General features: G+C 38.6%; 1 protein-coding gene across 3 annotated transcripts; it reads right to left on the bottom strand.

Annotated features, from left to right (window-relative positions):
• Positions 1–23,138: 23,138 nt before the first annotated feature.
• ZNRF2 (zinc and ring finger 2) lies at positions 23,139–123,242 on the bottom strand. Of its 3 annotated transcripts, none has more exons than XM_047694481.1 (5): positions 121,854–123,222; positions 67,648–67,743; positions 38,134–38,239; positions 28,829–28,908; positions 23,139–25,799 (listed from the first exon to the last, which is right to left on the bottom strand). In XM_047694481.1, the coding sequence occupies exons 1-4, from the start codon at positions 122,314–122,316 to the stop codon at positions 28,851–28,853; spliced, it is 723 nt and encodes a 240-aa protein (XP_047550437.1). In that variant the 5' UTR covers positions 122,317–123,222; the 3' UTR covers positions 23,139–25,799; positions 28,829–28,850. The 3 variants fall into 3 exon arrangements, 2 of the variants coding, with proteins under 2 accessions (XP_047550437.1, XP_047550438.1); XR_007121417.1 differs by lacking the exon at positions 23,139–25,799 and adding an exon at positions 44,087–44,163 and having other exon boundaries at positions 121,854–123,240; XM_047694482.1 differs by lacking the exons at positions 23,139–25,799; positions 28,829–28,908; positions 38,134–38,239 and adding exons at positions 42,982–43,014; positions 44,087–44,163 and having other exon boundaries at positions 121,854–123,242.
• Between the last annotated feature and the right edge of the window lie 14,987 nt (positions 123,243–138,229).

The raw sequence follows: 138,229 nt of genomic DNA, 5'->3' as shown, positions 1-138,229 counted from the left end.
AATGGCCAACAGAAATATGGAAAAAATGCTCCACATCACTTGCCATCAGGGCAGTACAAATCAAAACCATAATGAGATACCACCTTATACCAGTTAGAATGGCTAAAATTAACAAGACAGGAAACTTCAGTCTAAATCTAATAAAATATGTACAGGATCTATATGGAGAAAGCTGCAAAACTCTGATAAAAACATTTGTAGAAGACCTTAATAGAGAAACTTACTGTGTCTAAGTTTTGAAATTCAACAAACTAAAGTCACCAACTATCCCCAAACTAAATTATAGGCTTACTGCAACTTTATGAAATCTCAGGGTTTTTGTTTTTGTTTTTGGTAGTTCTTTTTTTTTTTTTTTTTAAAGATTTTATTTATTTATTTGACAGATAGAGATCACAGGTAGGCAGAGAGGCAGGCAGAGAGAGAGAGGAGGAAGCAGGCTCCCCGCCGAGCAAAGAGCCCGATGCGGGGCTCGATCCCGGGACCCCGAGATCATGACCTGAGCTGAAGGCAGAGGCTTTAACCCACTGAGCCACCCAGGCGCCCCTGTTTTTGGTAGTTCTATAGAAACTGTTTCTCAATACAAAAACAGAAAATAAAAAAAGGAAGGAAAGAAAAAGTTGGTAGAGTCACACTACCCAATTTTCGAACAGTTACTATATAGCTACAATAATCAAGGCAGTGTGCTCCTGTGGATTACACAGATCAATAGAAAAAAGTGCCATAAATAACCTACCCAATATAGACAACTGATGTGGACAAAAAGGCAAAGGCAGGTCAAAGAAGAAAGGATGCTTTTTTCCTAACAAATGCTGTTAACTGTACATTCCTAGATATAAATAGGAAACCTGACTTAGACCAACACCTGATACAAAACTTAATCCCAAATGGATCATAAGCCTACATGTAAAAGTGAAACCATGAATCTTTTAGAAAACAACATAGAATGCTCTATAAAAGTTAGTCTGTGAGGCTGGGAGGGGTCGCCTCTTTGTTGGTGGAGCATAGGACTCTTGATGTCAGGGTCCTAAGTCTGAGCTCCGTGTTGGGTATAGAAATTACTTAAAAATAAAAATCTTGAAAAAAATCTATGATAAAATTTCATAAAACTACAAAAATTCACTGTGAAATCTCTATACTTGTGGATACTTATAAATTATTTTAACACAAAGTTTCTTTTTTTCCCCTAAAGATTTTATTTGCTTGAGAGTGAGACAGCACACAAGCAGGAGTAGGGGGCAGAGGGAGAGGGAGCAGCAGACTGCCTGCTGAGCAGGGAGTCCCACGCAGGGCTTGATCCCAGAACCCTGAGATCATGACCTGAACCAAAAGCTGTCAAAGTTTCTTACTTTTGAAAAAAAAAAAAAAAAAGAAATTTCTTATAATCATCATTATTTATTGCTGCTGCTTTTTACATTTTCAACTTGTGAAAATGTCCTGCATTTAAACTGGTGAAGCCACTCTGGCAAACAGTCTGGAGGTTCCTCAAAAAGTTAAAAATAAGGGCCACTGGGTGGCTCAGTTGGATGAGTGTCTGTTTCTTGGTTTCAGCTCAGGTCATGGTCTTGGGGTCCCAAGAGTGAGCCCTATATTGGGCTCTGCACTCAGCAGGGGATCTGCTTGAGATTTTCTTTCCCTCTGCCTCTTTCCCAACTTACTCTTTCTCCCTCCAATAAATCGTAAAAAAAAAAAAAAAAAAAAAAAAAAAAAAGTTACAAATAGAACTACCCTATAATCCAGCAATTGCACTACTAGGTATTTACACAAGGGATTAGAAAAAAAAAAATACAGGGGCACCTGGGTGGCTCAGTGGGTTAGGTGTCTGCCTTGGGCTCAAGTCACAATCTCAGGGTCCTGGGATGGCGGCCCTGTGTCAGGCTTTCTGCTTGGCGGGGAGCCTGCTTTCCCCCTCTCTCTGCGTGCCCCTCTGCCTACTTGTGATCTCTGTCAAATAAACAAGTAAAATCTTAAAAAAAAAAAAAAAAAGATTCAAAGGGGTACCTGCACCCTCATGTTTACAGCAGCATTATCTGCAACAGTCACACTATGAAAATAGCCCAACTGTCCCTCACCTGATGTTAGTAAATTAGATGTGGTATATATATGTGGAGTACTGCCATTTGCAATGATGTGCATAGAACTAGAGTATTATGCTAAGTGAAATGTCAGAGAATGACAAATACTAGTGATTTATTTGTGGAATTTAAGAAACAAAACAGAAGAACACAGGTGGCAGTGGGGAGACAAACCAAGAAATAAGACTCTTCATTGCAGAAACAAACTGATGGCTGCCAGATGGGTGGGGGGTGGGGGATGGGCAAGATGGGGGACAGGCAGAAAACAGGGCACTTATTGTGTTGAGCATTGGGTGTTGAATGTAAGTGATGAATCGCTAAATTCTACACCTGAAACCAGTATTTACACTGTATGTTAGCTAGCGGGAATTTATTTTTTTAGAGATTTATTTTAGAGAGATTGCGTGTGTAAGGTGAGCGAGGTGAGCACACTACCAGTGTGCCTTTTAGAACTACATGTCCTGGGGCACCAGCGTGGCTCAGTCACTTGAGCAACCAATTCTTGACTTTGGCTTAGGTCATGATCTCGGGGTCCTGGGATCAAGCCCCACACATTGGGCTCTACACTCTGCACGGTGTCTGCTTGTCTTTCTTCCTCTGTTCCTCCGCTACCTCTCTAAAATAAATAAATGAAATCCTCTTAAAAAAATAAATAAATGTCCTTTGGATATCCTGGAACTGCTGCAAGGTAACCTGTAATTTGCTTATCTTAAAGAAGGATTGAGAATAGAATGAACTGAATTATTTAGTACTTCAAATTTTAATTCACTTAAAACTATCTCAAGAGTTCCTTTTAGTTTTCTAAATACTGGCTAAAAGAACAAAACCTGAAAAATCCTAATAGAAATTTTACATAATGATGTAACAGCGCCTGGGTGGCTCAGTTGGTCAGGTGTCTTCAGCTCAGGTCGTGATCCCAGGGTCCTGAGATGCAGCCCAGTTTGGGCTCCCTGCTCAGTGGGGAGCCTGCTTCTCCCGCTCTCTCTGCCTACTGCTCCCCCTGCTCATGCTCCCTCAAATAAATAAAATCTTCAAAAAAAAAAAAAAGTGTTGGGGCGCCTGGGTGGCTCAGTGGGTTAAAGCCTCTGCCTTCAGCTCAGGTCATGATCTCAGGGTCCTGGGATCGAGTCCCGCGTCGGGCTCTCTGCTCAGCAGGGAGCCTGCTTCCTCCTCTCTCTGCCTGCCTTTCTGCCTACTTGTGATCTCTGTCAAATAAATGAATAAAATCTTAAAAGAAAAAGTGATATATTATCAGAAAAGAAAAAGTGATATATTAACCTTTGAATCCTGATGAAATAGGTCTTTCCAAGAGATCTTGAGCTCTTGAATCTCAAAAATCCTCAAGAAGCAGATAATCTTCAGATGAACTCTGCTAACTTAAGACCCTCAGACCCAAGCAATGAGGACACAAAGCAGACAACTTCCACCCAGCATGGCTGAACAAGATGAATCTTCTGGTATCTCAGTTTTTTGTTTGTTTTTTTTTTTTTGGCTTTACTGCAAATCATACTTACTATTGTACTTTGGTGCCCTCTAGCAATCACCTAATGGTTTCGCAGAATGCTCTTATATATTCTGTTCGGGTACTCTCCGTATCCCATCTTCCTTGTGACGTAAGAAATGGCAAAATTCATGTTTTTCTCTGCCCATAGCTACTGCTCTAAATCTAATGGACAGCCAGATTATTTTCATTCCCCAACCTGAACCCACTGATGAAAAAATGAAGTTGTTACTTTTTATAAACCTCAGGTCCCTTCTGGTATTTTAATTTTTCTCATGTTAACCCCAATCTCCAGTCTTTTAAAAACAGGAACCTTGGAGTGCCTGGGTGGCTGAGTGCCAACTGGGTGGCTGAGTGCCAACTGGGTGGCTCAGTAATTCAGTCTGCCTTCAGCTCTAGTCATGATCCCAGGGTCCTGGGATCAAGCCCTCCATCGGGCTCCCTGCTCAGCAGGGAGCCTGCAAATACAAAAACTAAAAAATACATACATACAGGAACCTAATCTCAAGTCAATAAAATGCTTCTGCTGTAATTACTATAGTACAGACATTATAGGTTCATTAGAAGTGGGAACAAATCCTGACACTGTCTTTGTGGCAACAGTCAGTGTGTTCTCCCCAGACTTTCCAGCTTGATTTGGAAAAACTATTTTCACCCAGGGAATCTGCCTGCCTTGGACAAGCAGTTGTCCCTAATGTGATAAATTTATCTAACTTAATAAATTTTATTTATACTCCCAACTACGATATACCCTCAATTCAATTTTAAGCCAATTTTGTTTTCACCATTCTTTTCAACCAACATATCACAAGTTGTTGGCTACAGCTAAAGCAGGGCATAGAGGACAATTTATAGCCTTTTATACAGTCTTTCAGGAAATAAAAGAGGAAGGACCACTTCCCAGCTCTTTTTTTAAAAAAGATTTTATTTATTTGACAGATAGAGATCACAAGTAGGCAGAGAGGCAGGCAGAGAGGAGAGAGAGAGAGAGAGAGGAGGAAGCAGGCTCCCTGCCGAGCAGAGAGCCCAATGTAAGGCTCAATCCCAGGATCCTGGGATCATGGCCTGAGCTGAAGGCAGAGGCTTTAACCCACTGAGCCACCCAGGCACCCCCCACTTCCCAACTCTTAATGAGCCCTCCACTACCGGAAACCAAAACCAAAAGATACTGCAAGAAAACTACAGACCAATATCCTTCATGAATTTGGATGTAAACAAATCCTTACTTAAACACTAGTGAATCAAATCCAGAAATATATAAAAAGTGTGGTTTTAACACTCAAAAATCAATGAAATTCATTACATAAATAGATTTAAAAAAGAAAACCCATACGATCATTTCAATAGATAAAAAGCATTTGACAAAATTCAATATACATTCATGATAAATCCTCTTGGGAAACTGAAACAGAAGGCAACTTCTCCATTATCATAAAGGGTATCTATAAAAACCCTACAGCAAACATAAACTTAATAGTGAAAGGCTGAATACTTTTCCTTTAAAATCAAGAACAAGCAAGGTTCTCAGCTTTTAGGGCTTCCATTCAAATAATACTGGAGATCCTGGCCAAAGTAATACTAGAAAAGCAAAGAAGGGAGGAGGAAGGGAGAGAAGAGCAAACAATAAAAAATCAGGAAGACACACAGGTTAGAAAGGAAGAAATAAATATTTTCTATTTTTGGATAGTATGTGTATACAGAAAATGACAAAGAATATACAAAAAAGCTAGTAGAGTTTAAGATCACAAGATACAGAGTCAATGTACAAAAATTGTTTTTACATAACAGCAGTAAACAACTGGAAATTAAACTTTAAGAGAGTGTCATTTTTGATAACATTAAAAAACATGAAATACTTAGGTATAAATCTTTCAAAATATATGCAAGATCTATATGCTGAAAACTATAAATTACTGAAGACATCTTAAACTGAACTAAGATACTGTGTTTAGTTGCTAGAAAAGTCAATACTATTAAAGATGTTAACAAATGATGTACAGATTCAATGCAATCTCAATGAAAACAGCAGGAAGACTTTTTGTGTAACTGACAGGATGATTCTAAAATTTGTATGAAATAGCAAAGGAACTAGAAAAACTAAAATGGGGGGGCACACGGAGTTGGGAGGCCTTGCACTACTCAACCTCAGGACTTACTACAAAGCAGTAACCAGCACGTAGTGTTAGAGAAGAGCAGAAACAGAGAGAATAGACAATCCAGAAATAAACCTACCCATGTAGGGATAATGGATTTTGACAAAGTATAAAGATAATTAGAGTAAGAATAGTCTTTGTAACTGAGCAGAGCTAGAATAATTGGACATACACAGGCAAAAAAAGGGGAAAAAAAGGACCTCAACCCATACTTGGCACATTAAAAATTGGAGATGGATTAGACTAAATAACATCTGAATCTTCTAGAACACTGGTCAGCAAACTAAGGTTCATGGGCCAGATCTGACCTGTTATCTGTTGCTGTAAGTCAAGTTTTACTGCATCACCCATTTATGCACGCATTGTTCACGGCTGCTTTCATGCTACAACACAGACTCCATGGCCTCCAAAGCCTAAAATAATTACTATCTAGCTCTTTATGGAAAAAGTTTGCTCACATCTGTTCTAGAAGAGACAGAAGAAAATCTTTGTTACTGAGTTAGCTAAGATTTCTTAGATTCACCAAAACCATGATCTGTAAAAGAAAAAAAACCCCAAAACTGGACTGCTATCAAAATATAAAATGTCTACTCTTTGAAAGATATTTAAAAATAAAAAGACAAGCCATCAACTGGAAGAAAATATCTGCAAGTCAAATTTTTGATAAATGATTTGTGTTTAGAATATAAAAAGAATTCTCAAGACTCAGTAACTAAAAAAACAAAACCAGTTTTTAAAAAAATGTATGAGTTTAACACTTCCCTTTTAAAGATAGACAAGAATGTGAAAAAACCACCCATTATCATCTGTTATTAGGGAAATAGAAATAAAAAACAATGAGATAAACCATACACCCAGTGTAACAAAAATAAAAAGAGCACAGCAAAACTGTCATCATCACCTCCACCTCCCCTCCCCCATCAATATTGAGAGTTCCAGTAAGGCTGTGAATCCCCTCTGGAATTTCCATACATTATGGTGGGAATGCAAAATGGTACTGCTGCTTCAAAAACCAGCAGTTTCCTATAGACATGGAATCATAAGCCCCAGCAATCCCACTCCTAGAAAGGCACCCAAGAGAAATGAAATCTGTTCACACACAAAAACCCATAGGTGAATGTTAACAGCAGCTTTATTTGTCATCAGTAGAAATTGCAAACAACCCAAATCTCCTTCAACTAGTAAATGGACGAACAGAACATGGTACATTGACAATGGATTACTGCTCAGCAATTAAAAGCAGTGAAATACTGATACATACAACAGGGATGAAATCTCAAGTGATTCAGCTGAAAGAAGTGGGCTCAGTATCTACTACACACCGTGTGTGATTTCATGTATAGGCCATTGTTTAAAACACAAAACTATAGGAAGAAAATAGACTAGTAGTTGCCAGAGGCTTGAGCTGGGGGAGGAAGGGGAGCACAGGGCACTTTCTGGGTGGTAATGAACTGATTTCCATTTTGTGTTGATGGGTATGTGAACACACACATTTACCAAAATTCATACAATGGCACACTAAAAAGTGTGTTTTACTTTACATAAATTACATCTCAATAAACTTTTAAAAATGACAATTATAGTAACCAGTCTATGTAATCTCTAATTTCTATGGATTCTCATTCACATTCAGGTTGTTTGCGTAACTCGCAAAGGATCTCTATTGCTTGCTGCTTATTAACCTTGAAACACCATTAAAGGCTTGAGATGAGCCTTTGTCCAGACTGCTGTGCTTCTGTCAAATTCAGACTCTGTGAATCTTGGCCCATCCAACCATGCGTACTCCAGAAACTAATCTTCAGGAAAGCAAATCTGCACCAAACTCCCAGGAAAATTGCCTTTTCTATTTTTTTTTTCCCTCAGATGCTCCAAGAGCACCAACGCAGCCCTCTTTTCCAGGTCACAACTCTTGTAGCTTTGTAGTTCCAGTGTTCCATTTCCCTCCTTGGTTATAGACTTGCATCTGAAAACTGACCTGGGAGTTTCCATTTTTTCATTTCTTTGGCTTTTTTTTAATCAACGTTTTATTATTTTTAGTAGTCAGCCATTACCAGAAATTGGAAGTCCAAAAATGCTTTTATTACTTAAAATGATGTAGTATATGATAAAAATTCAAATCTTAGAGGAGTCAAGAAAAAGGAAGCCCTTCGACGCCCCATCCACCCAACTCCAGTCCCACCCAAACCTACTCCTTATAAGTCCAAACACTCAGCAAACCATCATATTTGAGTTTTTCTAACAGTCCTACCCTCCATCCCTCCCGTCAATATCCTTCGATCTCTGCGTGTTTCATAAACTCCAATGTAAAAAGGTAATATTCCTTACACTAGATTTGCCTTCTTGTCACACTCCAAGTATGTTAGTTTTATTACTTAGCTTACTGAGAGCCAACTATATGCCAGGTACGGACCAATCTGACATTGCAGCATTTACATTCTGGAAGGAGAAAGAGGGACAATAACAATTTGTCAGATACTTGTTCTAGGAAAAAAAATAAAGCAGGGTAAGGAAAATAGGGAACGTGGGGATGAGGGCAAATCAGTGAGCTTTTGCCTTTATAAACTGCTGGTATACTTAAGGAATTTCTGAAGCCAGGAATCCTATACTCGGATTTGTAATTTCAAGTTCAGTTGTCTACCACGGGTTTGTTGGCAGTCGGGGGGGGGGGGGGTGTTTGTGTGTGCAAATCATTTAGCCTCAAGTTTTCTCATCTGTGAAGATGAGGATGCAAATCCCTTTCTGATAGGGTTGTTATGAGGATTAAATGCGAGAGTTGTGCTGAGTACAATGGCTGGTGCTCAAAGAACGCTCTAAATATAAGGGATCTCTTTTATTAGCATAGTATTGTAACACAAAACCTTGAACAAGATCAAAAGGCTGATGTGACTAGCTTAACTAAAATAGATTTATACATCCCAACAGAAGTTAACACATCAAAAAATTACAATGATACACTTTAAAATAGTCACTGACTTAAAAATATTGAGTGGCTATTATGCACCAGAATCAGTTCTAGGTTCTGGGGATATAGCAATGAACAAAACAGAAAAGATCCCTGTTTTCATGGAATCCACATTCCAGTGGGAGAAATAATAACCAAATATGATGAGGTCAGATAGTGCTAAGTGCTATGAAGAAAATTAAACAGGGACGAGGATACAGAACAGTGAGTGTGGTCTTCGTTAGAGTAATCAGAGTACTCTATAAAAAAAGGGTAGTCAGAGACAGCCTATCTGAGTAAGTGACATTTATGCAGAGTCAGGATATTAAGAGCATAAATATTATATATAAATACCGGATCTCACCATTCATTCTTATTCCAGCACCGGCATAATGGGACTTTAAAAGCTCAAGTAGGTGACCTTCCAAAAATAAAGCAAAATCTACCTACTAAGACATATACTCAAATATATTGTGCCAAAGAAAAAGTTCTGTAATTTTTAAAAGTAGTAATAGATGGATTATATATTTAAATGTACCAAAAATAAATTTTATATAGAAATACCAGGAGAAGAATGCCCAGGGGGCTCAGTTAGCTGAGCATCATGATCCCTAGGTCCTGGGATCGAGTCCCACACTGGGCTCCTTGCTCAGTGGGGAGCCTGCTTCTCCCTCTGCCTGTAGCTCCCTCTGCTTATGTGCACTGTCCTTCTGTCAAACAAATAAAATCTTAAAAAAAAAAAAAAAAGTACCAGGAGAAAATACAAGCAAGTATCTATGTAAACTTAAGATGGGTAAAATCCTTTTAAGTATGGTCACGAAAGAGAAAAACAAAGGTAAAAATTGATAAATGTGATTATTTTTATAAAAAGGTAAACATGTTGAAAAAAGCAAAACAAAAAAAAATAGGAAAAGAACACTATCATAAATAAGACTCAAAGTGAAATGACATACTGAAAAACACATTTGAAATGTGTATTAAAAATATCTTAAACCATTAAGGGAAAAAACCAAATAGGCAATGGCCATAAATGAGTAAGTTGCAAGGAAATACAAATGGCCAGGACACTAGTGAAAAGATGTTCAACTATAGTCAAATTAAAGAAATGTAACAAAAACTGGTTTTATACTTATCAGAATAGCAAAGATGGAAAAAGTGAGAAAATTCAGTTTTGTCCAGAGAAACTTGAAATCCTATGTCAAGAGTGTAACACACAGGGGTGCCTGGGTGGCTCAGTGGGTTAAAGCCTCTGCCTTCGGCTCAGGCCATGATCCCAGGGTCCTGGGATCGAGCCCCACATCGGGCTCTCTGCTCAGCAGGAGCCTGCTTCCTCCTCTCTCTCTCTGCCTGTCTCGCTGCCTACCTGTGATCTCTGTCAAATAAATAAATAAAAATCTTAAAAAAAAAAGTGTAACACACAAACAGCTTAAAATTTCAACAATAGCACTGTAAATGAAATCATAAATATTTCAGTAGTTATCAGCAAATATGTAAGATTTATATTTAATGACAAAAACATTTATGATATACTGTTGAATGCAGAGGCTGAAAGACCGTATTTGGTGTGACACCATGCATGTAAAACTATGTTTACACAGATTGATCAGCAAAAGTATAGTTACCAGATACTAAGGGTGATTATCTATCTACAATGGGATTTGAGGTAATACTACCTTTCCTTTGACTGTGTGAGTACTTACATACTTACTTTCAGAACCGTCCCAAAGAAGGATTTCTGGAAAGCTATATACTAAGTTGACAGTTGGCTAACAATTCAAATACTTAACAGAAACCATCAACATGGTTTGAGTTTTCACCCCACTACACAAGGGAAAGGGCTAAGTAGGGTATTTGTAAAGCTATTGTAAAGCCAAGATTATGGTCAATTCAAATAAGGGAAAAAAGCCCAGTCAAGAACTTTCCCATCATTCGTATGACACCATCATTTACTTTATGCAAAAATGTAAAACTACCCTAATATTTTACAAACTGGCATCCCCCCCCTTTTTTTTTTTACTTCAAGTGACATGAAAAATTTCCATTTCTAAGCCGTTCTACAACATATTACAAATGTAGAGTTATCAAGATTATAGTTTGGTACTGGCATAAGGATAGACATGGATCAATGAAAGAAAACCAAGAGTTGTGAAATAAATCCATACATTTATAGTCAATTAATTTTCAACAACGGAGCAAGATACATCAATGGGGGAAAGAACAGTCTTTTCAACAAATGGTGCTGGAACAACTAGAACATGTAAAGGAATGAAGTCGGACCCCTACACCTCGTATTTTACACAAAAATTAATTCCAAATGGATCAAAGACCTAATGCAAGGGCTAACATTGTAAAACTCTCAGAAGAAAACACAGGTGTAAATCTTCATGACTTTGGATAATGAGGCGATGGTTTCTTAGATGACACCTGAAGCACAAGCAGTTAAAGAAAAAAATTTGGATAAACTGAACTTCAATGAAAACCTTCTGTGTTGCAAAGGTCCCTATCAAAAACAGTGAAAAGACAATGCGTAGCATGGGAGAAAATATCTGCAAATGATATTATGACAAAAGTCTAGAGTCCAGAACATATTAAAAGAATTCTTAAGGAGCGTCTGGATGGCTCAGCAGGTTGAGCATCTGACTCTTAGCTTCCGCTCAGGTCATGATCTTCAGGGTCAGGAGATCAGGCCTCAAGGTCAGGCTCTGTGCTTAGCGGGGATTCTGCTTCTCTCTCCCTCCCTCCCTTTCCCTCTGCCCCTTCCCCTCCCTGCTCCCATGCACACGTGCGTAAGCGCACTCTCTCTCTGGAATAAATTGTTTAAAACAATTCTTAAAACTCTGTCATAAAATAATCTAGGGGCGCCTGAGTGGCTCAGTGGGTTAAAGCCTCTGCCTTCAGCTCAGGTCATGATCCCAGATTCCTGGGAGCCTGCTTCCCTTCCTCTCTCTGCCTGCCTCTCTGCCTACTTGTGGTCTCTGTCAAATAAATAAACAAAACATTAAAAAAAAAATAAAGTGGGGAAAGAATCTGAACCAACATTTCTTCAAAGATAGACAAATGGCCAACACGCACATGAAAAGATGACGGAAATGCAAATCAAAGCCACGATGAAATATCACTTCATAGCCACTAGGATGGCTATGTTAAAAAAGACAATACCAAATGTCAGGTGAGGATGTGGGGAAATTAAAACCTTTACACACTGGCGGTACAAGTGTAAAATGGTGCAGCCACTTTGGAAAAAGTTTGTCAGTTTCTATGATGTTAAACACCAAGTTGCCATACATATGACCCAGCAATTCTAATACTAGGTATGTGCCCAAGGTAACTGAAGTATGTTCAAAGAAAGACTTGTGCACAAATACGCACAGTAGCATTATTCAAGATAGCCAAAAGTGTTAACAACCCAAATGTCCATCAACAAAATGAGATGTATCCATAGAATGGGATAGTGTTCGGCCATTGAAAAAAATGAAGTACCAATACTAGGTACAGCATGAATGAACCTTGAGAATATTACACTAAGTGAAAGAAACCGACACAAAAGGACACATATTGTATGATTCCTTTTAATGACATGTCCAGAATGGGCAGATCCAAAGAGAGACAAAGTAGATTAGTTATTACCAAGAGCAAGGGAGATGGGGAGAACGGTGCATGACTACTGATGGGTACAGGGTTTCTTTATGGAGTGATGTAAATGTTCTAAAATTAGACAGTGATGACTGCACAGCCTTGTAAACATTCTAGAAACAATGAATTGTACACTTCAAAAAGATTTTATGGCATGTGAATTAAAATTTTTTTTGAAAAGTATGATGGCAAACTTCTTGCCTGACAGTATGTAAGACAGAAGACAATGGGGCATATCTTTAAAGTATTTAAAGAAAATAAAACAAAAACAAACAAACAAAAGGACTATCGAGAAAATTTAGGCCCAGAAAAATTTCTTTCAAAACTGAAAGAATTTCAAAACTTACCCCAAATCTGCAGTAATCAAGACAGCGTCATATCGGCATCATTACAGACATATAGGTCAATGAAACAAAAATGAGCCCAGAAACAAACCTACACATATAAAGCTATTTGATTTTCAACAAAGACACCAAATTAATTCCGTAGGGAAAAGACTGTCATTTCCACAAATGATCTGGGACAAGGAGAGTCATATGGATAAACATAAACCCCAATACTTACCTTCACGTAATATACAAAAACTCGGCTCGTGTTGTATCACAGATGTAATGTAAATGAGTGATAGAGAAAATCTTTTTGACTTTGTATCTGGCAAGACTTTCTTAGATAGGAGTAAAAGCATGAACAGGAAAAGAAAAAAAAAACTAATAAACCAGATTTCATCAAAATTGAAAAACTTCTGTTCCTTCAAAGACACTGTTAAGAAAATGAAAAGGCAAGCCATAGACTGCAAGTATTTTGCACATCATTTATCTGACAAAGTATTTGTATGGAGAACATATAAACAGCTTCTACAACTCAGTAATAGGATTATTCACAACAATTTAAAAATGAGGAGCCTGGGCACCTGGATGGCTCAGTTGGTTAAGCGACTGCAGCTCGGGTCATGATCCTGGAGTTCCGGGATCGAGTCCCATATGGGTCTCCATGCCCAGTGGGGAGTTTGCTTCTCCCCCTAGCGCTCCCCCCTCTCATGCTTTCCCATTCTCTCTCTCAAATAAATAAAATCTTTGAAAAAAAAATGAGGAGCCCCACTAGACTTTGGGAATAACTGGGTAAGGGGTATGGCATATTTTCTCCCCCAAAACTTAATAGAACTGTTCAAACAATCACTTTAGAACTCTGGAAAATGACCAAAGGCATGTAGAAAAATGAGAAACTCAAGAAAACCTACTGAACCTCCAAGTAAAAACTGTGGGAATCTGGCATTTTAGCCCAGAGCAGTTTCCCTATCCTTCCACGCCACACATAACCGCCCACAACCTCCTAAGTTCTGTGGCACTGTAGTTCTACCGGAGTGGGGCAGGCTGTTGAGATCTGCAGCCTCCTTGCTGGAAGGGGCTAAACTGATTGAGAGCAAAAGGTGGGAAAAACTCAGGTTCAGGGATATTGCTGGAAACATCAAATCTTGGTGGCGGCCAGGGAAGGCCAACACTGCAGCTGGCCTGAGGTTGATCTGAGATACTGGTTACAGTAAGCAACAGACCATCATCTCAACAGTGGAAACGGAACACACTGATCTGGCGAGGAGGAAACAGTGAGCGAGCCTCTGACGCTTCTTGGGGTGGGACAGCACATACAGATACATGCATATAACCTGGCAATTCTACTTGCAGGTACTTACCAAGACAAATGAAAAAAACCAATGTTCACTCAAGAGTTGAAAGTGAACGCTCACAGCAGCATTATTTGTAATAGCCAAAGAAGTGGGAACAATCCAAATTTTCCATCAACTGGTGAAGAACAAATGTGGTATATCCATATAATAGAAAACTATTCAGCAAAAATAATTATGAACGCATGTTTAACACAGGCGAACTCAAAACACTTTAAATGACTGGATTTTATGGTGTGTCAATTACACCTCCACAAAACTGTTAAACGTAATGGGATAAAGATGTCTTCTACCAAAAGACAAACAGGAATGACACAGGATATTATTAATGGTTAGGTAAATTCAAACTAAATCATGAAATACCACTACGGACCTACCAGAATTAGGCCAAGGTTCAAAACACTGATGACAGCAAATATTGGCAATAATGTGAGAAAACACAATACTGGGGGGAATGGAAAATGGTATAGCCACTTTGGAAAACAGTTTGGCAATATTTTAGAGTAAAACAAATATTTACCATAGGACTCAATTATTCCACTCCTCAATATTTATTCAAGAGAACTGAAATCACGTGTTCACATAAATATTTATTTATCAACGTTCACAGCCACTTTGTTCGTAACAGCCCAAACCAGAAAGAGCCCAAGTGTCCACCAACAGGGGAGTGGCTAACAGACCGCAGTGTATTTGTACAATGGAATACTACTCAGCAATAAAAAAGAACTGATTCAAGCAGTAACACTGATGCCTCTCACAGACAGGCTGAGCCAACAAGTCTTCCACAAATACAGGACAAGCTGAACGCAGCTCAGCTACAGTGACACAAGCAGATCAATGGCTGCCTGGGGTGGAGGGTGGATGGGTGGGAACTGGGTGTACAGGTGGATGGGTGGGAACTGGGTACTTTTTGAGGGATGATGGAAATGTTCCCTATCTCAGTTGTGGTGTTGATAGTTGCACAGGTGTACGTATGTACCCAAACTCATCAGACTGTACACTTAGGATGAATGTTGTTGTATATAAATTATAACTGACTGGAGTTGCTTTTAAAAAGCTGTGAAGAAAAAAAATCTGATTAGAACTAACTGTATCACCATTCTTACTGAGGAAACAGGCCTCTGAAATATGGAAATGAGCTAACAAGTCTGCCTCGCTGTTTCTCCTGCAATCCTAGTGTTTGTAGAGCTCTCAGCTGTTTTCACCTGTTTAGCGGCACTGACACAAACCAGGGTCTGGCGCCAGCAGGAAACTGTTAACAGAGGCACAGTCACAGAAAGTAGTTTCCAATGACTTTAATAATCTTACGCCTTGAAAGATCTGACACAAATGCTTATTCAAGAACTAGGTTTCACACACCATGTTATTTATATATTTGCTACACCATGCCTCATCACCAGCTTTTGCTAAAATATGGAACCGTAAGCTCTGTAAGGGCAGAAACTCTTTTCCGCATCAGTGTACAGGCAGTGTCTCTTACACAGTACCTTACTTCTATCCAACATTCAATAAATACATGCTAAATGTATGAACCCACACTTTAGTTCACCCTGCATTCCAGTTCAAGTAACTCCCACACAGTCTACGAGCTAAGAAGACTTCAAGATGACCAAGATTAACTGGAAATCAAAGGAAATGGGATGAAAATCACACAACTACTCCCGTACAGTGGCTTTCTAGTGATTGTTTTGAGTGTAACAATGCTATTTCTGAATTTTTTAAAAAGATTTTATTTATTTATTTGACAGATAGCGATCATAAGTAGGTAGAGAGACAGGCAGAGAGGAGGAAGCAGGCTCCCTGCTGAGCAGAGAGCCGGATGTGGGGCTCAATCCCAGGACCCTGGGATCATGACCTGAGCCAAAGGCAGAGGCTTTAACCCACTGAGCCACCCAGGCGCCCCTATTTCTGAATTATTAACTGCTGCATTTTTCATGCCTTTCGTTCCTGGTTGCTTGTGGCAACTGACTCAGTGACTCACTGAAGCTGCTGCTTCAGCAGGGAGACACAAGAAGCAAAACCAAGACACCATTGCTCAACTTTGATGTCAAAGGTTTTTTTTTTTTTTTTTTTGGTTTTTGTTTGTTTGTTTTAAATAAAGCCAAAGGAAGCAACATGACCCTGAAAGCTAAAAAGCTTTTGATTTGTTGGAGCTGAGTTCTGGAAAGGACTTTTAGCAATTTGCAAACTTTGGTGAGCAAAGTGGAAAAAACCAACCAACCAACCAACCAACCGACCAAGGATCTCAGCTTGGCTGGAACAGGCAGTTTATTCTATGAACCACAGAGTTGGGAAGAATGGGTAATTACAGAACAGTTTGCTCGTTCAAAAAGAGCTGTAAATTTAAGGAAAGAGAACTGAAGGGCATGTAGTTAGACTTTAGTTGTAAAGCTCTAGGACATGCTTGGCACTCTCCTCCTCAATCAAGGGCCGGCGCCCCATCTGGGGTGTGTGTGAGAAAACACCAGATCAAGTTGTAGACTGGCAGTGCAACAGGACCACACCGCAACAATGAACTCAGACTCTCTGGTGCAGGGTCAAGGCCTTATTATCTTTTAAAAAATTGTCTTCCCTTCCTGCCTCCCAAGCAGATCTTATCTTCAGCCAAGTTTTAGGGATTACTGACTTGCAGGGATCCCGAAGCTGAAGAGTGCACTATACCTGTCTTCCCCCGGTGTAGCATCCTTGTGACCAAACTCCCTGGCAATTCCACTGCTGACTCCCTTCAACAGTGCCCTTGAACACAGAACCCCCACACAAAGCAGGGAGCAGCTTACTGAAGACAGCTCAGACTTCACCACTGGTGGCTCTCAAAGCTGGATTTGGAAGTCTCAGTTTTGTGCATGAGGGTCTGGTGGACAAGCTAGCAGTTTAAGCATGGATGCGGTAGAAAGTTAACTCCTGCTGGAAGGCCTGAAACTCCAGCAACTGTCCTCACAGGGCTCTACGCAGGGGACACCTTGGACTAGAGCTATTCATCAGCACTGCTCACAATTCCTGTTGGTCGCCACAAACACACCAACTCCTATCTCGAACACTGACTCAGTCATTCAGAGCTTGTGCATCTTTACCAAAACACTGTAGTCATAATAAAAGCCAGTGGCATCTGTGAAAGCAAATAAAGAGGATTCCTTGAATAATCCACCTTTTCAAGGTACTTCCAATCCCATGGAAAAAATGAAGAAACTCTGACTCAGTTTAGTAACAAAAGAGGACCAGCTCTGCTTATGTATAAACCTAATTAACTTTCAGAGACCAAAGTCTTTAACAAGTTGGAATTACAAGACCTTCAAAAATATTTAGGACGATAGATTAAGTGGAAAACCAACCTCCCAGACTCATCTAGACCTATCAGCCGCTGGTCACATATGGCTCTTGAATACTTAAAACGTGTCTATTTCCAAATACAGATGTGCTGTAATATACATCAGACTTCAAAAAATGAAGAAAGATATAAAAACATCTGATGATTTTTATACCAATTACCTGCTAAAATGACAATAGTCTGGATATTTAAATACCCCACGAAGGCCTGGCCTTTGCAATGTCTGAACTCCAAACAACAGATGAACTGTATGCTGATTCCCTTGTTGGAGATCCTCTTAAAAGGGTAATGAATATCCTTAACATTTACAGATTTAGTAACACTTTCATTTATAAATGAGCTACTTTAAAAGGTTCATGACATACAGTTATCTGATATTTTTCTGAAATATAAATATGCATTGCTAACAGTATATAGGTTTGCTTTCAGTCGCCCAGTTACTAAATTATCAAGCCAATCAGAAAGAATTTAAGTCTTTAACTGACTTTGTTAGGAAGTTATTTTTTTGGTCAGGTACTTTTTAACTCTCATAAAATAATAAACACTGAATTCTTAAGTTCATGGAGAAGAACCAGAGGAATAAGGCACTATATGGCAGAATTTAACAATGGTCTCATAATTACAGCATCATTAAGGTACTGCAGAAAAAGGATTTTCACTTTATGTGAGAAGTCAAATCTTAAGTCATGCAATTATATTTTTGAATATAAGGGTTGTTTTGTTTTTCCATTTCAGGACAATTCCCTCTAAGGTATTAAGTTTCTATTATTCTAACAGGCCTTGCTTTGTAGGAATTTCTCGTCTAGGAAAGTTCCAAGTTATCTACTGGTCTATCTTTGAACCAATTCCGAGAAACCTGTGAAAGTCTGGCGTCCTCACAGATATGCTGTATTAGATTAGGGAATCTGTGAGAGAAACAGACTCCTTGACCTAATATAATAATACAAGGACATCCCAGGGTTTCTGCTACTTCTCCAGGAACTCAATATAAGCTTATCAGTCCTCTTTTTCTGTCCTTCACTAAACAAAGATAATCATGAAGCACCCACTGGCAACCACAGCCTTCCAGAAACTAATAAACCTCTCTGGTCTTCCTCTAGCTTAACCTAACCCACCTACTGCAAAGTAGCACCCATCTTTCCTGTATACCAACTTCTACAAATACTCTTCCGATATAGCTTCCTTCTGAGTGGCTGAGAAGACTGGCATAATGGAAAGGGTCTAGGACAAAAGGACCAGAAAGAAAAATCTCAGGAATACTTCTGAATGCATCTCAGCATTTCACCACACAAACCTGGGAAAACATGGCCCTATTCCAAATGGCATCTGAAGTCAAGGGGGAATGTGAAGGTGGTTTTGGGAGAGGTCCAATTCAACCAACCTGGATGTCATTATACTGGCCCAGGGTACCCTACTAACCATGCACTTACTGACTCTTCTGACCGTGTTGGCAACATTTGTGTCTAGACAACTCCTGAACCCAAACGGCCACCACACCCACACACACACATATATTCTTTTGCCTTATCATAACTTGAGAACTATTCCTTTCTGGCCTCTCTCTCAAGGCTCTGCCTCCCATTTCAGATCCAATTCCTCCATATTAGAGTTGGTGTTCTTTATCTCTGGTTTTCCAGGAATACTTCTGACATAATCAGCTTTCCTCAAGCAGAAATAATCGGTCTTAAAACTCAATCTTTCATAACATGGAGAAAGTACAGATGGAGTTGTCCTGGTCTGGTCTTTCATTCCCCATGTGCAAATGATTGCCAAGCTGAGTTCCTTTCCCTCTCTAAATTTTTAAGTTCTTCATCTTTCCTTCCCCTATTGTCATTCCTTTAGTTTTGCCTCTCCAAATCTTGCCTGAACTGCTACATTATCTAACAAAGTCTCTCTGCCTCTAGTTTCATTCCTCTCTAATCTGATGAGTAAATCTGACTGTCTTTTTTCCCGCCTCAGATCCTCCAATCGTACTTTGCCACCTGCTTACCTCTCTGGGCAGGGCAACTCTCCAAGAATGTCCTGCTTGTATGTACTATGCTACTCTGCCTTAGGAATACCCTTCCCAAACTTTCCACTGCACGTGTCCTTTTATCCATATTCCCTGGTGTTATGTGTGATCTATTTGTTCTTAAAGACTTTGTTTTATCATTCCCTTGCCTAATTCAGTGACCTTCCTCACTACCCCCACTGTCCCTTGTGTACATGTCTGTAACAGCAATTATTACTCTTAATTACATGCTTGCTTACTTATTTGCTTCCCACACTGAAGATTAAGGTCTTAGAGGTTAGCTATCTTAGATTGCCAGATTCTTGGTCCCTAACAGTCCATAGAACCAAGTATGCTTAATACATAAGCTGGGACAGTAAATCTCTAGATCTGAGAAAGAAGGAAGAACAGAAGCCACAATGTCTTCTATTATATACGTAGGTTTCTTAAACGCATCAGCTAAAGTCCAAGATATTACTCTTCTACCTCATGACTGCGGAGAATAACAAAAATTATTTATTCATGGATGACCACAAACACTTTTATTGTCTCTAATAACCCCTAACATTATTGTTTACTGTGTGTCTGGTGCATACATGTACTTTCCCCATTAAGTCTCACAATAATCTTGAGGTAGGCAGTAGTTTCACCTCATTTTATAGGCAAAGGCAAGAAGGCACAGAGAAGTTAAGCATCTCGCCCAAGTGAAAGAGATAGCAATCCAGGCAGTCTGGCTCCAGAACCCACGTTCCTAACCGCTCTGCTACGAAACTCAGTACCTCCTGCATCATGGAAACTGTGCTTCAAAAGATTAAGTACTCCTCTTTTTAAAACATAATATTACCAAATACAATCTAAAGTTTAAAAGTTATGATTACACATTAACAGATCATCCCTTCCCAAAACTTAATAGCTCTACTACAACCATATTTCAATTAAAAAATTTACAAGTAGGTTTCACATTAGAAATTCCAAAGTACATTTTTACTTATGGTTATGGTAATAAAGAACTCTTCGTTCACTACCACCGTGTCATTTCTCAAGCTATTTTAGACTTTTAACTTAATGGGTATACAAAAATAAAGAAACTGTGACATCAGTTAATTCATGGTAACCATTCAGCAATCAGGTAATCCTCAATCTTACTGTAACATGCTCTCAACTTCTAGATATTACAGTGGGTAGGATGTATTTCCCTGAAAACATTCTCTTAATTTCTATTTCTAAATAAGAGGATAATTTGGCAACATCATTTGGAAATTTTATTTATTAAAATGTCAGTGATGAATTGTTCCATCTTAGTTTAGAAGTTACTAATACAAGTTATTCCTGGTACACTTTCTAAATTTCTTGTGATGGATGCTTTTGATATCCTATTTAACAGGAAAGTACTTTCTAATAGAGAAAATAAGAGGTATTACAGAAGAGTCACTGTTGAAACCATGAACAAAGCAATGAAGTAAATAACTATTATTACTGTGATTTTCTAAAAAACTGATACTCAAGTCATTGCAAAGAAGTAAAGTATAATGGACTTCTATAATAAAGATTAATACCATCATCAAATTGCAAAATTTCTTTTTACCTCCCTAGAGGGTCTATCAACTGTATCATACGCACACAAGTGTCCACAATGCTACTGACTAAAATGTAACCTTTACAAAATGCTAGTGCCAGGTTCACTGGTAAGAGAGAACAAAGCAGAACTAGTTTATAAACATAAACCATTGGTAGCTATCAATCTTGGCACATCAAATAAAAAAGGCAGGCATGAAAATTTTTAATAGGAGAAATCAGTCACTTATTCTAAGACTTGGGGTCCTGATAGGTGGCTCAGTCCAGGGTAGAGCTAATGTCAATGTTGGTTGACAGATATTATAATAATTTTTCCTTTATTTGGGGGATGTGGGTTTAATGCATATTGCTCTTTGCTTCTCTACGAACAAGAAACCAGCAATTTATCTTATTATTAGACACTGGTCTAAAATTAATGATGGCTTAAATATCTGAAAATACACCAACTCCCCTAAGTATAGCAATGTTTCAGTTAAAACTTAGTGTTTCAGCTAAAACTTAATATTAACATTTTCTGGTTTTCTTCAATGCTTTTAGTTCTAGGTATTTCCCACTCAATTCAGGAATTCTGTAATTTAAAAAGAACATTCAGGTTCCTAGCTTACACACAGCATTCATAGAATATGGCACTCAAAGCACTGCCTGGGTTAGTCATTACCAAAAGTTTCACCCATTCAGCTGTTCCCCAATAAGAATCACCACTAGGAGTATACCAAGTAGCAACTTCCTCTAAAGAAGACAAAGGAGTAATTTTGTTTCAGAATGAAAAGATATAGAGAAGAAAAATAGACAATAAAACAGATAATTTAACTATTGTTATTCACAATATAGCCAAGAAAAAAACCAAAGTTACACACTTCAAAAAAAGGGGTATGGGGATAGGCCAAAGACAAAATACTGGCATGCTGGAATTTTTTTTTTTTTAAATATCTGTACAAGAACAAGGGACACTTCACATTTAATACATTGTCCGTATGTATTTAGTTCACCTCAGGATAGATCCAACTGCAAGAAAATGGCCCCAATGAACTAGAAGATTTCCTGCAACTAACAAATTGTACTCACAATAAGCAACATTTATCGCTATGCAGTTTTACAAAGTTCCCAATAATCTGATGTATATGGAAACTTCCTCTATGAAAAAAATAAGATGGGTTGGATACTACTATTGATGCATAATATAGATATCAACTAGATAGGAAATTCAATTATTCTTGAATATTTAGAAAGAGTCTCATGCTTTGTTCCAACGTAGTAGCTTATTGTTAAGAAATTTCCCTTCCTCAACTCTCCAAGTTAGTAAATAAAATTAGGTAATATTTACATTTAATTTACTGTCTTTTTCATTTAAAGAAGTCTTGCTATATAGTTAAGTTCATTTAAACGACTGCTCTTAAACTTTACTATACTCAAAATAGAAATTAAAATGAGCTTTGAAAAGGAATCTACCGGGGTGCCTGGGTGGCTCAGTGGGTTAAGCCGCTGCCTTTGGCTCAGGTCATGATCTCAGGGTCCTGGGATGGAGTCCCACATCGGGCTCTCTGCTCAGCAGGGAGCCTGCTTCCCTCTCTCTCTCTGCCTGCCTCTCTGTCTACTTGTGATCTCTCTCTGTCAAATAAATAAATAAAATCTTAAAAAAAAAAAAAAAAGAAAAGGAATCTACCATTTTTCACAAATACATTTTTAACCTGAAATCTTTTCAAAATACATATTGCAAATATGCTGACGGTGCCACACCCTCAGGCATTTTGAGCTACATTCTAATACAGTGTTTAGTGGGTGAGAACTGAAGTTAACAGTGAAACATTTAAAATAAATATAAGACTTGCACTGAGAAACCAGAACCCATATAGCATGCGACAGTTAACAACATGGCCTTTTAAATGTTCAGCTATCACCGCCCCCCGAAAAGTACTTCTAGAAACCATTATTTCAATCACAAACACTGCTCTTAAAATACAATCTATATCGGATTTATAACCAGATCTGAAAAACACAGATTAAGATGCAGCTTAGTCTAATTTCTCTGGCAAAGAGTCAAAAGTAAGATAGGATAATGATAATCTTACTATTTCTTATACATTCTGGCAAAAACAACAAAACCCAAAAAGCCAGAACAAATAAAATGAGTCGAAATTGGGAATAAACCCATTATGAAGAGTGGCACTAAAGTGAAATTTCTGAACATACTGCTTTCTAAATATGTAAGTGCAATCTTACTGGAAAACACATATTTACAAAGATTCTAGAAAGCTACCACCAACTTGATGTCTAGGTTTTCTATCTTTATTTTGTCTCCATAATATTCAGTTGTCAGTAGTTTCAAGCTACATATGTAAATATATCTGGCGTGATTTTTATATCCTTACACTATTCAGTGTCCACATACAGATTTACAAATGTCATAAGAGACATTATGTAGAATACTGTAATATTTTCCAGAGTAGCAACTTTGACTTTGAATAAATACCAGAGTATCTGGGCTGTTAAAAACATTTTCTTTTCAATTTCTAAATTCTTCTTTTTGAGACCAAACTTAAAAATGCCAAGCTTTGTCATTTTTAACAAAAAAGGGATTGCTATAAACAAACCTTAAGTAAAAACTGCCCTAGACAAATATTAATAATCAAGTAGCACTCAACACAAATAAACACTTAACTTTCTTCTACAACACAGGAGCCTGCCCTGTAGCAGCCGCGGCACACAATCCGGTGACAGTCCGAGGCTGAGCAAGAGACCGAGGGTGCAGGACAGGATGAAGAAGGAAAAGGACGTAAATTTAAAACTTACAAAATTAAAAAGGCAATGAGTAAACTGTATCAGAAAATCAAATTCCAAAAGAATATTAATAGGTAATTACCACAGCCAGAGTTAATCTCTGCCTTCAAGAATGGAAGACAACGAAACAATTCTTACCATCATACAATATACCAGTAGTAGAAAAAATGAATTATTCACAGGATATTCTAAGAGGCTTTTCCTGGGGTGAGTGGGTATGTGTGTATGTGTGAAAGCTTACAAAATTAAAAATGTGAAACAACATGGATTCGTATTAAGATTTCATGATAATAGGAAAAAATTTAAGGAAAGAATATTTTCCTTGAGGGAAGAGTATTTCCCATAACTGGTTTAAAAAGCACCTATGAAACCATGCTGTCCACTGTCACAACCAAGGTTTTGGATGCTTCTGTCAACTGCAGCATAACAAAAGGCATTTCACAGCATAACTTTAGGGAAAATGTTATCTGGTCTAGAATCACACAGAAAGCAAAGAAAAACTCTTTTAATTGCTTCTAAAACACCAATTTTTCTGGGTAGCAGCAATTTGCTCCTGTACGTGCCCTTTCAAAAAAAAAAACAGAACCAGAAATAGGGAAAAAATTTGAGAATAAGAACAGCAGCATTAAATAGGAAAGCAAATACTTGAAGTTTAAAAAAAGGAAACAGTACTGTGCAACTTTCAATTGCACCAAGTAAAGTGCACTGCTTAAATGTTCACTGATAACATTTTCCCTATATGTTGAAAATATGAAATCTACTTATTGGTATCTTTTTATATTTAAAAAAAAAAAAAAAAAAAAAAAAAAAAAAAAAAAAAGGACATTCAGTATTGTAGCCCTGATAGCTCTCTTCCAGTATTTTTTAACCATTCAGATGTATTTTATGGGAATATTTATTCACATAATTTTGCTTAATACATTTCTTTCTACACAAGACTGAATTTAAAAGTCTCTATAACATTTTCAATTACAGTAATAACACATTAATAAATTATAAATTAACAAAATCTTCATGTTTGCTTTAAAAAATCATTTATCAAACACTAACCTCCAGATTATCTGGAAAATTAAAGATGCAAATTGCTATAAATCTGGCATCCCGATTAAATTCTGATTTTTAAAAGTATATAAAATGTCCCTCAAATTATTCCAAGTTCCACTCAAGAAAATTTTATTTTACCCTTTTCATAAGTTACGAAGTTTACAACCTGCTAAACATTCTATCCAAATGTGGGAAAACTGTCTGGAGATGCAAAGCACAATAAAATAATTACATGAAGAGAACAAATAAAAATACCCGTTAAAACAAAGTTATTATAGCTGGCAGCACTTAAAATTGGTAATTTGTATTTTTTTAAAAAGTTGCATAGCTGCAAGATGATTCATTACTGATTAACTATTGAGCAGTTTTACTTACGAGGAAATAATACATTTAATAAATTGCAATTCAATCGACAATCTTAGATTTAGTTCATTAAAATATAACTATGTAACCTGATTTACTCTTTGGACTGCATTCTGGTACTGTTACACCTTTAATTTCAAATATTAACATATTTTAGCTCTCCTATGCAGAAGTCTATTTTCCACTCTTGGGGGAAAAAAAATAGAAGAACTTGAGATCATGGTCTACATTCAGACAATGTTTTACTGCTTGATTACATTTCTTGTTTTCACATTTAAGACTTTAATTTATAAGAAGTACATTATGTGGTCTTCAGTTTAAGAATAGATGAATGCAGAAACATCATGTTGGGGAAAATAAAGTGACCCCCAACTAAAAACCAAGTCAAAACACAACTAGTTGCGCAGCTCTACAGAACTTAATAAAAATCAACTTCTAAATCAGTTAACTTTGGCGTCTGAATACAAAATGTTTATCAGTGTTACCTATGTAGATGACTATTAAGGGATGTGCAGCATTTTCAAAATCCCTGTGTGTCCTTTATATGCATGTTTGGTACACTGAGTTCTGTGGCAACTGTCCTCTCTTCAGCAGGGTTATCCCCCTGTATGATTGTCCATCTCTGCATTACCAAGTCTCACAGAACTCAAGATTTCTGGCTGAGTATGCCTGCAGTTTTTTCTTTTTCCAGAGACAGGTCCTCATATCCTCTCAGTTTTTCAAGCATCTTGGAAAGACAAGAAAACCTGTGTGGAAGCAGATGCATTAGGTTTAAGCAGTGGTTCACAGTACTAATACTAATCAAAATACAACACCCATTTCCCCAGGAACACTGCTTCGGTTGCTATCCATTTTCATACACTTACTATTCTTAAAAACTCCTAAAATTAGTGTTCTGCAGAAGAAAGGACAGAAGGACCAATTCAAGCTTCAAACAGTTACAAGAAATAGCCACCACATAACAGGTTTTCTCCCTCCACAACAGAGACCACACCAGAGTACAGAAAACAGACAACACATAACACCTACACACCTATTAATCTTTCTCCAACTAACAACTTCCAATAAAAATAGTGAACAATTTCCTAACTAATCAAAACCTTAGATTGTTATATATATCTATTTTGGGCTGTCCATTAAATTCTTATGCTGAAGAACATCAGAAATGCTGTATGTGCTGCTGCTATATGTCATGTTTTTTTTTGTTTTTTTTAATGTTTTAACAACAGAGATGCCTGGGTGGCTCAGTGGGTTAAGTGTCTGCCTCCAGCCAAGGTCAAGATCCCCAGGTCCTGGCTTCATTGGGGTGGGGGTGTGGGGGGGGTCCTTGCTCAGTAGGGAGCCTGCTTCTCCCTCTGCCTGCCACTCCACTTGCTTGTGCATTCTCCCTGGCAAAAAAGTACTATCTTTGGGAAAAAAACAAAACAAAATATGTTTTAGCAACAATAAATCCTCTTCAAACCCACAGGTTTAATCTGAGACAGCAAAAGGGATGGAAGGAATTTCTCATCTGACAAGTAAGAGCAGTCAGAACTGAAGCAAACACTTGAGTGAAGATATTCCACATCTGTACATTTGTAAAAATGACTTCAAGACGCAGAGAGATTCCACTGACTTGTAGATTTGTAAAGGCCGCTGCCACCAAACTAAGGTTTATATATATATATATATATATATTTATATTTATATATAAAAATCAATAAAAAGATAACACTGATGCATAAGGTAAGGAAACCGAAATGCTGTTTAAAACCAACATGCACAGACTATGAGATGAGACTCATGTCCCTTATGCCCCATAAGCTCATTTTAACACTAAAGGAAATTTAGCTGACTGGATGAAATAAAAACATTTTTATAACCATAAAATCCCACCTCACATAAAAAAGCTTACTGCTTCTAAAAGACACATTTTACCTATAGGTGGAAAACTTTAGACATATTACCTTGGTATGTAAAATATTAAGATAAAAATTTCATGTTATTAGCATGGGTTTTTAGTCCTTCTCTTTAAATGCTTCTACAATTTTAGCCATACTCTTAGTTTATTGGCCCAGACATAAGGTTACCCTGAAGATACTCCAAGCATCCTCCTCTTCAAAAAACCTGTTCACAGTAAAATAAAAACACACCTGCTCATATACTCAAAATATCACTCCATGGCCACTCTTCTTTTACACAGAAATCTTAACCCAATTCACACTTCTAGCGTGTCAAGGTCTGATCTGAATCACCTCATGGTAAAAGGTTCAAAGCCTACAGTCTTCTCGTACCCTCCAGCTTCTCCAGGAGTTCCCACTTCCCATGCAGAACCCTACCGTAGTGGTGACAGAGGTCTCCCTTGCTGCAGTTCTTACTTCAGTCGCTGTAAGGGCTATTAGGTGGCCTCAAATCGCCTCTGTCAATAATCTGCTGCTACTGAATTATCCTCATTAAGGACAATGATCTGTTCCAGTTTCCTGTCTTTAGTCTTAGCCATTCAGAAAAGACTGTTGGCAGTTACTGTCTTAGGTCTCTGAACACAAAGGCTCCAACTCCTGAAACAATTTCAGGATTGGCTAAAATGTTCTGCCTGTATGTAAAAACCCAATACTTTATGTCATTTCTGGAAGTCTTCTCATAAGAAGCTTTTCATATATACAAAGATATCAATTAACTATTTTTTTTTCACAAAGCTAAATGATGTCATTTCACTCACTCCATGGAATATGGAAAAGAGCAATTGTCAAGTGAGTATCATTCAATTCACTGGACATTTTCAGATAATGCAGGATAATGAGTAAGCTACATCAGCAGAGCAAAACAAGTTCTGTACTTGGTTTAAAATTCTTTTTTTTTCTTTTTTCCTCCTACTGTATAAACAGGCACTATGTAACATGCTGAGGATATTAAGGTACAAAATTAAACTGAATGAATGAGAACATGATGCAACTTCTCCAAGAAAAAGCCCCTACCTAATTATAGCAAAATAGCTAAGAATACAATCTTTGCAGCCAATATGCCTGAGTTCGAATCCCAATTCTACGAAGGAACTAGCTTGACAAGTCAAGTTTTGTAACCTCTAACTCTGTAACCTCAATCTGTATAATGGGAAAAGGGATAGCAAGAGTCCTGAGCTCAAAAGTTTGCTACAACAATTAGATGAGTTATTAATAGATGTAAAATGCTTATTAGAACAATGCCTGGTACATAATAATACAACATGAATGTTAACTAATTATTATGATTAGAATTATAATATTATATTGCATTACCTAAGAACATACCTGTCAAGTTTGGAATAAGAACATAGAATTTAATTCTGTTTCCTAAATGCATGCCCGGGACTACTGTGCATACTGCTTCTTAAAGTCATGAAATTAACTACTTTGGCCCTCAGATTTCTTAGTGGAAAAATGGGATAATATGTACTAATATGTACATATGTGTAATACATATATGAAGTTTATACCAACCATATGTTTCATGGATTTAAGCATTAAACTAAAATTAAAAGTGTTCTGAAGTACCAAGAATGGAGAAGTTAGTCAATATGTGACTTTCTTCAGGAATCAAAAAGTTGCATCTATGTATCTTTTCATGTGAGTTTTTTACATGGTTACCTAACAGTGTCTGGGATGGACACTCACACACATGCGCGTGCGCGCGCGCACACACACACACACACACACACACACACAGGCATGCTTCAATAAATGAATGACTAAAAATGGTGGCTGAGAATGTAGAACTTAGGTAACAAGTTAAAAAGCAATTAAAAAAAAGGGAAAATTACCTATAAAACAGGAAGCTGATGCTTAATCTGAAGGGTGCTCAGGGCAAGATCTATTTACTTCAAACCATTCATCTATGCAGCTAGAAAAAAACAAAACCAGAAAAATTGAAACACTTATTAATTATTGATGTAACAGCCATAAAAAAAAACCTCTTTCTTGACCTTAATATATATTTACAGGAAAAAAAATTCAGTATTTTAAACGAGCATATTTGGCATATGTAAGTAAAAGATAAGGATCTGTTTATTACATTTTGATCTTTTTTTTGGTACTCTCTATACCCAACTTGGGGCTTAAACTCATGACCCTAAGATCGAGTGGCATCCTCTTCGGATTGAGCCAGCCAGGCATCCCACATTGTCATTATTCAGAGCAGTTAAGGAAATAATCTTTGTAAAATTAAAGTACTTAAAGTTTAAATAGAACCATTACCAAAAGAAAATCTAAAGAACTACCACTTTACCAGTATTCAAAACTAAGTGACAAATCTGTACATTTTTCTCTTCAAAATATTCATTCATGTAAATATCAGTCTGTTCATGTACCTATCAATGTAATCAAAAACAGCTTTTAAATTCTAATTCTTGGGGCGCCTGGGTGGCTCAGTGGGTTAAAGCCTCTGCTTTTGGCTTGGGTCATGATCCCAGCTCTCTGCTCAGCGGGGAGCCCGCTTCCTCCTCTCTCTGCCTGCCTCTCTGCCTACTTGTGATCTCTGTCTGTCAAATAAAATCTTCAATAAATAAATAAATAAATAAATAAATAAATAAATAAATTCATTCTAATTCTTCACAGTACTGCATCTTTTAAGAGACTGTACTTTAATACTCACATGTAACTATAGCCCTTTATTTAATTCTATCCCATTCTACAATACATACACATATAAATACACAATCATCCAATTTATAAAGTATTTCATGACCTTATTAGAAGTTATATATTAGGGTGCATATAATTATCCTCACTGTAGATCTGCACTGTTCAATGCAGTAGCCACAAGCCACATGTGGCAATTTAAATTATGATTAGATAAAAGAAAAATGCAGTTCCTCAGTCACACTACCACATTTCAAGTGCTCAAGAGCCACACGCATAGCTATTGGCTAGTCTACGAGACAGCACAGATACAAAACATTTTCATCGCTGCAGAAAAGTTCCAGTTCACTGTGATAAATGGTAAGGCCTTGATAAGGTTAAGTAACTTGTCCAACAACTAGGTAGTTACCCAAGCAGAATGCAAACTGCTCAACATTCTCATAGTTGACACATGTCAAATTTACAAATGCCACAAACCTTGAAGGCTTGGCCAATATGCTTACAGGCAAAATTATTATGTATCATTCTCATACTGATAGGATAGTTTGGTGGGTAAAAATAATGGATGAAATTAAAAGGAAAACGGGTAAAGTATCTCATTCACACAATATTCTTTCAAATATCTAAAATAATTTGTTGCCACTTAGACTTTTGTTGTCTAAATAATCATGCCTACATTGGCTTTTTAGCCTGCATTCTATCCTACTTACTTGGCTCTAGTGGTCCCCTGGTCTACCGAAACATCCCTTAAATGGGGCGCTTGGGTGGCTCAGTTGGTTGAGCGTCCAACTCTTGATTTCAGCTCAGGTCATGATCTCAGGGTCGTGAGATCGAGCCCCATGTCCATCTCTGCACTAGGCCTGGAGTCTGCTTGGGATTCTTTCTTTCCCCCCTCCCTCTACCCCTGCCGCCCAACTCAAAAAAGGAGTACTGAACAAAATACTCCAGATATATTAACAACTCACTGTACTTATGTGATTAAAATGTGTAGTTATTTTACAAGCCATGTTAATTCTGACTCACACTGAGAAATTATCATTGTAATCTTCCATAAATACAAGCGTATTGCAATTTATGTGTCCATTCCTGACACTTTCAATGATGCTTGAACATTCTTATACAGGTCTCTTAGAGCTGGGCTACTCAAAGAGTGGCCCACAAACACAGTGCTAATCCATGAGCTGTTTATTTCACACTGGACCTGCACATCTAGTAGCAGCACTATTGTAGAGCCTAAGATCAAGAATTCCCCCAGGGCTTACACTTGGGAGTGCAATGACTGAGTGTAGAATATATACAGTGCACAACTGTGACAGAGTTATTCACCAAGTATACCAACTTACATCTGTGTGTTTACTGGCCATGTGGGTTCTTTTTTTTCCTGAATTGACTCTTAAAAACTTTTGACAAATTTTCTGTTTTGTCTTTTTCTTCTACGTTTATAGGAAGTTATTATCCAAATACTTCAGCTATAATGTAGTATACACATTTCTGATGAGCATTGCTTTCTATAAAATCATACACTAAAACTAACAGGGCTTATGGGAAAAACCATGTTAAAGAGAGACCACTCAAACAATACAACCTTGTAACCGGAACAAAGCTGTGTTTGTTCCAGATAAATAAAATACCACTGTAAATATAGGATTTTTTAAAAACAAGGGTGAAGTCAGCTTGACATAAAAAGGACTAAGGAAGGGGGTGCCTGGTTGGCTCAGTCAGTGGAGCAGGGGACTATGGATCTCAGAGTTGTGAGTTCAAGCCCCACCCTGGGTGTAGAGAGTACTTAAAAATAAAAAAGAGGACTGAGGAAGGATTAGTATTAATATGGGGACAAAAGCCCAATGCACAATTTGAGAACTAAGAATGAAGTAAGCAAGCACTTCCAAAGTGAAGCCCGTAGTCTAACTGAACTGGGTGTAAGAATGTTTGGGGGACGGATACTCTTATAGTATTAGGTACACCTCATATCCTGGGGCTGGGTTCCAGAACACTGCAATAAAGTAAGTATCACAATAAAAGGAGTCAAATCATTTTTTTTGTTTTCCAGTGCATATACGTATTGTGTGTGTGTGTGTGTGTGTGTAAAATTAAATGTAAGAGACAAGATAGCGGACCACTGGGGAAGGGAGAGAAAACTGAAAGGAAAGTCATCAGAGAGGGAGACAAACCATGAGAGACTCTTTCAACTCTAGGAAACAAACTGAGGGTTGCTGGAAGGGAGAGGGATGGGGTAACTGGGTGATGGGCATTAAGGAAGGCATGGGATGTGATGAGCACTGGGTGTTATACGCAACTGATGAATTACTGAACTCTGCATCTGAAACTAATGATATACTATTATACTGGCTAACTGAATTTAAATTAAAAGAAAATATACATAATTAATCTATATTTATAATAAACTTATTTTATTAATCTAATTAGAAATACTTTATTGCTAAAATAGGCTAACTACCATCTGAGCTTTTCATGAGTCATGATCACTGATCACTGTAACAAATAACGAACGAGAAAGTTTGAAATATCATTGGGAATTACCAAAATGTGACACAAAGACAGAAAGTATGCAAATGCTGTTGGGTAAATATTGTCAACAGACTTGCTCAAGGCAGGGTTGTGAGAAACCTTAAAATTTGTTTAAAAAAAGAAAAAAAAAAAAGCTCTGTATCTGTGAAACACAATAAAATGAAGTGCAATGCAACAGGGCATACCAAGTCTCCCACGGCCTGCTTCCATATGGACCTTCACCTGGTTTTATTTGACGGAGCAAACACTAATGCGCTGAGAAGTATTCTTTAAGAACCAGTATGAAGATCGTATCATGACACCGTCACTGTCCTCCCCCTTACCAACCGCAGCGCGCTAACTGCATTACGGAAGGCTGCCGGAGGAGAAACTTGTTTGACACCGTACCAGCAAAGTGTCGTTGTACGTACTGGAAAAAAACTCAATCTGAGGTCTAGTTTACTTTTACTTTTTTCTAGTATCACAATGCAAAAAAGTTTTAAATTTTAATACAAATTTATCAACTTTTCTTTCAAGCTTTTATTGGGGGGGTATCTTAGTCCTAAAAATATTTCTCACCAAGAGATCTACATTTCTCTACATTCTAACACCTTGATTTTTATTTCCATAGGCATGTTTAGTCAGTTGGGAACGGATTCTTATTTCAACTATAAAATAAGGATTGACTGTTTCTCTACATCAGTAACCAACTGATCTCAGGACCATTCACTGAATTCATTCTTTCTCTTGCTATTAATACCACCTCTGCCAAATCAATTTTTTATTCATTTACTTACCAAATATTTACATAGTATCTATTATGTGTAAGCACTTTCTAAAATTTAACTCATTTGAAACCTCCTAACAACCTGATGAAGTTGGTACTACCACCTCATTTTATAGACTGGGGGAGAGAAAAACTAAGTACAAGTTGACCAAGATCACACAATGAATTAGTGGAGGGGCTGGGATCTGAATGAGGAAGGCTTAACTCCCAAGAATCCATGCTTTAATTAAACAACCCTATGCTATGGTGACTCTCATATACACACAAATGTTTATGGACTCTATTCCTATGCACTTTCCATACTTGTCTTAACTAACAGTCTTAAAATGTGTCTGTACAGGGCAAGTCCCCCCCAGCACTTTCTTCTTCGTGACTATGACCGTTCTTCCCATATGGACTCTTTGGTTCATGTGTATTTTGGAATCCACTCATCAAATTACATGAAAAAGCTAGCTGAGATTTGAGTGAAATAATATTAACTACACAATTTGGGGTTAAGTGACATCTTTATGACATGGAGTCTTCCTATCCCCAAGATGGTATACCTCGAATTTTAAATCTTGTGTATCTTTCGGTAAAATTTTAAAATCTTGAGTATCTTTTGTAGGATGTATTCTCAACACAGCTTACAGCTGTTGTAGGCTTTGTGGCTGTTAATGTCATTATTCTATTAAAAGAAAGGTTTTAGGGGCGCCTGGGTGGCTCAGTGGGTTAAGCCGCTGCCTTCGGCTCAGGTCATGATCCCAGGTCCTGGGTTCGAGCCCCACATCGGGCTTTCTGCTCAGCAGGGAGCCTGCTTCCTCCTCTCTCTCTGCCTGCCTCTCTGCTTACTTGTGATTTCTCTCTGTCAAATAAATAAATAAAATCTTTAAAAAAAAAAAAAAAGAAAGGTTTTATTTTCTTTTTTCTTACTGGGATATAAATGCAACCAATTTTCATGTTGAGCTCCTATCTAGCAACCCTGCTAAATTCTTAATCCCCCCCCCTTTTTTAAGATTTTATTTATTCATTTGACAGACAGAGATCACAAGTAGGCAGAGAGGCAGGCAGAAAGAGAGGGAGAAGCAGGCTCCCCGCTGAGCAGAGAGCCCGATGCGGGACTTGATCCCAGGACCTTGAGATCATGACCTAAGCTGAAGGCAGTGGCTTAACCCACTGAGCCACCCAGGCGCCCCTCCCCCCCCCTTTTTTAAAGAAAGAGAGCAAAAGAGAGAGCACACACATATGTGTACAGAAGGTGAGGGACAGAAAGAGAGAATCTTAAGCAGGCTCCATCTCAGGGAGGCCAGATTTGATGACCCTGAGATCATGACCTGAGCCGCAATTGAGAGCTGGATGCTTGACTGACTGAGCCACCCAGGCGCCTCAGTGTTCATTAATTTTTTTCTAAAGATCTTATTTATTTGAGACAGAAACAGGGAGCAAGCGAGTGAACGGGAGTCAGGGGAGAAGCAGAGGGAGAGCCCTCTGAGCAGGGAGCCCAACACTGGGCCCTATGATCATGACCTAGCTGAAGTCAGACACTTAACCAACTGAGCCACCCAGGCACCCCTCTTATTCATTTTAATAATTTATCTAACATTTATTCTTTAATTTTAATAATTTATCTAACATCTATTCTTTGCTTTTGTTTTGAAATCATTAATTCCTAAGTATAGAGTTTTACTGAATGTTTTCTCACATTTGTTGAGAAAATATGGTCTTTCTCCTTTGTTAATGTGGTATACTATATATATAAATTTTCTCATCTTTTTAAAAAAGATTTAATTTATTTGTCAAAGAGAGAGTGAGCGAGAGAGATAGAGCACACAAGCAGGCAGAGTGGAAGGCAGAGGCAGAGAGAGAAGCAGGCTCCCTGCTGAGCAGGGAGCCCAATGCAGGACTCCATCCCAGGACCCCAGGATCATGACCTGAGCTGAAGGCAGCGGCTTAACTGAATGAGCCACCCAGGCGCCCCTAGATTTTCTAATCTTACAGTGTCTTTACATTCCTAGCATAAATCTAACTTAGTCATGAGGCATTACTTCAGATATATATTGATGAATTTGGTTTGCTAATATGTTTTTGGATTTTTTCCATTTATGTTCCTAAATAAGAGTGCCTTCTAATTTACTTTCCTATACTTGTCTGATTTTACTTATTTTTTAAAGATTTATTTGTCATGGGGCGCCTGGGTGGCTCAGTGGATTGGAGCCTCTACTCTCGCTCGGGTCATGATCTCAGGGTCCTGGGATCGAGCCCCGCATCTGGCTCTCTACTCAGTGCGGAGCCTGCTTCCCCTTCTCTCTCTGCCTCTCTGCCTACTTGTATTCTATCAAATAAATAAATAAAATCTGGAAAAAAAAAAAAAAAGAAGATTCTCTTTTAAAAAAAGAAAAAAAAGACTTCTTTGTCAGAAAGAGAGAGCACAAGCAAGAGGAGTGGCAGGCAGGAGGAGAAACAGACTCGCTGCTGAGCAAGGAGCCTGATGCAGTACTAGATCATGACCTGCGCCAAAGGCAGAGGCTTAACCGACTGAGCCACCCAGGCGTCCCACCTTATCTGATTTTTAGTATCAAGTTTATACTATTTTCATAAAATAAGTGGGAGAACCTACAATCTTTTCCTACTATTTGAGGTGCTTACAATCGTTAACATGGTATTCTTTGGATGTCTGGTAGAACCTGCTGTCAAACCATCTTCAGTAGGCCTGTTTTTAGGTCTTGTCTTAATTTTTAATATTTGTTGTTTTTCAAGGTCTTTTTTTTAATTTTTATTTATTTATTTATTTTACAAAGAGAGACACAGGGAGAGAGGAACACAAGCAAGGGGAGTAGGAGAGGGAGAAGCAAGCTTCCTGCTGAGCAGGGATCCTGATGCAGGGCTCGATGCCAGGACCTGGGGATCATGACCTGAGCTGAAGGCAGATACTTAACAACTGAGCCACACAGGCACCTCTCAAGGTTTGTCTTAATAACTACTTGTAATAGTTATTAGTCAACTCAGATTTTCTATTTCTCTTTGAATCATTTTGGTAATTACTATATATCATAACATTTAATTAATAATATATAATATATATTATATAAAATATAATATATAATGAATTGGAAATATAGTAATATTCTTAAGGAAATGACCTGTTCTGTTCATATTTTTAAATCAAAGACTGTAAAATTTTTCACAAAATTTTCCAATTATTTTTCAATTCTACCGTTTCTCAGTTATCTGTCATTCCTATACTGTTCACTTTCTCCTTCTAGCTACAAACCTTCCAGAGGCATATCTATTCTATTCATCTTTAAAGAACCAACTTTTGGGGCGCCTGGGTGGCTCAGCGGGTTAAAGCCTCTGCCTTCGGCTCAGGTCATGATCCCAGGGTCCTGGGATCAAGCCCCACATCGGGCTCTCTGCTCAGCAGGGAGCCTGCTTCCTCTCTCTCTCTCTCTCTCTCTCTGCCTGCCTCTCTGCCTACTTGTAATCTCTGTCAAATAAATAAATAAATAAAATCTTTAAAAAAATAAAGAACCAACTTTTGGCTTTGGTGGTCTCTACTCTAGTGTGTAATTTTTTATTTCATTATTTTCTTCTCTCACCTTTATTATTTTGCTCTATTTTGTGTTTATTCATTTTTCTAATTTCTTAAGGAAGAACTTGTTTAATGATTTTGTCTTTCTTCCTACTCTAACACAAGCCTTCCAAGGATCACCCTAGAAAATGTCAAAAGGGTTTTTCATTATTATTCAGTTTTGAGTATTTTTAAGCTCCATTATTTCTTTTCTTTTTGGGGGGTGGGTGGGAATGGGGAGAGAATCCTAAAGAGAGCTCCACTCCCAGTGCGAGGCCCAACAGAGGGCTTGATCTCAGCACCCTGAGATCGTGACCTGAGCTGAAATCATGAGTCAGACACTTAGCCAACTGAGTCACCCAGGCGCCCCCTCCATTGTATTTCTTCTTTAATCTACAAATTAATTAATATTATGTGTGAAGATTATTCATCTTTTATTACCAATATATAACTGGCCAGAGAACAGCTAGCTTTCTGTATGGCACCAATTTTTTATAGTTTGCTAAAACTTATGGCCCAGTACACCATTAATTTCTGTATATTTCACATGTGCTTTTCTTGAAAAGAAAATGTACTAATTGCTAGGTGCAGATACACATACATCCATTAGACAAACCTGTTAACTGTACTGTTTGATTTTTCTAGGTCCTGACTCGTTTTGTGTTTACCTGCTTGAGTCAATGAGAACTGTGCTGAAATTTCCCATTATCATGACATTTTTGTCCACTTTTTCTGACAGTTCTATAAATATTTATCTTGAGACTATGTTCTTAGGTTCATGCAAAACTGAGCTTTAAATACCTTTATGATAGATACCATACTAGTAATATTTTTGTTAAATTTATTTTGTCTGATATTAATTTAGCTTTGTCAGTTTGCTTGTAGTCCATATTCACCCAGACATAATTTTCTATTTCTTCCTTCACTTTCACATTTTTCTATATGCTTATGTTTACATGTGTTGCTCAGCAATGGCATATCCCAATCTTTCAGTCTGCTTTCAACTGATGAGTTTTATTTAGATTAAAATTACTGATAATTGATTTATTTTTGCCTCATTTTGTATTATTTATTGTGTTCTCTATGCTTTTCCCCAATCACACCTTTAAATAAAATTCTACCTCATTATTTTTATTGGTTTGAAATGTTATGGTTTTCTGTTTTTTTCTGTTTACCTTAAAAGATTTTTTTTTTTTTAAATCTAAAAATCTTCCTATGTTGCTCTAAAACCAAGAATACTTTATGAGACTCTAGATGGATGTTGGAGCCAAACAGAGGTGGCTAAAATCTCACCGCTTCCACTTACTAGCCATGTGACCTTGATAGATTTTCTGTGGTTCCTCGGCTTATTCCCTCGATCATAAAATGGGATTGTTACAAGGTTTACAGGAGATTACCTCGCTAGATTGTTATGGACAATACCTGGGTAACAGCAGATATTTAACAAATGGTAGATTTCTGGATACAAACCAGATCTGGGCTTAAATCTTAGTTCTAGCAGGTAAAAAGGGCTGTTGTTTTTTAAGAAACAGGGGGAGGGTGTTTCAATTAAGAAGAGAACTTTTCAGCCCTAAGGACAATGTCTGAAATTTTGAGAAGCATCTCTTACTCTACTATCAACTTGGTAAACATAAAAAGAAACTTACCCTTTATGATATATGCATAGACAAGGCAGTCGTGCTATAGTATCTCCCTGCTGCAATTCTTCAAGGCATATTGCACATTCCCCAGCATCTTTACTCAGTACATCCTCTGAGGAAAGAGAAAGTGAATTCAGGACAATAAAACTGAAAGATGAATTATGGGAACACCACTTAGTAAAGAGTGGTGACTCTTTACATTTTGTCATATTTGGCATATTTTGTCAGAAATACATAAAACACGTATTTGAAATACTATTGAGTCAGTGAATAATACTTACCTTTACTTATAGACAGAATCTTATTTCCATTTCCATTTCACTGAAGCATTACAGTAAGCAAGAACAGTGCAGAATCCTCCAACTTTTAAAGGACTTTGCCATAAAACTTCATCAGCAAGTCAGTTATTTGCAATTTGGAATTCATTTTCCTTCTCTTACTAATCAATATTAATTTGATGCCCAAGATAGCTAAAAAAAACAAACTTAAGAGTATAATGTGGCTGAAAAGATATAAAAATACTATTATAATTTTTAAAATTCTAAAGTAACAAAATTGGTAAGCTAAAGAAATCACCCTGAGTATGGACTTCTTAAAAAGGTCTGCTTAACTCAAGAAAATCAAAAAAAGGTAAAGTTTTGTGTAGACTCTGAAAGGGACTTTTGGAAACTTGAGGATTTCAGATATGCAACAATTCTTCTTACTCCTTTTCTAGAACACTGCCTGGCCACACCAGGCAGCAATTAGACTGGCTTTCAGAGGGCCCTGCAGAGTGTTTAAAATAGTGCTACAGTAAAACCCTTTACAAAGTGAAAACTCCTTTGGGGGGGGTGGATTTCCTTCAATTGATGTTTTATACTAAAAATTTAAATTTTTTTAAATGTTGAAGCTTAATTTTTTAAAGGATCTTGCCAAAAACAAGAGTATGTTAGCCAGACAAAATGATGAAGAACTAAAACATGCCACTGCTAGAGTATGGAAAAACTGCCAAATATATGAGAATGTATACTCGTAAGTGTAGAGAAGGGAAAACTAAAGCAGGAAAACAATATGAATTTATACCACAAGTAATTAAATTACTGCCTGTAGAAATAAAAATCAAATAGGCTAGAGAAAAGACTTAGACCAACCTCTATCTAAATGCTGAAAGTGCAAGGTTCTTTTAAAAGTTCCTAAAATTATCTGGCTGGTTCTCCCACACCTCCTATAAAAACCAACAAACTTAATTGTGCATATACCTGTAACTGTTCCCTGTAGAAAGTGCATTCTCTAAGAGGTAGTTCGCCCTTCAGTTATTCATTTTGAGAGCACAGTAAGAGGAAACACAGACTCTATTTCTACTGGGTCTACACCAGCAGACAGATCATTTACCTGTAAGGCTGGAGGGGGTAATAGGGCAACCTCTGCAGAAAAAGGCCTTGGCAAGAAAAATTTTTGTATTCAGAATCTAGGGAATATGGATGGGATGATTTTAGCCAACTACTGGGTAGTTCACAAGCCTATGTATGACAATCAGAAACTTGACCAGGATAAGTAAAGCTGGATAAATGGAAAATGATCTCATTAACACCCCCCTCTAGTATCTTATCACCATTTTTCTCTTCTTCACTGTGGAGGTCCCACCCTCTACCTCTACTCCACCCAACCAAACCCTGACCCCAAGTCTCTCCTTCCTTCTCTTGATCTCCATTTTTCTCTTATTGTTCTGGATCGCTTTCCACAGATTAATGTTTATGTAAAAAGTTTAATGTAAAAAAACAAAAAAACCTAATTAGTGGCTATTAATTGGTATACTGGAACCCACAAAAGGAGGCCACTCCACTGGCTCCACCCATGTCACAAATCTAAACCTAAATCTTTCTGCCTTTATGGAAAACACCTCACTATCAAGGCAACTTAACACCAGTCACAATCCTCCAACTTGGCTTTAGCTAGCTGAAGTTACCCTAGAAAACAGGGCCTTCCAGGCATTCCACCCCCTTTCCGGCTGCCTCTTCTAACATATAAAAGCCACTCTTGAGAGAATACCTTCAAAAGTAGTGGAGAAGCATTGTACTCCCTCAATCTATGGATTATTTTCCCTTGAATAACGTACATCAAACTCATTACTTAATTGTTTCAGTTTTGCCATATGACACTAAGGATGACAGCAGTGAGAGGATGTGAAGGAGACACTGAAGATCTTACTAAAGGCCTGTAACTCCAAATAATATAGCATATTCTCACAGCATCAATTTCTTTCACCGCAAAGATATACCATGATATACCACATCATTAACAATGAATGTGAGTTATACAATAAACTTAAAAAAAAAGACACTTTTTACCAAGCCTTAAAAAAAAAAAAACCCATTAAAATGACCAAAAAAAAAAAAAAAATCAACTTTAAGATGCATCTCATTTTCCAGAGTTATTAAAGTATGAAAAGGAAGAATGTCTCAGAATTGGTGAAATATGATATCACATTTTCTATCTTTTGGAATATATTACTATTGGATCTAGATTTAAATCAAAATGAACCATATAATCTCTATATTATCTTATTTAAGAAAATGAAACAGACCAGCTTTTAAAAAATAAAAAGCACTATCATATTTCTGCCACATGCTACTATGTAACAGATTGTCAGCACTAAATGAAAAGAACTGAAAATCATTAAGTATAAGCTCCTGAATGCACTGTTCACAGAAAAGTGTCTTAACAATACTTTTATGGTGACCTATGACCAAGTCTCAATTCTTTATTAGAATAGGTCTTTAAAAATCTTTGAGTTGGGAAAATTTTAGTATCTTGAAGGTCTTGGTTTTATCCTGTTTTTAAGTAAAACTATTTATGGTACAACAAAGACAAATATAATCTGCATATAATTAACAATAATGATATTTATTTTAAGAATATACTGCTATGCTTTGCAGGTACTAAGTTAAAAATAATCATTTTAGTTTAATCTAAAATGCCGTATTAAAGTCAGCCATTTAATCGTAAGCTCCCTAAGCCCTAGTAATGAAAAATAATCAAAACTACATATTCTATGTTAAGAAAGGTACACCTATATACAAGAATATCCCAAGCAAATTTCAATACAGAAGCCACCTATATTCACTGTAAATAGCTTCAAGTGAAATGATCTCTGCTTAGAAAATTAAAAGGTGGGGCGCCTGGGTGGCTCACTGGGTTAAAGCCTCTGCCTTCGGCTCAGGTCATGATCCCAGGGTCCTGGGATTGAGCCCCGCATCGGGCTCTCTGCTCAGTGGGGAGCCTGCTTCCTTCTCTCTCTCTCTCTGCCTGCCTCTCTGCTTACTTGTAATCTCTGTCTGTCAAATAAATAAATAAAATCTTTAAAAAAAAAAAAAAAGAAAATTAAAAGGTAGCCTGACCATATTACAGCCAGTAATCAAACTGTATTTTGATAGGCAACTCTGAGTCAAAAGACAGTTCATTCACTGCAAAACCTGGGTTGCTGTCTCAAATAGCAAATGAGTAACTTTCAGATTTAAAATTCACTATGCAACACGGTTCATTTTTACCTACATGGGGGTTTGCTAGGATAGTCCCCTCTCCCATCCCATTATGACAGTGTCCTTCCATTCAAAGGAAAGTTTTGAGCTGGGTAATGGAAAACATTCAGAGTTAAATATGGTTGGGAAAAACTACTAAATCCAGGACACTGAAGCATCTTCAAGACAGCTGGGGGAAAAATGTTAAAAATCTTTAGCTAGTCAATGTCAATTGAAAACATTCACAAAGGTACTACTATAAGCAATATGAAGTCAACATTTCAGGACTGCAATACATCGAAGGCAGACTATTAATAGTCAAAATTGTTTATTAGAGAAGTAGAGAAAGGAACACTAAGAGACTTAACTTCCCTAGTTAGCTAGTCTGACTGGATTCCAGCTCTCCACAAGCACTTATAAACCAGAGGGACTAAAGATAGTTAATAGGAAACTACACTTTTACTGCTTTTTCAAATGCTGCTGTTGTCCTACCTAAACATTTGGAACACTAAAAAGTTAAATCACTGTACTGTTTACTAGTCTCTCTTTTTTGTCTTATTCATATGGTGTGGGCATTAATTTAGATATACTGATACGGGAAAAGAAGAATTAAACCAGGAAGAGAGCAATGTTTTCTAACTAGAGGTGGGCACCAGAATCACTTGGGTAGGCATTCTATCTCAATACAGAAGAAAGTAAATTACACATACATGGGCCCCATCCCTAGAGATTCTGTAATCTACACCTGTCCCAGAAACACAACTGCTATCAATTGTACAGTATGGTAAAGTAGAAAGAACATAAGATTTAAAGTTGAAAATAGGAATTTCTATCCTCCCAGTTACCTATGTAACCTCCAAAATGTTGCTCAACTTTGAGTTTTCTTTTAGTCTTCTTTAATATCGGTATAAAAAAGGCACTCAAAATATTATAGAGAGGATATTTTAAAGAATTATGTAAAAGGGGAGTCTGGGTGGCTCAGTGGGTTAAAGCCTCTGCCTTCAGCTCAGGTCATGGTTCCGGGGTCCTGGGATTGAGCTTCGCATCAGGCGCTCTGCTCAGCAGGGAGCCTGCTCCCCCCCCACCTGCCTCTCTGCCTACTTGTGATCTCTGTCAAATAAATAAATAAAATCTTTTCAAAAATAAATAAAGAATGAATTATGTGAAAAACTTTTTAAATTATCGAAACATTATACAAAATATTCATTGTTATTACCCTTCTTTTCAGAAAGTACTTTTCAGACTTCCCCCAAAACAAAGCTGGTCATTTTTTATCTTTTTCTCCTCATTCTGGTATTGTAGTTGTTTGAACTTCACATGATGTCATTAATAATTCCATGGCCACCAGAAACTTCTACAGGATAATGTTGACCTAACCATTTCTAGAGACCTATTGTAGTTCCAAGGGTGGGAAAAAGTCCATGCAAAAAACACTGCCCGATTTTTCAATGTTCTGGCTTCATTCTATATTTAAAAGTACTATAAATGTCCCCTCTGTTACGTATCTTTACATATAGTTAATGTACTCTATTTATTAATCCTATGACGTAACTAATGTTACCTCTATTTTACAGATAAGGAAACTGAGGCTCGAAGAAGTTAAGTAACTTAGCAGAAATTACTAACCTAAGTTCTGGGGTTAGGATTCAATTTTAGGCTAAGTCATTTACTACATGAATTTTGCTACAAGAAACAATTTCACTTTAAAATAGCATAAATAGTGAAGCAAATGACCTGTTTCAGGCTACCTTAAGTATGAAATACTCAAGACAGAGAAGGCTACGTATTTAGAGGAAGTATATTCACGACTGGTCATATGCTTTATCTTCTGGAGTAATTGAGCTGTCAAAACTGGTATCAGAAATGAGCTTACACTTTACTGCTTACTTCCTTGTATGAACTTTTCTATGGTGACAGAAACAGCCTTTTTATCTGTGCTGCCTAACTGAAAGCTACTAGCCACATATGGCCTGAAAACAGCACTTGAAATGTGGTCAGCATAACTGAAAAACTGAATTTTAAACTTTCTTTCATTTTAGTAAAATACAAAACCTGAAAATAATGTGATAGATAAGCAACATACATTTATAAACTAATTAAAAACTTCTGTAGATTGCTATTTCACTTATAGCCTCAAGCTCTTACTTTGCATTGCCCAAAAAATTACTTAAAATTCAAGCAGCCAAATAAGCAAAATTAAAATATTTAGCAAGTACAAGCACATATCCATATAGTTATTGCAGATCAAGACATGAAAAAAAGCAGACAGCCCCCCCCCCAAAAAAAATCCTTTTGAAAAGAAAGAGAACAAATAAGACCAAATTTGTTAGAGGCAGCCAAGAAAACTCCATGCGAAAATTTCATAATCATCACAACTTTATTTTCAGATCAAGCATCCAAACAGATATATGATCTTTTCAGCAAAATACAATGCCAAGCACTACTATGATCAGGCATGTTACCTGAAGACTTATTTTTTGTTCTTGAACCCTCAATGATAGCAGTAGAAAACAAAAGCAGCTGAAATGTGAAATAATCCCTAGAAAAATCAAGAATTAAAAAAATTCGTAACATTAGTAAGAAGCAATTACTCAAAGAATGAAAAATAGGGGCTCACAGGGCTTATTAATAAATACTTTCAGAAATAAATTTATCTCCAGTGGACTTAAAAGACAAAGTTAACATTAGATCATAGATCCGTGAGCTGCTACTGTACTTAAATATCGTTAAGGGGAACTAGAAATGATACTTAACAGAGGCAAACTGCCATTTTCACTATAAGACAAATACATCAATAAAAACATGGGAATGACCTTTATTAAAATGCCTAAAACTCAAAGTTCATGGTCAACATCTGCTTTTATCCTTTTTAGACACTCTGGTTCAACTAGGAATTGTTGGCTTCCTCTGCCTTGACGCCACTGATGATTACTACATCAAGGTTTTCTTTAAATATAACTGAGAACTGACTGAACACATAGCTACTTTTCATCTATATTGTTAGAAACAATTTAATATTAAGACTATTTCTTTAAAAGTGGATAGAACTTCTGACCTTTCTGATGACTCTTAAGGAAAAATGTGTATTCCTGGAAATATTTTTGGAAATGCAGACATTTGGCACCTTCTCCAAGAAAATAAAAATGTAAGTGGAATAAAATGGAACCTAAACTAAAGACTTTAATAGGTAAAATATACAAAAGGAACACAGACTCAATAAATAGATTTAGCTTTCTTGGGCCTTTTGTTCTTAACTTACTTTAAAAGGCTAGCTAGGGTTGAGTATTATATAAAATTGGGTATGTAACAAACTGCCAGAAGTCATACAAGTCACCCAAGAAATTATTAGATTACCAAATAATTCCCTAATCTTCAAATCAAGAGAACTTTCTTATGCCCCCTCCCTGTCACAAATGAACAATAAACCAAAATTCACAACCAAACACTAACTTGTAAATTCTAAACCAGTTATTTTCTCAGACAAGGTATCCACATTAAAAAGTAAAGGAATATTCTGCAACTGCTGAACACACAAAAATAGAAAATATAGACTTTGAACTAAACTTAAATTTGGTCCACCTTTGTTTTGAATCACTGCAGAGAGAAAAACACCGGTCCTAAAAATACAAAAAAAGCTGATTTTCAAGCTTCATTTCTTATTGTGTACGTTTAAAATTAGGTTAATGTATTAAATTATAACGTAGGCTACTAATAGCAATACAGAGAGAGTTAAGCAACCTGGGTAATAGGATGTAACAACAACAACAAACTGTTATTTATACACAGTTCTAGGTTCAAATTCCAACTCTTCGACTTACTTAGCAATATAATGAGAATAACAATACCTATGTCATAGGGGAGTGGTAAGAATTAAGTAAGACCTGTGAAATGTCTAGCACTGTAGCTGGCAAGCACCAGGCAAGTTCTGAAGATTAGCTATGTCACCACCAGCAAGAGAAGGACTCTTCCTCTGAGTTTGTTTTCTCCAATCTAAAGAAATGATGGAACCCGCTCCACCTGTCTCTTAAGATTGTTGTGAAGATCTAATGAGACAGTACAAATGGAAGAAGACAGTCTCATAGAAAAAAGAACAGGCTTGGACTTCAGACAAAGTGCAAACCTCTTTAAGCCTCATTTTTCTTCAACTAAACTGCAGGTCATAATACCTTTATCTCATATGGTCTTTAATACTGACGATTAAAAACAAAAGAGCTAATAAATGTGAAAACAAAAATGTTCAAACACTTAAAAGGTTTGAGCTATTAACTGAATATAAGTAAAATTTTACTACAGCATTCTTGAAGTAAACTGAAAAATGTCAACTCAAATGGTATTATAGCATGGAAAAATACATATTATGTCAGAATTATCAGATTTATGTAACTAGGGCTCCATCGTCTTGTTAGAATGAATTTGAGAAGGAGTATCACAATGTGTGTGTGTCTACCGCTCATGTTGACTAAAGCTGAAGCACGTCTGTCCTGCCGGTTCTCCTGAGGCTGTAATAGTAATTAGTAGGCTAATAAGTACCATACAAAGGTCACAAACTCAAATGCCTAAAGGGAGAATAGCCAGAAAACGTTCAAAGAGCAACTCAAGTTTTTCATCTTTGTGTAAGAAAAAAGAAGAGCACAGTTGTGACGATGAATGCCAACTGAATCTGGTCTCAGTTTTAAGGGTGAAGAAGTAATTGCAACAAACTGATGCACAAGGTCCCATCCAAAGGCAGGGCGGGGGGCGGGGGCACTTGCTACTCCAGCCAAATGCTGTATTAAGAATAAGGGTCATGATCCTGGTGTCCTGGGATGGAGCCCCGCATCGGGCTCTCTGCTCTGCAGGGAGCCTGCTTCCACCTCTCTCTCTATCTGTCTCTCTGCCTACTTGTGATCTCTGTCTGTCAAATAAATAAATTTTAAAAAAAATCTTTAAAAAAGAATAAGGGCCCCAGTATGGCCAGATGTTATGTATTTAAAGCAGCTGCAAATTGAGGTTTTTAAGTGAAATGTCTCATTCTGCAAAATAGTGACTGATAAAAACCCATGTTGATACTGTGTAAGCCAATTAAGAGAATGTGGTCAGATGCAGTGGATACTTTGCAGCCTCTAATGAAGACGGTAAATCCAGGAGGGCAGGGAACCCTGTGCGTTCTGCTTCCTCTAGCACGTAGCATACTGTTTTACACACAGTAAGTACTTGATAGGTACTTTTTGAACAACCGATAAAGCAACAGATCTCAGCAGATCAGAGAAAGCACCAAGTGACAAAGAAACAGCCAACGAACAAAGAAAACGTCCCAAACCTGGGGGTGGTTGTTTCAGTGACCTGGGCACTTTGCAGACTGATGACTACTCAGATAAGCTTAGACCTGTTTTCTGTTACGCGTACTGATTCCTTTACCGACAAGGTTATCAGGCAATCAACCAGAAAGCACTGGACATATACTGAGTTTGCCAACAAATACTTATAGGTTGATTACTATGTACAGGTAAAGTATTGAAAGCTATGTATGCACAGGAAAGCTATTGAAAATGTCCAGTCTAGGAGCTCTGACAGTAATAGCTAGGAAACGATGGCAACAGAGACTTTTTTCTTGATCCCCTTTCATCTGACTACTAAATTACTAGAATAATGGTGGCTAATTGCTGGAACCTGGACAATCTAAATCTAGATTCATCTGAACCTCATGTAATGAAAGCAAGAAAAAGCAAATATGAAAAGGCTTAACAAATCTTCCAAGGACAGGGAAAATACACTCATTTGTAAGGTTTATTTCTTTTCAATAGGCCTGCTCAAAGTCTACCAATCCTTAAGGTGTTCAGGCAATCAATCAGGAGTACCTGAATGACTCTCATGGGGACTAGAGAACCAGGCTGCTTTGACACTGAGAAACCAAAAAAAGCCACCAAACTGGGCTGAAGACAGAACTTGCCCTGCACCCAAGAGGAAAGGAAGAAGAAGAGGGAAGAAGAGGGAAACTTCTTTCCTAACACCTTCAAACAAACAGGGTTTCCTGTGTGCCAAATTAATGATCACTAGTCTCTTCTCTCTATCAGAGAAAGAAGTAACACTATCATCTACATGTGTGGCAACAAGTTCTACAACTGCTGACATTATGTAAGAGAGAAAGGTCATGAGCTATTTAAGTATACACAGCAGTGTGAATGAAGGTAAACCAAGCTGAAGAAACGAAACAGGTGAGTACAGCAGTGTCAGAAAGAATGAAGGGAAGGAAGCCAACAAGGCATGGAGGGACAAGAAGACAACTTTATAAAGCAGAAGTTCCAAGAACCAAAACCCGAAATTTTTTAATTTAGTATTTCAGAGAAAGGGAAGAAGAAAGGTCACTGCAGAAAACTAAATTAGTAATCTAGAATAAATGTCATATAAGTAACTTAAAAAAAAACCAAAAAACAACCCTCCAAAAATTCATGAATGAAACCGTAAGACACAGAGGACAAATCCAGCTCTAATACTGAAATTATAGAAATTAAAGAGAAAAAGAAACACAGAAAGAAGTATTAATCAAAGAAATACTAGAAGAAATAATCCTTGAGCTGACTGAAGACTCAAGTTTTAAACTGAAAGGACTCAGGAAGCTTTAAGCAGGATTAATCAGAGATAGGAGTAGGGTGGAAAAACACTAAAACAGACACATCCTGTAAAAAATAGAATTCCAACCTTCAAAACATAAAATCGACCTGTATGCTTCTAAAATGTAAAGAACAAGCAACTTAAAATGAAAAATATTGAGACCTAGCCAGATTTCTCATGTATAATACTAATAGTTGGATAACAATTTTATAGACTTTAAAAAAAAACCCAAAACCTGAAGTAACAGTATCCTGTATTCTATATGAAGGCAAGCCAAAAACATCTAGACATGCAACAGCTCATTAAGTATATAATACATGAAAGGCTGTCTAAGGAAATTATTCATGGAAATGCTTCTAACAAAAGAAAATGAGAAGAACAAAAATCTCAATAAACAGAAAAATGAAGAGTATAAAAAATCACAGTGAGCAACTAAACATGTGTAAGTGAAATGTGAATAGGTAATACTTTGACTAAAATTGTTACCATAACCACGGGTTTTTTATTTTGTTTTTGTTTTTTTAAAGAGTTTATTCGTTTGTTTGACAGAGAGAGATCACAAGTAGGCAGAGAGAGAGAGAAAGAGAGAGAGAGAGAAGCAGGATCCCCGCTGTGCAGAGAGCCTGATGACGGGCTTGATCCCAGGACCCTGGGACCATGACCTAAGCCAAAGGCAGAGGCTTTAACCCACTAAGCCACCAAAGCGCCCCCCACCCTTTTTTAAAGAGTTTATTTACTTGACAGAGATCACAAATAAGCAAAACCATAGGCTTTTTAAATGAAAACGGTATTTCACCAATGCAAACTTAATGATGTAGAATATAAACTGTTTCGTAACATCCCAGAGTTACAGATAGTAAGGGAAGGAGGTGAGGGACAGAACACAAAGAAAACCCTTAATTTTGATGGAATATGACAGAAAAATATGTTTAAAAGATACACACTGAAGTAAGGAAATCGACACAGGAATAACAAGATGCATAGTAAAAGTTGTGGTTTAGTTCAGAGGGAAGGGAAAGCAACTTGATCAATCCAGAGAAGCTGGAAAAGAACAAAGTAAAATAAAAACTACAAAATAAGTGACAGAAGAACACGAAATTTGTCAGCTGTAATATAAAATATGGGTATTGAACAGTGTAACAGAACATCATATATCTACTACTCAGTCTCAGCAAATCAACTTATTTGCCATGAATTTAAATAAACAAACAAACAAACAACTTAGGAAAACCCCGGGAAGCAACTATCCTAGAGCGCACACAAACATATAACAGCTCAGGAGTGAAGATGAAAAAGAGAAGGAAAAAACAACTTACAAAATGAAGGTGAATCTAGAAGCTTAAGGAAGAGCACACATTCCTGGAATCACAGGGGTAAAAAGAAGTCAGAAACAAGAAAAATAAATTGGAAAGGAAGAAAGTGTTAAAAACAAAGAAAAAAAAAATGGTATCTACTGAAAACAAAAGAGATCCAACTGCATATATACAGCCAAAGATAAAATTAAAGGGGCACCTGGGTGGCTCACTGGGGTTAAGCCTCTGCCTTCAGCTCAGGTCATAATCCCACGGTCCTGGGATCAAGCCCCACATCAAGCTCTCTGCTCGGTGGGGAGCCTGCTTCCTCCTCCCTCCCCCCCCCTTTCTCTCTCTTTGCCTGCCTCTCTGCCTACTTGTGATCTCTGTCAAATAAATAAATAAAATCTTAAAAAAAAAAAAAAGGAAAGGAAAGGAAAGGAAAGAAAGAAAGAAAATGGAACTGGAGCTGCAAATTTGAGAAGCAGATAATGAGTCCCAGAAGAAAAACTGGCCATGAAAACCCAAATCTATTTTAAAAATATCCTACTGGTCTCAGACTTCTTCATAGTAGCCTTTTAACACTACGGGACTGGAAGAATGTTTATAATACCCTCCAGGAAAGAAAATGCAACCCAAAGATTTCACGCCTAAACAAGAAGTCTAGAAAACTTATCTCCCATGAGCCCTTCTTAAAGGAGTTACATGAGAATGAACTTCAGCTCATCAAGAGATGCCAAGGCAAAAGGACCGTAGTGAGAACTGAATCCACTTCACTGTGCAATCAAAATAAAAGTGAGAATTACAATTAGATGATGTATAAATTGAATACCTAAATAAAGGCAAAAGAGCTAATTATTATCTTTAATAACTGGGTGTCAAAAAGTATCATTTAAAGCTGACAAAGCAAGTAACAGAAGTATAAATACATTTAATATTACTAAAACTAAACAGATAATGTAATAACCAAAATCAGGATATAGAAGAAGGTAAGAAACTGGGGTGCCTGGGTGGCTCAGTTGTTTAAGTGTCTGACTCTGACTCAGGTCATGATTTCAGGGTCCTGGGATCCAGCCTGACATGGGGCTCCCCACTCAGTGAAAAGTCTGTTTCTCCCTCTCCCTATGCCCCCTCCCCCTGCTCATTCTCTCAAAATCTTAAAAAGGGGAGGATTTTATCATTTCATTCATCATTTCATATTTCATCATTGCTCAAAGAAATTAATAGTGTATAAAAATATGAGTATCAATGTTATCCTATAGTTATAGTTACACTTATGAAATTAATCTCTAAAAAAAGAAATACAGTTCTTCCTAACTAAAGCAGAAATATGGAGCAAAGAAAAACTGGCTACTCAGTCAAGGTTTTTAAAAAGCTGTAAAAACAGGAAGCACAATACAAAACGCCAGAATTAAAACCAGCTTCATTACTAAATGTAAATGGACTAATCCAACACAGTTTAAAAATAAAAAAAGGGGAGGGGGGGAGCAGATTGGATCCCAAATAAAATTAACCTTGTATTGTACACAAGAACCATTATCTGAAACAAAAAGATGAAAGATGAAAATAAAAGGAAAACACCAATCAGGCAAATACAAACAAAAAAAAAAGAATTATACTCTTAATATCATACAAGGTCATAGTGCAAAAAGCATTAAAGGAGACACAGGAGACACAGGACCCTTTAAACATTAAAAGATGCAATTTGCACCTGCGTTATAATAATTATGTAATAACAAAATCATAGCAACATTCTATAAAGTAAAGAAGTACAGGCAATACAAATAAAAACAAACATCAGCAGTAAACTTAAATTCACCTCAGTCCATGACAAATCAAGTGACAAGATGGATATGGAAGACCTTAAACTGAACATGAATATGGAATGTCTGCCAAAAATGACCACATATTAAACCACAAAGAAAAACTTAGTAAATTAAAATACAAAAATAGTACAGAGAGCATCCTCTGATCATAATATATAGTAAAACTAGAAAACAGAGAAACTGGAAGAAAAAGGCACCTAATGCCTGGGAATTTAAAGACTCTCACTTCTGAGTTAAAGAAGAGATCCCCAAGATATACAATATCTATTCAACAAGAAGAAAGTAACAGTGATAAAAACAATATATATCAGAATCTATACGAGAAAAACTCACAGCCTTGCATATTTATGATGAAAAAGGAAGGAAGAGGGCGCCTGGGTGGCTCAGTGGGTTAAGCCTCTGCCTTCGACTCGGGTCATGATCTCAGGGTCCTGGGATGGAGTCCCACATCGGGCTCTCTGCTTGGCAGGGAGCCTGCTTCCTCCTCTCTGCCTACTTGTGATCTCCCTGTCAAATAAATAAATAAAATCTTAAAAAAAAAAAAAAAAAAAGAAAGAAAGAAAAGGAAAGAAAAAGGAAGGAAGGAAAGGAAAAAAGAAGAACGAAAGAAAACTAATACCTCCCAGTAGACAAGGAAAAGCACATCTAAGGAATCAGAAAAAATAATTATTTTTAAAAGCCTGAGAAATGAATTTTAAAACAGGAAAAAATGGTAGACCCAAAGGTATCTAAGACCAATAATAAAAAGGGTGAAATACAGCAAACACTGATACATTAAGTTAAGAAAAAATTGGGAAAATATCACATTTTGGCAGAAAATAAATCCTTAAGATACTAATTTGCTAACAATATGCAGCAATGAAATATATAATTTTCTCCTTTAAAGAAGCAAAACAGACTGAAGGCAGAAATCCAAACAGATCAATTTCTATAGAAATCAGAGACAGCTGTCCTAGAGCGATCCTCAAAAAGCATGAGGCCCAGACACTTCCACAGGGAGTTATACCAAACCTTTGAAGTTCAGATGATTTGAATGCTATTTATACAGCTGCAAAGTATAGAAAAAGGAAATCTAAATGATTTCTTTTGAAGCAAGCATAACATTGATTCTAAGACTCAAAAAAGATTACCCCCACACCAGTCCAATCTCAGTCTTACAAAAATCCTAACTGAGATACTAGCAAATACACTCCAGCACTACATTGAAGGTAAAACTCCCAAGTATTATCAGAAATAACAAATTCACATACATCATGGACCAAGAAAGGCTTCCAGGACTGTATCCCATAGACCTACTCATACACATAAAAAATACCAGGAACAATTTAACATCCATCAATAAGGGACTGGTTCATCAGCTGTGGCTCGCCCACCTATAAAATATAAGGTGATTGTAAAGAACCATTAAATTCATTTGGAATAATTTCCAGGACATATTATGAATAAAAAACTTGAAGTTCAGAACCATCTAAAGCATGGTATCACCATATAAAAAGTGTGGGGGCAGATTATGTGTATATATTTACATAAGCATTAAGTATTTCTGGAAGGGTCACAAGAACGGTAGGACTGGCTGCCCCTGGAAAGGCTGATGAGGGACTGAGGAGAGAGGGAGCCTTCACTCGATAGTCTTTGTGCCTCTTTGCTTTGGGACCACAGCAAACATGTTATTCAAACACAAAATTAAAAACAGTAACACGAAAAAGGTGAGCTAAAAGCCAGCAGGTGAATGCAAACAAAAAGAAATTGTTTGCAGACAGTTCTCCATGGGTCTCTCATGTTTCAGCATGTCTCAGGCTCTCTTTTCAATGATTTTTGTAGAGCAAACAGCCTCGGAAGATGGAGACAGTGTCCTCTGGAGCCAAGGGCAGACGGCTTACTTCCCAGGATGAAAGATTCAGGTTCCCTACCTAAGCTCAGGTCTCCTCTTCTGCAGTGCAACTTACTGAGTGTGCAGATACCACCCGGTCCTTCTCACAACACCCTGTGGAGGTGATGTAGGAAGGAGCACAAGAAAATGCTGATTATTCTGGCTATTGCTATGAGTAGTAACATTAGAAGTCCTTTGTTTGATGCTGGTTTCTGCCAGAATCCATCAAACTGTGGCAGGCTAACTTGTCAGCTTTCAGGAAGGCTAAAACCTCAGGCCCTTCACAATTTTTAATAAGCATTAGTCAAAATAATATTAGATAAAACAGACTATTACTAAGTAAAGCAAAAGAGAGAAGCATATAATATAAAAACATTCATACAAAAGAAAAATCATAAATATCTGTGTAAATAACATAGCTATGAAATACATAAAGCCAGGGAAAAATGTGCTACAAGGCAAGTATCACCAAAAGAAATTTAAGAGACTTTAAAAAGAAAAAATTGATAAAATTACAGCCATAGAAGGGATACCGTAAAAAACTCCTTCCTAAATCTGTCAGACTATGTAGACCAGACATAAGCAAGGATACAGACTATTTCAATAATGTAATCAGACTCAATTTATTAGAGAGATATATACACACATATGTATTTTAAAAATAAATAAATCTAGTATCGCCATCAGAAGTGACTTTTCATTACATATCTGTCCCCCCAAAAATGTATCTTTGAAATGCAGAAGCTTTTTTTCTAGCTAACCCCTGAATCACGCAGATTAAAAACTGAAAAGTTATCTAGTAAATAACAAGACCGTTTTATATTAAAATCCCAGATAGAGTAACTAAAGCTCTTACAAGAAAAGTACTTCTATTTCTAAAACAGTTTTACTATTAAAATGGGAAGACTGAAAAAGGGGCACCTAGATGGCTCAGTTAAGTGTCTGCCTTCAGTTCAGATTATGATCTCAGGGTCCTGGTGGGATCAAGCCCTCCATCTCTGCGCTCTCACTCTCTCAAATAAATAAAAATAAATCTTAAAAAAAAAAAAAAAATCCTGAAAAAAGGAGCTTTAAAATGTATTTAGTAATAATAAGTTAGTAGCTTTATTTACAACTCTGAAACAGCTTCTTTGAAAATATCAATGAAATATATTCCCCTTTTAGCTAGCTAGTGTAAGGCACAATAAGTACAAAACAAAAAGGTGTAACATTTGAACGAAACATTTGAATGAAAAAGGCAATATAGCCAGACATTAAAAGATTAAAACAACTGTAAGAAAATGTTATATGCAATGCTATGACAATTAATTACGAAATCTAGAGGATAAGGTTTATTTTCTAGCAGAACGCAAATTCTCAAAACCAACTCAGGAGTAGGAAAATCTGAACACACTAATGATCATAAAAGTCAGAAAGACTGCCATAGATCTACCTTTAAAAGGTAGATGGTTTTATAGGTGAACTCTTATCTGATCTGAGAAGAACAGTACTTTCTAGGTTAAATTATCCCAGAGCAAAGACGGAGAGGAGCGTTCCCATTCATTTTTGCCAGCATTATTTTTGTCTAACGTAAGTTTGGTGTCAATGTTTTAATAGAGCGGTAACACATGGTCAAACAGAGTTCAATCCAGTCACATTAGAAATCAAGAAAACTCGACTAAGATGTTACAAAATCAACATAATTTATCAACAAATAAAAAAGGGAATAAAGTTGGGACTCCTGGGTGGCTCAGTTGGTTAAGCAACTGCCTTCAGCTCAGGTCATGATCCTGGAGTGCCAGGATCAAGTCCCAGGTCGGCTCGCTGCTCAACAGGGAGTCTGTTCTCCCTCTGACCCTACCCCCTCTCATTCTCTCTCAAATACATACATAAAATCTTTAAAAAGGGGGGAGCATTTAATAAAATTAAGCTATTTTTTGCCTAAAGCAAAAGAAAAATGACATGTATTCAATGAATATAATTTACCATAACTCAAAGCAAGCATCCATTAAGCAGTGAAACACTAAAGACAATGAACAAGACAGGCATGCCCACTGCGCCATTATTATCTACATCATTTTTAAGCTTCAAACTACTGCAGTAAGACAAAAACAAAACATGTGGGGCGCCTGGGTGGCTCAGTGGGTTAAGCCTCTGCCTTCAGCTCAGGTCATGATCTCGGGGTCCTGGGATTGAGTCCCGCATTGGGCTCTGCTCAGCAGGGAGCCTACTTCCTCCTCTCTCTCTGCCTGCCTGTCTGCCTACTTGTGATCTCTGTCTGTCAAATAAATACATAAAATCTTTGAAAAACAAAACAAAAAAACAGAACAAAACAAAAAACAAAACAAAACATGTATATAAAACTTGTAAACACCTTCATTCGCAGATGAGAGTTACAGGTCTAGAAAATCCAAGGACTCACCTATAACCAATAGCTTCTCTTTGTATCAGCAAAACCAGTGTGAAATTCAAATGGTAAAAACAAATGCTATTCGTAACAGTAACAAAACTATAAAATACTAGATATAAACTTAAGTTTAACAGTAAATATATAGGTTCTCAATGAATCAAAACAAATGTAGAGACAAACCATGTTTCCTTGACAGGTAAACACTGAAAACTTAGAACAGCACTGAGCAAGGACAGTGTGTACACCTGAAACTTATGATATAATGTTATATACCAAGTTTACCTCAATTTGAAAAAAGACAGCATACATCTTTCTTACCAATTTAATAAAGGGTAACACACATAGTCCAGTTGAGTCTTTTGTTAATGAGTAAACTGTATGTTCAACTTTTCTGTACTCTGTATATAATAACCATAAAATGTTTAAGTTAGAAAATAAGACTTCATGATAGAAGCCCTCCTGTGAGAATTCCACAATATAAAACCCAAAATAATACAAAGATTAACTCACATCTTCCCTCTAAAAATGATAAAGTCTTGTGTTGCTGGGCTTACAATAATAGCACTCATTCCTCTAAATCCTTCTCATGCACATTACGATGTTTATAATAAACTAAGATCTAAAAAAAAAAAAAGTAAGATCATGTACTTCAAACTACGGATATGTGCCACATACAGTATGTTCAGGTGTATTCTGGGAGTACTTATAATCAGAGAGCATATATGGCACGTAAGATTTTGGAAGAAAATTCTTTTATATCACCACATTTGTGAATGTGGAAATTTAATTTTTTTTTTAAACTAAAGAAATGTATGGTTTGCATTTTAGGATTAAGTCTCCAGGTTAAACTTCTCCTATTCTGTATTCATTTACTGACTGACTGATGGACTCAGATATATTTAACTTAAACTTTTGGTTTTAACTCAGTATTATTCTATACCAATTTTGTTGCTCAAATTGTTTATTGGGAGCTCTCTGAGACTGGTTCCTGTGTCCCTCTGACACCACCTTACTTTTTTGAATTTCGAACACTTCCTAGCTTTCAGACAACACAAAATCTCCAGGTTCCGCTTTATTTTCTCTGCTCCAGCCCTAGAATCAGCTGCTTTGCCAATGGAGTCTGGTTCTTTTCACTGGAGATTTTTAAAGATTTAGAAATCAAGATCTAGGTATTGATTAAAGATTTTTTAGTTATAAAAAGGTTGCTTGTGGGGTGCCTGGGTGGCTCAGTGGGTTAAGCCTCTGCCTTAGGCTCAGGTCATGATCACAGGGTCCTGGGATGGAGCCCTGCATGGGGCCTCTGCTCAGCAGGGAGCCTGCTTTTCCCCCTCTCCCTCTGCCTGCCTCTCTGCCTACTTGTGCTCTCTGCCTGTCAAAGAAATAAATAAAATCTTTAAAAAAAAAAAAAAAGGGTTACAAGGCACCAAAAAGCATTATAAGGAAAGGCCTAAGACTGAGGTAAACACCAAGGAGTAGAGTTTAAAGAGATTAAGGTAAAAGAACACCCAAATAACAGTAATCTAGGAGGTGCTGAAAGGTCAAGAAGCCTGGAGACCCCAAATCAGTCTAGCAGAAAATGGGAAAAAACAAGCAAATCATAAATCTTATGATTATTTGGATGGCAAAGGAGGGCCATCTAGAATATATTCTTTACAGCTTTTACTGTTATATTACCTTACTTCACTTAAAATATTAAGAGTTAATTACAATTCCCCCCAAATACAGCGCCACTGTGCTAATACTGCCTTCCCTGAAACCAAACCACTCAGTGGCTGGGGAGATACTATTCAAGGCCATCTCTGAGGCAAATCCAGGGCAGTATTTTGAATTATCAGGGCTACTGTGACTTAAACAGGGGGAGAAAAAGCATTATATATATATATATATATAATTTAAGTAATAAATGGTTGGTTATGGGGCTCAGTTGTTAAGGGTCTGCCTTCGGCTCAGGTCATGATCCGACTATCCTGGGATGGAGCCCCACATCGGGCTCCCTGCTGGGCAGAAAGCCTGCTTCTCCTTCTCCCATTCCCCTTGCTTGTGTTCCTGCTCTCACAGTCTGTGTCAAGTAAATAAATAAGATCTTTAAAAAAAAAAAGTAATTAATGGTCACTGAGAAAATATTTACAAGCATTTCTTTAATAGTCCCCCCCCCCAATCTTTCTTGAACTCAACAAAATATCCAGTGACTGCAAAAATCCTTACTCCTTCCTTGTGCAGGAGCAGTGGGTGGGGGGTGGGGGGGACTGGGGGGAGCAGATCACATTTTGTAATTTTCACAGCCTACAAAGATTCAACATCCCTGGCTTCTTGTTTATAAGATACAGGTACTCCCAACTATCTCTTGACCCCAAACTGAGTCACTCTACTACTAACCCTCACACCTGAGAGGCCTTGTTGGAGAAGCTTACAGTAACTGCAAGTTGTCTCACTAGCTAGACCCAGGCAATCTGGAGGCTCCTCATCCCCTCCCTCTGTCCTTAAAATGTACATTCCGCTTCCCTTCCCCACTCCCAGAAACTGCCTCCAGGATACAGCCTTGAGATAGTTATGTGGTATTGAGAGTGTATGGACAATATATGCGACTAAACCTAGTTAGGGCCTCTCTAAGATTTGGCAGGCAGAGATCCACTCGCATTGCTGCTGCCCAAGACAAACCCCCTGCTTACTAAAACTGTCCCCTACTGGGGTGCCTGGCTGGCTCAATCAGAGGCATGTGCTACTCTTAATTTTGGGGTTGTGAGTTCAAACCCCATTTTGGTGGAGATTACTTAAATATTTTTAAAAAACAAAAAACTGTCATCTACCAATTTGGACTCGTCTCTTTCTTTGGTCTCTGGCCTCTGCCTGGTCTCTTCCTGCCCTCTGCATAGCAGAGCAGTTTCCTATCACAGCTGGGAAACTCTGGGGAGCTCTGGAGCCAACATTGCTCCCTCCCCTTTCTAGCACTCACTAAGCCCAACTCCTCCTCTCTCTGTAGGATCTCTGACATGGCATGGCTCTCTTTCTCCTCCCTGTGCTCCATCTAACACTTCCACAGCCAAGTGCCACACCATTCTCTAAATGGTCTTCAGAGAAATTATTTTCTTTGTAAACATTTCTGCATATGAAAGATCCAAGTTCAAAATAATTTATTTTAAAAACTTCCTTATACACAGCCCTAATCTATCTTTCCACCATCCATTCTTTTATTTTTCAAGTTGCCCAAATTATACCTACCTGTTATTTCTCAACACGCCGTCCCTTTCTCTCTAAACCTTATTAATCCTTTGAAGGCCTAGATTAAGTATCTAAATAGATCATCTTTTACTATGCACTTTTCTATACAGAGAAAGTATTTTGTGAAAGGGCGTAACTGTTGACAGACATGAGCTGAGCCCTAGCTTTGATTTTATAGAGGGAAAACATAAAAAAATAAGAACTTTGGAAATGCACTTTATTCATATTCGTATTGGAATTCCTTGAAAATAAGACTGTCAATACCACACATCTTAACCAAAACAAGAACAGCAACCAGTACAAAACCTCTCTCTCTTTGAGAACAAGTATAGTTGGTTCATTTGGTCTTCTCAGGATCTCTGATGTGTTTCTTCGGATTTCTTAAAATCAGCAAAGCTCAATTTGAATGTTAGAATAATTTTTTTTTATCAACATTATGAAAGTGAAGCAACCATAAGGAGAACACAAAAGAGGTAGAACTGACAAATGATATGAAAGATCTACAAAATGAGACAAATCCAGAACTGGTAAATTAAAAAATGTCCTCATCCTAAAATTTTTTGATGAAATCAGAAATGGAATCTAAAATCATGCATTAGAAATCTACCGGAACTTCCTTCTCACTAAACTGTGTATTTTAGTTCAATTTCTATTCTATGTATCTCATTTGAAAAGGATGCTCTAAGGAATATATCTCCAGTGAAACAGTTATCCACATGTAGTCACTGTACTTTCTACAGTACTTCAATTTCTATAGGGAGATAAAAGGATCTAGGCTTGGGGTGCCTGGGTGACTCTGTGAGTTAAGCCTCTGCCTTCAGCTCAGGTCATGATCTCAGGGTCCTGGGACCCAGCCCTGCATTGGGCTCTCTGCTCAGCAGGGAACCTGCTTCCTTGCCTCTCTGCCTGCTGCTCTGCCTACTTGTGATTTCTCCCTGTCAAATAAATAAATAAAATCTTAAAAAAAAGGATCTAGGCTTCCACAGGATTAAGCAATCTTCCTGTCAAATTCAGACTTCAGATTTTAGATGTGTAGGCCACCAAGGTGCCCATAAAAAGCAAGAATTTTTTTTTCCCCATCAAACTGCAGCTTTAAATTGAGAGCAGAGTCAGATTACCCTCCTACTGCCCCCCCCCACCGCTTTTCCATATCTTATACAATTCTGCTATTTAAGACATCTAATTTGGAATTAAGTAACTATGGGCTTTTAAAATAAAATATCAAAGGAACTGCAGATTTGTTAGCATGTTAAAAATATGGCACCTACTATAGGTTTACCTCTTCAAGTCAAAGGTAGTATCTCTTAGGAAGAACAGGTCTTGTTTACTTAGTACTCGCCACCTACAAAGAACTATGCATGATTTCTCACTTGATTCTTATAATCTATTAGAGGCACTCCTTCTAGTCCTAAGTTTCTGGGAGAAAAAACCAAGACAAAGATGACACAGCTATTAAGTGGTAAAATAAGGATTTGAACTTAGCAAGCTGAATTCAAAGTTAGTACTTTGTTCAAGTCAGTTAGTACTTTGCAGTTCTTTAACAATGTTTTTAATGCAAATTGGTGCTGCTTTTGAGCATCTATGTATTAAAAATAGGGCAGTAAAACTGAATTTGATATCTTATAGGCATAAAACTTCTTAATGGCAAACAATGGATAAGACTATAACAATGTTTAAGTTTCTCACAGGACCATGCCCGATCCACTGCCTTTTTATAAACACACACTAAATTTTAAATTACTACACACATCAAAAAACATTTTAGAAATGTTAACACAAGTGAAATAAGGTAGTATTTTTCAGGTTACTTTAACATTTTTCTCTTTTTATTAGCTACTTGGTTTATGGTGTCTCTAGGTATGATTTTATTTTTATTTATACTGCTCGGCATCATAATGCTCCTGTAAAATCGGAGAACTCTTGTCTTTCAGCAATTCTAGAAGATTCTCTGCCATTTCCTTTCAAACATTGTCTCTTGCCAATTCCATCTCCCATCATACATATGTTGTACCTTTTGTCCCACAGTCTTTTAGGGAGCCTATCTGGACTGTAAACTTCATAAATATTTCTCAGGGTTTTTTTCTCCCTCACTAGGTGGAACGAGATGGGTAGAGTGGGCTGGAGTTGAGTTTTTCCCTTCTCTCAGGTCAGTCAGGTTCTGGTTAACTAGTTTCTCTGAGGCAGGCCCTGTTAAGAAGAGTCCTCTGGTGTATTTCAAAATGGTCCCCTTCTCCTTCCTCTTACCATAGAACATAGAATGGATTCTCCCCCCATATTTACAATGGGAACCTGGTCAAGCTCCTGGAGGACAATCTTACAAAACTGTTGGCGCCCCACCGTGACTAGGTCTCCCTGGAGTTTAAAATCCTCGGACTTGTCTGCACTGAGCCCCCAGCAATTCATCAGTTACAGTTCAGGTTTACCTACCCTAGCACTGGTGTCCCGCAGTGGTTCCCATTCCTGAGCGTCTGCTAAACCTGAGACTTGTTTCTGCAATCACTGAGGGAGGCTGGCAGTTTTCCTGTGTCCTCCCATTTCCTCTTATGAATTCAAGAAAAGTTACTGATTTTTCAGTCTGAACCAGCTTTTTACTTAGTTTTTAGGACAGAGGGCTACTTCCAAATTTCTTACGTGTAGAGCTAGAAATCAGAAGTCAATCCCATCTCTTTTTCTGAGATTTTACATATGGTAGATGCTCTCATCCCAGGCTCCTCTCTCCACCGCTGTTATACTCTGCTTAATTTTCTCAGACCCATCTTATACCTCACTAATTCTCCTCAGAGCTCTATCTAATTGGCTGTTCAATCTATTTGTTGCAATTTAATTTTCAATGACTTAAGTCTAAAGGGTTTAATTTCACTATGTGTCTTTTTTTTTTTAAACTTATTCCCTATTCATTCTTTTATCACTACAATGATTTGAAAACAAATCTAAAGTTCTTAGGGGTAGTAATTATAATCACACCTGCTCTCACTCCTGGTCTATTTTTAATTTTTCATACAGGTTCACCTTTAATAGACAGTGACTGCATTTTTCTAAAGGAATCCCATGTGGGTTTTAGAACGGTTGTGCGTTTTGTCAACCTCTTCTAGGATGTCAACTATTCTAAAATTTGTACGATCCAGTGTGAGGGGTCTGACACTTTCTACTGCCTTCAGTTTCACTGTATTGCATGACAATTTATGGGACAAAAAAATTAACTTTACTTCAATGCTGTCCCATAATATTATGATCTTTACAAAGTCATTTAAAGCTATTAGGAATCCACATTTAAGTTAAAACTCAACCCCTATAACTATCAATGCAAAATATGAAGAGATGTCAAATCACATCGCATATAATCAAAACTCCACAAAAGCCAAAGTTTATACAAACTCAGACAATGATAACTACCCCCTTACTTAAAACCCTGCTTTATGGCTGACAAATTTTTTTTTAACTGCAAATGTAACAGGTATGTCATTTTCAGAAATACCCTGAATTCAGGAAGATTAAACACGCAGAGGGGGTCTTAAAACCAAGAAAATGCAGTATGTAAGGCAGAGAGCAAGTTTACAACTTATAATGCCACTGGAAGGCTACTGATCCACACTGGAATCCAGGTCTGTATGCCTGGTGCATAAGGATCTTCAACACTTGAGTGAGTCTGTGCTTCACATTCTCTGGAGGACTGCACAGAAGGCGGGAACCTTCTTCCTTACTTTCATTACAAAAAGAGTTCCCTTCCAAGGGACTCAATCTTTCTTCAAATTTGTTTACGGTAATAGTCACATCTTACCCTGTCGGCAGTCAGGTTTATTCCTGATGATTGTGAAAAGCTCTGCTTTGATTCACTGATAAGTTTGTAATGAACTCTCAAGAAAAGCCAGCCTTCAGTTGCATGTCCTGCAGGTACACATGCACACGCATGAGTACCAATTTCCACTAAAGCAAAGATTTCTTAAATATGAACCTTACTACCTTCATTTACACTCCTGTAAACTAAAATAAAACTGAACTTTATAGGACACAAAACATGCTATGATCTAATGAACTTTAAAGACCAATAAAATCAAGACTAAGAACTTGCTAACAGTATTTCATCTTTTGGTTTTGGTTCTGAAACACTTCAGAAAATGAGGAACAAAGAAATGCCCATAAAATTTATATTAAGTTCACAGACTACCCAGTGATTTATTAGGTCCATAAACTAAACAATCAAGCACACAGAAAAGGGGGAAAGTATATGAAATAGTCAGTGATGACTGACAGAAGGACAAAAATGTTCACCTTTAGCCCAGAAGGCGGATCTATAGTAGTTCCGATAAGGATCAAATACGGACTGGTTGCTACATACTTACAGGGTCTCATGACTGCCTGTATGTCACCCATAGTTAATATCAAGCTGAATGATAAGCACCAGAGAAATCTTGTGAAAGTAGTTTTACGAATAGAAATTCGAAGAAAACATTTATGATCTAATATTCCCTTCATGTCCCCTCCACCTTGAACACTAAGCATATACCCACCGGCTTCATGCAGAAAAGTGTAGCTCTTCCTGCCTACAATAAACTTACCAAGTTGCATTGTAAAAGGTCTCACTAGTTCTTTCTTAACTGCCAGAGCATACTCAGTGACCGTGCAACAGGCAGTCCCTGACTTAAGGGCAGTCGATACAGATGAACACTCACTGTGGCACTCTGAATTTTTTCCATCCTGCCAAAAACACTACCTGCAGTAGGTAAGCACTCACATCACTCTGAATCATTCCCTGTCAGATTGCCTTGGGCCTCCTACCTGAACCTCTGTCGAACCAGCTGCCTTAACCCTGAGAGCTTCTACCTAGCCAATTTTCTTCTTCAGTTACCAAGACTTGAGTATTTGCATATATTATTACAGGTTAAAGGAAACAAACAAAAAAACAAAATCACTGTGAGCTAGTCTGGAAACCAAACACTTAGAGTAATGTCTCTGAGTATAAATCTGGAACTCTTGAATCACCAGTTTATGTTTAAATTTCTGAAATTCATGCTATTGTAGAGTTTGACTATAAATATATTCAGCCTGAAAAACAAGCTCAACTAATCAATCGTCTTGCTCTGAATATTTATAGTTAAATTGTATACATTTAACAAATACTTTTCAAAATTTCAGTTCTAGCTAGTTTAGGAAAGGTTGTAAAAGGTAGAATAAACACCATGCTAAAAAAAATTCTCATTTGAGTATCAACACAATTTACACACCCTACCTCTCTGATGCACATCTTTCTTTAGAATCAATTTTTAGGAATTCAAACTGGAAGTGAGAAAACCATGCGACTGACACGAGATTTTTCTCAACTTGCTCTAAACTTTGTAGTGATCCTAGAGGACTACCTTACCGTTCAAGAGCCCAATTTTATCACCTGTGATAGATGAGATTTGGGAGACTGAAAGGTAACAGAATCTGCCATCTCAAAATAAGCCTCTTTGGTATAGGATTATTTCCAGGAGATTGAAAAACAGACACAGAAGCTCCGAAAAAAGAGTAAACATTATCCTTTTGTAAGGGAAATTTGCATTTATAAAGGAAATCTCCATTTGTAAAACTGTCAGAGTAAGAGACTATTAGAAGAGAATCTATCTTATCAGTGGAGAAGACAACCACAGGGCTTAAATATGCATAACAAACGCCTTGTTTACCTTGATTTTCCCTGTAAGTCCCATAGCTAGAGAGGCTCCCAACCCCACCCTCACCTTCTTTGTTTTTAGCTGAAGACAGCATTAAACCCACATTCTAAATCATCTCAGAGATTTACTCCCTTCTCCCAGGGTATCTCCCATGTATATAAGTCAAGCATTGCTAAACTTTTGTTTTTCTCTTATTAATCTGTCTTTTATCAGAGGTCTCTGCTAAGAACACAGAAGGGTAGACCGGATCATTTTTTTTTCCTTCCCTACAGGGTTCTGCCCTCAAAACAGCCTGGTGTAAGAACCCTGCAGACCGTAATGGGAAGGCATACTGCCCACCAGCCACCACTCTCTAACCTCAAACAGCCAATCCAAACAACTTTTTCTTTTACCACTGCTGGCCACTGTCCCATTTTTATGAAGAAACTGTTTTGGGCTGCTTTTTTCAAATGTTTATAGACAGTTAATATGTATTTAACAAATTAAAAAGTTTCAGATATACCTACCATAAAGTAGGTAGCCATTCTTAAAAATATCTGCACCTTTATTTGCTTTTCCCATTAAGTTTACTAATGTCTGAATTTGAAGACTATTCAGTATTTAAAACCTAAATTCTTGGTTTACAGTTTTCAGTAACAAAAATTCAACTGAGTAAATTTTGAAGATCTAACTGGCTTTATTAATCAATTCATGAATTAGGCAGCATTCTATCTAGCACGTAGAGGGGAGATCGAAAGGGCTACAAGAAAGGAAAGGTTTTTAAAGGTGGAGAGGAGGTGGAAAAAAGAAAATTATTTGCAAAGTATCCATTGTTTTAGTCAAGGTCACCCTTCTCAGGTGAACTGGAGGCATCTGATCACATTTCTTAGTGCTGACCAGGAAATTCTCATGTTGACTAGTTAAAGGCTACAACGGGGGCGAGTGGGGGAGCGGTGGTGAAATTGCAGTTAGGTTAGGTATTGAGTCTTGGTTTACCGACTTGGTGCCTTGACCTAAGTGACACCATTTTGGGCCTGTGGGTTCCTTTCCAACAACACTATACCCAAGCAGAAGGTTACATATTGATTCTTGAAGGTATCTTCAAGATACCAAATACATGAGCTAGTAAAAAACTCCTGACTTGAGGGGCCTGGGTGGCCTGGTGGGTGGCCTGCCTTTGGCTCAGGTCATGATCTCAGGGTCCTGGGATAGAGCCCTGCATACATACGGCTCTCTGCTCTGCAGGGAGCCTGCTTCTCCCTCTCTCTCTGCCTACTTGTGACCTCTGTCAAATAAATAAGTAAAATCTTAAAAAACAAACAAACAAAAAACTCTTGGCTTGAGCCCAGTTAAGGAAATTAAAAACTGCCAAATTATCAACATTCACAAAGATTATAGCATATACGTATATGTAGCATATATATATGATTTATATATATGTATGTACGTATGTATCTCTCTCACAATAAGGAAATGTACAGAATACTAAGGTTATGTGCAAACACTGTTCAAGGAATTAATATTTGTGCTTTCAAAATTCACAGCTAGACTCTTAACATTTAAGGATTTTTATTTTTAAAACGCTTGCAATAATCATAATTATGGAGGGTAGGGCGCCTGGGTGGCTCAGTGGGTTAAGCCGCTGCCTTCGGCTCAGGTCATGATCTCAGGGTCCTGGGATGGAGTCCCACATCGGGCTCTCTGCTCAGCAGGGAGCCTGCTTCCCTCTCTCTCTCTGCCTGCCTCTCTGTCTACCTGTGATCTCTGTCAAATAAATAAATAAAATCTTTAAAAAAAAAAAAAATTATGGAGGGTAATGATAAGACAATGGAGTACAAATGAGAAACAAGCCCCATCACTTTTATCTCAAATTTTGAACCTGACTGAGAATGTTTATTTTTTAAGTAACTGAATTTCAATTATATTATGCAAAGTAACCAATTCAATTTGACAATGCAAGAAGGTTTGGATATAATCAACAGGTGCATTTACTATTCAAAGGAACTGCTATAATCTTCTTTTACTTATTCACTGGAAAATAAAGGGTGAAGGGAAAGGGTTCTATTGTCAATACTGTAATGGTGTGGCTGAAGCACTGCTCTATTAGAAAGAGATTCCTAAATCAGTTTGCAAAAGAGCTAGACAGGGTAACATGTTTATGTCAATATTAAAGTCTACCTCCCACCCCAACATTTTTGTAATCTGGGGAGAAATCTCAAATTCTTTTTTTTTTTTTTTTTTTTAAATCTCAAATTCTTAAGTGGGCTAAACTGGTTAACTTCTGGCTGATGCTCAGCTGTAGAATCCATCTGTTTTATTCACTGCTGTATCCCAACCTCCTAACACCACACCTCGTACTCCCCAGGTTCTCATAAGACATCTACTGAAGGGTGCCTGGGTGGCTCAGCGGTTTAAGTGACCACTCTTGATTTTGCTGGGGTCATGATCTCCTGGTATGGGACCTTGCGCTCAGCAGTCTGTCTGCCTGTCTCTCTCCAGGGCCTCTACCCCTCCCCCAAATCATACACTCTCAAATAAATAAACAAATAAAATCTTTAAAGAAAAAAAGACATTTGTTGAATGAAGTCAACCTTTCAATTGGGTTCACTGTTTACTGGTGCTCTTCCTACTCATTCTATTCCAAATCAAATACTACATTTGAGGGGCACCTGGGTGGCTCAGTGGGTTAAGCCTCTGCCTTCGGCTCAGGTCGTGATCCTGGGGTCCTGGGATCGAGCCCCGCATTGGGCTCTCTGCTCAGCAGGGAGCCTGCTTCCCTTCCTCTCTCTCTGCCTGCCTCTCTGCCTGCTTGTGATCTCTGTCAAATAAATAAATAAAAATCTTTAAAAATAAAAAATAAATAAAAAATAAAAAATACTACATTTGAAAAATCCATGAAATTTTCTTGTAGGCTCTTGAAATTTGTCTATTTAAGAATTTTTGAAAAAAGCCAGGAATGAACTGTGTGATTTTTTTTTTTTTTAAGTCTATTTCAAAATGTACCAAGGCTACACTGAGAAATCTTGCCTAGGATTTTAAATGTCTGGAGATGGTGGTCAGGAAAGAATGGTAAAGCCAAAGCATCAGACCTAACTAAAAAACCAGTTAGCTCCAGGGTTCCTTGCCTTTTAAATTTTACCTGAAACATAAAATTCATAAAATCTAAGGTAATTCTAATTTAAAATAGCATTTTAAAGCACCAGACTTACCATTATAGGTTATTCTTGGCTTTGTTAAACACATCACAAGATGCAAATCCATTTCATCTGAAGGTACAAATTTTGAGCATACGGGGCACTTAAATCCTAAAAAGTAAAAGAAACGCGTTTCACTCAATTATTCCAAATATCCAATTCCTATTTCTTAAAAAAGCATCAAAGACAAAAAGCATTTCAAATTTCAATATTACACATACAGTAATACACTACTTGATTTCAAGTTAGGTTGGGAAGTTTTTAACTATACTGACTTCAATCTATTTACAAAGACCATCCCATTTCAAATGAAGCAAGTACAGATGAGAAGAATCAGGCTCACTACAAAACTCCCATATCTATTCCTAACATATGGGTCCAATCATTCTATTCTTGTTCCTAATTTTTTACATTAACCTGAACTTTTAATTTTGTGAAAATTACCTTTCCCAGCTTAGTAGGACACAATCTGAGTCACAACGTTTTTACAGCTACATAGTACCTTAAAACTATTCTACTCCATTGACCTTTTAAAAATTATTCTGATGAAGAAAGTCAATATTGGCAAAAACCAGGTCTAGAATCCAAGACTTCTGTCTTCTAGTACAGTGATCTTTCTCACACTATGCTACTACATTCACAGTGCAAACCGAAAATAGGATCAAATAGGAAAGATGTCCCAGTCAACTCTGACACCTAAGTATCAGTTTCCTACAACATTCATTCCGCACTAAGTATTTGCCTGAGGTAGTCTATTAAAAATAAACTGGATACTGAAGGAGAGAATACCCTATGTATTCAGGTCTATCCTACTCCCTCACCTACCAGGGTAACCGCCCCATTTCTGGTTCCTTACCACGGCTCTGCTGCCCTACTACTCCCTCTCTGACATCTGGAAGCAGATGAACAACGCTGGACCCCTGATTCAAGATTGCCAATTTATAGTTTGGCTAGAACAACAAACCGCAAGTGGAACACAAAAAGATGGTCTGGGCCAATCTGTTTTTCTGGGAAATATGACAAGCAACAGCAAGAGTACACTTGTCAGCTGTAAAGAGCTGAGGCAGAAAGGGCACATGTAGGTTTGAGAGAGACCAGCGGCTCATGGAAGCTTAACTTACAAGAGAACTGAAACTACTGGCTTGCATGGAGACCTTGAAGCAGATGTGCAGACAGGAGCAGAAGTACCTTGAGAGACAAGAGCTAGTAAGAAGGGTAGTGAAAGAAACCTGCCGCTGCCGCAGACTCTGACAGCTCTATACTTCTAGCACTTGTGTGTTCTCGGAGGCGCTCTCCTCTGTTCACCGTGACTTGAAACTGACTGTGACCAAATGTGCCAGACTAGAATCATACACTTCATGCAGAACTTTTTATACAAATCAGGAAAAGTTCCTGTTATGGGTACTTAATCCAGGTATTCAAAGTCCTAAATGAAATATATGATTTGAACGTTGCTTTTGACATTGTAGTAAATGCATTTTAAAATAAAGAATAAAGGTATGGTTACTTCCCCTTCTTAAAAACCACCAAAATAAAAAGAAGAAAGAGGAAAGGAAATTCATTTAAAATGAAACTACAAAATAGCTATAATCCCCAAACTATACCAATATAAGGAAATTTAAGTCAATTAAGTCAACAGAAGTCGAATTTAAGTCAAATGACTCTCTTAAGTACCATTCATATTTCAAAGACCAACCAACAATCTTTTGCTTGCAATTGAAAGAAAAAAAAAAAACAAACAACCTTCCATTTAAGTTAAAAAGGACATCAAAGAGGGAAAAAGGAAACCAATTTTCTAACTATTGATCAGAATCATCTGAGTATAGGCATATAAGCTCTTAAGTTATAAAAGCACAATATGTGAAGTACTGAGAGGATCCAACTGCTCAGGAAGTAGAGCCAAAGGAGAGAGAACTCTATGGGTAAACAACCACCTGGATTTTTAGTTAAGTACAATAAATTAGTATGTTTCTTTCTTCTCCCATCTAAAATCCACTGAAATGAGAATAAAAGAAATTAAGATAAAGAACCTGAGACCACAGATGAGAAAAGAGAAACTACCAGGACTGAGAAAACAGACATCCCAAGTGCCCGTGGAAGTCAGTCAAGTCTCACTACCTAATTCTCAAAGGATTCAAAATTCTACACCTCTGGGGCGCCTGGGTTGGCTCAGTGGGTTAAAGCCTCTGCCTTTGGCTCAGGTCATGATCCCAGGGTCCTAGGATTGAGCCCCGCATAGGGCTCTCTGCTCAGCAGGGCGCCTGCTTCCTCCTCTCTCTGCCTGCTTCTCTGCCTACTTGTGATCTCTGCCTGTCAAATGAATAAATAAAATCTTAAAAAAAAAAAAACAAAAAAACTACACCTCTGAATGACTTCCCAAGACAATGGTGAGGCAGGAGGTTAACATCTAGACTCATTCCAAGACTGGGGGGGGGGGGGGGAATCCCTGGATTCTCAATACATGACACATAGCAACTACAAGAAACTACAGTTCCCCAACTACAGCAGGAGAATGAAAGCTAACTATAGAATACAAGACCCAAAATAGAGATTTGAGGACCCCAGGCACAGCAATGGGAAGGAAGAGAAGAAAACACAGGGATAAAAGATCCATGTACAGAAAAGGGCCCATCTGCCAACTTTCTTTAGCAAGAAATTGGTAGACTCTTTTAAATCAAAATGACTCACAGAATAGATCATCAAGAACTTTGTCTATGGATAAGCCCCAGCCTTAAACATAAAGCATCCCATCAGCTTTTCAGCGCCTCGCTCATAAACATAATGCAACAGAAGAAAAAAATTTGCATGGTTAAAACAGAACACACCAGAAACAAATTAAAAAAAAAAAAAAAGAAAGAAAGAAAATATTTACAACATCCCAGAAGGACAATATCCTTGATACACAAAGAATTCTTAAAAACTGTGAACTGTGAAAAATCAAACACCAGTTAGAAAAACGGGCAAAAGTTCTAAACCAGTATTTTACCAAAAGGATATTCAACTGAACTTTAAACAAACAAAACACTGCACATTATCAGAATAGAAGCAGCACCTTCCTCTTAAGTTCTTTTTTTTTTTTTTTTAAAGATTTTATTTATTTGACAGAGAGAGAGAGAGAGATCACAAGCAGGCAGAGAGACAGGAGGGGAAGCAGGCTCCCCACTGAGCAGAGCCGAGGCAAGGCTCGATCCCAGGACCCTGAGATCATAACCTGAGCTGAAGGCAGAGGCTTAACCCACTGAGCCACCCAGGCGCCCCAAGTTCTTTTTCTTTATTTCCATTTTAGTGGGTCTTAGGAGGGAAGAGAAACACGTGTTTAATTCACATTTTTTAACTAGAAATCCAGGTTAATTCTTTGTACTACTGCTTTCTCTCCTTAGGCTTTACTTTTATCTCTACATTAAGAAATCACTACTTACCCCAGATTGGCAAAAACTCAAAACCTTGACAACGTACTGTTGGTGAAGCTGTGAGGAAACAAGTACTTTCATACACTGCTAGTAGGAACGCAAAATTTTACAAGCTCTAAGGAGGGCAATCTGGCAATATCTAACTCGATTACATATGTATTTATCTTCTGATCTAGCAATCCCATTTCTAGCTTCTCACCCTGAAGGTATATCCCTAAAACACACGCACAGACAGAAGATTCTGAGGAGACAGCAGAGCAGGAAGCACTGGCAAAACTGGCCTCCCCACCTAAATAATTGCTGGTGGAGTCTGTCTCAGGGAACTGTTCTGGAACTCTGGAGTTTACTGAAGGCTTGCAACTTCCAAGACAAAGACCAGGACAGTACAACTGTGGTTAATTTCAGCTCTGAGCAAAGCGAACAGTCACCTTTCCTACCACACCCCACCCCCGGTCACATGGCAAGGCACTTGTTCTTGGAGCAGCTTACACAGAGCTTGCAGGAACCAGGGTGGCCATACATGACTGTCCTCTGAATACTGGGACCTTGCACTCTGATCGCTGCTTCCCATCCAAGAGGTACAGACACAGAGAAGGGTAGTCATTGCTGTCAGACCTTCCCCATGATAAGCCCTTCCTCCACTCAAGCTGAAGAAATTTCAAGGGGCTTTAAAGGACCTATGCCCTTTCCCCTCCCTTTATTTCTCACTCTTCCTCCCTATGGGAGCCCAACATTAAAGACTAGGAGATTAAAGAACAACTATACATACAGGGGAAATCAGAAAGACCGTGTATGCCCAGGGCAAGTCTTGAAGAAGACCTTAAATTTTTACCTCAGGCTGATGATCCTTGTCAGAGAGCCTACAATACCTCCCAAAAAAACAATAATAAAAAGCAGCAAGACACTGGGAAGGGGAAAATCTGATTTCCAGAATTAACATATTAGATTAGAATAACCAGTTTTCAGCAAAGAACAAAACAAAACAAAAACCTTAACCGTACAAAAAACCTGTAAAGTACGGCCTTTTTTTTTTTTTTTTTTTTTAAAGATTTTATTTATTTGACAGAGAGAGACACAGCAACAGAGGAACACAAGCAGGGGGAATGGAAGGGGGAGAAACAGGCTTCCCGCTGAGCAGGGAGCCCTAAGCGGGGCTTCAACCCAGGACCCTGGGATCATGACCTGAGCCAAAGATAGATGCTTAATGACTGAGCCACCCAGGTGCCCCAAAAGTATGTCCTTTAAAGGAAAAAAAGAAAGAAAAGAAACTGTCCGTAAAAAAGCTCTGATGGCAGATACACTAGCCAAAGATTTTTAAATGTCTAGCTTAAAGATGCTCAAAAAACAAAGGAAGATGTAGAGAAGGTCAAGAAAATATGATTGAAATATGAATAAAATGGGAATATCAATAAATAGAAAACCTAAATAGAAACCATGAAGAAATTCTGGACCTGAAAAGTGTAGTAACTGAAATGAAAAACTCACTAGAGCAATTCAAAGACTCATTTGAGCAGGAAAAATAATCCATGAACTTTAAGATAGGGCAATGGAAATTATCTTGTCTGAGGAACAGAGAGAAAAAAGATGGAAGAAAAGTGACCAGAGCCTAAGGGACCCATGGGACACCAACAAGTAGAGCAAGATATGCATTGTGGGAGTCCCAGTAAGAGAGACAAAGGCCGAGAGAATATATGAAGAAATAATGGCTGAAAACTTGCCAAATTTGATTAAAGACATGAATATAATAAACATCTATAAAGCTCAACAACCTCGACGTAATGAACTCAACGGCACCCATGCCAGGATACCTTATATTCAAACTTCCAAAAGACAAAGAGGGAATTTTGAAAACAGCAAAACAAAGGTGATTATCACATTAAGGGATCCTAACATTTTGAGCAGATTTCTCATGAGAAACTTTGGAGTCTAGAAGGCAGTGAGCTGAGATGATGTATTTAAAGGGCTCAAAGAAAAACAACAACAGCCCTGTCAATTAAGAATCCTATATCCAGCAAAACTCCTTCAAAGGTAAGGGAGAAATCGTAAAATTCCCAGATAAACAAAGGCTGAGAAGTTCATCACTAGAGCCATCCTAGAGGAAATGGAGAGGGAACAACAACAAAAAACACAAAACACTAGACAGTAACTCAAAACCATAATGAGAAATAAAGATCTCAATAAAGATCTTCAGATGGAGGGCAACTGTTTTCAGGGAACTGTACTAAAGGAACTGCACCCAGGAATCTTTATCTATTCCTATCTGGACCTGACTCCAGGAACAAGATTCTGGAGTCAAACTGATGCCACACTGGGATGAGACTGTGTGAGTGCCGGAAAGAAGTGCATATATCTCACATATGGAAGGGATGTGAACTGTGATTGCTAGAAGGCAGACTACGTATACAATCTCCAAATACAGTTGCTTTCAATTTCATGCACCCTGTTTCTCACATTAAGACGAATTCTTCTCTCCTTATATCTGGGCCAGCATAAATGCTCTGGTTGATCAAGAGTGCAGAAGTAGAAGTGATGTTCTAGGATTTCTGAGATAAATCTTAAAAGCTTTGCAGCTCCCACTTGACCTTTTGGAATGCTCACTTTTGGGATACTCCCTTTCAGAACCCCACTGCCATGTTCTAGGAAGTTCCTGCCAAAAATAGGTCACAAATAGGCATTTCAGCTGGAATGTCAGCTAGAGCCTGAGGTGAGCCCTGAGCTGACAACCAGAGTCAGTTGCCAGGTATAATGTGTGAGCTACCTTGGATGTTGCGTTACTTTCAACTTCCAAATGACTCTAGCCCCAACTTCCATCTGCAACTGCTTGAGAGACTCGCCAAGGGAGAGCTCCAACAACTAATTCAATTCTACTCATAGAACCTCAAGAAATAATAAATTTATGTTTTAATTAAAACACACACAAACACAGTAAGTTATGATGGCACTCTTTGGAATCGCACAATCCTGTAAACATAGTGAAGACGCACAATGCAGAAACCATTAGGCATCTACACAACGGAACACTCTGCAGTTATAAAAAGGAAATGAGGAAGGTCTCTATGAACTGATGGAGAGATATTAAGGCTATCTTAAGTGAAAAAAGCAATGTGGGAAAAAAACTCAATGTTAGGCAAACTACTGTGCAACAAAGAAGAGTAACTAATACATGTACATGTATGTATCTGCAAATAGAAAAAAAAACAAGAAAGGATAAACTTCAAATTAAGGTTTATATACATGTTGCTTGTAGGTAGTTAAAATGTGGTTAAAAAAAGGAAAAAGGTATTCGAATGTACCTTTTAATATAGTTTTTGACTTTTGCACAATGTTACTGAATACATATCCAAAAATAAAACAAGAATTAGGGGGAAATCCCTACTAAAATTAAATATAAATGGACACAAATGAATGTAACTATATACCAGATACAAATACACACATGCCTATGCATGTGTAGGTACACACATGCATACATATATATGTATGCACACACACAGGGACCCAGAAGCAATGATACCTCCATAGCAAAAAGCAGACTCAACCCCCAGATTTTGGGTTTTTTACTATCATTCCTCCATGAAGAGAAAAAAGAGCTCCTTGGAGAAAAATCTGAGTTCTAGGTCTGGGACAGGGAAAGTACAAGGTGAACCTAGAATATCTTGTCATGCCAGACTAAGGAAGTGGTCAAAAACTGATATGAACACATAAAAAGGCAAAGAAGCCAGCTTGAAAGGGCTTCTCCTGGTCAGATTTGGATCTGAGAATCAAAATGGATAATGACCAGATCACAGATCACAGTATCTTACATCTAAAAAGGATGCCAAAGTATATATAAATAATTACATTCTGAAAATATCAACCCAAGATCACTTAATTAACACAGATAAAAAGGTACTCTTAAAATGGAGAAACTATCTGACCTCACCTTTGATGTTCAAACTTAGTATCACCGACAAAAGGACAAGCAGAAGTCTGTGCTTCCTGATGTGCTTCACCGAGTACACAATACTTACATGTATTTCCACCAAATATAACTAGAACCTCATTATGAGGAAATTTAGAAAAAGCCAACATATAAGACGTACACCAAAACATTCATAGAAAAGAGTAAATATGATAAAACTACCAACACAGGAAACCAAAAAAAACCTTAGCACTGCTGAACCCCAAAAATCTAAAATTTCAATTTATTTTTGTTTCTGTGTATTTGACTTGATGTGTTTTATCAGGTATTTAGTTTTGGGGTCCATTTTGTATCTTGGAGGTTTTTCCCAAATTTCCTCTTCTGTCCCATTAAGATGATAACTGCACCCACAAAACAAGAGACTGTAAGAACAGAGCAGCAAACAAGAGCTCCTCAAACTTTTAATGAAATTAAGAATTCTTTAAAATTCTTAACTAACAATTCAAATAGACAGCTGGATTATTAACTTGAGGTACTAATGATGCCAAATGATAATAACAATGAACATTTACTATCTACCAGGAAATTTTCTAAGCACTTTGGGTGAATGAACTCGTTTATTCCCACATCCTTGAGTGAGGTACTAATACAAACCCAATTTACACATGAAAAACAGAAAGAGTATTAAGTAACTTCACACAGCTAGAAAATGGCAAAGCCAGAAATCAAACTGGGCTTCAGGCTTCAGAGCCTAAGTCTCCAACCATCACTCTGCACATCTTTTTTTAACCTCTCAAAAAGTAGAATTAAAAATCAAACAGAATAATAAAGTCAGAAGATCGATCCAGGTGGTCTAACATCCAACCAACTAGAAACAGACTTGAAAAAAAAAGGGAGAAACTCCCAAACACATAATTTCCCAAACTGAAATTTATGACTATGCGAACTGAAAGAATGTACCCATACAACAAAGGAAAAGAAATAGCCATACCAAGGTATGGTACTGTGACATAACAGAGCATTAGGGGTAAGAATAAAGTCTAAAAACTTTCAGAAAGAAAAAAGATGAAAAGTACCTAGAATAGTTTCCCGGACTTTTAAATTTTTTTGCCTTTCATGATACTAATATTTTTGCAGAGTCTAGTTAACTGCTTTCCAGAATCAGAATGGCATTAGTCTTCTCAATAGCAACACCTGAAAGGAGACAAATGAAGCAGTAACTTTAAGATTCTGAAAATTATTTCACTCAGACTATATACCCAAACTATTACATAGTCACACACATTTTATCGAAGTATAGGCAAAGTATCAAAAACTTTCCTTCCTCTGCACCCTCTAGAAGGAACACAAGGTCCACTGAAACAAAGGAGCAAACAGAAAAGAAGAAAAAAACAAAAAAAAAGACACCAAGATAAAGGAAATAAGCTCTCTCATAGGAGAGAAGTGGAGAAAAATCCTTGGATAATGTGTAACAGGTCTAGAAGATATTTGGCACAGACTGGAAGAGGGGAGTAGAGGAAGCAAGGAGAAGAGGAAGAGGGTGGGAAATGGTAGGGAGTAAACAGATAAGGTTTCTTGATGTGTTGTATCAGGTGGAAAACAGTGTTGTGTTCAGACAGTTTTATAATTCTTTTTCAAGTTTGGGAAGAACTGACAGGAACTTAGAAAATCAAATAAGCGAATAGATGGAGGCAATTTTTAACTACAAGACAAATACACAACAGAAAATGTAATCCACAGTCATAAACAATGAGTATCAAGATCATCATTTTAAAAAGACATTCAAAAAGTATAAGGATAAAAATGAAGACAGGTGATATATATAAAACCTCATCTTTCATAATAAACAGTTAATAGTTAACATTTTAAAAAATTTAAAAGAATATAAGCATATTACTTATAAATATGGAAGGAAATGTAATAACCAACAGCTACGAGTGTTGAAAAACAGTTATCTCAAGAAAATAAAAACTAGGAGTTGGGGAGAGTTGAGACAAGAGAATAATGATATTTATTATAAAACTCTAAGTACTGGGGCGCCTGGGTGGCTCAGTGGGTTAAAGCCTCTGCCTTCGACTCAGATCATAATCCAGGGTCCTGGGATCGAGCCCCGCACTGGGCTCTCTGCTCAGCAGGGAGCCTGCTTCCCCTCCGCCTACTTGTGATCTCTGTCTGTCAAATAAAAAAAAAAACCACTGGAAGTACTTTTTTCAAAATATATACATATTATTACTTTAATTTATTTAAATTTTACTTAAAATTTTTTTTGAAGATTTTATTTATTTATTTGACAGAGAGATCACAAGTAGGCAGAGAGGCAGGCAGAGGGAGAGGCGGAAGCAGGCTCCCTGCTGAGCAGAGAGCCTGCAGCTCAGATCCCAGGACCCTGAGATCATGACCTGAGCTTAAGGCAGAGGCTTTAACCCACTGAGCCACCCAGGCGCCCCAAAATTTTACTTAAATTTTAATTAAAATTAAAGTTTTTAATTTTAATTAAACTATTTTAAAGGAAGAAATGTCTTCAGAGCACAGGACACATCAGCCTAGTGAAAAAGTATTCTGTGAGAACATATCCCGACTGAAGTTGCTGCCTCCCTTAGATGACTTTCTCTGCTATTTCCCCACACTGTTCCTCCCTCGACAACAGTTTCAACTAGAAGTCACTCCATTCTTTGATGAATAATAATAAAAAAGATTTCAGTATAGGACCTATGCACTGTATGAATCCACCATATAGACAAAACACTAAAAAGGCAGATGACTGAGACAAATCAGAGAACTCCGGGAACAGCTTAATAGTTCAGCAAATAAATATGACAATAAACTATAAAAGAAATAAAAACTGGGACACCTGGGTGGATCAGTTGGTTAAGCGGCTGCCTTTGGCTCAGGTCATGATCCCAGCGTCCTGGGATCGAGTCCCACATCGGGCTCCTTGCTCAGCAGGAAGCCTGCTTCTCCCTCTGCCTGCCACTCTGTCTGCCTGTGCTCACGCTCTCTGACCAAAAAATAAATAAATAAAAATAAAAAAAATAAAAATAAAAACCACAGAAGACCTGGAGAGAAATAGAAATAGCTAGTAACAACATCACTGACATAGAAAGCAGAGAGTTATGGAAAACAAAACAAAAATGGCAGCAATCAGAAAAAAAGATAAATTACGGAAAACAAAGGCTAATTGCTTTTCCCAAACAAGAGAACAGAATCGAAACAACAAATCAAAATTATCAAAGATAGTAAAAGAAAAAAAAAAAGTGGGGACAAGGGTGGCAGAAATCTTACTGGTCTCAGAATTATCCACAGAATACACAGGTATTACTTTGGACACATCTCTGTGCATGCTGGGGGGGTGGGGCGGGGATGGTAAGGTGTCTTCAGAACACTTAGAAGGGAAAAAGACTGGGACTCAAATGTATATCCTCAAATATTCAGACTCAAGACCCAACCAAGAGATTAATAAAAAATTCAGGAATGGACAAGCTGTGGTGTTTTATGCTTATACACACACACACACACACACACACACACACACACACACACACACGTAGTATATACACTACACAATATTTCATTTAATTGAAGAAAAACTGTAGGAATTATTGCTATGGTATGGTATATAATTAATAGAAATGTCAGCAATGTGAAAATGATATAACCACCCACCATCTGGGATGAGAATGTCATGATCACGTTTCTATATAAAAAGAACAAGGGAGGGGCACCTGGGTGGCTCAGCTGGTCAAGCACCTGCCTTTGACTCGGATCATGATCCCAGGGTCATGTTCACATGTGTGTGTGCTCTAATAAATAAAATCTTAAAAAAAAAAAAAAAAAGGACAAGGGAGACTGATGAAGAGAATAGACAGTAGAAATAAGCCAGATAACCCTGGTCTTTTAAAGCAAAGTACAGAGGTACTGAAACATGAATGTTATTATTCCCTTTTGCCCTACACAGCTCCTAGATTGCTATCGAAGCCCTGTTCAGGTATCATCCTTCTCCAGGAATCTCTCAATGCTCCATCTCGAAGCTGATTTAATCATTCCCTCCCTCTGTATTTCTTCTATGCTTTGATGATACTTCTAATACCACAATGTAGTACATGGCACTACAATTACTTATTTGTGTCTATCTTCCTAATTAGCTTGAATAGTCTAGTGAAAATACAGACTTTGAAGTCCAAAAGACCTGGGTGCAAACCCAGTTCTACCACATAAAAACTATGTGACCCCCGGGGATGGCACTTAAAGCCCTCCCCCAGATGCTATCAACCTGCTATCATCCCCAATGATTACCAATGTTCTCAACTCAAAGCTGGTACTCTAAGGTTTTCCAAAATTAAAACTATTCCTCTACACTTTCCCTTAAACAAAGCTCTATTCCTTCTGATCTCAATTAGATAATTTAATTGACTAATACAATTTTAGAAGGAAATGACCAAGAACCTTAAAACTTCGGTACATGTGCTGAATAGGACAATGGAACGAAACAGTAACAGAGGAATGTGTTTACGAAATATTTACAGCAGGTAACCTCCATCAGCTACACCAAACTCCCCAGGTAATACGAACCAGTGGCTGCCACTTCTTATCTTCAATAATGGAATTAAAGAATATTAAAGCAAAAGGAATCCACAGACTCTCTTGGTTGAAACTGCTCACATTAACAGCAACCTAAGTGCAAAAAAATCAAAAGCAACGGACTTGGCTCTTCCAATTCCTAACCTATCAAAGTTTTTACTGTGGTAAAAGAGACACCTATATCATCTTTTGCATTACATTCTTACATGTTACATTACATTACAACCTTTTACATTACTGAAGAGTCTATCATCTTTTACATTACTGGGCACCGGGCACACAGTTTTCTCCCACACTGGCCTTTTCACATAATTGCTATTACCCTAATACAAATTTGGCGTCATCAATGTAATCTTTCATCCAACAGAACATACCCACCCACACCTCTATGCCCTTGCTTTTAAGCCAGTATGCCTTGCTTTTCTCTTACTTTATTAACAACCTGCTCCTGTTTAAGCCCAGATCAAGTCTCACCATTTCAATGAAACCTTTTAAGAGAACTCAAAACCATAACATCCTTCTATGTTCTACTACATTCTGTTAACTGCTAACAGTCATTTGATATATATCATCTACAACAACTCTTCAATGTAGATTTAATCTCCCCAACTGGATTAACATCTGTGGGGTAGAAACTGTATATTCTTCTAAGTATTCTACTCAACCACCCTACCTGAGCATCCAGCTAGACCTACAGCTGACTCAATCAATACCTAAATGCATATGCATGAATGAACTGTGTATTTGGTCTCGGTTCTACAGAGGAAGAGTTGCGCGATTAAAAGCAGATTAGGAAACGCTAACTGCAACTAAGAGAGTCCTAACCATCGCTTGCAGGAAATGAACAGCATTTTTTTTTAAAAATTCAGTTTAAAGGTAAAATTATTCTCAACACGCCAATAAAAACAGGTATGCCAATAAAAAGAAAGTTAAATCAACTTCCATAAGTTTTATAGTATATATAATATATGGCATACAACAAAAGGTCTGGAGTATAAACTGAGGAGAAAGATATTCCATTTGCCAGCAGGACCTGCTCAGAGTTTGGCAAATATAGGATCATCGTTAGGAAAAATGTCCTCAGAAAAGGTAAGCCAAGTAACTTAAATAACCACCAGCAAGATGAGCTGCAGGCTGCCTATTTTCTAACCATCATGTCTTTCTAATAAGTAAAATTTCTGCTACATGAAAAAAGGTGCTCAAGAAGCCAAAAGGAAACACTTAAATTAAGCCTGCATTGTTCAATAATCACAGCTACTTAAAAAGGACAAAAACATCTCTAACAAAATAAAAAGAGCGGGATAGGAAATGTTCCCACAACACATACAGAGTAAATTTTAACCTTGCTCAACTAGCGTATTTACCAGATTAAATTATTGAAATACTGAATTCTTTTTTTTTTTTTAATTTTTTTATTTTGAAATACTGAATTCTATAAATCATCAGAAACAATCCTTGATGAACCTACAAAATGAACATCAGTATACATCAATTTGCGGAATAAACATTCCTGAAAAGCTCAGTTTATATCAAGATCATACTTTATATTAGGGAAAGTCATTATTTTCTACTATCACCTATTTGTGGCAATTCTTATCACTTCATTCTTTTTTCCATATACTTTTTTTTTTTTTTTTAAAGATTTTATTTAATTGAGAGGGAGAGGGAAAAGCAGACTCCTCACTGAACAGGCAGCCAGGCACAGGGCTTGATCCCAGGCCCCGGGGAATTAAGAACTGAGAGGAAGGCAGACCATTAACCCACTAAGCCACCCAGGTGCCCCAGAAGTGTAACTCTTTTCTTTAAGATTTTATTTATTTATTTGACAGAGAGATAAAGATCACAAGTAGGCAGAGAGGCAGGCAGAGAGAGATGGGGTGGGGGGAGCAGGCTCCCCGCTGAGCAGGGAGCCCAATGTGGGGCTCCATTCCAGGACCCTGGGATCATGACCTGAGCTGAAGGCAGAAGCTTAGCCCACTGAGCCACCCAGGCATCCCCAGAAGTGTTAATTTTTTATGTTAAACATCAGCACACTGAAATGATTCATAAAATGTACTACAAGAGTTTTTAAAATATTGCCCTAAAGGTCTCTTTGTGGTTTAAAACGGGAGAGGAGGGTGTAACTTGTTTTCCCTCTTTTGATAATATACTTACGGAATCAGACATTTTTCTATGCTTTACGGTAAGTGCACCGAATAGCACCCTCAGCGTTATTTAAAAAGAGCTACCTCTCTATGTTCACTGGAGTTATTGGCACACCATCTAGGACCCTAAGGGAACAAACATCTACTCTCATCTTTTACAGATAAGGAAACCCAGTGAAGTGAAATTGTTTGCCAAACGCCATAAAACAAAGCAACAGTACAGCCAGAACTAGGTCTCTTTTCATTACACTCTACAGGCCACTCATCTACCAGACCTCTCTCATAAGCTAACCGATTAAACCAACAATTTACAATCCCTTATACGTAAAAATGTTATAACCACAAAACCATTACAGGGGATCTATTTTTGACCTTGCTTGTTTTCAAAGAGCAGTGATATTCCTTGTGAACAGTGGCAAAATTCTATAAAACAAATGCCTAGGGTTAAGAATATACACTAGGAATCACAAGCAAATCAAAATCCATACTGGGACCAATCCTGGATATCTTAACAAATGAATGTACTTCACATATTTGGGAAACTATTCAGAAACTGTGAGAGAGAAAGTATTGGAGATGCAGTAACTTTCCTCCACCCAAGTGGAAAAATTTTTGCAGCCACTTAAAATACAAGCACATCATACATAAATATTCATGTCTTTGACATATTCATAATCTTAAAAAAAAAAAAACACTGCAAAGATGCCCACTTTTTGGCTTTTGTTTCCTACTTATTATTTTACCCTTTCCCATTATTTTATTATTCTTTTTTATTATTTTATAGAGCCTATCAACCAGCTTTCCATCAACTTTTTTGTCTCCCCAACTCCACTCCCAAAAATACCCCATTAGCTTTATTTCTCGTTCTATATTTTTGGCTTTTTTATTGTTAAGATTATTTTAAACACATACATTCCTCATAGCTGATCAATTAACTATGAAAGCTCTTAATGGTGCGCCACAACTGACAGAGAACACTTCTCCGTCACTATAATTTGTGTAAACCCTGTATTATATACAGAAAATAATTCTGATACAGTAATTCACAGCTTTATGAGAAAATAAAGATGTTCAGCAACACGGGTATATCCCTGTGAAAACAAATACTTTGTTTCAATCTGTTTCAATTAATTAAGAAGTTAACTCATCTTACAGAAGAATGCTGAACAGGACATAATGTGATTGCTCAAACTCAACAGCTAGGAAAGGGGAACAGAATGGTGGCCAAGTAAACTCCCAACTATGGTCATATACGGCAGGTCAGCTCCCAAGGAAAACTAAATAAATCCCATGTGGTGATATAAACGGGGTATCTTTGTAATTTATAGTATGAGAGAGTATGCCAATAATAATGTAAGGACCTAGAGGTCAGTGATTTAACTAGTACAAATGAGTCTTATAAAATTAAACATACTGAGTATCTCCTGTCATCAATGAATCTCAAATGGCAAAACATCCTCACAGGGTTGGAAGGTAGTGAAGCAGAGTACAAAATGACCAAAACACAGACCAAGGGAGGTAAGCAGTTTTCATCACTATCAGGTAAGGGGGAGAAGGCCTCAGCGCCAAGGGTAATTCAATCACTACATTCTTGGGGGCAATTTTAGAGACTTGTTTCCATGTGTGTCTCAGTCAGTTTTATGACCAAATAAATACCAGAGGCTAGGTAGCTTATAAACGAGAAAAATCCATTTCTGACAGTTCTGGAGATGAGGGCCACAACCATTGGGTGAGGTCCTCCTCGTCACAGAATTCTCACTGTGAGCTTACAGGGCGAAAAGGCTGGGGAGCTCTGCAGAGCCTCTTGTGTAAGGGCACCAGTCCCATCCCTCAGGGTCCTCCCCTCATGACCTGCCTCCCAAAGGGCCCATCTTCTGGACATCAGGTTTTCAAAAGAGGAATTTGGAAGGAACACAGTCAGACCACAGCAGTATGTAAAGCACTTCTGGAACAGAGCCTGCACTTCAACAGTAGTCAGTCTATTTGTTTACTTTTATATAGGACAATAGCCTCTGCTCTGGAATTTTCTCTGTCGGAGGGGGGAATGTGAGGCAGAGGATGGAGTAATGGTATCCACTCTAGGAATCCACACACTAGATGGAGAAATGTACCTGAGCCACAGTTGTTTTTTTTTTTTGTTTTGTTTTTAAATTAAGATTTATTTATTCGACAGACGAGATCACATGTAGCCAGAGAGGCAGACGGGGGGGGGGGGGGGGGTAGGCTCCCTACTGAGCAGAGAGCTGGATGTGGGGCTCAATCACAGGACCCTGGGATCATGACCTGAGCTGAAGGCAGAGGCTTTAACCCACTGAGCCACCCAGGCGCCCCTAAGCCACAGCTTTTTATCCAAGACAAGTTCAGCTGTATAATGCCCACATGTAACATAGAACTATATACGTTTTGCAATGGCCCTAGATAAACATGTAAGTCAAATGAAGAGAAAAAAACATAGTAAACTCAGATTTCAGAATAAGTATTACAATGAACTCTAACCACTACAGTTAGTAACTATTCACACTTGCTGGCTTAGAGCAAAATATTATGATAAATCTACATATGCCACAGCTAAAATTCTCAGTAACCTTAATGTCCTAAAATAGGTGACTTCTCAATATACATGTTTCCAAGTCCCCTGACTTGCAGAACATGACCAAAGTTGGATAATGAGCTCTAGAAAGTGTCAATGTGGGTACAGCCCACATGGCTTATACCTGTTATCATCAGCTTCCTTTCAGGTTCTGTAAGAGCTACATATTGTTCCTATCACATTTATTCTTGTTGTCATCATGTTTTAGCTATTCCAGAAACTATTTATCGAAGGTTCAGCTGAATTTTACTGAAGTTCTTAAGTCGCTTTAAAATGTAAATGAGAACAAAAGTATTGCTCTTAAGGTGCAGTAACCAGACTTCATTAGGCTTAAAATGTGTTCAAGAACTAGAGACTAGTCTTAATGAAACCAATGTCATATGACTTTACAACTTTCAAATAAAAGTATGAAATATTAAAAATACTGCATTAAACTTAAAAACCTAGGGAATGATTTTAAATAGATCTTTAAAAAAATTAAACGTATCTTTATGTTTCACATCAAGATACCCATTTACTTCACAGCACCATGCGAAAGTAGAGCACATACTTGATACTGACTGAATGAATAACTATATTCTCCTTCTAATATACCCTTCCACTTGCCCAAATTTGGGGATAACATGTAGATTTTTTTCTCTTTCTACAATTCTCTTACTGCTCAAACTAACAATGGCAGCTCTGAACAGGTAGCTAATGGTATTTCTGAAGTAAGGCTCACTAGGTTTCTTCTCCTCTCCGACCCCCCCCAATACTACCTGTAACTCAGGCATGTGCACACGCACATACACACCCACCCACCCACCCACCCCACCCCCAGGCTTAAGCTGTTCAGCTATCAGAATTAAACTTAAAGACAACGAAATATATAAAATTTAATTCTCTAAAAAGTAGAAAATGGGGTGGGGATCACAAAATTGAGAAAACAAATTCCAAGATTTGTTATTTTTTAAAGATTTATTTATTTTTAGAGAGTGAGTGAGCGGCAGAGCAGGAGGGCAGGGCAGAAGGTAAGAGAATCCCAAGCCCACTCTCCACTGAGCACAGAGCAGAGCCCACAGCTGGCTCAATCCCAAGACCATGAGATCACGACCTGAGCTGAAATTGAGAGACACTCAACCAATGCCCCCCCCAAGATTGTTTGTTTTTTTTTTTTCTTTCTTTTTAAAGATTCTATTTACTTATTTGACAGACAGAGATCACAAGTAGTCAGAGAGGCAGGCAGAGGGGCAGGGCTGAGCAGGCTCCCTGCTGAGCAGAGAGCCCGATGCGGGACTCGATCCCAGGACCCTGGGATCATGACCTGAGCTGAAGGCAGAGGCTTTAACCCACTGAGCCACCCAGGCGCCCCAAGATTTGTTATTTTTTTTAATATAAACCTAGACTAGTTACTTGGTGGACAATAGCTGGTGCCTTTCTGCCGCCATTTCAGGTAAAACATATTTAAATGGTTTAATGTTTCATTCATAGTCTCAGGAAAATGAGAAAGAAGCCAACGTAATGAGAGGCACATACTCTCCTGATAAATAATCACAGTATAAATTCTCCCTCATTAACAACAACAAAAAAAACTTTTCTAAAGAGCAGAAAATGGTATGTACATTATATTCTTAAAGGATTTACTTTTTAATAAAATGCTAAAAGTTTTTAGGGGCATGTGACTCTTGGTTTCTGATCAGGCCATGATCTGGGGGGTTCTGGGATAGAGCCCAGTGTTGAGCTCTACACCCAGTGGGGAAATCTGCTTGAGGATTCTCTCTCCATCTCCCTCTGCCCCTCCCCCAACTTGAATGAGCACAAATCTCTAATGTAAATAAATCTTTTTCAAAAAACATCAAAAAAAATTTTTTAAAGATTTTATTTATTTATTTGACAGACAATCAGGTGGGGGGGGGAGGAATAGGCTCCCCGCCAAGCAAAGAGCCCGATGTGGGGCTTGATCCCAGGACCCTGAGATCACGACCCAAGCCAAAGGCAGAGGCTTAACTAGGTTTCCAGGCTCCCTGATCCACCCAGGCTCCCCCAAAATGTCAAAATTTTTAGTGTGTACTCTGTTTCTAAAGGAGGCAATCTTTTATCACTCATCCAGATCAACTAAATCTCAGAATCTTACTGATACCATTCATTTGCATGGAATTAGAGACTTAAAGGAAGGGCTCCCCAAGAATAGTTACTTAGAACACAGAAACAAAAGAAAAGTTAAGATCCACCTGGTAAAGCTTAAAGAGCAAGAGAAAGTACAGAGCCTTGATGTACTGGCTAAAACAGAGCTGTTATAATACAGGTGGGAAAACAGGAAGACAGAGAAAAGAACAAAAAGCTATATCCTCTTTTCTACAGTTGCAACGTCCTGTTCAGTGTGCTCTGTGCTCTCCAAAAAAGAAAAATATTTTAAATGGAAATGCAAAGCAATACTGAAAGAAAAAGCATTGGGTCACAGATAATATAGGAGGGCAAGAATGCAAAACATCTATATTTTTTAAGTTTTAAGAATCAGGTTTATAGCCTATTCATGTCATCCTAGTTGTATTATACTTATGTAAACCTATCCTTCCCCACATACTAACGTACTGTAATTTGAAATCAGACAAAAATAATTAAAACAAAAAAACTAATTTAAACAGCCAAATATAACTTTTTAAAGTATTAACTATTCTAATGTTTTCCACTATAAGTAATGTTTTTCATGTTGTAGAGATTCCTTATCAACAATAAATGTTAATACAGCAATTCTCAAGTGTGTGCATTTAACATAAATCTGTTCATCATAAATACTACATTCTTTACCAAATAACTATTTTTAGGTTATCTAATCAAATGTGAAATGCACCTAATGAAATTTTTTTGGATTTTTAGAAATGTTCTTTGGACAACTGGAGCTTTAAAATATTAAATGTATTTGGCTAAAAATATTTATTGTCAATAATCTAATTTTTTTGTGGCCACCATGACAAATGAGGAGGTAATCGTGAAGTTGAAACACCCATTAACAGTTTAGTATCATGACTAAAATCAAAGTTAACTGAAGCAGTTGGGCACATGACTGTCATCAGTATTGCTTTTATATAAGGAAAATTCTGCCCACTGTTTGCACTTAAATAAGCAGGCTCAATGGTGCCAGTATCTCCTAATGCCAGACATACATAATTTAATCCTTATGACTTATCCTATCAAATTTTATTTAGAATTAAGGAGCTGGTTCTATAAGGGTTTCAAGTTTAATAGATGTGAAATCACTAGTATATGACATTCCAAGAAGAGCAAAGAAATGCCAACTCCCACATACAGATCAGCATCTCTACACTATAACCCAACTCTACTTTCTTAACACCTTTGTATGTAGTCTAACAAAAGTTAGTGACTTTCTTTCCCATAGCAGCTGACCTCTGGAAACTACTTCTCATTGCTACAGTGTTAATTACCTTCTTAAAGTTACAGTTCTTCTGGGAATTCAGTCTGCATTAAGTATTTCCCTAGCTATACTGAGTTTGCTGGTAGTTCCTTGTTTTTATGTGTTCTCTTGTCTCTTGGCCCGCCCCCCCAAACTCACAAATGGAAGGATCAACTGACAGCATTAGAGACTTAAGACTTTAAACTCCTTATGAATGAAAGGAATTAACATCGGCACAGCCTACTGGCTATTTATCTTTAAAAGTTTCTTTCTTGCACAGAAACTGCACTTGGAGTAATTCTGGCAAACGACTGGGCCCATGGGCTACATGCAGCTTGACCACCTGCTTTTGTATAGCCCTTGAGTCAAGAATGATTTTTTAAATGGCTGGGGAAAAAAATTAAGTAGAAAAATAATACTTTGTGACACATGAAATTCTATGTAATTCAAATTTCAGTTCCACTAACTGAATTTCCAGTAAATTTTATTGGAACACAGCTATGTGCGTGCATTTATACATTTTATGTATTTTCTACAGCTTCACACTACAAGAATGGGGACAGAAATCAAATGGCCTGCAAAGCCTAAAATATTTACTTGCGGTCTAGCCCTTTACTGAAAGTGTGCTAATCTCTGAAGTCACTAAAAATTGTTCAAAATGTCTAAATACTTGTTTCAAGAGGGAAGTATGAAAATCCCTTGGGAAAATATTGGTCATCGTAAAAACTCTGTTGCTGCCAGTGAACTGAATTAAAAAGTTCTACCTACAAGAGTATAGGAACAATGATGTTCCAGCCCAGTATCATCACTGCTTCCCTGGAGCTGCAGCACCTGTTTATTCTCAACCCACCAACAACCTGGTGGATTTCACCTCCCAAGCACCTGTCAGACCGCCTACTTCTTCATCCATCACCATCCATCACCATCTTATATCTAACTTCTTTTTTCTTGGACTGCTGAGGTAACTTCTATACACATCTGCTCTAGCCCTTCCATTCCCCAAACTGTTTTTACAGGCCATCTTCAAGACACAAATTCTTATCTTGTTACTCTCCTGTTTAAAACACACACCAGACACACACCCAGAGACACACCCACACCTTTTTATTCATCATACAAAGCCTTGCATTACCGTCTTCGCTCCCAACTCCAACTTCACTTCCGTTCCAACCACTGACTTTTAAAAATATGATGTCTATTACATACCATGTAGCTCTAAGTTTCCCATCAACATGATTTAGTATTTAATTGCATCACAAATGCAAAAATCAACCAGAGTACTGTGTATCTTTTGTGCTGCAAAATAATATGCAGTGTTAAGAGTATTTAATTTTTGCCTTCCTAACTACCCTGAAAGTCACCTCAGCTCCACTTTCACTTTTATTGAACAATGCAATATAGTAGTCCCACTCAAAAACTACTCACTGTTTGATTCATTATAAAACCATGAATGTATTCTTAATTCTGCTGTAAGTTGAGACTAGGATGTGCTGATTCAAGGCACTGCACTCAGAACAACTCACAGCAAGCCCGTGGCAGATGTGAAAGACTGTATGTCTAGGAAGGCTGCTTCTAAGAGTAAGAGTCAGAATAAAGTCTCTTTTAACAGTCTATTCAAATCATCAACTAGGACGGACATCATAACACATACTGAATTTTATTAAAGAAGTAATAAATTTCTGAGCACTCAAAACATTTTCTTATCCCTAAGAGCTGGGATAATCCATCATTTTCAGAAACTTGAATTTTTGACTCTGCTCATGAAATAGAAAACTTTCAGTATGATTACTTAAGTGAATGCATTAGAGGAGTACAGAGTGAGATTCAGACTGTAAGTTCATTCAAAATCTCTCACGATATCCCAAATGATAATAGTTTATAAACTATGCTTTGTCACTATTTCAGAGTTTTTCATGTTTTTAATGATGTTGCTCTTTTTAAAAAAAGGCCCTCATTAAGAAAGACATTATCATCATGTAAAGAAATGGCATGTATTTCAAATATGAACAACTAAATATATAAGACAAAATGATATGGTACCTGGGATCTGGCTTAAAATATTTCAGAGAAAAGGGATAGATGAAGCAAATATGGCAAAATATAATTTACTGGTAAATGTGGATGATGGCTATACAAAGTTTATGAGTTCACTGTACTATGTTAAGCTCACTATATTTGAAAACTTCTCTAATTTTTTTAAAAAGTCTCCTGTAAATCTAAGAAGTCAATTTTTACAATAAATCTGAAAAGGCAAATGCAACTGTGGTTTTAAAGTAAACTCAGAAAACACTAAAATTTTACTTAAAAAAAAAAAACTTGGAAAACATTGTCATGGAGATTTAGAGCAACAATGGACTCTCAAACATCATCAGCCTAAGTAAAAACTGATACAACTATATTGGAAAACAGCTGAAATAAAGCTGAAGGTGGGGCGCCTGGGTGGCTCAGTGGGTTAAAGCCTCTGCTTTCGGCTCAGGTCATGATCCCAGGGTCCTGGGATCGAGCCCCGCATCGGGCTCTCTGCTCAGCGGGGAGCCTGCTTCCTCCTCTCTCTCTGCCTGATTCTCTGCCTACTTGTGATCTCTGTCTGTCAAATAAATAAATAAAAATCTTAAAAAATATATATATTAAAGCTGAAGGTATGCATAACCGATGATTCAGCAATTCCACGTAGAAGTCTCTATCCCAGAGCAGTGATACTCAAACTTTAAGGTGTGTTAAGATTCACCCAGAGAGCTTGTTTCCCAGAGACCTGAAACTGTGATTCAGTACAGGGGGCTGGAGCCCACGAATCTGCATTTCGAGCGAGCTCCTGGTGGGCAACACCAGCGCGGCAGGTCAGAGACCCCACTATGACCCCACTACCGAGTGAACACCGTCTGAAAGAATCTGTGCACATGTCCACCAGAACAGGTGGTGAACAAAATATTCACAGCAGCAGTGTTCATGAGAGTAAAATGGAAACAAATACCCAATGATGGAATGGCTAAATACACTGTGATGAGTTCGCAGAGTGGAATGATAGATGCGGAAGACCACAGCTACTGAAGGGCAGCAGACTGCGCCACTCCAAGAGTCCTCTCTGGTATACTGATTATTTTGAGGGGAAAGCACTGGAAAAACAACAAATACAAGGAAGGAGAGGCTTATTCCGAACTCCCTTACCTAGTTAAAGACATTATCTCCCACTGCTATAAATCCCCTCCCCCTAGGAGTTTCATCAACCAGGGACAGTGGACTCATCATGGGAGAGGAGACTACAAGTTGCCACCACATCCAAACCAACTGTGTCCCATAGGATCATACCTCTCTCATCTATTCAAACGGCCCATTCAGCTTTCCTAAAAAATCATTTACTCTCCCCCAGGAGGACTACATCTCCTCTCGCGTTTCCCTATTAAGATATTTAGGGCTGAATTCGAAGTCATCTAAGCCACGAGAGAGCTACTCTTTTTGCCCTGGCTATCTCCCACAGCTCAATGAAGCATACATGTTAATAAACTTCTTTGTCCTTGTTTTTTGTTTTTGGTAAGTAGACTCCACCCCCAGTAAACTCCACCTGTTTTGGGAGGCCAAAACAGGTCCAAACTCACATCCTGAGATCAAAACCCTAGCGAGTTCCAGAGTCAGATGTTCAACTGAGTCACCCACATGCCCCTGTTTTTGTCTTGTTAATCTGTCTTTTATTATAGAAGTCTCAGGTAAAAACTAAGAAGGGTATAGGGAAAATTCTTTTTCCTCCCCTATCCTACACACACTACAAATGAATTTTACGATACTGTGGGAAAAGAAGACCCAAAACAAGAGTATGATCCAACTTATATCGAGGTCACGAATTTAAAGACACCCTTTAGAATTACATATATAAATGATAAAACAAAGCAAGGAAACGATTATAAAAATTATGGTTATTCTAAAAGGAAGAAAAGGTTTTATAATCAGGAACACACAGAGGATGGTTTCTGAGATACTGTCAATGTTCTATCTACTTGTAGGCATAGGTGACAGCTGCACTGTAAAACTGGACTCTTCTGTTTTACTCATTTTTCTTACGTATAAAGAAGAAAAAAATTTTAAGAGATCTTCTTTGATGATAGAATGTTATGAAAGTGACTAAGTTTACTATTTGAATCTTAGTGCTCTAAAGTTAGCCTCACCCTTTTAATCAATTAAATACTTCATAAGCTCAGTTTAAAAATTAAACATTAGGCTTAGTGGTAAATGCAAATTTCATTAAATTAAAATACAAAGTTTTGAGGCAACAGCACGATGAATAGATATTACTATGATAAATCCTAAAAATCATATTTCTACCTTTTTAAAATACTTGAAAGTCTCAAGCATCTTGAAATTTGAAGCTAGAAGTAAAGCAACAAAGAGTCTGATAGAAAATTTAGCAGTTCAGAGTCAATGGATGACAACAGTATCATTTAACAGACTTGGACTCAATCTATAATTCTACCCAAAGATAATAGTAATTATGCTTTTAATGGATACAGAACAGACATCTTACATACATCTAACTGGCAAAATTTGGAAAGATTCCAAATACTGCAGGAAAAACAGAAGTACAGATGTGAGAAAGATTTTTTTCTTTCTCACCCCAAACCCACCCACAAAATACAGAACAAAATAAAAAAAAAAACAAAAAAACAAAGCCCAGCAGTAAGAAGGGAAAAAAGAATGCAAGCTCCAAGAAAAACACCACTATGAAACACACAAACAACAGATGCCATCTGACACAGCATGCAAGGACAGGAGTACCTCAAAACTAAAGTTTTGTCAGTCTACACACAAACAAGGCAACAATGAAAACCTGGGAAACCACAGAGACCATCTGGAGTCTACAAAGTTTTCACCAAGACAGGTGAGGGTAAAAAATTCCTCACTAGGTCAAAAACTTTGTAAATCTTATTTAAATACTTACCATTAAACTACTGGTTCCAGAAGGAATAGAGGTAGCAGAGTAGAAAAAAGAGGGAAAACCCAATCAATACTAAGAATAAAAAGTGGCAACACAATATCAACTCTAGGTAGCTAGAATAAAATAGCAAATAAATACAAAATAGGAGGTTAGGCAGCTTTCTAGTAGTACTGAGAGGTGGGTTATCAATGCCCCCCTTCTGCCTCTTATTATTCCTGTTTTACTTACTACTTGCACACAGGGGTACTTAACAGCTAGCTACTCTGAAAAGCAGACTTGGGAAAGCAAATAAAGTCAAGTCTGTAACTTTTATTATGGCCAACAAGTCAATATGCAACTTAAGTTACTAAAGGAACCCAAAATCCTACTCTGACTTAAATTCTATTCTATAGCAATTGGGCTATCCAGTATTTAGGAAAATCATCTACATTTATCCAAAATGTATTTATAGAACTAAAGTAGTTATTCAGCATTTCAGTGAACAAAATACATGCTGTTATTATTTGCTGGCTATCAAACCATTATCCTGAGCAAATGAAAGGTGACTTCATCACTTTACTCATATGCATTTAATATCCCATAGAAGACTGAATTTTACTCTGCATGACTTTGTTTCAATAGCTTTTATTATTTTAAGTATTTCATGTAAACTTTCACTTGTCACCAGCTTTCATATCCACCTTTTAGGGCAACTTGTTGATAGGATTTATCATTTTGATAGGATGTTAGCTCATTTGCAGAGCACTTTACCATGAAAATGTACCATTTACTAATCTGCTAAATGCTACATCATCTCATCTAACCTTCAAAACCACTATCTGAGGTAGGTGCACCACTATCACCACTTTAATACTGAGGAAAGAGAGGCTTAGAGACTTCAAACGTTTGGCCAAAGTCACAAAGGTCCAACTATATAGATCCAAGAATTTAAGCCACTATTTATAGATGGTAATAAAAAGCAACTTGGAATAATATATTCACAATGCTTCAGTCTCATTTTGTTATTTCTGTAAGTGCTGAAAATATGCATGACAAATAAATATAAAATGAGTAACAAGTCTCATGGAAAATTTCCCAATTCACTTATTTTCTATAAAGTACCAGAACATAAATACTCCAAATATACAAGCAGAAAATAATTAAAACAACACTGCAATCTTACCCAAAAAAAAAATCAAATTCCAGTTATAAGTAGAAATACTAGAGAAGTAATGTTTCTTAGTGTTAACTATCATCTATAACACTGCCTAAGAATTAAATCACACATACACACAACACATGCAAACATGTCCATGTTATTAAAAGGAACAAAAAGTATATTCCTTCTTGTTACAAGAAACTCAAGAAATTAAACTAATGGCTTTCAAGACAGGTAAATTCTGGATGGTTGTTATAAAGAAAGATTTTTCAAGGATACTTTCAAATAACATTGTTTTTAAAACTCAGAAAAATTTGCATAAATACAGTCTACATTATTTAGTAAAAGCTAAATAAAAGGCTTGTCTTCCTTTAAAATTAAGATTTTTGGGGGGCACCTGGGTGGCTCAGTGGGTTAAGCCTCTGCCTTCGGCTCAGGTCATGATCTCAGGGTCCTGGGATCGAGCCCCGCATCGGGCTCTCTGCTCAGCAGGGAGCCTGCTTCCTCCTCTCTCTCTGCCTGCCTCTCTGCCTGCTTGTGATCTCTGTCAAATAAATAAATAAAATCTTAAAAAAAAAATTTTTTTTAGAACACTTTAGTAGAACTAGTATAAATAGTTTCCCCTTCCCTAAGAACATATTAACACTTCATACAAGAGAAAGGAAAGCCCAAAACTTCAGAAAATAAGTACATGTACAAAGATGAAAGGCAATCAGAATCTCAAACAGCAAAATATTATTTATACCCGGTGGTATTCTGGTAGATGTTTAACAACTGCTCTCCAGAAGAGAAAAAATCCTGACTTGTAGTATTTACTGATTTCCATGGTATTGAACTATGACTGATTTCAAGTTTCCAAAGCATCATCCTTGAACACAGAATGGGGAAGAGAAGAGTAACAACATACTGCTAGGTACTGTTTTCCACCATCCAGATACAGCAGATGTCAATAACCTCAAGAATACAAATAGTAAAACGTAATAAAAAAAAAAAGTGATGAAGTGATGAGTTTTGAGAATTTACTAATTATGTTTTAAATATAGTTTAACTGTAATTTTACATAATTTTAACAATGGTTGCCAAAATCCTGGATCTGGTTTCACCGTATCACTGACCTACAGTTCCCTTTTTAATCTGTCTAGTCCTTTATTTCTCATTTTCCTATTACCCCCCCTTTTTTTTTGGTGGATTAACAAGGAAGAATTTTGTAATATTTTAATCAATCTCTCAATCATTTCTTCCAGGCCTATGGGAATGTCCCCCAAGTCCACTTATTCCTACGGTTCAGTTAAGCAAGCCCCCCCTTCCCTAAACGTGAGAGGCTGGTAACTTTCATTCCTATTTTTCGCCAGTCTTCACCACAGAAAAATGAAAGCAATGGCTTGCATTTGCTGCCAACATACTTCCCCAAATCTGATCCTTTGATGCGACAATTTTTGCCGGCATTTAAGCTATTTTAAGTTCCCTAAAAGACCAGCACAATTTACATTTCTACCAGTATCATTTACACCTGCAATGGTATATTATTACCTTCCTTTCTGCCAATCTGACCAGCATAAAGTGCTATCGTATTACTACTTCAGTGTGCATTTCCCTAGAAAGCAGCCTGTCAGAATCTATTGAATTCAGTAATACAGAATGCTGTTCCAGGAATATAGTAGAATAGTACTTAGATCAACCCTCCTAATAGAAACAACTCCAAATCTAGGATTTTTTTTTTTAAATCATAAAAACATTAATGAGCTGGCAAAGAAAGCTACAAATTCTCAGGCCAGAAAATGAGAGACAGCGGGGAACCCAAAACAGTAAAGCGAACAACAGTACCAGGTTTTCGCCTTGAACTAGGATGCCCTCAATGGGCTATGGCTTCGCCATTAGAAGCAGCTCTCACCACCACCCTCAGGCAACTTCAAGGAAAATCCACTGAACCCTGATGTTGGGAAGGGAAGGGGTGGAAAAATCACCACTGAAAATTTGGAAACACAAATAAGAGCTCTTGCTGTGTTGTCTGAATTTGTAATTCCAAGGTGGTCTAAAACCCTTAAACTGGCATTCCCACACTCCATCCACCCTGTGTCAGAATCACCTAGTGGGCCTATTTAAACGTAGAATGCTCTAAGGTCATAGTTAGTGGGCCCAATAATGTATGTAACCAGTTCCCAGGCAATGGTGATGCCAGAGCCAAAGCTGACACTGTTGGCCTGGGAACACACTTCAGGACAACCAATGTGGAATGATTCTAATGCCGTCAAGCTCCCAGAAAAAAGCAAACATTTTAGGACAAGGGTGGCAACGCAGAAGGCAGGATTCATAGTGCTGGGACAAATGGGTGTCCGCATGGGTAATCAAACATTGGCCCCTTAACCTTATACACAAAAATGAATTCCTAGAGGATTGAAGTCCTAATACATGACATACATATATATACACATGCATACATGGAGAAGAGTATGACAAAGTAATCAATGAAGACTTGTAAACACAAAGTGTGCTCCTCTGGGATAAAATTCTATGGGGTAAGTTGAACAGAAATAGGATTCCAAGATGCAGAAGAACAATAGAAAATTTCTAACATTTACAGACTAGCCTGTTCATGGATGTTTCAAAAGATACCAGCAAATCTGTGCGCCTGGGTGACTCGGTCAGTTAAGTGTCTGCCTTTGGATCAGGCCATGATCCCAGAGTTCCAGGATCAAGTCCTGCATCAGGCTCCCTGCTCAGCTTCTTCTTCTACCTCTCACCCCACTGCTGTGCTCTCTCTCTCTCTCTTTAAAATAGAAAAAAAAAAAGATACCTGCAAATCTCAAAACACCATTTTATATTTATATTCTACTGGATATATTTAAAAGAGCAATATACCCCATGTTTATAGCAGCATTATCTATAACAGCCAAACTATGTAAATAGCCCAAGAGTCTGGCATACATGTGTGTGTATTACACACACACACACACACACACACACACACACACAATGGAATATTACTCAGCCACAAAAAAGAAATTTTGCCATTTATACAGACATGGATAGAGCTACAGAGTTATTATCCTAAGAAAATTAAGTCAGAGAAAGTCAAGAGTGCCATTAAGATTTCAATCATGTGGAATTTAAGAAAACAGGAGAGGCAAACCAAGAAACAGATTTTTTACTATAAAGAACAAGCTGACAGTTACCAGGTGGGGGTGACTTTAAGTGATGGGGATTAAGGAGAGCACTTGTGATAGGAGCACAGGGTGTTGTATAATATAGTAATTTAACACTTTCATATACTGTACACTTAAAACTATATAACACTGTGTGTTAACTAGCTGGAATTAAAATAAAAGCTTAAAAAAACACCTACAATGAGCACCTCACACCTGTCAAAATGGCTAAAATCAAACACACACATAAGTGTCGGCAAGGATGTGGAGAAAAAGGAACCCTTGCGCACTGTTGATGAGAAAGCTAACTGGTGTAGCCACTGTGGAAAACAGTATGAGACTTCTCAAAAAGTTAAAAATAACATTACCATATGATCCAGTAATTCTACTACTGGGTATTTGCCCAAAGAATACAAAAACACTAATCTGAAAAGGTATTTGCACCCCTGTTTACTGCAGCATTATTTACAATAGCCAAATTATGGAAGCCGCTCAGGTATCCACTGATAATAAAGAAGTCATTGTATGTATATACACAATGAAATATTAGTCATCGGAAAGGATGAGATCCTGCCCTTTGCAACAACATGGATGGATCTAGAGGGTATTATGCTAAGTGAAATAAACCAATTAGAGAAAGGGAAATACCAAGATTTCACCCATATGTGGAATTTTAAGAAACAAAGGGGAGACACCTGGGTGGTGCAGTCAGTCAAGCAGCCAATGCTTGGTTTTGGCTCAGGTCCCAGTCTCAGGGCAGTCGTGGGATGGAGCCCCGCCCAGACTTCCTGCTCAGGGCAGAGTCTGCTTCAGATTCTTTCTCCCTCCCTTCTACCCCACCCTGCTCGTGCTTGCTGTCTCTCAAAAGGATTAAATCTTAAAAACAAACAAACAAACAAGGGAAAAAAACAAACAAAAATACAGACTCTTAAGTGCAGAGAACAAACTGATGGTTCCCAGAGGGAGGTGTGGGATGGCAGGAATGAGTACAACAGGTGAAGGGATTAAGAGTATACTCATTGTCCCGATGCCCACGTGGCTCAGTGGGTTAAAGCCTCTCTGCCTTCGGCTCAGGTCATGATCCCAGAGTCCTGGGATCAAGCCCCAAGTCGGGCTTGCTGCTCCGCAGAGAGCCTGCTTCCTCCTCTCTCTCTGCCTGCCTCCCTGCCTACTTGTGATCTCTGTCAAATAAATAAATAAAATCTTTAAAAAAAAAAAAGTATACTCATTGTGACAAGGACTGAGTACAGAATTGTTGAATCACTCTATAGGACACCTGAAATTAATATAACACTATGTTAATTACATTGGAATTAAAATTAAGTAACAAAAAATAAGAAATATTTTAAAACATCAATATTTTTCATAATAGATCACATACTTGCAACTATTTAAACATGATAAAAAAATGAAATGTCGTCTTAAAAATGTGAAAGGAGGTAGGACAGCTTAACAAAATTATTTTGGGGATAAAAAAGCAAAAAACACTGAAGCCCACTGCCCCAGAATACTTGTGTACACGTACAGGAGTCATGAATAAAAATGTTCATGGCAGCACTGTTTACAATAATACAAAACTGGAAACACCACAAATTCCATCAAAAATAAAAATGGAGGGGCGCCTGGGTGGCTCAGTGGGTTAAGCCTCTGCCTTTGGCTCAGGTCATGATCTCGGAGTCCTGGGATCGAGTCCCACATCGGGCTCTCTGCTCAGCAGGGAGCCTGCTTCCTCCTGTCTCTCTGCCTGCCTCTCTGCCTGCTTGTGATCTCTCTCTGTCAAATAAATAAATAAAATCTTTAAAAAAAAAATGGATAAATTGTTACATTCACTCAATAGAATGTGATGTAAAAATAGAGAGGAATATACCAAAGCTACAGACAGATGTAAGTGAAATATTCAAATAATGTCATATATTTGGAATGGAAAACTAAGCGTATTGCTGGAGCATATTAACTGTTCAGGGATGCATAACTGAGCTGTAAAGTAGGGACAATATTAAGGAGAATGCAACAGAAGGGGGCACAGAGGGAGACTTTAAGAAAGCATGGATGTTCTGTGTTCTTTCTCAGCACTGATGGTGGTACAAGGAGATTCACTTTACTAGTCTCTAAGATGTTTATATGTGTTTTATATACTTTTTCCTGTATGTAAAATGTATTTCATACCAAAAACAATTTTTAAGAATTAACCCTCTGATCCAGCAATCCTCACTTGGTAATTTTTCCTAGCAATAATGCCATCAGTATACAAAGAATAGACAAACGAGGATTTTTACTTCCATTTGTAGCAGCAAGAACTGACCATCAATAAAAATAGCTGAATTTGTCCAATATCCCTACCATGGCCTATCAGGCCATTATTAAAAAGAAGTTTTTTTTTTTAAGATTTTATTTATTTGAACAGATCACAAATCAGCGAGAGGCAGGCAGAGAGAGAGAGAGAGGGAAGCAGGCTCCCCACTGAGCAGAGAGCCCAACACGGGGCTCGATCCCAGGACCCCGAAATCATGACCTGAGCCAAAGGCAGAGGCTTTAACCCACTGAGCCACACAGGTGCCCCAAGAATTTATATACTTCTTGAGGAATTTTCACAGTATTTCAACTGAGAAAAGATACAGACAAGTACTCTAACTCCATTTCTGTAAAACAATGACCAGAAAATCCCTATATATGTGTATAAATTATATCCATGCATAGCACAAAAACTCAGAAGAAAAACACTGGGTTAGTTTATCTGGCCGATAAAGGTGTGGGTGGGGGGATAAAAAGTAAAGAAAATCCCCCAAAATTAGGTGTGCACCCATATACATATAAAAAGACTAGTGTACCAAAGTGCCATGATTTATTTATCACAGGGAGTGGATTTTCAGGTAGTTTTTTTATTCTGCTACACTTTGATGTATATATTGGTATACATTATTTTATAGCCAGGAAACACCAAAGTAGATATTGTCATTTTGGGCAAACTATTTCTGGGCTCTGGAATAAACAATATTCGAATTGGTAACATCTATACAAAAAGAGCCCTGGTTGGTCAGTTTACAAAGTAGAGAATAAATCACATACTACACCAGGAAAGCTTTTCCCAGGTATATGCTACTATCGGGGCTTCTTAATAGCAATGTGCATACGAATCACCCAGACTTTTTAAAATGCAGAATCTGTTTCCATAAATCTGGGGTGGGGCATGAAATCGTTTCTAAGAAGCTCCTAAGTGAAGTTAATACCTTGGTCCAGAAACTGAACTTTGATTAGCAAGATGGTAAGCACCTGGAATGCACTAGGCCCTGTATTAGGCACTTTTGCAAATATTGTATCATTTAATCTTTATTACAACCTTCTGAAGCAGATTTAATCATCTCCATCTATTTAAAAAAAAATCATCTCCATCTATAGATGACTAAGCAGAAGTTCACAGGGCCACAGAACTGATGACAGAGAGAAATAATGCCCCTTGGTTATTTTAGTTAATGAAACCCCCCCACCCTTGGAAGCTCTTTCTTTGCCGAACACAATTATTTCCAGCTTTTAAGATACCTTCTTCAGCAGAAGAACATCAATATCATAATCTATCAGTTCTGAGTTTGTATCTCAAGGCAAAATGGAATCGCAAAGCCCATAACAAAAGAGAGCACAAGGTATGGTTCCTCGGCCAAGAGCGTCAGCAACACCTGGACACTTGTTTAAAAAGTGCCAATTTTCATGCCCCATCCCAAACTTACCTGAATCAAAAACTCTGGGGGTGGGAGTGATTCTCATGCCCACTAAATTGTAAGAGCCACAGATCATCAATAAAGGATTACTGGTGGGGGCACTTGGGTGGCTCAGTGGGTTAAGCCTCTCTCTGCCTTCTGCTCAGGTCAGGATCTCACAGCCCTGGGATTGGGCCAGGCATCAGGCTCTAGCTCAGCAAGGAGCCTGCTTCCCACCCCACCCTCCCACACCTCTCTGCCTGCCTCTCTACCTACTTGTGATCTCTGTCATATAAGTAAATAAAAAATCTTAAAAAAAAAAAAAAAAAAAGGATTACTGGGGGGGGGAGCAAAAAACAAAGAAAAGGTTACTATGAAATTAATTTGGGAAATGACGAATTAAAATTAGTTACTCTAGATTTCTTTACTACAGAACCTTAATACGTTACAAACTTGCCTGTCTACAAACTCTCCCTTCCAGCAGAATCTTAGGAGAGCAGTGTTCAATAGGATCAAACTGCCCATGATGTCCAAAGTTGGTTTTGCTTCCCGGGGCCAGGGGGCTAATGGCATATACTCAGAGTCAGACAGACTTGAGTGTGAATATGAGCTCTGGAATTATGAGTAATGGCAGCACAGCAATTATAATTGTAGCCATGATGATGACATCACTACCAGTTCCTTTCTGTTTACAGAAATTACCTGTGTATTACTGTACCTACACGGCAATACACAAGAAAAAAGAAAGCAGTATTCGTACTTGCCAGAGATAGCCAACTTTTAGAAAATGGATAAATACCTCCTGATCTTTTTTCTTCATTACATATATAAACACTCATTTGGTAACAAAATCACCAAAACAAATCCCCTGTCACTTTTATAATTGTTTGGTTCCAAGCTATCTCCCACTAGACTCTGTGCTTCTTGGGACAAAAAAAATTTTTTTTAAGATTTTATTTATTCATCTGACAGAGAGAGATCACAAGTAGACGGAGAGGCAGGCAGAGAGAGAGAGAGAGAGAGAGAGAGAGAGGGAAGCAGGCTCCCTGCTGAGCAGAGAGCCCGACTCGGGACTCAATCCCAGGACCCTGAGATCATGACCCGAGCTGAAGGCAGCGGCTTAACCCACTGAGCCACCCAGGTGCCCCCAAAATTGTTTTTCAACTTTGCATTCCCAGTACCAGAAAGTCTACCTAGCCCACTGCACAGGCATTATTTAATGACCAAGTAAGTAAAACAACAAAGAAAAAAATCAGACTATATATGATGGTAAGAAAACAAGTTTCCACCACACTCAAATTTAAAGTCTGTTAAAACACAAAAGAATGTCTAGGCTTTGTTGTGTGGTCTTTGCTTATGAAGTCCACTATCACATTGTCATATATAGTATAAGAAATATTCTTCTCTAGTCCCTTCTATATATATAACACTTTTTAAAATGTTTTAAGACATTAAGTATGTGCATATAAAGCAAAAGCAAAGAATAATGTCAATGGGATGGTAGTTAATTTGGTACCCAACAGATCTCAACTTTTTGTGGAGAACGCTTGTCAAATTTCCCAAATTCCTCTATAGCTCCTGACTCTTGGAGGAAAACGGCTTCCAGAACACCAAGGAAATGATGCTGAGAGCTCAAGTTCACCACCACCTCTGAAAAAAGTGAAAAGACTTTCTTCTCTGAACAAGCAACAGCAGGTACCTTTCTGCAAGTACCATTATGACTCCCTTTAGTGGATTATCCTAAAAAAGGACACTCTCTCTAGGCAGCTGACCTAATCATTTCTTCTTATACAGTCATTTTAATTACCTTTTTGGGATCTGTAATAATGGAATTTGCCTGTACTAGTATATTCAGATCAAAAACATAGACTTTTTAAAAAAATTTAAAATCCTTATTATTCTATCGTTTATCTTGGAAACTGAAGTCCATGAAACATAAAGCTACTTTTGACTTCTAAGTAGAATTTGTTCTATTACCCATGAGTCTTCCAAAATATTTAATATATCAAAAGCAAATGCAGCTGTGTCCCAGACTGCTTTTAGCAATTTTTACTAGCTTTTTAAAACCACTGTTCCTCAAAGTGATGCATACACATACATATGTGTATGTGTGTGTACACACACACAAACACACACACACACGGAATATTACTCAGCCATATAAAAGGAGAGTTTGCCATTTGCAACATGGACAGACTTGGGTATAATGCTAAGTCAAGTGGAAAAGGCAAACACCATATGATTTAATTTATATGTGGAATCTAAAAACACAAATGAACCAGACTTTCAAATGCAGAGAGCTGGTGGCTGCCAAAGGGAAGGTGGATAGGGGGATGGGTGAAATAGATAAGGGGATTAAAAGGTACCAACTTCCAATAATAAAGTCGTGGTGAGGTGCCTGGTTGGCTCCATCTGTAGAACACGTGACTCGTGATGTCAGGGTCATGAATTTGAGTCCCACATGGGGGCAGAATTTACTTAAAAATAAAAAAATAAAGTCATGGGGATGAAAAGTACAACACAGGGTATATAGCCAACAATACTGTAATGGTGTTGTACAGTAACAGATGGTGACTATATTCATCATGGTGAGCACTGATAATGTACAGAATTGCTGAATCATTATGGGATACACCTGAAACTAGTACAACACCGGATGTTAATTATACTTAAATAAATAAATGAGCCGGGGCGCCTGGGTGGCTCAGTGGGTTAAAGCCTCTGCCTTCGGCTCAGGTCATGATCCCAGGGTCCTGGGATCAAGCCCCACATCGGGCTCTCTGCTCAGCAGGGAGCCTGCTTTCCTTCCTCTCTCTCTCTGCCTGCCTCTCTGCCTCCTTGTGATCTCTGTCAAATAAATAAATAATTTTTAAAAATAATAAATAAATAAATAAATAAGCAAGCCAAACTCAGAAACAGAAAGAATGGACTCCCAGGACTGTGTGGTAAAGGAAATGAGATGCTAGTCAAGGTATGTTTTAGGGAATTAATGTACACCTTGGTGGCTACCGTTAATAGTCCTGTATCACAGACTTGAAATTTGCAAAGACAGTACATCCAAAATGTTCTCTTGAAACGTCTGGGTGGCTCAGGAGGTTAAGTGTCTGCCTTCAGCTCAGATCCATGATACCGGGGGGTCCTGGGATCCAGTCCCACATTGGGCTCCCTCTGCCTGTCACTCCCCCTCTCTCTCTCTCGGAGACAAATATAATCTTTTAAAAAAAAAGTTCTCGGGGCGCCTGGGTGGCTCAGTGGGTTAAAGCCTCTGCCTTAGGCTCAGGTCATGATCTCAGGGTCTTGGGATTGAGCCCTGCATCAGGCTCTCAGGCTCTCTGCTCAGCAGGGAGTCTGCTTCCCCCTCCTCTCTGTGCCTGCCTCTCTGCCTACTTGTAATCTCTGTCAAATAAACAAATAAAATCTTGGGGGGGGGTGTGGGGGGGAGTTCTCTCGACCAAAAAAAAAAAAAAAAGGTGTGATGAAAATGTCAACTTTATTTTGCTAATCAATTTGTAATACATGTGTATCAAATTATCACTCTGTACACATCAAATTTACACAGTGTTATATTTTAAAAATATATATATAAACTCCTTCTTATAATTACTAAAGGACTCCCAGCTGAGGTTTTGCCATTCTTGAGACCTTTCTGAATCCATGCAGCTCAATACAAAAGGCTAGAACAGAGGAACAGATCCTTCTCCTCACCTGTTATCAGCTTTGGTTAATCTTGGTTTCAGAAACTTGGTATAGTCTGTCTCACTATCCTAAGAGCCTTAACTCCCTTTTCTAATTCCTCTTGCATAAAGGCTAGAATTTATTTCAGGCCCAGCTGTTATTTGGGGAGTACAGGTAAATTGTACACAGAACTTAGTATGATTCCTGACTCACTTACACTTCTTAGACTTGCATGAAAACAAAAACATGTTACAGGCAAAAAGAAAGTTATGACTGGCCATTTGCCTACTTAATTTTTTAAAAGATTTAGACTCAACCAAAAACATAATAAAGTACCAACTCCTGAGTTTTTGTTCAACCACTTATCTATATTCCACGGACATGTAAAATTTCCCTCGTACTTGGAAATATTGATCCTAAAAATAAAGTTCTTTGAATTTTGTCCTTCTCCTGATAATTGGCAATTTGCAAATAAATCAACCACTATATCCCACTTTGCTATAGTGAATACTACCTAAAACATTAAGTATCATCTAAAAACTTTCCTAGATAATTTAAAATTAAAGAATAGACAAAGTAGGAATAACTTTTAGCATTAGCTTTTAAATTAAAAAGTTTATCTTGTATCTAAGATATTCACACAATCACACCTTCTACCATGTTATCTATCATTAACACTGTATATTCTTCGTTTCAGTGTGCATATTATAGTGTTGTACAGTAATCCCGGACGGAATGGCATGAAGGGACAGAGCAGAGAAATGGGAGCAGCAAGAAAAAATTTCATTAATCCTTCCGGTGTCTCTCATTTCTAACTTACTTTACAATTACCCCAAACACAAAAGGGTACATGTTGTAGGACTCCATTTATATGAAGTTCAAGAAAGGGCAAAACTAATGATAATATAAACAGGTAATACTAAACAGCCTCTTGGAAGTAGGGTGGGAATGATTGTAAAGGAGCATAAGAGAACATTTGGGGTGAAGAAAATGTTCTCTATTTTGATAGTTATATTACACAGTGTATTGTCAAATGTATTTGTCAAAACTCTTTAAACTGTACACTTAGGATCTGTGCATTCCAATGTATGCAAATTAATCCTAAATTTTTAAAAAGGGAATAAAGTAGTTACTTCTTTTCCACAAAGCGGTCAGTTCTCCATGATAAGAAAATCAGAGAGGGGGCGCCTGGGTGGCTCAGTGAGTGAAGCCTCTGCCTTCGGCTCGGGTCATGATCCCAGGTTCCTGGGATCGAGCCCCGCATCGGGCTCTCTGCTCACCGGGGAGCCTGCTTCCTCCTCTCTCTCTGCCTGCCTCTCTGTCTACTTGTAATCTCTCTCTCTGTCGAATAAATAAATAAAATATTTAAAAAAAAAAAAAAAAGAAAATCAGAGAGGGCTCAGGAAAAAAAAATTAAAATAAAAAAAAATTAGAAAAGAATGTGACGGTTACCCTACTTGATGAAAACAGGATCCGTGTCTGTTACATTCACTACTGAACAGCACCTAGCATGTGGCAGAAGCTTAATACTTTGTTTTACATGTTAAATCTCAAATACAAGAACTACACAAAAATATCAAAGAACTTTAGCAAAAAAAAAAAAAAAAATTTAAACTGGCCATGAAAAAAATTTGTAGACCAATGGTTGTTAATTTAAAAACATGAATTATTCCTCCAAACATTTTACATTAACCACAAAATTTTGTGTTATCATTTCAAAAGCTTTACAGACTACCTGAAGTTTATCCTATGAACTCAATGACCAAAAGACTGTAAGAACATCCTTCCATAACTAGACTTTAGTATTTAATATGAATAAAAATGACAACTCTGCTTTGAATTAAATTTAAGAGACCATATAAGGTTATCACTGCATTTTTTTCCTTTTACTTTTTTTCCAATTCTACCAGTTCATTCATTTTATATTGTTTCATATTTGTGAAGCACTCATTTAACGGTCTTTTAGAAAAATAATTTTTTTTTTTTTTAAGTAAACTCTACCCCCCCAATGTGGAGCTTGAACTCATGGCTCTGATATCAAGAGTCCCATGCTCTACAGACTGAGCCAGCCAGGGACCCGGGAAAAAGAACTCCTAACTTTCTTTTAGATACAACAGCCAATACAGAACACTTCCTCTATTTTTTTCCAGTTTCGTATCATTTTTTTTCCTCTCATAATGATAACTCATTATGAAAGCAAAAATACTTCATTTCCCTTAAGCAATGAGGATACTGAAGAGTTTTCATGGTGTGGTAGGCAGAATAATGGCCCTCCAAATAGGTCTACAGCCTATTCCCTGGAACCACGTTAGGTTACATGGCGAAGTCAAATTAAGGTTGCTAGTCACTGATCTTAAAATAGAGAGATTATCCTAGATTACCTGGGTAGGCCCAACTCAATCATAAGGGTCCTTAAAATGTGGAAGTGAGGCAGAAGAGTTAAAACCAAAGAGAGGTCAGTGTGAGAAAACTTGGGCCCATGTTGCCCCTCCCTGTGAACACAGAGGAAGCGATACGGTTGGTCTCTGGATGCTAGAAATAGACATGGAAACAGGTACTCCCTCAGAACCTCCAGAAGCAGCCTATAAACACCTTGATATCAGCCCCTTGAGACCCATCTTTGTACCTCTGACCTCCATAACTATACTACACTTGCCCTGTACTCTATTACAACATCCACAGGACTAATACACACGGTGAAATGAGGGGGGGGAAGAAACACTGATGTGATTCAGATTCATGATTTATATAGCTAAAAGCCAAATTCCTTAACATCTCAGAGGCTTAGTTTTCTCATTTATAAAATGAAAATTAGGTTCTCTGTGTATTGCAAAGTGTTACCTGATAATACAGAGTATCTAACTATGCTTTTATAAACTATAAAATATCTACAGATGTGAACTAGTAATATTATCACACAAGTTAACATTCATGCTGGGATATTTAGATAGAATTAATAAATATACGTATATAACTACGAGTTCTATAAACAAGGCTTCATTGATATTTATTGAAACTATGTGTTTCTGAGAGTTTTAGGCCAAAAAAATTAATATGTTTCTAAGAAATAACTTCAATGATTTTAAATAATCTCCATTTAAATTTTAAATAAGCTCTGTAAGAATAAGAAATTTTATTTTTTTTTAAAGATTTTAATTATTTGGCAGACAGAGATCACAAGCAGGCAGAAGACAGGCAGAGAGAGAGGAGAAGCAGGCTCCCCGATGAGCAGAGAGCCTGATGCGGGGCTCGATCCCAGGACCCTGAGATCATGACCTGAGCCAAAGGCAGAGAGGCCTTAACCCACTAAGCCACCCAGGTGCCCCAAGAATAAGAAATTTTAAATAAGCCCTATGCCCAACGTGGGGTTTGAACCCACAACCCCAAGATCAAGGGTCTCACTCTACGGTGCCTGGGTGGCTCAGTCGGTTACAAGTCTGCTTTCGGCCCAGGTCATGATCCCAGGGTCCTGGGACAGAGCCCCACATCCGTCTCCCTGCTCCACGGGGAGTCTGCTTCTCCCTCTGCCCCCACCACCACACACTCTCTGTCAAATTAAAAAAAAAAAAAAAAAAAAAAAAGTCACGCTCTACCTACTGAGCCAGCCAGGAGGCCCTTCAATGGTAAATTTTAAATATAAGAATTAAATCTATTACATACTTCTATATTCCATGAAGAACACTTCATATAGCAATTTATAAAGATATAAACATATAATAAGTCATTATAATAGAGAATTTAATATTTATAGAATTATGTCACTTGGGAGTTATGGTCAATTTTAAATCAGCTTTAATAAAACAGAAGAGGAATGATCTGGATAAATACCATTCACAGAATTTTTTTTTTAATTAGTTATTACCTTTGGACTTCTCACACCATACTTCAACAAATACTCTCTTCTTTTTCCCATTCTTCATTACTCTCAGAGTTCAAACGTTCCCCCAAAATGGAACAGACACAAATGGGGGCTTACATAATTTAAATCCCTTTGAAACTAGATCCAATATATCTGAAACAGTTAAAAGCACCTTAAAAAAATCTTGCCATTAATAAAGGTCTTTTTTTTTTTTAAGATTTTACTTATTCATTTGACAGAGACCACAAGCAAGGGGAGTGGCAGGCAGAGGCAGAGGGAGAAGCAGGCTCCCCTCTAAGCAGAGAGAGCCAGATGTGGGGCTCGATCCCATAACCCTGGGATCATGTGAGCCATAGGCAGACACTTGACTGAGCTACCCAGGTGCCCCAAAGGCCCTTTCTTCTTCATTTATAGGAAACAAAAGACTTTTACATAGCATTTTAATAATTTAAATTCGTAACTCTATACCATTGGAACTGACACAATAAATCTAATTCATAAAAATTTAATCTTTTAAGTCAATAACCTGGGGGAAAATATTTAAAACCTATAAACCAAAGACTAATCTGCAGAATATATAGTGAACTACAAATCAATATAAAATAGGTAACGTAACAAAAAAAATGGACGAAGTCAATGAGTAGGGGATTCAAAAAAAGAAATACACACAGCTAATAATAAACACATGAAAAGATGCTTATTTTCACTAGCAATCAGGAAATGCATATAAAAAAACTTTTGAAGATTTTATTTATTTGACAGAGAGAGAAACAGAGCAAGCAGAACAGCAGGCAGAGAGGGAGGGAGAAGCAGGCTCCTCACCAAGCAGGGAGCCCAATGCAGGGCTTGATCCCAGGACTCCAGGATCATGACCTGAGCTGAAGGCAGCTGCTTAACCAACTGAGCCACCCAGACACCCTGCAAATCAAACTTTTTCATCAAGTGAAATGCAGGAAAAGGTAACATCTAATAGCAGCTAAGTTATGGAAAATTTAGTATTGTCATATAATGGTGCAAAATAATTAGTAGTGCCTCTGAGGGGGGATATCTATTAAAATCAGTAATCTATTCAATTTCCATTAAAAATTAAAGTATGTATACCATTCAACTAGAAAATTCTACTTCTAAATATGTTGTATAATAAACAATCTGTCTGGTCTTTGTTCCTGGGTTCCTGGCACAGAGCTTCTAAAACCCTTGGAATTTCCTGAGTGATAAGAATGTCTTCACTATTCATGAGCCCCCTGGGATCCCATGTGACTTTATGCTGCTAAGACAATTCAGAATAGAGGCTAGTCACCAGAAAGACCAAACCTCAGAGTAAAGGCTTGAGGGGTGATGAGCCAGGCCAACCTCTAGGGAGGAGAGGGAATGAGTGACTGAGTCCAACCATACGGCCAGTTTTTAACCAACCATATCTATGTAATAAAACCCAAATAAAAAGTCTGGACACCTAGGCTTTGGGAATCTTTCTAATTCGTGAACACACTGTTGCGTCAGGAGGGTGACACAGCCTGATTCCATAAGGAGAAGGCAGGAAAGCACCGTGTTCAGGATCCTCTCAGATTGCACACTATGTCTCTTCATTTGGCTGATCCTACTTTATATCTCTTATTAAAAACTATAGTCCCGGGCGCCTGGGTGGCTCAGTGGGTTGAGCCGCTGCCTTCGGCTCAGGTCATGATCTCAGGGTCCTGGGATAGAGTCCCGCATCCGGTTCTCTGCTTGGCGGAGATCCTGCTTCCCTCTCTCTCTCTCTCTGCCTGCCTCTCCATCTACTTGTGATCTCTCTCTGTCAAATAAATAAATAAAATAAAATAAAATAAAAACTATAATCCCACGTGTACCATTTTCTTGAGTCCTATTTATTCTAGTGAATTATCAAACCTGAGAAGTCATGGGACCTCCCCTCCCACCCCCATTCCTCCAAATTCGTAGTCCTTTGATCAGCAGTACAGGAGGCCTGGGAACCCCAAAATGTAGCTGAAGCTGAAATGAGGGCAGTCTTCTCAGGACACTGCCATTAAACCTGTGGAGTCTGACACTAATTCCAGATGTTTGGTGTCGTAACAGTACCTCCCTGAGAACAATCTGTACATATGCACATATTGATAAAGTTGTTTTTTTTTACAATACTGGAGAAGTGTAAACATCCCAAATGCTTACCAACATAAGAATGGTTAAAAATATTACAGTACATGCATATTATGGAATAGTAAGTATGCAGCAGTTGAAGATTTACAACAATTTATGTCCTCCCACATTAAAAAAAACTCCTAAACCCACTAACAAGAAATAAAGCAGCTTTTAGAAGAATATAGTAGGACCATGTTCTTGTCAACAATAAGTCTTTATCACAAAATCTCATACAAATGAAACTTTTTCTAAGTATGTAAATCAATTTATCAAAAAGTTACAAGTACACATACCAAAAAAATGGTAGTAGTGACATCTGGGAGTGAATGAGATCACCACAGAAGGAGTGAAAGTGACTTTCATTTTATCTGAATTATTGAAATTTCACAGAAATGGATTCGTATTTCTTAGGCAATTAGGAAAAACAAGAGGACTTCCAGCTGGAGACAACTGCCTGAATACATTTATCAGCCTCCCCTCAGTTCAAACAGCTTATTAAAATCATTAAAAATGTATTCATTTAAAAGGAATTCAGCCTTTAAAAGGACAGAGGGGGAAAAAGGAATATCGTTAGACTACGGGAAGAAAATGAGTGGGAACTTTCATCGCAGACTCAGGAAAGCAGAAAAGGAAGCTCATTTACGCAGGCAAAAGAAGTGGCAGGCACGAGGAGAGCAAAAAGAGAAAGATTTACTGCCGAGTCTCTTTCCAGTTATCATCCTTGATTTCCAGCAACTAGCAGCTGTTCCTCTCCCGGGCTGGAATTACGCTGGAGGTTTGTTATTTGGAGAAAGAAAATGTCTGGACTTGGGGATAACAGGAATAAAGACAGAGGTACCTACTGATAATGAAAATGGAAATTAAAGTACCGCACTGAATGTTACCATTCCTGACTTTCGTCTCACTCTGCTCCTACAACTAAGTTATAAAATAGTACATCCTGGGGCGCCTGGGTGGCTCAGTGGGTTAAGCCTCTGCCTTCAGCTCATGTCATGATCCCCACATTAGGTTCTCTGCTCAGCAGGGAACCTGCTTCTCCCTCTCTCTCTGCCTGTCTCTGCCTACTGCTGCCTATTTGTGATTTCTCTGTCAAATAAATAAATAAATAAATAATCTTTTAAAAAGTAGAACCTCCAGGCAAAAAAAAAAGAGAGAGAGGGAGAAGCCACTCTAGAAAATATGACCATTCCAAAAAAAAAAAAAAAAAAACCCAATAATTTAATTCCTAGGAATTTCTTAATTCCTAAGAAAAGAGGCCCAGACAGATAACTCCGCATACACAGACAGCTTCCAATGAAAATGAGTTGGGTTATCAGCCAACAATCACCAAACATCTGAAGAGAGAACCTAATTAAAGACTGAAGCCAAAGAGAAAAAGCAACTGGGAGGGAACTGAGTGAGTAACTGGAAGGAGGAAATGAAGCATATGCATACACAACAGGTTATCATTAATATTCTTAGAAAAAGATACTGTACCCTCAATATAGAACAAAACGTATGAAAAAACTCACACAAAAAAGCTCTCAGAAGCTAAAAAGATTACAGAAATAAACAAAAGTCAAGTAAAGAGAAGGTAAAAGTTGGGGGGAAACCCCCCATAAAAGGAACAAAAAACAAAGATATAAAAAAGAGAAAAAAAGATAAAGCAAAGGATCACTCTAAGTAGCCAACACTGAAATAAAGAGAGAAGAAAAAGGCAGAAGAAATAATCACAGAAATAATTCCCAAAAAACTATCCAAAATGATAGGTTAAGAGTTAGCAGAAAGGGCCTATCAAATACACAATGCAGAATGGATGAACACAGACCCATCCCAAGATCTATAATACTGTTCTTCCACTTAATACTATCTGCATTGTATTTCTATCATTTGCAACTGACAAGAAAATCTTAAGACTCTTTGACCACAATGCAATACTTCCAGGTTACAGTAAAAATAACAAGAGGGTAGCAAGAACAACAATAAACTTACCAAAGATGTTAAAGCCACTTTCATATAACTCCTAGGTTACAGAAGAAAAAAAAAAATCTAAGTGTAGTTAACAAAAACACTCAAGAGAGTTCACTTACTTAATAACGAAAATACTAAGTATCAAAAGCTATGGAAAATGACTACATGTACCAAGGAATAATCATCGCCTTAATGCTTTTATCATTAAAAAAGAACAAATGAAAAATAAAATTAACTGGGCACCTGGGTGGCTCAGTGGGTTAAGCCTCTGCCTTCAGCTCGGGTCATGATCTCAGGGTCCTGGGATCGAGGCCCGCATCGGGCTCTCTGCTCAGCGGGGAGCCTGCTTTCTCCTCTCTCTCTCTATGCCTGCCTCTCTGCATACTTGTGATTTCTGTTTCAAATAAATAAATAAAATCTTTAAAAAATAAATAAATAAATAAATAAATAAATAAATAAAATTAACTAAGAAGCTAAGAGACAGGCCCCTCTTGCTGGCTCAGTCAATACAGCATGCAACTCGACTTCAAGGCCGTGAGTTCAAGGCCCCCATTAGGTGTAGTGCTTACTTCAAAAAAAAAGAAAGGAAAACTAGAAGGGCACAATTAACTTTACAAAATGATTAAGAAAAAAAGAGGTAAGGGCAGTACTAATAAAAAAAAATCAATAATAAAAGTGGTAAAATTTATCATTCAAATCAAAAGCTGGCTCTCTGAATTACATGTAATAACTCATCATGTATATTATATGATTTCTTTGTTCTATTTTTCTCAGCTCCTATGTATACAAATAGTAGAAATTTATAAATAATCACAGGCTAATCACAATTTCAACAAAAATTAGGCATACAGATGGCCAGAATTTATTAAATTCAAATGATGGAATATACTTATTTTTTTGATACACTAAATTTACTGTAAAAAAAAAAAAAGAGCACTGAATAGAATAATGACTGATGGATATAACTCAAAATGAATCTACCAACCTGCCCTTTAGGTATTTAAAACCTCACTAGAGTTTTCACGGGGAGAAAAAAAATGAGATACTTCTGAAATTATACTCTGCTAGAAGTTGCCATTTCCAAAGGGCAATTCAGCAATAAAGATCCAAAGCCTTGAACAAATGCAGCTCTTGGTTCTAACAATCCCACACCTCTGATAAATTTTTAAGAACAGGAGAAATGTAAACACACACTTGCCAGGATTTTGACGGCACTTAGTATGTAACAGCACCCAACTGCAAATAAACCGTGTAAATTCCGCCTCCCCTTTCACTCTCACTCACTCCCTTCAACAGTTCATCCAGTTGGCTCCATCTTCTAAGAACAGGACATCCAGAGTCTGGCCACTCCTCACCACCTCCAGTGCCACCACCCTGGTAAGCCACTGTTACCTGAAAAGCCCTGATTTTTAACTCTTTTCTTGGCTCTTGACCTCTAGTGCCCACTCTCGAACTGTGGCCAGAGTATCCTTTAAAAGCCCAGTGCAGTTACGTTCATCTTCTGCTCAAAAGCTCTCAAGCATTGGGATGCCTAGCTGGCTCAGTCTGTAAAGCGTCTGCCTTCGGCTCAGGTCTTGATCTCAGTGTCCTGGGATCCAGTGCCACACTGGCTCCTTGCTCCCCGGGCAGCCTGTTTGTGCCTCTGCCTGAGGCTCCTCCCGCTTGTGCTCTCACTCACACTCTGACAAAGAAATAAAATCTTTTTTTTTTTTTTAAAGATTTTTATTTATTTGACAGACAGAGATCACAAGTAGGCAGAGAGGCAGGCAGAGAGAGAGGAGGAAACAGGCTTCCTGCTGAGCAGAGAGCCCAAAACGGGGCTTGATCCTAGGATCCTGGGATCATGACCTGAGCTGAAGGTAGATGCTTTAACCCACTGAGCCACCCAGGTGCCCCAAAGAAATAAAATCTTAAGGAAAAAAACAAACACTCTCAAATGCCTCTCCATCTCTCTCTAAAACAAATAAGTCAGAAAACCAGTCAGTGGTTACAGTAAGTTTTCTGATTTTGCCCCATCCCACTATTCTCTGCTCTCATCTACCACCCTCTGTACTCCAACAACGCTGGTTTCACAGCTGTTCGGGTTTCACAACTTCGCACCCCAACGTGGCAGGTGCATTCATTCCTCTGGGCCTTTCTAGTTACTGTTTCTTCTGCCTGGGTATGCTTTTCCTTTAGAGATCCCTCATATCTTCCCCCCTTCCCTCTGCTTGAATGTCAACCTTGTCAATGAGGTTATCTCCGAAAAATTAACATAGGGACAAAGTCTCCACCCCACAATGTCTACCCACCTTTCCACTCCATTTTTCCCATCACATTCAACACCCTTTGACACACTGTTTTTACTTGTTTACTGTCTCCCTCAAGTAGAACAGAAGGTCCATGAAAGCAGGGATAGGTGTTTTACTTCTTCATTTCTGTATCCTTAGGAGGGTGCATGGCAAAGTGGGTCCTCATTAAATATTTACTGAGTGAATTTTGGAACACTGAGCAGCCATCAAAACCATGTTATAAAAAAATTCAATGTCACAAAAGAAACTAATGAAGTGAAAAGAGCAAGTCATCAAAAAATATCTAACCCGGGGCGCCTGGGTGGCTCAGTGGGTTAAGCCGCTGCCTTCGGCTCAGGTCATGATCTCAGGGTCCTGGGATCGAGCCCCGCATCGGGCTCTCTGCTCAGCAGGGAGCCTGCTTCCTCCTCTCTCTCTGCCTGCCTCTCTGCCTGCTTGTGATCTCTCTCTGTCAAATAAGTAAATAAAATCTTTAAAATAAAAAAAAAAAAATCTAACCCATGATCAAAGAAGAACTCAAGAGAATTTAGACAGTATTTTTAACTGCATGTTAAAATCACTTCATAATTTGTGGGATTCAGCTAAAGCAGTTCTCAGAGGGAAATCTCTAGCTTTAAAATTTTATATTAGAACATCAATCACCAAAGTTTAAAATGAAAAGAAGATATATAGGATAAATGTTCCAAATTTTGTATCTAAGACATATATATGAAAAAGTAGACATCAACATTTGATTCTGGTTATTTCTGGCAGTAAGTTTACAAGTGATTTGCAATTTCTTGTGTTTTCCAGTATTTTCTGCATTTTAGTTTTCTCTCATGAACATGTATTATTTTTATGATTAAAAAACACTTCCATCACTTTTCCTTGGGTTTGATTCTAATCACTATCTCCTACTCTGCTTGTCTCTTAAAATTCTTGCTCCCCAGATTCCATGCTTGCTCCCCGGGTCAATTTATATTCATCCCTTAGTAAGCTTATCCATTTTTTGTCTTCACTTAGAATCTGCTGACTATTTCTCAAGTTTTGTAATGCCCTAAATTACTGATGTATATTTCCAACTGCTTAAAGGATACTTCTACATGGAAACCCTGAAGCCATTCAAAATTTAAGAGGCCTGCAAGAACTCATTTTCTAAAATTTTTTTCTTTCCTTTTTTATTTTTTAGATTGGTTAATGACATCACTATGCACTCAGGTTCTCAATCCCATCAGTTTTACCTAAGAAATCTCACTGAAACCTAACTTTTCCTCTCCTCCACCAAAGCTGTAATTTCAATAAGGAATCTTCCACCAATTATAGTCTAAGAGAGTTCTTATCTTCCTGCTCTCTCCCCACTCCTAAGAAGCAGGGGGTTTTTGTTGTTGTTGTTTTGTTTGTTTTTTTAAGATTTTATTTATTTATTTGACAGACAGAGATCACAAGTAGGCAGAGAGGCAGGCAGAGAGAGAGGAGGAGGCAGGATCCCCGCGGAGCAGAGAGCCTGATGCCGGGCTAGATCCCAGAACCCTGGGATCATGACCTGAGCCGAAGGCAGAGGCTTTAACCCACTGGGCCACCCAGGTGCCCCCTAAGCAGCAGTTTAATCATGAGTAGCAGTACACTAACAGTGTCCAGGCCAAGCAATGCACTCACTGCTCAGGAAGGTTGCCATCCGTATTAACTAGGACCATAGTGGTGCCTACTTTAAAACTTGGTTAAGGAAAACAAAGGTACAGCACTATAAAATCTTTCAACAAATGGTCCAAACACACTTTTCTAGTTTCATGTTCTCATCCTCCTCCTTACACCCTATAATCCAGAACCTTTAACTTTTCAATATACCCTATCAAAAGCCAAGGCTTCTGTGGCTTCTTCCTTAGTCTGGAATGTTCCCTGCCCCCCACCCCAAATACACATAGGACTGCTAAATCCTTGCAGTTCAAATGTTACCTGCCTCTATGAAGTATTCCTTACCTAAGAAGAGGATACCTTACAAAGCATTTTGTAACAACAGTCCTATTACAGCACTTGTTACAATGTATAATCATCTCAAATTCAACTGAGATCTGAGCAAGTACAGGAGAAATCTTGTTTGTACTCCTGAAAACTACAATGCCGGCCCCTTAAAAAAATAAATTCATGTTCACTGAAGCAACATTTACCACATACATCATGACAACTTTTCTGAAGTAGATAAAAAATGAATTTAAAAATAGTTAGAGCAGTTTTATGTTTGACTCGTCAACATAAGTCTGTAATCAACAGTGGATGGACTTTCGGATGGCCACACATGATCCCCGCCTTCTGACATTTACACCTGTCATTCCCTCTCCTTGAGTCTAGCAGGACCTGTGAGTTGCTTCCAACCAGGGGAAGAAGCAAAGCAGTGGTCTTTATGTGATCACATCTCCATAATGTAGCAGCAGCTTACCTCGCTGGGTTGTCTCCTTCGCTGCCTTTGAAGAGGCAAGATGTCATGGGCTTAGCAAATACAAGGAAATGAATTCTGCCAACTTGAGGCAGCTTGAAAATAGACCGTTCCCCAGCTAACTCTCTAAGTAACAACCCAGTCCTGGCATACCTTTGTTGCAGTCTTGCAGACCCACGCTAAACGGAACCCAGACTCACCTATAGAAACTGAGATAACAGATATGTGTTGTTTTGGACAGTAAAATGTATAAGACTTTGTTAATAAGGAAAATAGAAAACTTATTATCAAAACTTATGGTTTTCTGAACCCTTCGCTGTTTATACAAAAGGCAGGTTTTCTCCAATTTCTAAACACTTAAACAAGAGTAGAACAAACCTAATTCATTAGTTAATACCAGTCAAGTAAATGCACAATCAAGACATCTGGGGCACGTGGGTGGCTCAGTTGTTAAGCATCCGCCTTCGGCTCACGTCAAGATCCCGGGGTCCTGGGATCCAGCCCCTCACTGGGCTCCCAGCTCAGCGGGAAGCCTGCTTCTCCCTCTCCCATTCCCCCTGCTTGTGTTCTCTCTGTGTCAAATAAATAAAATAAATAAAATCTTAAAACAAATTTTTTTTAAGTACTTTGCTATATAAAACTGTCCCTATACTTTTTTAAAACCCATTTGCTAGTATACTCAATCATGCACATATCCGGTATATGCAGTTAAGTATAACGTTAAGGCAATTCTCCCTATAAACACAGAATAATCAATATTTTAAAAGCTTGTACCCAATTAACTTTATTGGTAACCAAAAAACAAGAACGAACCAGTAAGTAACCAGTAAGTGGTTACTGGTTACCAGGCAAAGCAATCAAACTGGAGGGGGCTGGGGACAGGCTGGAGGCACTATCCTTAGTACAAGGACCGGCTTTGCAACTACCAAGTACTCAGGTAAGGCACCTTTCATATCAGACGATGCCCAGTGCAACACAAACCACTCCTTCCTCCAGCCCACCTTCTACCCTGCAAACAAGAGAACTTTCAGGAGAAAAAAAATAATAAAAGAAAGCTGGAGATGGAAAAAGCAGGAAAAAAGAGAATTTTCAAAATAGTCCCAAAGCAAACTTCCAGGACAGAGCCCACACTTCAGCATAACAAAGCATACAACACCAGGTATCTCCTACAGTGTTTAAAGATATGTGGGACTACAATTGAGAAACATGAACCACCAGAGTTGTTCTTTTGGGCAGTGACCACCAGGTTGGTAATTAGAAGTGTAATTTTTCTTAGGAAGAAGGAGGTATTTCTCTTCTGCCACACCTCATGAAGGTTTTCAAATGAATAAAAGAAAATTCAGAAATAGGAAGTAGATTAATCACAGTATCCCAAATTCAAATATTTTGGCACCAGATACTGGTAAGAAGTGAATGACGGAGAATGATTCATTAACAATTAATGGAGATAATTCACTACCTTAAAAACCTGCATCTTCCTGGAAGATTAAGAGAAATCTGTCTAGAAATACAGACTTCATTTAACATATTCCCTTTTAAGAGATAACCCACACTCCTTCAACATAAGGAAGATGTTTCCTAAGTAACAGAAGGCGCATGAATTAGAGTCAGACTACTGAAACACTCAAGGTGACAACAGACCCTAACAGACTCAAGCCAATTAGGAGAAGGCAGAAACAACTGAGTACCACCAGTTAACTGTCTAGATTAATTCATTTTACACCTTCACTTCTAGACTCATGCATGGTTATGAAGCCCACATGCTACCTCTAGAAATAATCTCCATTCACTTGTATGGCTTTATAGTCCAATTTACCTTCCCTACCCTTGCTGAATCATTAAAGACTATCCTACCACCCATAACAACTGATTTTATGAACATTAACAACTTGAGAGTGGAAAAAATGTAGACCTAAAATAAAGCCAAAAAAATCCTAAAATACCACCGAGGCTTTTAAATATTAGCCTATATGTCACTAAAGGTCTGTTTTAAAACAAAGGTGATAGACAAGAGAAGGCTTTTGTCCACTTTAGTACTTCTAGACTTAGCAGTCCAAAAGAAATAGCAAAAATAAGAAAAACTGTTCAGTTCTAGGAAATGCTAGGATATTTCTTACAATGAATTTCTGTACACTAAAATATCAGAGAACTGAGTAAGATTGTATGCAGCTAAAATACTTACTCAAAACATAAAACCGACACAGAAAATCTGACTCAATTTGTAATTCATTACGATGAAACTACTAACAATTCAATTTGCTGGACTACTATTTTAAAAAAGAAAGAGAGTAGTATACTGTTTAGGTTTTCTGTAAGTTACATGACAGCCCAAAAGAGAAAAACAATTTTGCATCTTATTAGTACCATATTTTCTTATTACAAAATAACACAGATATCAATTAAGATAAGTTTTACGAAATTACAGCAAAACTTCCCACTAATTTGAAATAATTTTTCTCAATTTTCAGAGGGAATTACTTTACATATGCCCAAACATTTATACAATTTGTAACTGAATAAACACATTAATACTATAAGACATACTAAAATTAAGTCAATGTGAAGTATAATCAAGTCTAATTTTTTACAGTAAGATTCATTATCTGAAAATAAATATAAAATAAGACTCATCATCTGGCTTCCTAAATCTCAGGATGAGGAGAAATATGCTTCTATTAAGTTTCCCTGATAAACCTACCCAATGAAATAGAAATAAAAAAAAAAAATAGAAGTAAAGCAAATGCCAATAGAAAGATGTTTTTACAGTTTATTCCATATCCCTGTATCACCTAGGACTTAAGGTATTGACGTATTGATTTGAGTTCCTATCATGTAATGGGAACAAGTAATTTCTCTGATCCCCTTCCACACTCTCGCAACTGGAGTTCCTCAGCTGAAACACTAAACACAGATTATTTGACTGTTTTCTCGTATTTCAGAAGGATGTTACAAAACTAGAATCATTCTAAGAGCACGGGAGAAAAAAGCTAATTAGCTGTCATACAAGAGATGACTTAGGACATTAGGGCTCTATTCTCTGCAGAGACCTGATTAAGAAAGGCTGCCACAAGTTCCACAGTTATCACTGTGCTATTAGGCCCCAATCATCCTAACCCTGAAAGTACAAAAAGAACTAAGCGCACAAAACTAGGAACTTAAATAAGAAAAAGATAAATTTGCTCTACTTCTACTTTTACAAACCAGGTCTTTGTCATTTGCTAATTTACTATGAATTAAAATCCTAAGTGTCAAATATTTGCCGCCTGCTCTGAATGGAAGGTATTTATTTTCAGAAAATAAACCCATACAGATAAACTAACTCTTTGTTAAAGGAAATTATCAGCCCTTTAAGCAGGCAGCATATTGCAGTAAGATACTAATTTCACAAGCTTTTTCTCATTCCTTTAGCAAGCTTTTATAAACATCTTTTGATCAAAACCGCTAAATGCAAATTTTCACTTTAAAAAGATATTTTTAAAAACCAGCTTATCCTTTATAAATTAACTAAGCTCCCATTCTCAAGAAACTGTCTTTTGTTATTCCTCAGTTTAGTGACTATGCCTGTGTTAAGATCAAAATAATCTTCAACTGTGTTAATTATGATTCAATCACAGTAAGGAAAGCACTAGTTCTTTTTCTCAAAAACAGAAGTGTTTTTTTTTTAATGGCCCAACTTTAGAAAATATCAGTATTTTTCTTTACGCAGCAAAATTATAACAATTGGAATAAAGTAGTTCATAGTTGTTCTATACTGAATGTGCAAAGCAACATTAAAAACATGAACTAAACATGACATTCCCATTTTCAATATGCTAACATAAATACTGATACTACAGAGAACATCAGAACAGATAAATTAACATTACTGAACATTCCACTTCACCAACTCAATTTCTCACATATATAAACATATGAAAAAAAGGGCCACAAAAATGGAGGGAACCATTTCCTCACTGTTCCAGCTATGCTCACTTGTGAATTTATGTAATACAATAAAGCAGTGATACGGGGATGTTTTTCTTCTATAGTCAGCCTATCTAACCAGATAAAACTTCCAATGTCTTCTCCTGAACTGGGAAGGGAGAACTGTTTTTGATTCGTTTAGGGTATTAACCGTTTGAGGTAAAGTAAATCAGTCCTGGACGTTAACTGAAGAGGCCAAATTCGGTTTCCTCAGATCAAGTGCACCCTTCCTGTTTCTATCTCAAAGCACATCATTTTGCTTTAAAAATTTCCATTTATCACAAGTGACTTTTCCTGAACTCGTAGTCAAAGCACCTATGCTTTTGGCAGTTTCCCTAATTAGCGTCTCTTTAAGACACTGCTTTCAATTTTTAAAATGCCCTGTCCAAATTAAGCGGGGCTCATATTAACCCTTATCTAAAGTAGCAGTTCACTGGGGTCAAAATTACATTTTCCATCACACATTCAACCAATTAAACGCTATGCAGTAGGTGGGGCTATTTACATAGACTTAAGGATTACAGCTTTACGGTAACAGTCCAAAGGAGGTAACTCTCTCCTTTTTCAAATACTCTTATGTTCTTTGAGACCCTCTGACCTGGCCTTTAAAAGTGCTCACCGCTTGGGTCCCCAGTTAGAACGTTTGGCCACCAGTCTTCTCCTGACTTCCTGATACTGAAAGCTACCACCACGAGGGCTGTTGCATCGGTTTGTTTAAAAAACAATCTTTGCTCCGTCCACCCCAAGGGTAAAAGCAAGGGCTTCTTCCACTGGGCAGCCACTTTGAGGCGGGGAAGGCGGGGCGGGGGTTTACACACGTTGTCTAAAGAAAGCAAAGCCCGTGGAGCAGCGGGAGCGGCTCCGCCGGGGTTAAGCGGCGATTTTCCTCCCACAGGGGTGAGCCGGTCGCGCAGCGCGGCAAAGCCGCGGCGTTCAGGCTGAAGGAGAAAAGGAGAAAGGTAAACCCCGGCGCGGGCGCGGCCCACGTGCCGCCCGCGAGAGGCCCGGGAGGGGAGGGAGCCGTACCTCCAAACATGTGCGGCGAGAGATGAGCTGGTAAGGAGCCGATCACCAGACGCGGCCCGCCGGGGCCCCCGCTCGCCGGCCGGTCTCTGCCGCCGCCGCCGCCGTCCTCGGGGCTGCTGTGTACCGAGTCCTGCGAGCCGTACGGGCCGCTGCTGCTGTTGGGGATGCTGAAGGAGGACTGCGCCGCTCGGGCCGCCGACGCCACGCTCCCCACGGCCCCGCCGAGGGAGCGACTGCGCGGGGCCGCTGAGGCCGCCGCGGCACCGCCCGAACCGCTGGGCTGGTGCGCGCCGGGCACCTGAGCCGGAAACCTCCCGGCGGCCGCGGCCCGCGTCCCGCTGCTGCTGCCGCCGCCGCCCACGGTCCCATTGGTGCCTCCGCTGCTGCTGGAAGGTAGATCCGAGCCCGAATAGGCGCGGGTGCGGCCGTTAGCAGCGGCCGGGCCGCTCTGCTTGGCGCCCATGGCCGCCCTGCCCCGGGCCGGGGCCGCGCGCGGCGCCCCGGGCGCCGGGAGGGCGGGAGCGAGCGCAGGAGCGAGCGGGCAGGGCCAAGGCGCCGCGGCCGGCGCAAGGAGAAGCCCGCACGTCCAGGGCCGCCGCCCCGCGCCCCGAAGGGCGGTCGGCGCCCGGGGCGCCCTTGTGTTCGGGGGCGGCGGGCGAGACCGGCGGCCTGCGGGAGGTCTCGGGAAACGAGGAGACACGGAGAGGAAGGAGGTCGGGCTGCGGCGGACGCAGCTCGCTAGCTCTGGCGGGAGGGGCGGCTCAGGTGGCTGTGCGGCTGCCGCTGGTTTCGATTCTGGTGCGCCGCGACGGGTCCCTGCCGCTCTCTGCTGCCGTCGCCGCTCTCTGCGCCCCGGGCCTCGGTACCGCCTCCTCCCGGGCGGCCGCAGCTACCGCCGCCATCCTCCGGCTCTCACGGCAGCTCGCGGGTGAGTGGGAGGCGCCCGCCCAGACTCCGCCGGGGCCACCTTCCCTCCTCCCCCAGCCACCCAGCTGTTATTAACGGAGAAAGAGGAAAAACGGGTGGCGCGTGAGGGGAGGATGGAAGAGGAGAGGGAGGGGCGGCGCGCGCTTCCCGGCAACCGTCGCCGCACTCCCCCCTCCGAAGGGGGGAGGTTCTGGGCCACGAAGGTGGGGGTGCCCAGTGGGGGAGGAGGCTCCCCGGCCCTCGCACCGGAAGGCCGAGGAGCAGCGCGACTCCAAAGTGCACCCGGACTCGGGTGTTTGGGTCGCAGGCGGTGGCCCCACCCCCGCCCCCTCGCACCGCCCCGCGGATTGGCTTCCGCCGGCTGGGCCCCGCCTCTCCCGGCCGCGGCCTTCCCGCCCCGGCCCCGCCTCGCCAAGGTACAGCGGTGTGGTAGGTGCCGCCACCCGTGGACCCGGTGATGGACAGGTCCTCGGCCCCGCCCCCTCCCCCAGGGCGCGCCCCCTCTTTCACCGCGGGGCCTAAGCCGATTGGAGGGACGGAGCCCCTCGCGGCGCCAACCAAAAGGCGGCCCCTCCTCTCGCACGTGGCCTCGGGACCCTGGATTAGACCGCGTCTCCAAACTTCTCGTTTTCCCAGCTGGGGCTGAGAATGGCTGTGTCCTGGGTCCTGGCCCTCCAGTTTGGGTGGGTGTTAACCTGCTGGTTGGTGTTACTCGGAGTGTGTTTTTTAAATAAAACAGAAGCTCAGCAATGTTGATGATAAAAGACTTACGAAACGCGGAAACATAAATAACAAAGAATGCAGACGTCAACTCGATCTTAAACTTACCCGGTAAAACTGACCGTGGAGGAAGCGCAGTTGGAAGAACTAAAGATAATGCAGCCTGACCTTCAGTTGTACGGCAAAAAGCGTGGGGGCAGAGAAATCACCTGATTTAGGAGATCTGGGGTCTCGGTCTGGGATGGATCAGAACTAAATCACGGTGCAATGTGCAAACTTTACCTTTCTGGACTTTAATTTCCTGACCTAGGGCACCGACAGCTTTCAAATCCTGTAATTTCTCTAGGGGCACCTGGCTGGCTCAGTTGAGCCTGAGACTCGATCTCTGGGTTGGTGAGTTCAAGCCCCACTTTGGGTGTAGAGATTACTTAAATAAATAATAAAAATAATAAAATCCTGTAATTTCTCTAAAATGGAATGTAGCAAAATTCTCCTCCGTTCGTTTCTAAATGTGATACAGTATCTTGGTGTCAGAGCATGGTCTGGATATACATTGTGAAAGTTCCTGAAGTGTCCACTATGTGAAAATAATAGCAACTGGTATTTTTGTACGAACTCCAAAAATAAATACCATCTTTTTTCCACATTTGTAATGTCATTTATGTAATGATTTTCATCATTCAAGTATGAGAATTAAATTTTCAAACAAAAGTAAAGAATATATGTATAGATATAGATGTATTGTGTGTATATATAAAACATCTCAGAATGTATATGTATGCATATGTTTATCAGTGGATTAGTGTGTGCATATATATATATATATATATATATATATAAATGGAAAAACAAATCTACTCAATGCAAATCTAAAAATTCTTTCATCCTGTGTATGGGCTTACTGAAACCATTGGTCACTTGATAAGCAGAGAAAAATTTAAAAGGTTAAAGTGGTAACCAGAATGACAAGTTCTCATTCAGGAAGGTATTTAGTGATTTGATCTGATTTAACTTTTATTGAATGAGGCCTTCGGTGTAAAACTCTGGTTCGGCAGGAATATAGAAAAGTAACACACTATTATTTTAAAAAAAGGAATAAAGGACTTTTGCAAGTCTCTGAGGAGCTAACAATTGGTAAGTTAAAGGATTTCACAGTCCTCATTAGATACGAATTTTAAAAGTCTAGGTTACTATAATATGGAGCAAATGCCATTCAGTAGTTAAAGCTATTAAATGAAAAGATTAATGATAAAAACTGTATGGCTCTTAGTCATCTTCAGATTTAATTATATTTTGCTTCATCACATCCAAACTTAGTTTTATTTTTAAATCATTTTTACTCCGATGGTAATTACACCTTAAAGCACTCAACATTTATTCCTAACTAGGAAAAAGAAATCCCCTGATAGCACCAGGCTTCTAACATTCACATCATCCACAACAGCTGGAATTTTACATATGTCTGAACAATTGTTTGATTTATGTCCCTTCCTCACCAGACTAAATTCCCTGAGAGCATGGAAGGCGTGTGTCTTGTTTTAGTTTTAGTTTTAGTTTTTGTTTTTTTTTCTCACCATTGGCAGTGCTTGGCACACAGTAGCCTCTAGGTTAAGTATTTGTTGAATAAATGAGTGGCCAGAAAGTCATTTACAGGCTGAATGTTGGACATAGGAGAATAGAAATTGAAGCTGATTATGAAGCTCATAAAATATGTGTTTTGTGTTACTTGGTGCCAGGCGAAGCATTAGTCAAGACAAGCTAAGCTACACGGTGGAATCCAACTGCTAAACTTGAGGGCCATGATGCTGGGAAAGCCCATTGTGAGCTCACCTGGTCTACTCTCTCATCTCCCTTCAGACGGTTCCCCATCTGGGTGGCAATCTTGGGTTTCTCTTCAAGTGGTGGCTCAGGGACCCAGGCTCTTATGCAGTGGCTAAGCAGGCTCCCAGACTGCTCACAGAGCCCTTCACTAAATCCAGTGTACCTGGCTGGCCAAAGCAAAAGGGCAGACATTAAGAGAAGTTTCAGCCAAGTGTGGAAAGGTTTGCATCCCTTCTCCCCAGTATCCATGCTGGCAGAAATCGGTCACATGTTCTAACTCAACTGGAAAGGGGTCAGGAAATGCGGTCTTATGTGTGTACCCAGGGGGAAAAAAGGAAATATTTTGTCAAGCACATAGCAAGCATATCTTTGCTACACACAAGAACAGTTGCCTGTCAGATATCTAAGCTAGATATTAAATCTTAATGAAACATTATCCAATAAAAGTTAAGTTAGATGAAAAATTTCTAGTGATAGTTACTATTATTAAGCCATCAAAATGTGGTAAAGAAAAACAAATTTTTTGTGTGCATGCAGATCAGCTAAATTCTATCTACTTTAAATTGTGTTTCTAGAAATACCATCTAACAGAACTCTTAATTTAGCCATGTAGATCAGCAATCCTCAAAGAACAGGCTCCAGATTAACAGTATCTGCATTGCCTGGGATCTTGTCAGAAAGACAGATTATGGGGCGCCTGGATGGCCCAGTGGGTTAAGCCTCTGCCTTTAGCTCGGGTCCTGATCTCAGGGTCTTGGGATGGAGCCCTGCATTGGGCTCTCTGCTCGGCAGGGAGCCAGCTTCCCCCTCTCTCTCTGCCTGCCTCTCTGCCTACTTGTGATTCCTCTGTCTGTCAAATCTTAAAAAAAGAATGAAAGAAAGAAAGAAAGAAAGAAAGAAAGAAAGAAAGAAAGAAAGAAAGAAAGAAAGAAATTATCAGACCCCCCACCCCAGACCTACTGAATCAAAAAGTGCTTGAATAAGCCCTCTACAAGGTTCTGATGCCCACTAATGTTTGAAAAACACTGATCTAGATAATCACTGGTTAGTTTAAAAAAAGAATACCATATTAAGATGTGATCATCATTTTTGATTAAATGCCCTCTCCATATGGATGTCCCCTGTGACCCCACTCCGATCACACCATCACAGACTGACTTCAGCATCCCCACTGTTATATTAATGCTTCCTTCTCAGCATTGATCATGCTGTTGATCTTGCTTGTTTGTCACTAAACAGTGCGGTCCAAGAGAGGCTTCACATCCATCCTATACCCTGGCACCTAACACAGTGCCTGACACCTCTGATGGACAAGAAATGATCTGTGAATGAATAAATGAATGAATGAATGAATATTCTTACATGATTGTTTCTTGAAGGTCACACATGACCTTATCTTATACTTATCCTCCCTGACATCTCCTATGTGGCATATGCCCTCTCCCCCTTTTCTCTCTGGGTAGGCCTGTTTGATTCTTTCCCCATGAGGATTCTGGAGTTAGAAAACCTTGGCTTGTAATGCTCTTTCCTTGGCCCTCTTCCTTCCCCCAAACAGGAATCCACATTAAGCTGTCAATGTGTTTTATCATCAACCAAACAGATCTGGCTTCACATAAAATTTGTCTCTTCTTATTATACCCTACCAGTTCTTCAAAAATTCAAAGTGCTGTTTCATTTAAATCAGTACACATGGGTGTACATCCAAATCTAGAACTGAAACAAGTTTTATGAGCTCATAACCCATGCACCATGGGATGTACTCCACTTCCCCCTGTATTCCATTTCACTTTTGTAAAATGCTGGTCACTGCCTACTGAATTGATTTTACAACCCACTAATGGGTTGTAATCTGCAGTTTGACTAACGATGGTCTGAATCAGTGCTTTGACACTTCAGTGCACCAAAGAATCATCTGCAGATCTTGGTTTTTTTATTAATTATTTTTATTAACATATAATGTATTATTAGTCCCAGGGATACAAGCTGTGAATCATCAGGTTTACATACTTCACAGCACTCACCATAGCACATACCCTCCCCAATGTCCATCACCCAACCACCCCGTCCCTACCCTTCCCACCACCCAGCAACCCTCAGTTTTGTGAGATTAAGAGTCTCACGATCTGTTGGAGATCTTGTTAAAGCCAACAGCTAGGCCCGACCCTCCATGATTCTCACTCCGTAGATCAGGATCTGGCCTTGAAAATTTGCATTATAAGCCGCCCAGCGACCCTGGTGCCACAAGACCGAAGACGGTATTTGGAGAAGCACTGGTCTAAATGACATTTTCCCCCACACAATCAGAACTGTTCTTTTTCACGTCCTCGTGCCTCTTAAGTAACAGAGCCCCAGCTCTTTAAAATTCCTATCTATGAAGCTTTTTCAGATGCTCTATTTTTCTTCTTCCTCACATGATTAAGTGGTGACTTCTGGGGTTCGAAGTTAGTTTGAGTTGTTAGAGCACTGCACAGTGACAACATGGGTAGCCGGAAACCTACACTGGAGCAGGTAAGCTAGCTGTGGGCTTGTCAGTAAGAATACCTGACTGTGCTGTGCTATAGAGATTACTTAGAAAAATAAAAATCTTAAAAAAAAAAAAAAAAAAAAGACCAAAAAAAAACTTGACTGATGGGTTTGCTGTTACCCAGTTTGGATTTCAGTTGAGTCTCTTCCCTTTGGCACTTACTCTTTTGTGTACTTCTCTTCCCTCTCTTGCCCATTCTTTTTATTTATTATATGTTTATTTTTAAAATTTTATTTATTTGACAGAGAGTAAGCACAAGTAGGCAGAGCGGCAGGCAGAGAGGGAGGGAGAAGCAGGCTCCCCGCTGAGCAGAGAGCCTGATGCAGGGCTCCGTCCCAGGACCCTGGGATCATGACCTGAGCCAAAGGCAGCCGCTTAACTGACTGAGCCACCCATGCACCCCCTACTCTTTTTATTTTATTTTATTTTAATTAAGTAAAACCTTTTTAACATTTTAATTCCCATATAGTTAACATACAGTGTTGTATTAGTTTCAAGTACAACACAGTGATTCAACAATTCCATACATTACTCAGTGCTCATCAGGACCAGTGCCCTCCTTAATCCCCATCACCTATTTCGCTCATGCCTCACCCAGCTCTCCTCTGGTGACCATCAGCTTGTTCTCTATACTTAAGAGTCTGTTTCTTGGCTTCTTTCTCTCTCTCTCTGGTTGTCTCTATCTCTTTTTTTCCTTTGCTCATTTGTTTCTTAAATTCCTACATATGAGTGAAATCATATGGTATTTGTCTTTCTTTGACTGACTAATTTCACTTAGCGTTATACTCTCTAGCTCTATCCAGGTTGCTGCAAATGTCTTATTTAAAAAAAAAAAAAATTTTTTTTTTTTTAATTTATTTGACAGAGATCACAAGTAGGCAGAGAGGCAGACAGAGAGAGAGGAAGGGAAGCAGGCTTCCCGCCGAGCAGAGAGCCCCATGCGGGGCTTGATCCCAGGACCCTGAGATCATGACCTGAGCCAAAGGCAGAGGCTCAACCCACCCAGCCACCCAGGCGCCCCCCAAAAAAATTTTAATAAGTAAATTCTACGCCCAACATGGGGCTTGAACTCACAACCCCAAAATCTACAGTCACATGCTCTACCAACTGAGCCAGCCAGGTGCCCTTGACTTGCCCACTCTTTTAAAGCTGGCAGGGAAGAAGACCTGCCACCCCATTTGTCCTCTCAGTAGGCCCTACAGCCTCCCAATAGGGCTCACAGTGCGGTCGGCACTAGACCTACACTTTTTGCAAAAGTCTCTGCCATCCCATGTTTACTCTCATTATAGTGTGTAAAAGATGGCCATGGTTTTGCACCCCCCCTTTTTTAGAGTTGTACATTACCCAATCTCTTTACCAAACTATAGGACTATTTGTATAGCTATCTACTTTTTAAATAGGCCTTTTTCCTATTATTATATTTCATTTCTTTAAAGAAATAAATGGACCATCTAAAATTTACCTTTTTAAAAAAATTTTTTTTAAAAGATTTTATTTATTTATTTGAGAGAGAGAGCACAAGCAGAAGGGGCAGAGGGAGAGCAAGAAGCAGACTCCCCACTGAATGGGGAGCCCGAGGCAGAGCTCAATCCCAGGACCCTGAGATCATGACCTGAGCCAAAGTCAAATGCTTACCAAACAGAGCCACCCAGGTGACCCTAAAATTTATCTTAATATATCCTACAGAAAACCCTGTTTAGGATTTTAGTGGTGATTAGAAACTTGTATCTTACATTCTAAAACCAAAGTTAGTTTAGAAAAATATTTAGGGATCACATTGTTGGGTAATTTTTCAGGGAATATCCATAATTTGTATAATGCCTTTTACACACTCTTACTTTTCTATCATGAGTAAGCCAAATTCTCTCTTCCCTCTACTCTCATTGATCTTTTAATCAATCATGCCTATTTTCCAAAGGATGGAGCCAATCGCTACCAGATTATAAGCACACACCATGAAGTGGGTAAGCTCCAGCCAGGGTTAGGCTCTGGCTCTATCTAGTACTAGCTGTGGGATTTAGGGCAGACTGCTTAACCTGGCTAAACCTGTTTCCTCTGTAAAATGCAGAGGATCATAAGAGCAGCCTCACAGAAGAGTTGTGAGTCTCAGATGACTCAGTCTATTTGAAAATGTTTGGAATGTGTTAATAGATACGTGAATTTTTATCTCACCGTCATTAGCTCTAGCAGGTTGTACTAATTTGCATATGATCTCTTGCAGGTTGAGATATTTTAAGTATACTAATACTCACTGGAATTGATTTTACTACTTTGCGTAATTTTAATGCATTTTTGACAATTAAGGCTTTTTGGGCAATAACTGTTTAGTAGTAATTTACTAATAAGTACGTATTTCACTAATCTTGACACTAAGACATGTCATGTTGACAAACCTACATCTTTCCACCATGCGATGAATGGTTGCACATGCATATATATCTCTATGAAATTTAAAAAGAAATTATCATTGAGAGACCAGGGATTAACTATTTGAAATCTCTAACATTTAAATCTTTTTTTTTTAAATATCTTTTTATTCTAGAGGACAGTTAAATTACACGTTCACTGAGGAGACTTTGGGGTTCTGAATAGGACTAAATGTCTTTTTTTTTTTTAAAGATTTTATTTAGTTATTTGACAGACAGAGATCACAAGTAGGCAGAGAGGCAGGCAGAGAGAGAGAGGAAGGGAAGCAGGCTCTCTGCTGAGCAGAGAGTCCGATGTGGGGCTCAATCCCACGACCCTGAGACCATGACCTGAGCGGAAGGCAGAGGCTTAACCCACTGAGCCACCCAGGCGCCCCAGGACTAAATGTCTTGTAAAAGCATTTCATGTTAATCAATCGGTGACCAGATCCCTAAGCTATGTTAAACATAGATTCTGAATCATTTTCCTCTCTAAATACAGCTTGAGACACAATGTCAGCCCCTATTTTTATTATCTAAAAATAACTTAATTCTTTCTTATCAAAATGGCATAGAGTAGTAATCAGAGATTAAATATTTATATGATGCTCTACTCTCCATCCACTTTGGCTTGCAAATGATATTTTTTAAAAAATCGTTAAAAGCCCTTATTTTAAAACCCTTCATACAAAACAACCACAACTCATGCTGCTTTTCCTCCATTATGAAGAAATTGCTTGGGCTCCATACATAGTGTTTTAAAAGGAATCCCTGATCTTTATTAGGGACCTACTGTTGAAAAAAAAAAAAAAATATATATATATATATATATAACATTGAGCAGAAAGGTGTGACCTGGGGTCAGCACCAAGGGAATCTTGCTGGCCTACTGAAGTGAAGAAGAGCTTGGAGAAAAAATAGCTCTCTGCTACATAATGCATGGGACTCCGCCTCCAATGCATATGCCCTCTCATCCCTGCTTCCTACCACTGCTTTAAATCACTATGGTTATATATGAATGATTAAAAAGTCTTATAAGACATCTTCCCTTACCCCCTCCTCCCACCAAATGTAGCCAAAAGCCCCAGTAAAGGCAAGCTCCTTATTTTGGGCCTAAATTGCATAAGGCTCCCGAGTACGGAAATTCTGTTTCTATTTTATTTTTAATTCTCTACAGTGGCTGCTTGTAGAGCTCCCAGACAATCTGTGCACAGAAGACATTCAGTAGCTGCTGGGGATCATGAGGGACAGCAGTGATAAGGCAGGTTCTGAATTACTACTGACTTAACAGGCTATCGTGGCCACAATTAAGCGTGTGTGAGTCACATTTGCTTTGGCCACAGGAGCCCATGCCCTAGGTGGCTACTTCCCTTGGTGTTGCTGCCAACTGGTCTATGCTCCCAGGTAGGCCAGGTTGGAAAGGGTAAGCTCATAACTGCAGGTCTAACTTTCCTGGGCCACACGTGGAACATAAGAACCACAAGACCTGCTGTTGAGCCTGCCCCACCCTCCGCTTCCCAGAAGCCAGATGGGCTCTCTGGGATACAGGTCTAAACAGGGCAGGTATTAGTACATAGTCCTAGAACTGGGTCATCCCTGGTGCCTGGAGACATCAAGATACCTTGGGACCCATACTGGAGATATCTTCATTCCTTAAACCGAAAGTCACTGGACATGTCACAGGCTGGATCTCGTAGTTAACACTGGGCAGGCAAAGTTCAACCAAACAGGGTCCCTGCCTCCAGAAACCTTACAGCTTATAGTCAGGGGACACAGATACAAATGATGAGACGGTTCGAGGACAGTGTGGTAAATGCATGCTGCAGCAGAGTGCAGGGATGGGGGCTGGGTGAAGGACAAGAATACGTTTCCGGAAGTGGTACCAAGCAGAGTCTTGAGAGAGAGAGAGAGTTGACTTACACAGCCACAGGTGTTCCTGGCTGAGGGAGCCAGGGAAAGCTTTGAGCTTCAAAAGCACCGCACGGAGTTCCTTCCAGAAGAGTAGGAGGCTGGGAGGTGAGCTAATAACCCGGAAAAGTAGGTTGAGGCAGAGTCTAATAGGCTTGGTGTGCTGGGCTAAGAGGTTGGAATCGTTCCAGAAGGCAAAAGGGAACCACCTCACAAACAGGGAAGCAGCATGGTTGTATTTACAGTTTAGAAAGATAACTCAGGAAGTATTTTGGAGGATTTATTGATAGGAGGGAGGAAAACAGAGTACAGTAGAAGACTTATGAGCCCGCTGATGTAGGGCAGATTCAAAAGCTATTAAGAGAGGAGCCTCCACAGCTCATGCAGACCAATTGGAGTTTGTACAACACTGAGAAGGAACAGTCAGGGATGACAGGGAAGCTTTCTGGTTCCTGCTAGCACTAGGTGGGAAATGTGGGGGAAAGATCAAGTTTGAGAAGGAGGGAGACCAAGTCAGCTTTGCAAGGTAGAACAAACCAGCCTTGAGGTTGTGGCAAGGCATGGGGTTCAGCTCTGTTGCCTTCAGATACCCAATCCCATGTGGAATGTGCATGGGTGTATAAATGGGTTGTTTCAGTCAGGTTCCTCAGAATCCTGGATTTCATCCTACACAACGCTCGTCAGTGCTGGAGCCCTGTCTCCTGCCCTCTCTGTGTGTTCTTTCTCCCTGTGCTAACTGGGTGCCATTCCAGGAGAGACATCCTGAAAATGGGGGGGGGGGGGGTAACAAGGGGCAGCAGAACTTGGGCTGTGCAGTCAGATTGGAGGGTGACCAAATATTAATGCTGGGTGTGGCAAATTTATTTTTCTACATTGTTAACATTCCATGAGCAAAGGAAATTTGGGGCTTGTTATTTTCCAACATAGTCTATGGTACAAACAGCGGTTTCCTATTACACTAAATAGGCTGTTAAAAAGTTCATTATCTCAAACACTGCATCATATATTCTTTTTAAAATGATGACTATGTTAGGCAGAAAAATGCCCCCCTAAAGATGTCCATGCCCTCATCCCTGGAGCCGGTGAGTACATTACCTTACATGGCAAGAGGGACTTTGCAGGTATAAAAAAATGAAGGAGCTTGAGATAGGGAGATTGTCCTGGATTATCTGAGTGGGCCTGATGTAATTACTTACAATGAAAGAGGAAGGAGGAGAGGCAGAGAAGGTGGAGGGGAGTAGGAGGAGAACCTGACTGGCCAGTGTTCGCTTTGAAGACAGAAAGGGGCTGCAAGCCAAGGAATGCCAGTGGCTTCTAGAAACAGGAAAAGGCAAGGAAATGGATCCTCTCAAAGAGCTTTGAGGGCAGGGCACAGACCTGCTGACATAATGATTTAAACCCAGTTAGACCCATTTTAGGATTTCCAACCTCTATCTAGAACTCTAAGATAATAGGTTTGTGCAGTTTTAAGCAACAAAGCTCGAGGTAACTAGTGATAGCAGCACAAGGAAAGGGATACAATGGCTGTTTTTTAAGACTCCAGAAGCCCCCTGACTACAAGCTGCCTCAAAACCAGGAAAAAAATCGAATAAACGTGACCCCGAAATCCTTAAATGCTTATGTGGCTAATCATACATATTTTTTTCTTGGCTCCCTGCCCACTGTTAGCCACGGTAGCATAGGCTGTTGTGTCCTGGGGCCGGGCAATACAGGTACCCGTGGCAGCATGCTTCTTCTACTTATTTTATTGTCTTTTTAAGATTTTATTTTTATTTAAGAGGAGCGCAAGTGGGGGGCCAGAGCAGAAGGAGGACAAGCAGACTCTGGGCTGAACTGGAAGCCTGATGCGGTGCTTGATCTCACGACCCTGAAATCACGATCCTGAGATCATGACCTGAGTTGAAATCAAGAGTCTGCCACTTAACCGACTGAGCCACCCAGGCGCTCCCCACATGCTGCTTTTAAAGGACCCTACGTGGAACACAGCCCCGACTTCCCGTTACCTATCTCAACACAGCCACGCAGACCCGCGCCTAAATGCAAGCACTGAGATTAGATGGTCACGGCATTAAAAAGAGCAGCCCTGGATTCAGGGTTTTGTGTTTTAAAATACGCAAGGAGAACGCGAGGAAGGCCCCTGCGTGAAGTCTGGTCCATCTCCCGCGGAGGAGAGAAGGTGGCCGCTGGGAAAGTCCACACTGACATCTAGTGATACAAAGCTGCACTGCCAAAGGCTGGAAACCTGAAGCAGTTTGCATCAGTGGGCTCCTCATTTCCGAGATGTGTCACCCCCCCAGAGGGCTCAAGTCCCACTGCAGACCAGGGGATTCCAGTCGCCCTGAGGCCAGGGTAGGGGAGGGGGCAAGGCAGGTCAGGCATCTTTACACTTACATGCAGGGGTGCAAAGCTTAGCCACTTGACACTTTTAGCTCTTAATTTTTGGGAAATGATTATTTCCATACATTGTAAAGCTAAAGATTTTACCTCGAAAAGCCTTTCTGTGCTTCCGGTGGTTAGACACTTGAATCCGAAATGCGTTTCTAAGAGCACCTAAGTTTTCTAGGTTCACTGAACAGTTCCTTTGGCTGTGATGTCCTAAGCAAGAAATAACCTGCTTCAGGGATGGAACAAGAAGAGCAGGAGTGCTCTTCTTTGCCCTGAGAACTTTATCTGCATTCGTTTTTTATCAATTCTAAAGCCAAACGCATGGAAGAAGTGGCAAAGGATGCCTCTTCCATTTTCCCATTTTTCTTTGACGCGCCTGGTCAAACTAAGTCAACAAGAGATAAGATTTCTATTTCTTTCCTTAATGGGGGCAAAATTAGAAGCAAGGCTGGATTTTGAAGGCTGGTGTGCTAACCCAGGTGAAAGATGATGAGCGAGTTGTCCAACAATATGAATGTACTTAATGAGCTCTGCAGTTAAAAATGTTCAAAATGATAAATTTTATGTACATTTTACCAGAATAAAAAAAAATAACGAGAGGTTGATATCAGTAACGGTGGGAATGGAAGAAGATTCAACAGGTCTAATCAAATGATTAGATGCAGATACATTTTTGTGCTCGCTTCGGCAGCACATATACTAGATGCAGATACATTTTCATATCATTCTCATGGACAAAACGTGCACATTAAGTGCGGATGAACAAATATTAACCTCTAGCACACTAGTGTCTGAAATACTCTTACAACCTTCTCGTTGAGACAAACAGACCTGAACATTATGAAATAATCAGATTTTACAATGATGAGTGTTTTTTCATGCAGGTAGAGTATTCTCTTTTATGACATGTTAATATCAAGCTTCAAGCAAATCATGCAGGTGGGAAAATCAAATGTGCTGCTCTAAAAACACACAAACTTAGCAGAGAAAAAGGCAGAAAAGAAAAAAAGTGCAGAGGTATCTTCTGATTCAGTTTTGACTGTCAAAAATATGAGATATAAAAGCATTACCAGAATTCAGTTGCTTCCTTGAGGTGAGGGAAAAAGGAAAAGATAAACAGGAAGGAACTTCAGATATGACTTGTGCAAACAACAGATTCATAGATTTGAAAAAGATGATTTGTTACTTTTCAGAATTTGCAATATACTGGAATTGCGATTCACTGAAATTCTAGGGAGGAGTTAGAAAAGATCTTCAATTCCTTCAGTAAAACATAACATTTCAATTAAATGTTCAGATGTACATATATCTGGTTTCTCCAGCACATCTTTTTAACAGATGGCATACTACTAATAAATGTTGTTATTTCTTCATCCCTACTCCCCACCAATGATTGGGTTAAGAAGTGAAAAATACTGCCAAAACCAGTATTAATGAGGGGAATGAAAGCTATGATTAGGATTTCATTTTAAAACTGTAGGTTTTTTTTCTACTAAATTAAAATTATTTGATAATAACTGATGGGTTTCAGTAGGAAAAGAATTTACTCTGTAGCTTATGAAGAACTTAAAATGTACCACTCCCCCCAAAATTTACGTAAAGCCCCACCATACAGAAAATTTACTTTGTTTGATACACACAGACTTCAGAGAAACAAGAGTTTTGGAAAGCCAGGCCATTTCCTCTAAGATTTTGTTAACTTATTATCGGGGCGGGGAAGAGCAAGTGTCAGTACCCTTCAATGACCAGTATTAGAATGAATGTGACTTACAGTCAAATTTGAAATGGTGATGGCTTGATAAATTGAATAATTGAAACTGTCCTGTTTTTCACATTTAGTGTAATCAGGTTAATGGCTTTTATATAATTTTCCAAACTACTTAATGGATATATTTTTTAAAAGATTATTTATTTATGGGGCGCCTGGGTGGCTCAGTGGGTTAAAGCCTCTGCCTTCGGCTCAGGTCATATCTCAGGGTCCTGGGATCAAGCCCCGCATCGGGCTCTCTGCTCAGCAGGGAGCCTGCTTCCTCTTCTCTCTCTGCCCGCCTCTCTGCCTACTTGTGATCTCTGTCTGTCAAATAAATAAACAAAATCTTTAAAAAAATAAATAAAAGATTTTATTTATTTATTTGAGGGGAGGGAGAGAGAGGGGAAGAGAGAGAACGGGTGGGGGAGGACAGAAGGAGAGGGAGAGGGACAAGCAGACTCCCCCTGCCCACAGCGGAGCTCAATCCCAGGACCCCAAGGTCATGACCTGAGCCAAAGTCAGACACTCAACTGACTGAGCCACCCAGGCGCCTCTTAATGGATGTTTTATTATTTAAAGTAATTATCTTTCTAGTCAGACAAAATATAAAGATTCCAGATTTTCTGGATTCTTGTAACGATTTGTATCTGTTAGAGCAGGAAGAAGTTTCTATCGGTTGGAGCTGTAATTCTAGGCATTGATCAGACGAATGCCTGTCTGTGATATTCATAGCGATATAAGAAAAATTAGGACGGGCCCCCTGAGTGGCTCAGTCGTTAAGCGTCTGCCTTTGTCTCAGGTCATGATCCCAGGGTCCTGGGATCAAGCCCCGCATCGGGCTCTCTGCTTGGCGGGGAACCTGCTTCTCCCTCTCACACTCCTCCTGCTTATGTACCCTCTCTCACTGTGTCTCTCTGTCAAATAAATAAATAAAATCTTAAAAAAAAAAAAAGGAAAAATTAGGACAATGCAATAGTCGCTTTAAAAGAAAATCTATATGAAGCTAAATGTCTTCAAACAGTATGGTGATCCCTAAAAAATTTGAACATACAATTACTATATGACCCACCAAGTCCCACCTCTGGGTTTATAGCCAAAAGAATAAAAATCAGGAACTCAAAACAGATACTGTATACCCATGTTCATAGCACCATTTTTCACAATAGTCAAATGGTAGAAGCAACCTGTGTCTATCCTTGGATGATATATTAACTTTGTATATACATACACTGGAATATTATTCAGACTTTAAAAGGAAAGAAATTCTGAGACAGGCTACAACAGGAATGAAACTTGAGGATATTTTAGGAAGTGAAATAAGTCAGTCGCAAATAGACAAATACTGTATGATTCCACTTGCATAAGGTTAACTAAAGTAGTAGCCAAATTCATAGAGACAGACCATAGAATGATGGTTGCCAGGGGCTGTGAGGAGGGGAGATGGTGAGTTGCTAATGGATAAAGAGTTTCAGTTTTGTCAGGCGAACGTGATAGGAGAGTTTCAGTTTTGTAAGAGGAAGAGTTTGGGAGATCGATTATAAAAAAGTTGAATGCCGTTAACACTATGAATTCTACACTTCATTATAAAAAAGTTGAATGCAGTTAACACTATGAACTCTACCTCAAATAATTAATGGCTAGGTAATACATTCTATGTTATGTATATTTACCATAATTAAAAATTTCTTTAAAGTTTCTTAGAGCTAAATGTATTCAATTTACAAGACTTTCCTTTAAAGATTATGTCCTTTCTATCCTTATGATGGTTGTAGATGTCAGTAGTTTGGGGGATTTGTTTTTTGTTTTGTTTTGTTTTTGTTTACTTCCTTACTTGATACAATAAACATTTGCATCCCGATATTGATTCCTAAACTCAGTTTGAATTTTTACTGACCTGTGAAACCTAAAAGATGGGGAACCATTGCTCAAGAGATCC

Source organism: Lutra lutra, chromosome 11, assembly GCF_902655055.1.
Source record: "Lutra lutra chromosome 11, mLutLut1.2, whole genome shotgun sequence".
In the NCBI taxonomy this organism is placed as follows: domain Eukaryota; kingdom Metazoa; phylum Chordata; class Mammalia; order Carnivora; family Mustelidae; genus Lutra; species Lutra lutra.
This window is presented reverse-complemented; position numbering and strand designations above follow the sequence as displayed.

What these genes read in the sequence shown, in the direction of transcription:
- ZNRF2 (XM_047694481.1), bottom strand. Translation starts at nt 122,316, where the DNA reads ATGGGCGCCAAGCAGAGCGGCCCGGCCGCTGCTAACGGCCGCACCCGC. An exon ending in CTCGCCGCACATGTTTGGAG is followed by an intron (nt 67,744 to 121,853) that starts GTACGGCTCCCT and finishes TTTACTTTTTAG; the next exon opens with GATTTAAGTGCCCCGTATGC. An exon ending in CTATGCATATATCATAAAGG is followed by an intron (nt 28,909 to 38,133) that starts GTAAGTTTCTTT and finishes GTTTTTTTCTAG; the next exon opens with CTGCATAGATGAATGGTTTG.